Here is a 144,179-nt window from a genome sequence, read left to right as displayed (position 1 = left end):
TCATGAAAAAGCTGAGGGTCGTAATTCAGTTGATTTTTTTTGAATCCTGGCTGACTACAATGTTCGGCAAAGACACTCTCTGTCAATTTTTTGCAATTGAATGAGCTCACAGAGTTCCTACACATCCTTTGCCACCGGGTGCTCCACCAAGACCTGTACTCATCAAATTACAAAATTTTAAAGAGAGAGACCTTATCCTACGAAAGGCCAGGGACCACTCTTCACTTACCCTTGATGGAAGGAAAATATCTATTTATCCTGACTTTTCAACAGAAGTTCAGAAGAAGAGGGTCAAGTTCTGGGATAGAAAAAGGAGGCTCTGTGAAAAGCAAATTTCCTATTCTATAATCTACCCTGCTCGGCTCAGGGTGGAGTTCATATGTTTGACTCCCTTCCAGATGCTTTATCATGAATGGATGCCAATAAGAGATCTCTGCGAAATGGAGCTGGATGAGAGACTTCTCCTTGAGGCGGTTTTCTCCAAGCACTTTTCATAAACCATTATGAAAAAATGCCTATCCCTGAATCTATTCCGTTATTCTATTATGAGCGGGAAATGTTGAGCTATGATGAGTTATGTACCTGCCTTATTGTACATACAAAGTATTCTTATTTTGTGAGTGGAGCATCTGTGGAGAAAATCTCTTTTGACAGAAAACTTCATCCACTATACATTTACTTTCAATTATTTGGGTATTTTTCTTGTTTTTGGTTTCTCTTCATCCACTATAAGTTCATGCTCAAAACTTATAATTCTGCTCTCCATCTGGCTAAACAAGTCTACTTTACCACTCTCATCACATCTCTAGCCAACAATCCTAAATGACTCTTTGAAACCTTCCACTCCCTCCTGAGCTCTAAAGTACAGACCCCCGTCACCAACCTAAGCGCTGACGATCTGGTCACTTATTTCCTACAAAAAATCAATCATATCTGTCAAGACATTTTTATGCAATCCCCTCAGAGTCTGGATTCCCTTCCCTCCCGCACCTCAAGTTCACTTTCCATCTTCGAGCTGGTCACAGAAGAAGAAGTGACCAGGCTCCTCACTTCTTCCCGCCCTACAACCTGCAACAGTGACCCTATTCCCTCACAGCCGATTCAGTTCCTTTCCCCAGCTGTCACTGTGGAGGTTTCACCAATTTAAGATACACTAGGTAACTGCTCTCCTCCTAATTAAAGATGTCCGAGTGAATGCAAATCAACCAAATTTGCTAATATGGTTGAAAAACTTCACTCAGAGACTAAACCATGCAAAATGACATACTTTATTACGTAGACATGGGGATATATAGTATTCTACTTCTAGGTGGGATTAGTAAAATTCATTGCTCCTTCTGATAACTTGGCACACTGCAATTTGCTCATCCATGTATCTCCTGGCCTCAGTAACACCTTAGGAATTCTGATGAGAGGGGTGAAGTCGTCTCTCAGCGCCATCTTTGCCAACTCGACATGAATCTCTCTGTTATCAGCCATGCACATACATACGTCATTCCCAGGAAATCATTTAGTTGTTCATGTCTACAATAAGGCTGTGTGCCCACGATGCGTTTTTTGAGCGTTTCCGCAGCGGCAATTCCGCTGCAGAAACTTTTAAAAAACGCTTGGTAGAAGGCCTGCCATGTTCCCCAATGATAATCCTCATGTGCTGTGCACATGCTGCGGAAATTTCCGCTGCGTCTTATCATTGCGGAAAAAAACGCAGCATGACCAATTATTTTGTGGAAGCGCTGCGTTTTCGCCGCCATTGACTTGCATTGAAACGCATGGAATCCACATCACTGGATCTGTTCATTCCATGCGTTTCAATGTGCGGATGGTACCCGGGTCTGGAGAAGAGGAGACTCTCCTCCGGACCCAGGTACCATAGTACCTGTAAAAAAAGAATAAAATAAAAAATAAATATTATACTTACCTTCTGATGGCCCCCGGTGTGCTTGTCTTGGCTTGCCGGCAGATCGCGGTGGACTCAAGGACCTGCGCTGACGTCATTTAGTCATGTGACGGCAGGTCCTTCAGTGTACCGCGAGCTGCCGGCAAGCTGAGACACATCGGATAAAGACACCGGGGGCCATCAGAAGGTAAGTATAACATTTATTTTTTATTTTTTAACATTCTTTCGGACACACTATATAAATCCATGCCGTTTGCATGGATTTATATAGTGTGATCAAGTTGTCAAGCACTTTCCAAGTGATGTTAAAATCGCTTGGAAAGCGCTTTTCAATGCGCATGCGGAAATGCATGTGAAGAAAGCTTCACATCCGCTTGTCCCTGGCAGGAAAAACGCATGTAAAATCCGCATGTACAATCCACATGTACAATCCGCATGTAAAATCCGCATGTAAAATCCGCATGTACAATCCACATGTAAAATCCGCATGTACAATCCACATGTAAAATCCGCATGTATAATCCGCTTACATTTTTTCTGCCAGGGAGATGCAGAAACGCTCAGGAAAAATCCGGAGCATTTCTGCATCGTGGGCACATAGCCTGAGAACAGAAACTGTTATATATCATTAACTATTAACATAATCAATGTGCATATACACATTTGCATACATACATACACATAGATTATTCCATCATCTCTATATTAATTCACACTGATTAGGTAATCTATTAAAATAAACTAATTGATTTTCTATAATATATATATTTTACCTTGACATCACTACCCACCTAACTAAAATATTTGACCTCTCTCTTTCTTCAGGAATCTTTTCCTCCTCACTTAAACATGCCATCATAACCCTTTTACTGAAAAAGCCATCCCTGGACCAGAACTGCACTGCTAACTACAGACCGGTCTCTAATCTTCCCTTCATCTCTAAACTCCAGGAACGCCTGGTCCATTCCCGCCTAATCCGCTATCTCTCAGATAACTCTCTTCTCGACCCTTTACAATCCGGTTTCCGCTCCTCACACTCTAATGAAACTGACCTCACTAAAGTCCCTAATGATCTACTAACAGCTAAATCTAATGGTCACTACTCCCTGCTGTTTCTCCTGGATCTCTCTGCCGCTTTTGACACTGTAGATCATCAGCTCCTCCTCACTATGCTCCGCTGTATAGGCCTCAAGGACACCGCTCCCTCCTGGTTCTTCTACCTCTGACCGCTCCTTCACGGTATCTTTTGCCGGCTCTTCTTCCTCTAATCTTCCTCTTACTATCGGGGTTCCACAAGGATCAGTCCTAGGTCCCCTCCTCTTCTCCTTGTATACTGCTCCTATTGGACAAACCATCAACAGATTTGATTTCCAGTACCATCTCAATGCTGATGACACCCAACTATACACCTCTTCACCTGACATCACCCCCACTCTAATACAAAATACCAGTGATTGTCTGTCTGCTGTCTCTAACATCATGTCTTCCCTCTATCTGAAACTGAATCTCTCCAAAACTGAACTCCTTGTTTTTTCTCTCTCTACTAACCTACCTATACCTGACTTTTCAATTTTCTTGGGTTGCGCCACCATAACCCCCAAGCAGCAAGCTCGACGTCTTGGAGTCATATTTGACACACAACTTTCCTTTATCCCCCATATACAATCAGGTAATGCAGGTGCGGGAATGCAACGCACAGAGACACAAGGTAAGAACAGTCTGAGATGAAAATAAACAATTTTATGCAACAGGTATTCTGAACAAGGGATTAGTAACAAGGGTAATGAACAGTAATTCAATATATCAGCAAAAGGCAAAATCTCTCAAAATAAGACGCAGTCTCTCAAAGTAAGGTGAAGCCTCTCAAAGTAAGGTGAAGTCTCTTAAGTAAGGTGCAGTCTCATTAGTACAGTGAAGTCTCTTAAGTAAGGTGAAGTCTCTTAAGTAAGGCAAAGTCTCTTAAGTAGGGTGATGCCCTCACTCATGGGAGACACCACGTAAGTTCTTTAACTGTACATTTGGCCCTAGCGGGGGTCACCGGTTATTCCCGCTAGGCCGTGAGTCTCTTCCGCATAAACTCAATTAGATCACGTTGTGCTCCTTTAGTCCCAACCGTTCCCCTCCCAACCTTAGTATCTAAACCCAATTGTCCCCGGTACCGTGGGTGGACAGTGGAAATGACGGTCCTGTTCACGTATGCAGCTCCTCCGCTTCCGCTGGCGTGACTTTCCTGGGGCAACCGTCTCTCAACTCCTCTCTGCTTGGCTGTAGGAGGCAGTCTCTCGAGCCTTGGATAGGGGGGTCCAGGCCTCGTCTGTCGGCGGGCGACGTCGGGTTCCGCGAACTCACTCAGCACCGCAATCAGGTTCCTAGTCTCCTCAGCAGGCACAGCACTCAGGTAACATCCGCGAGATATCCGGAGCTCTTTTAACGGTGCCCGGCTGTGGCACCTCACAGGCCTCTGGCTTAGGCCTGTCACGCGGGGTTTCTCAGGATGCAGGGAACACATCTGCTCCTTTCTGCTGCTTGGCGCCAAAGACCCCTCAGGTTTGGCGCGCTGGCCTCTTATTTTCCGGAACTCCTTCCTGGAAGTCACCTGATCAGGTCCAGCGTCTGAACTTACTCTCCCTGCAACTTCCCTTGCATATCTTGGTTCCGCTTGACTGCGTCTGGCCAGTAGATGGCAGTTTCTTTCCATCCTTGAAACATCATGTAGAAGTTCTTTTACAAGCTCTCTTGACTGGGCTACAATCACTCACTCACTCATGTCACCTGCACCTTAAAAACATCTCCAGAACCCCACATTTTCTCACCTTTGATACTGCAAAAACTCTTACTGTCGCTCTTATTCACTCTCGTCTGGACTACTGCAACTCTCTTCTAATTGGTCTCCCTCTAAACAAACTCTCTCCTCTCCAATCCATTCTGAATGCAGCAGCCAGGGTCGTATTTCTATCAGGCCGCTTCACCAACACCTCTAACCAGTGCCAGTCATTGCACTGGTAACCCATTCAACACAGAATGCAATACAAACTCATCTCTCTCACCCATAAAGCCCTCCACAGTTCTGCACCACCCTATATCTCATCCCTCATTTCTGTCTATCACCCCTCCCGTGCCCTCCGTTCTGCAACTGATCTAAAACTAACATCCTCCTAAATCCCAACCTCGCAGGGGGAGGGGATTTTACCACCTACCTCCACCCTTTCTGGGATAAATTCCATACTGGAAATATTTTTCAAAATGCACAATATACATCTCTACATTATCTGCTAGAGGAGGTAGGCATAGTGGACCTATGGAGAATACGGCACCCTGATGTCAGACAATATTCCTGTTACTTCGCCTCCCATCATTCTTTGTCAAGAATAGACCAAGCTGTTGGCTTTGAATCAATCATACCCTATATTAAATCGGTGAGGTATCTGCCAAGGAGTGTCTCTGACCACTCGCCTATACAGGTACAACTGCAGATGGGTGTTGTGAGGTCTCCGGGGGAATATACATGGCACATCAATCCTTTTTGGCTGCAACTAATTGGTCCTACTCTTAGCTCTAGAATCTTAGAATATTTTCGTTTTAATGATGGGTCGTCATCTACGAGATTTATATGGGATGCTATGAAAGCATATGTATGGGGAATATGCATAGGGGAGATCAATAAGATAAAATCCAAAATAAGGGAGTTAACCCAAAAATTGCAACAGAATGTTTGCGAAAAGGAGGCACAAGTAGAATGAAATGGGAAAATGCACAGAAAATATTGCCTGATCATTTGCTATCATTAGCTTCTCAGAAACAACTGTTTGTTAAGCAAAGATACTTTATAAAGCAAGGGTCTCAAACTCGGCTGGGCAAATGGTCCGCATTCTTTGCATGACAAAATGACATTTTTAGTGATATTATTTTTTTTTCTATACACCTTTTGAATTTGTCCTCATCTTGTATTAACCCCTTTACAGCCCATGACGTACTAATATGCGTCTGTGCCCTGGGCTTTAAGAGCCTGACCCATATTAGTACATCATGGCGATCGTGCGCGCACACAGGCGGTGCGGGCGCTATCGCCGCCGGGTGTCAGCTGATTGTCACAGCTTACACCGGGTACTATGTGCAGGGAGCGGTCCCGCACCGCTCCCGGCACATTAACCCCCGCAATGCTGCGATCAAAGTCGATCGCAGCATTGCGGTGGCAAGGGGAGGTGATCGCAATACTCACCTCCTCTTCCGGCCTCCAGCGCTGTCTGCCGCGGCTTCCCGGGTGTTGCCATGATGACCCGATGTCGTCATGACAACATCTGGGTCACCAGACAGCAGCAAGATTGTTTGGTCATGCGCAGTGCATGACCGAACAATCTTCTCACTGTGCAACGCTGACTGCCTACATGGCTCAGGGATGGTGCTCCATCCCTATGCTATGCAGGCGATCAGATTAAAAAAAAGTGAAAGTCCCAGAGTGGGACAAAGTAAAAAAGTGTAAAACCTCTGAGAAAGTGAAAAAAAAAAAAAAAAAAAATTGTAAAAATATTTAAAAAAATAAATAAATAAATAATCCACCAAAAATAAAAATATAATGTACCCATCAATAAATATTATTATGAAAAAAAAAAAACAATAAAAGTACACATATTTGGTATCGCCGCGTCCGGAACGACCTTACCTATAAAACTGTCCCACTAGTTAACCCCTTCATTAAACACGGTAAAAAAAAAAAAAAAAACGAAGCAAAAAACAATGCTTTATCATCATACCGCCAAACAAAAAATGGAATAACACGCGATCAAAAAATGAATATAAATAAAAATGGTACCGCTGAAAGCGTAATCTTGTCCCGCAAAAAACAAGCTGCCATACAGCTCCATAATCCGAAAATTCAAAAAGTTATAGCTCTCAGAATAAAGCGATGCAAAAAAATAATTTTTTCTATAAAATGTCTTTTATTGTGTAAAAGCGCCAAAACATAGAAAAACTATGTAAATGTTATACCGCTGTAAACGTACTGACCCGAAGAATAAAGCTACCTTATCAATTTTACCACACGCGGAGTAGAATAAAAAAAAAAAAAAAAAAAACAATTCCTGAATTTTAGGTTTTTGTTTATTCTGCCTCCCAAAAGCTGGAATAGAAAGCGATCAAAATATGTCACGTGCCTGAAAATGGCACCAATAAAAACGTCAACTTGTCCCGCAAAAAAAAATCCATCACATGACTCTGTCGGCCAAAATATGGAAAAATTATAGCTCTCAAAATATGGCGCTGCAAAAACTAGATTTTACAAAATATGTGTCTTTTAGTGTGTGACAGCTGTCAATCATAAAAACCCGATATCATTCTGGTATCTCTGTAGTCGCACCGACCCGAAGAATAAGGTCGTCTAATCACTTATACCGCACGAGGAACGCCGTAAAAAATAAACACTAGGGCTGGGGTTGGGGTTAGGGTTGTGCTAATGTTAGGGTTCGGGTCAGGGTTGGGCTAGGGTAGGGTTAGGGTTGGGGGTAAGGGTTGTTTTTTTTTATAAAAAAAAAAGATGACGATATGGCAACTAGTGTTGAACACAAGTGCTCGCTACTTGAGTTTGCATCGGGTACTCGGGTATGCATTGAGTATCGCGGGTGCTCGAGTCTCCGCCCCATATGCTTCGCGGCCAAAATAACCTCGCGGGGATTGCCTGCCATGCTCGAGCGATCCCCGCATGTTTTTTTGGGGGTGTCTAATAACCGTGAAACATGCGGGAGGGGACTCGAGCATTTCACTTGAGCACCTGTGATACATGGTGCATACCTGAGTACCCGATGCAAACTCAAGTAGCGAGCACTTGCGCTCAAGACTAATGACAACTTATTCAATATGATGACCTAATGTCATCAAATTTTGTGTCGTACCTCTGGGTTCAAAATGTTCACTATACCCCTTGATAAAATCCTTGAGGGGTGTAGTTTCCAAAATGGGGTCACTTGTGGGGGGTTTCAACTATTTAGGCACATCAGGGGCTCTTCAAACGCGACATGGCGTCCGCTATCGATTCCAGACAATTTTGCGTTCAAAAAGTCACACAGTGCTCCTTCCCTTCTGAACTCTGCCGTGCGCCCAAACACTGTATTTTCCCGACATATGGGGTATTGGCGTACTCAGGAGAAATTGCACAAAAGTTTTTGGGGTCCATTTTCTCCTCTTACCCTTGTGAAAATAAAAAATTGGGGCTAAAACATCATTGTTGTGGAAAAAGTTTGATTTTTTTATATTCACGGCTCCATGTTATAAACTTCTGTAAAGGACTTGGGGGTTCAAGGTGCTCACCACACATGTAGATAAGTTCCCTGAGGGGTCTAGTTTCCAAAATGGTGTCACTTGTGGGGGATTTCTACTGTTTAGGCACATCAGGGGCACATCCGCTAATTATTCAAGCAAATTTTACAATCAAAAAGTCAAATGGTGCTCCTTCCGTTCCGAACCCTGCCGCGCGCCCAAGCAGTGGTTTTCCCCCACATATGGGGTATATACTAACTCAGGAGAAATTGAACAACAAATTGCATGGTGCAATTTCTTCTGTTACCCTTATGAAAATGCAAAAGTGGGGGCTGAAAAACATTTTTGGGGGAAAAATGTGAAAATTTTATTTTTACGGCTCAATGTTATAAACTTCTGTGAAGCACCTGGGGGTTCAAGGTGCTCACCACACATCTATATAAGTTCCCTGAGGGGTATAGTTTCCAAAATGGGGTCACATGTGGGGGGTTTCCACTGTTTAGGCACATCAGGGGCTCCCCAAATGCAATATGGCGTCCGCTAATTATTCAAGCAAATTTTACATTTAAAAATTCAAATGGCGCTCCTTCCCTTCCGAACCCTGCTGTGCGCCCAAACAGTGGTTTTCCCCCACATATGGGGTATCTGCTTGCTCAGAAGAAATTGGGCAACAAACTGCATGGTGCAATTTCTCCTATTACCCTTATAAAAATGCAAAAGTGGGGCTGAAAAACATTTTTGTGGGAAAAATGTGAAAATTTTATTTTTACGGCTCAATGTTATAAACTTCTGTGAAGCACCAGGGGGTTAAAGGTGCTCACCACACATCTAGATAAGTTCCCTGAGGGGTCTAGTTTCCAAAATGGGGTCACTTGTGGGGGGTTTCCACTTTTAAGGCAGATCAGGGGCTCCCCAAATGCAATATGGCGTCCGCTAATTATTCAAGCAAATTTTACATTTAAAAAGTCAAATGGTGCTCCTTCCCTTCCATACCCTGCCGTGCGCCCAAACAGTGGTTTTCCCCCACATATGGGGTATCTGCTTACTCAGGAGAAATTGATCAACAAATTTTGGGGTCTATTTTTTCCTGTTACCCCTGCGAAAATAAAAAAAATTGGGTCTAAAATAACATTTTTGTGAAAAAAGTTAAATGTTAATTTTTTTCTTCCATATTCCAAAAATTCCTGTGAAGCACCTGAAGGGTTAATAAAGTTCTTGAATATGGTTTTGAGCACCTTGAGTGGTGCAGTTTTTAGAATGGCATCACTTTTGGGTATTTTCTGTCATAAAGACCCCTCAAAGTGACTTTAAATATGATGTGGTCCCTAAAAAAATGGTTTTCTAAATTTTGTTGGAAAAATGAGAAATCGTTGGTCAACTTTTAACCCTTATAGCTCCCCAGTGAAAAAAAAAATTTGTTCCAAAATTGTGCTGATGTAAAGTAGACATGTGGGAAATGTTATTTATTAACTATTTTGTGTGACATATCTCTCTGATTTAAGGGAATAAAAATTCAAATTTTGAAAATTGCAAAATTTTCAAAATTTTTGCCAAATTTCCATTTTTTTCACAAATAAACGCAAGTGATATCGAAGAAATTTTACCACAATCATGAAGTACAATATGTCACAAAAAACAGTCTCAGAATCAGGGAGATCCATTGAAGCGTTCCAGAGTAATTACCTCATAAAGTGACAGTGGTCAGAATTGTAAAAATTGGCCTGGTCATTAATGTGCAAACCACCTTGGGTTGTAAAGGGGTTAATGACTCATCCTGGTCCTCATCTTGTAGTAATGCCTCATCTAATGCCTCATCCTGGTCCTCATCTTGTAGTAATGTCTCATTCTGGTCCTCATCTTTTAGTAATGACCCATCCTGGTCCTCATCTTGTAGTAATGCACCATCCTGGTCCTCATCTTGTAGTAATGCCCCATCCTGGTCCTCAACTTGTAGTAATGCACCATCCTGGTCCTCATCTTGTAGTAATGCCCCATCCAGGTCCCCATCTTGTCGTAATGTCCCAAATTCAGGTCCCCAACTTGTCGTAATGTCCCCCATCCAGGTCCCCATCTTGTCGTAATGTCCCCCATCTAGGTCCTCATCTTGTTATAATGTCCCCATCTTGTAGGAATGTCCCCCATCCAGGTCCTCACATTGTAGAAATTTTCCTATCCAGGTTCCCACACTGTAGGAATGTTCCTATCCAGGTCCCCACATTGTAGATATGTCCCAATCCAGTTCCCCATATTGTAGATATGTCCCCATCCAGGTCCCCACATTGTAGGAATGTCCCTATCCAGGTCCCCACATTGTAGATATGTCCCCATCCAGGTCCCCATATTGCAGGAATGTCCCCATTCAGGTGCCACATTGTAGGAATGTCCCCATCCAGGTCCCACATTGTAGGAATGTTCCTATCCAGGTCCCCATATTGTAGGAATGTCCCCATTCAGGTCCCACATTGTAGGAATGTCCCCATCCAGGTCCCACATTGTAGGAATGTTCCTATTCTGGTCCCCATATTGTAGGAATGTCCCCATTCAGGTCCCACATAGTAGGAATGTCCCCATCCAGGTCCCACATTGTAGGAATGTTCCTATCCAGGTTCCCATATTGTAGGAATGTCTCCATTCAGGTCCCACATAGTAGGAATGTCCCCATCCAGGTCCCACATTGTAGGAATGTTCTTATCCAGGTTCCCATATTGTAGGAATGTCCCCATTCAGGTCCCTATATTGTAGGAATGTCCGCTGTTCCATTCTTCACATACATATATAAGAAAAAAAAAAGTCTCTTCTCACCTGTCCTCCGTTCCCTCGGTGTCCTTTCTGCATATGCGGGCGCAGGCACCATAGACCCCTTGACGATCGCGGCCTGGTCCAGGAGCTTCCGGCAGCTGCGCTTTAGTGCAGTGTATTGCTGCGCAGAGACCAATGCCTGCCACCGGCCTATCAGAGGCCAGCAGCTGACATCTGCCCATGTTAGTGATGTCATGCACCGCTGCGCTGGGACGCGGATGTCCGCTGCTGGCCTCTGATAGGCCGGTGGCTGGCATTGGTATTGTATCATGCAGAGAGCCGGTCTCTGCACAGCAATACTCTGAACTAAAGTGCAGCTGTCGGCAGCTCCTGGACCGGGCCGCGATCGGGGTCTATGGTGCCTACAGGCCGCATGAACCAGTCTGAAGGGCCACATGCGACCCGCGTGTTTGAGACCCCTGGTTTAGGATGAGTCTGTCTCTCATACTCTGCTGACCTCACCCCTCCTTGGATAAACCCCCTTCCCATTGCCCCCTTTACTTTTTCCCTGCCCCTCTTCAGGGACGCCTGGAGCTGGTGCTCACACACTATCATACAGGTCACCACTCAATAAAGGTAATATGAAGCAATTAAAGTAGTGAAAGAGGTTAAAACTAGTGTTGAGCGAGCACTAAAATGCTCGGGTGCTCGAAGCTCGGGCCGAGCTCGCCGTGATACTCGGGTGCTCGACCCGAGCAACGAGCCCAATGTTAGTCTATGGGAGACTCGAGCATTTTTGCGGCGGCTCCCCCGGCAGTCTTTTAAAAGCCTAACAAGTGCCCAAAACGATAGTGACAGTGCTCAAATGACATGGGGACAGCATGGGGATCGCCCCAGGAAGCATTTCTGACCCCCAGGTCACTGCTGTCAACAACGTGGTCAGAGGTATTAATACACTTTTACAGGCTCAAAATAAAACGTTCAAAAACGAAAGTGAAAGTGCTTTCCTGTGAAATATGTTAAGGATAGTGTTGAGCGATACCTTCCGATATCAGGAAATATCGTATCGGATTGGATCGGACCGATACCCAAACAGTATCGGATATCGCCGATTCCGATACAGGAAACCAATGCAAGTCAATGGGACACAAATATCGGAATGAAAATAAACCCTTTCTTTCCTTGTAGGTTAATTCTACATGAATTAAAACAACTAAGAATAATGTAGAATGTATTACGCGAAAAGCCGGCAATTCATCAGCGGCATACACCAGTACCCGACAATTTACAACAGAAAGAATAGAGCTTCACACATAGATTAGATAGATAGAAACATGTCAGTCACATATATATGAAGTACAGTGACAGTGTTGCTTACTGTACTTGTCATTTAGTGTAAAGGATTTATTTAAAAAAATAATTGTGTTTTCATGCACTGTCTCTTTAAAAAAGCGGGCCGGCAATTCAGCTGCGGTACCCGACAATTTATAACAGACAGAATAGAGCTTCACTCCACACATAGATTAGATAGATAGAAACATGTCAGTCACATATATATGAAGTACAGTGACAGTGTTGATTACTGTACTTGTCATTTAGTGTTAAAATAAAGGATTTATTTAAAAAAAAATTGGCGTGGGGTTCCCCTTAATTTTAGTCTCTAGCAGAGGTTAAGCAGACGGCTGGGGCAGATGTTTGAAGCCTGGGAAGGGGGTAATACCCACGGAGCTTCCCAGGCTACTAATATCAGCCCCCAGCTGAATACCTAGCCTTTACTAGCTATTAAAATGGGGGACCCCTCAAAAAAATGACGTGGGGTCCCCCCTAATTTAATAGCTAGCAAAGGCTAGGCAGACAGCTGGGGGCTGATATTAATAGCCCAGGAAGGGTGCCAAGAATATTGGCCCCCTCCCAGGCTAGAAACACCAGCCGTCAGCTGCCCCAGAAATGGCGCATCCATAGGATGCGCCAATTCTGGCACTTAGCCTCGCTCTTCCCACTGCCCTGTAGCGGTGGCAGTGGGGTAATAGGGTTGGGGTTGATGTCAGCTTATAATGCCAGCTGACATCAAGCCCAGGTTAGTAATGGAGAGGCGTCTATAAGACACCCCCATTACTAACCCATAGTCAAAGTTAAAAAAAACCCACAAACACCCAGAATAAAGTCCTTTAATTGAAATAAACACACAATTCTTTATTGTTCTAAATTAAACTCTACTTACCATCACGCCCATTCCAGCTGAAGCCAACGATCTCCTGCAATAAAAGAAAAATAATAAAGCAACCTCATCCTTACCTTTCCATGGTTCCCAGGACAGCTCCAGCTCTGCTACATCGAGATGACAGGCTGGACCGCAGCAGAACGCTGCCATCCAGTCTGTCATCTCGCAGACACTGAGAAGCGCAGGCTTGCTTGCGCTCCTCAGTGTCTCTCTGTGACGGCATCCAGATGAGCCGAGTTCATGTCCAATGAACTCGGCTCACCTCATGCACGTCACTGACAGCGTGGGAAAATTCTCCTGCACTCAGCGCTTCAGCGTGAGAATTTTCCCACGCTGTCAGTGACATGCATGAGGTGAGCTGAGTTCATTGGACATGACCTCACCTCATTCACGTCACTGACAGCGTGGGAAAATTCTCACGCTGAAGCGCTGAGTGCAGGAGAATTTTCCCACGCTGTCAGTGACGTGCATGAGGTGAGCCGAGTTCATTGGACATGACCTCGGTTCATCTTTATGCCGTCACAGAGAGACACTGAGGAGCGCAAGCATGCCTGCGCTTCTCAGTGTCTGCGGGATGACAGGCTGGATGGCAGCATTCTGCTGCGGTCCAGCCTGTCATCTCGATGTAGCAGAGCTGAAGCTGTCGTGGGAACCATGGAAAGGTAAGGATGAGGTTGCTTTATTATTTTTCTTTTATTGCAGGAGATCATTGGCTTCAGCTGGAATGGGCGTGATGGTAAGTATAGTTTAATTTAGAACAATAAAGAATTGTGTATTTCAATTAAAGGACTTTTTTCTGGGTGTTGTGTTTTTTTAAATACTTTACTAGAAATTCATGGTGGTCATGTCTAATATTGGCGTGACCCCATGAATTTCGGGCTTAGGGCCAGCTGATAATGCCAAGCTGGCCTTAACCCCTTTATTACCCAGTGAGCCACCGCACCAGGGCCCTGGATGAGTTGGGTACAGAGCCAGAAGATGGCGCTTCTATGAACGCGCCATTTTCCAGGGTGGCAGCGGACTGCAATTTGCAGCGGGTGGGGCCCAGAAAGCTTGGGCTTCCCTGCGCTGCGGATTCCAGCCCCCAGCTGCCTAGTTGTACCTGGCTGGACACAAAAATAGGGCGAAGCCCCACGTATTTTTTTTTTAAATTATTTCATGAAATTCATGAAATAATTAAGAAAAAAGGCCTTCCCTATATTGTTGTGTCCGGCCAGGTACAAATAGGCAGCTGGTGGTTGGGGGCAGCCCGTTCCTGCCTGCTGTACCTGGCTGGACACAAATATAGTTCGAAGCCCCACGTCAATTTTTTTTTAATTATTTCATGAAATAATTTTTTAAAAAAAGGCCTTCCCTATATTGTTGTGTCCGGCCAGGTACAAATAGGCAGCTGGTGGTTGGGCGCAGCCCGTTCCTGCCTGCTGTACCTGGCTGGACACAAATATAGGGCGAAGCCCCACATCAATTTTTTTTTAATTATTTCATGAATTTCCTGAAATAATTAAAAAAAAATTGACTTGGGGCTTCGCACTATATTTGTGTCCAGCCAGGTACAGCAGGCAGGAACGGGCTGCCCCCAACCACCAGCTGCCTATTTGTACCTGGCCGGACACAACAATATAGGGAAGCCCTTTTTTTCTTTATTATTTCATGAATTTCATGAAATAATTTAAAAAAAAAATACGTGGGGCTTCTCCCTATTTGTGTGTCCAGCCAGGTACAACTAGGCAGCTGGGGGATGGAATCTGCAGCGCAGGGAGGCCCAAGCTTTCTGCCCCCCCCCCCCCGGTGCAAATTGCAGTCCGCAGCCACCCCGGAAAATGGCGTGTTCATAGAAGCTGGATGCTGTACCTGGCTGGCATACAAAAATATGGCAAAGCCCACGTCAAAATGTTTGGGAAAAATTAATTAAAAAATAAATAATAATTTAGGGACTGCATCTTTATTAACTCCTCAAATGTCATTTAGTGTTAAAATAAAGGATTTATTTAAAAAAAATTGGCGTGGGATCCCCCATAATTTTAGGCTCTAGCGGAGGTTAAGCAGACGGCTGGGGAAGATGTTTGAAGCCTGGGAAGTGGGTAATACCCACGGAGTTTCCCAGTCTACTAATATCAGCCCGCAGCTGAATACCTAGCCTTTACTAGCTATTAAAATGGGTGACCCCCCCCAAAAAAATGACGTGGGGTACCCCCTATTTAATAGCTAGCAAAGGCTAGGCAGACAGCTGGGGGCTGATATTAATAGCCCAGGAACGGTGCCATGAATATTGGCCCCCTCCCAGGCTAGAAACACCAGCCGTCAGCCGCCCCAGAAATGGCGCATCCATAGGATGCGCCAACTCTGGCACTTAGCCTCGCTCTTCCACGCTGCCCTGGTGCGGTGGCAGTGGGGTAATAGGGTTGGGGTTCATGTCAGCGCCAGCTGCCATGAAGCCCAGGTTAGTAATGATGGGCGTCTATAAGACACCCCCATTACTAACCTACAAAGTGTTAAAAAGAAAAAACACACTACACCCAGAAAAAAATAATTTATTTGAAATAAAACACACAATTTTATTTAATTCTTAGTTTACTAAAAAAAAATAGTTACCTTTCCACGTTCCTGCGCTGATCTCCCATGCACAGCTGTCACATCTGGAGATGGTGACAGCTGTGCATGGCTGCTGTAAGCTCACACTGCCGGGAGCCACTGACTGAGGTCACCGGAGTGCATTCAGGCAGCGCAGCTCCGGAGACCTCCTTTACGGCACTGCTGTACCGTGGGAATTTCTCACGATACAGCAGGGCCGTAAAGGAGCTAACCGGAGCAGCGCTGCCTGAACTCCAGCGAACCCGCTTATGCAATGACGGGGCTGCTTTACGGCCCCATAATTCTAGCGGCGGCAGCGGTTCAGAGCGGTCACATTCTATGTCTCTGCTCTAAACTGGAGATCATCGTGGGACACTCGTGGACTACTACGGAGGGGTAAGGATAAGGTTGTGGTTTATTATTTTAGATTTTATTACAGGAGATCGATGGCTTCGGGGAATTAGGTGTCTAGGGGAGTATAGGTGTAGTTTTTTATTTTTTACTTTATTTTAGGTGGCGATCGGCGGGGACAGGTAATGTATAAACTAATTTATTGTAGGCAACCACTGGCCACCAATGACATGTATTTAAAATTTATTGGGGACACAGTAGGGCAATTTAAATAGCAGGATCAGGCTGATGGGAACTACTGCTCCCATCGAGCTGATCCTGCTGGCACGAGTGGACGGGGGGCAGACATAGGCCGATGGGAGTAGTAGTGTCACATCGGCCTATGTCTGCCTGCACGCACACATCGCACAGACACCGCACACACTCGCAGACATCGCACAGACACCGCACACACTCGCAGACATCGCACAGACACCGCACACACTTGCAGACATCGCACAGACACCGCAGACATCGCAGACACCGCGCACACCCGCAGACATCGCACAGACACCGCACACACTCGCAGACACACGCACAGACACCCCACACACTCGCAGACACACGCACAGACACCCCGCACACACTCGCAGACACACGCACAGACACCCACACACACCAATCATGACGGGCTGATCGTCTGGGAGGTGACGCTGTGCGGCCAGCCAATCACTGTAATGCCCACAAACAACATGGCTGCGGCATTACAGTGACTGGCTGGCAATCCCTGCATGTTCATTGGCTCTGTAAAGAGCGCCAAACATGCAGGGCGGAGACCCGAGCTCCGGCCCGAGTAACCCGGAAATGCTCGGTGCTCGCCGAACATCCCGAGTAGTACATCGGGCGAGTACCGAGCAGTGTCGAGCATGTTCGCTCAACACTAGTGATAAGACATCTTGAAAGCATTGAGGAACAGTTTAGAAAAGAGTTTATGTAATTTTTATAGAAAATACCCTTAGAGGGGGCTTTCAAGTCAGGAGTCTTGCAGAATGTTGTAGAGATTTTGTTGACCAGTGATCTCCTTATCCTGCTGTGAATGATCCTAGGCAAAATCAGCAGTATAGGGGTCTTCAAATGGTTAACCCTGTCTCTCAGGAGCTTTCTGCTCCTGCTTTCTCTCCAGAAGCCCCCATCTGTCCAGCACAGAGATCAATGATATTCAGGGAGGAGCCATCCCTCCTCATCTCCATGCTTCTTTAATGAAGGAGCTGCGGGATCATGAGGACTGGTTTCTTACTGAACATCTTTTTGGGGCGGAGGTGGGAGCTGAAGGATGGAAACTTTCTCAGATGGGGATGATGGATTTTTTGGGCTTCGCACCGCAGGTAACACCAAATGATAATGTGCTTCCCCTGTTCCCCTTGCCTTCCTTGTCCTTTTTTCCCTGGGCAAGGATGGAAGACCTTATGTCAAAGGGATAATAGAGGGACTGCCATGGGAAGACATCCTCATCGATACAGGAGCCTCAGTTTCAGTAACCGGACACAAATTGCAGTCACCCCCTGGACTGCCTGAGACTACCACTTTGGTAGGATTTGAAGGCTCTTGTATTCAAGCAGTAAAAAGTCGTCCAGTGAACCTGAAATTTCAGGTTGCAGGGGGATCGAAGAAAAGGGGTCTTCTATGCACTTTTCGGGTAAATCCACAATTATGGTCCACTATTCTGGGTACCAATGTTTTGGGAGCAATGGGAATTGTTGTTGATTTATGTAACAAAGTTCTATGGTAGAGCAAAGAAGCAAATATTGTAACTGTGTCTGTGGAGGAGTTGGAGAGTCACAAATTACCCATTGCCAGTCTAAGTTCATGTACTGATGAAAATGATGAAAATGTTGATAATGATGTTCTTAAAAATGAATTGAAACAAAGGTTCCCTGAATTATGGATCTCAAAGAAAACTGATTATGTGTTAATGCAAACTCAAGTTAAAATTGATAATGAAGAGCTACCACCTATCCGGCATCAGCACCAAATTCCTGAGGATGCAATGCCTTACATAAGGGTTGCGTTCAGTGAATTAGAAAAACAAGGTTTTGTTGTAAAAGGTAATTCACCATGTAACAGTATAATTTTACTTGTAAAAAAGGAAGACGGTAGCTTTTGCATGGTTGTAGACTTGAGACTTGTAAATAAGTACACTCCCTTAGCTGCTCAACTAGTTGCATCTGTCCCTGAAGTTATGTCACAGCTGAGGAGTGATTGTAAAGTGTTTTCTTGTTTGGACATTGCGAATGACTTTTTCTCAGTACCCCTAACCACTGAATCTGTCCTCCGCTTTGCATTCAGCTTTAAGAATATGCAGTACTTGTTCATGCGGTTGCAAATGGGATTTCACAGTTCCCCTGTGTATTTCCATCAGGCATTGGCTCAGGTCTTAGAACCCCTTGGATACGGAGACAAAGTCTTACAATATGTTGATAATTTGTTAATTCAAACTGCTGATGAATATGAACACAAAGAGACCCTTGAAACTTGACACAGGACTCAAAATGAGTCTGACAAAGTACAATTGATGAAGTCAGAGGTTAAATTTCTGGGTGTGTCAATTCCAGCAGAAAAGAAAAAAAAATGCATGATAGGGTTAATGCAATCAAAGCTGTTTCCATACCAACTAATATTATTGAGCTTACAAAATTTTGAGTCTTGTAAATTTTTCCAGAGAATTTGACTTTGTTCATCTGGCTAAACTATTGTATGATTTGTTAAAAGAAGTTGATAATGATCACGCCCCCGTCATTGTAGAGGGAGAAGCCTTGTAGGCTTTTGAAGGTATGAAGTAAGCCCTTACGGCAGCCATTGCGTTAATCAGCCCTGACCCTTCCCAGCCCTTTTACATTCAAGCCCACACCGGTGATAAATCTATTTCCTCGGTGCTTTCACAAAAATGGCCCAAAGATAGTCCTGAAGTGTCCAGTCAGTTGTATGCCCTTGGTTACTACTCAAGGTTGCTCATCCCGTGGAGAAAGGTTTTACTCCGTGCATGAAGCACTTACTGGCCGTGCACTGGACGATGAATTAAGTAAGACACATAGTGGGATTTGCTCTGTTAATTCTACAAACCCACATGTTACTCTAAAAACCCTATTGAAAGGAAAAGCCTTGGGGGTAAATTCACAGAGAATGGCTCAATGGATCGTTGACTTTGAGACCAGAGATTTACAAGTTGAAGTGGGTGAAAAATATAATTTAGCTCAGATGATGCAGTACGCAGGAAAGTGGCACGATTGTCAAGTTGAACAGGCTAATGTCACTCCCTCCCCCTTGTGAGCAGACTTTCAGGAGGGTGTCCCTTGTGCCTATATTGACCTAGCTCGATACTGGTATAATGGATGCTATGCCACAGGTTATGCTGTATGGTTTCCCGATAAACAGTTGTTGCTGTAGTACCAACTCCCAGGTCACTTCTCTACCCAAAGAGCTGAATTAGAAGCAGCTCTACAAGTTATTCCAGGGTTCAGCGAACCTATCAATATTTTCAGTGACATTGCCTATGTTGTTTCCTCCCTCACTTTGTACATAAATGTTACGGCCCTGAGGAGGATGGTTAATTCACAGAACAAGCCCTTACAACATGCTGAGATTCTCAGACAAATTGTGCAGCGGGGTAAAGAATTCCAAAATTTATGGTCCTTTTGTAAAATCAAAGGTCACCAAAAACTAACTCCTGACCCCCACACCCTTGGCAATGCATATGTAGAACAAGCAGCAAAGGAAGCCACCCTTACAGGGGAGGAAAAATACCTTCATTAAGTGCTGATGTTACTGTTATAGCAGAAGATGGAGTCCCTTAAGTTTAAGGGCCCCATCTATGCTATATAAGTCTGACAGTTATTTTAGGTCAAAACAAGAGCAAGCTGAAATGTTCCTTCTTGTAGCAATAGCGTGTCCTTGCTAAGAAGATAACATGTACTCCTTGGCCAGATGTTTCTTCTTGTAGCAATAATGTGTTCTTGCAAGAAGATAAAATGGCCTTGCTAACCAGATACGTCTAATTAAATATTTTAAAGCATACAGAAACTAGTTTTTTTCGCTTGTTCAGCTAAACTGTATAATCAAACCATATATGGCAAATCCGTTTCCTGCCTTCAGGGTGTATATTAGCCCTGTGTTTTGTAATAAAGTTTAGAGTATGTTTAGACACAAACATCCTGTCCTGTGTCTTCATTCTCTCCGATATCGTAATCCAAAGGATAGAAGACCAAGAATGCAGTGACGACAGCTGGCGCCTCGAACAGGGACCTTGAGTTAATCTACCCAGGGGTGCTCGACCGGTCCGAGACGTGGGACGAGTGAAGCTCTCTGTTGGTGATATATACAGCGCTGAGGTAAGAATAGCTGTGTTATATTCTACCTAATTATATCACTGCACAGAAGAGACTCCCTCACCCCCGAGCGGTCGACTCCCCAGGTAATTCAACAGATTGTTGTCTGGCTCAGGTTCCTTTGAACCAGTAGAATCCCCTCAGATCAGTCCTGCCTTCTATCCTTTGGAGAATTTAAGAATAAAAGTATGGATCCGATGATTGTGTTGTGGATGTGTCCCAGGATTGATGTTTTTGGTCTGTTTTTCTGGTTGGCGTATAAGTCCTAGAGAGGCTAGTAGTGGAATGGTTCAGAAACCTTTGTGGCCCATTGTCTAAGTGACCATTGTCTAAGTGACTGAGGAGTCTCTTCTAGGTGAGGAGAACAGAAAAAAATGGGGAACCAAAATGCCAAGGAAGGCATTATAGCCAAAGACTTAGTGGTATGCAGAGAAGGGAAACAGGCACTGATTGGAATTGACAAAATATTGTGTAAAGCGGGAATGAATGAGAATGGAGAGATGAATGGAGAGAAATGGAAATCCTTCTTTAACTCCTATCATGGATGGCTGAAAGATAAGGGTCTGTTAGGGACAGTAGATGTATGGATAAATGCATGCGCTTATTTTGAAGGAAAGATTGAAAAATTAGGAGACGGACGTTACAGACTGACAAAAACCGGAATGACAGATTTTCCTCCCTGTCCGCTCCCGACGTCACCCCCACCCCAGTAGCAGAATTCCCAGGAACCTAAATGTTGGGTTTGCCCCAGATGTGGACAGCAGAATCCCTTGACAGTAGACATCTGTGTGGCATGTGGAGGACCGAGACCCCACCCAGCTAGTCTATTCCCAATGACGACGGTAGTTGTGCCAGGAGCACCGGGAGCAGCAGCAGCGGGGGGGACGCAGTGGTTCCAGGTCAGGAAGCTCGTACAATGTTAATGTATAGACCATGGAGTCCTTCAGAGCAGTTGGCGTTGATCTCCCAGCTGCCAGATCCGTCCCAGTCCCCTATGGGTTTTGCCAGAATGATAAGAACCATACAGGATACGTACAATGCAACTAGAATAGATCTGCAAGGGGTAATTAAGGGAAAATTGGCAGATGAAGCCCGCTATGATAGGTTGATAGATGAGACAAAAAAACAGTATGCCAATAGGACCGGACCCGTAGATGCAGAATCTAATGATGCAGCAGCTGGAGTCCTATTCGCAGCAGCGTTGGTAAAAGCATGTCAAGACAGGCAAGCAGAAAAGCAAGTTACACTAGAAGATAGAGTGCAAGGGAAGGAGGAAGATCCTAAGGATTATTTCTATGCACTAAGGAGAACTTGGTCAGAAATGGGATTTATTCCTGAAAATAAGACTAGTGAGAGGGTATTAGCAAGTGCTTTCATGAATGGACTAAAGAAAGAGATTGCAGTGAAGGTAAAAGCAAGTAGACCAGACTGGAGATCAGTGAAAGCAGAAGATTTAGCTAGAATAACTCAGGGGGCACAGCATGACATAGCGCAGGCAAAGAGAGCTGCCAGAGTACACATAGTAGAGACGACCCCCAGAAACAACAGAGGCAGAGGACGGACTGAAGGAGGAGGACAGAAACTGTGTTACGGATGTAAAAAGCCAGGACATTTTAGAAAGAACTGTAGGACCAACCCGTATCCAAATGCTCAGAGTACGGGTCCTCCAGCCGACCAAACAACGCCCCCATAGGATGAGGGTAGCTTGCACATGAACCCCCTCATCTCCTTACCCCCAACTCCCAGTTGTATAGTGCAGGTGAACCTACCAGGGGGACATGAAATCGATTTCCAAGTAGATACGGGGGCCGACAATTCAGTAATTACGCAAGGTGATTGGCCATATACGGACACTGATTTTTCACATCATGTCATTGCCACCCCCTTCAATTCCCCGTCTGTCCTGCTCCCTGTCACTAAGAGAATTCCCCTGCAAATTCAAGGAGCTACTGTACATAGCCAGCTCATGGTATCGCCCCAAGGCCAAGGTAACCTTTTGGGAAATGATGTGTTGTCCCAATTACAAGCACATATTGAGTATCATCCCGATGGCACTGTCACCATGACCCCAGGTTTAAAACCAAGTACCCTTTGCAAAATTATGTCACTAGATATTGCCAGCATAGAAGAGACAAATGAGTTTCCCCCGATATTAGAGCAGGCTGTGCCACATGATTTTTGGGCCTCAGACAAAACAGATGTTGGTAGGTTAAGAGTTCAACCAGTAATAGTAAAATTAAAACCAGGAGCAATCTTACCTCAACAGAGGCAGTATCCCCTTAGCTCGGCTCAGGAGAATGCCATAGCCCAGCAAGTCCAAAAATTACTACACAGGGGAGTCCTAGTCAAAACCCAGTCCCCTTGCAACACTCCCCTGTACCCAGTAAAGAAAAAGAGCGTGCCAGGTCAACCAGCCGCATATAGAATGGTCCATGACCTCCGGTTGGTTAACAAAGCCACAGAACTTCTAACACCAGTTGTGCCCAACCCGCATACTCTCCTGTCACAGATACCTTCTAACTCTCTTTGTTTTTCAGTGGTCGATTTGGCAAATGCATTTTTCAGTGTACCATTACATCCTGACTGCCAGTACTTGTTTGCTTTCACATTCCAGGGCAGTCAATATACATGGACAGTGTTGCCACAGGGTGCCCAGAATTCACCCACAATGTACACTGCAAGTCTGCAGGAAATACTGGAGGGATGGTCTGAACCACATATCGTTGTTTTGCAATATGTCGATGACCTGCTCATTTGTGCCCCCTCCAGGAAACAATGTCATAGTGCAACTATATCGCTTATGTTGTTTCTCTATCACGCTGGCTGCAAGGCATCGAAAGATAAGCTTCAGTTTTGTAAATCTTCAGTCACCTTTTTGGGACATTGCATTACACCAGGAGCTCGTCATTTAACAAATGCACGCAAACAAGCAGTACAGGCATTCACCGTCCCTAACAATGTTGCAGCCCTCAGAACTTTTCTTGGACTGGTCTCCTATTGCAGACAGTGGATTCATGCCGTCTCTATTTTGATGCAGCCCCTCTATGACTGTCTTACTCCAACACCTTTTGTACTAACACCAGAGGCAATAGACTGTTTTTATTCTCTCAAAAACCGTATTTTGGCCGCTCCAGCTTTGGGCACCCCTAATTATGAGCTCCCATTTACTCTGTACCTTCATGAACAAGCTGGACATGCAGCAGGAGTTTTAACTCAAACACACGGTGATAAGCAGAGACCTGTTGCCTACTTTAGTGGCTTAGATGCGGTAGCCAGAGGTGCACCATCCTGCGTACGTGCTCTGCATGCTGTTAGATTGTTACTCCATAAATCCGCAGACATTGTTCTTGACCACCCGCTCACCGTTCTAACACCTCATGATGTCTACACTATATTGAATCAAGTGCAACCCGCTCACCTCTCAGCAGCACGTCATCTTAGGTTACAATGTGCACTGTTAATGCCTCCCAATGTTTCTTTACAGAGGTGTACTACCCTGAATCCAGCAACTTTGTTACCTCTCTCGGATCTAAAGGAGGGGTTAGGTACTGTGCTTTTTAAGGAAGATCCAAGAGAGGAAGTTCCTCATGACTGTGTACAAATGATGGCACAAGAAACGGCAGGTTTACCTACTGTATTTTAACATGAATTAGAAAATGCAGATTTTGAATTTTCTGTAGATGGATCCTGTCATCAGGACGATTCAGGTACTTTCCATACTGGATATGCAGTTATCTCCCTCAATGCAGTAATCAAGGCAGAACCAATGCTCCCACACCAATCGGCTCAAGAGGCCGATCTTAGGGCCCTAAACGAGGCCTGTAAACTAGCAGAAGGTAGTATTGTTAACATTTACACGGATTCTAGGTACGCATTCGGTATAGCGCATGATTTTGGTCCCATATGGAAGTCAAGAGGTTTCCTGACGGCAGCAGGACACCCCATTAAGAATGCTGATGCAGTCCAGCAGTTAATTGATGCACTACAACTACCCAAAAAAGTAGCCGTCATAAAGGTAAGAGCACATACCAGACGCACCGACCAGGTAAGCAGAGGTAACGCGATGGCAGATGCAGCGGCAAAAACAGCAGCCTGTAAGCCGCAACAAGGGCCAACAGTACGTCAGTTAAGTGCCCCTAAAAACCCATTTGTGTCGGAGGACATCTTATCCCAAATGCAGGCTCAGGCTCAAAAGGAGGAGGTTGATAAGTGGTTAAAGGAAGGTGCATGCCTGAATGAAGCAAATGGGGTATGGGGGAAAGGGACACGACGATGCCTTCCAAGGGCACTGTACCCAGCGGCTGCCCAGATACTACATGGGCCGACACACCAATCTAAAACGGCTGTGATGAGTGTGATGCAGAAACATTGGGTGGCACCAGGGTTCTCCACCTGTATAGAAAGCCTGATCCAAGGGTGCATGATATGTGCTACACATAATCAGGGTAGAGTAGTTAAAACACCACCCAAACACACCCCCCGGCCCCTCTATCCATTCCAGAGACTGCAAATTGATTATATTCAGCTTCCAAAGTCCGGATCATGGGAATATGTGTTGGTCTGTATTGATCTGTTCTCAGGATGGCCAGAGGCTTTCCCGATTGCCAAAGCCACGGCTGCGGCAACCGCAAAGAAACTGCTTGCGGAGGTGGTTTGCAGGTATGGGGTACCAGAGGTAATTGAGAGTGACAGAGGTGCACACTTCACAGGTGAAATAATGAATGAAGTCATGTCAGCTCTAGGAATTCAACAAGCATTCCACACCCCATATCACCCGCAAAGTAGTGGTAAAGTGGAAAGACTGAATGGGACATTGAAATTAAAAATTCAGAAAGCCATGGCTGAAACAGGAAAACCATGGCCGGACTGTTTACCGCTTGCTCTGTTTTCAGTAAGATACACGCCTAATAAAAAGACTGGACTCTCTCCATATGAGATATTGTTTGGCAATGTACCCAGCCTAGGGTGTTTCTATCCGCAAGCATTAGAAATGAACAACCATGTGCTAAGTTCCTACGTGAGGGCTTTACACAAAAAGATTAAGCAAGTACATGATAATGTCTTCAGTTCTCTTCCAGATCCAGATCAAGACTCTAGCAGCCATACGCTGCAACCTGGAGACTGGGTGGTTATAAAAAGACACGTGAGGAAAAGCCTAGATCCACGGTTTGACGGACCCTTTCAAGTTCTGCTGACCACAAGCACAGCCGTTAAGCTAGAGGGAAAAGAGACCTGGATCCACGCGTCCCATTGCAAAAAGATACTAGGAGAACCAGCGGACAAAGAATGATGACATTGTTTATACTTACCTGCATACTTACAACCACAGGTGCATGGACTACGTTAGGCACCACAGATGGAGGCGACAATAGATTCATTAAACACCATCTTGCTCTAATCGATGGACTAAAGGAGCAAAACCAGACTATTGCTAATTGCTGGATATGTACACATGCCCCTGTGACGTCCACTAGCATACCCTTTCTCGCTGTCCCAGTCTCATGGGAAGAGAAACTTTTGGGTGAACTGTTCAGATACTTGGGCCAATAATGCCACACAGAGACTGTGGAATACCACTGTTGGGATTCCCGTAGTAGGATGGACAAAATTTCCGTGGTGGCAAGGGAACCTGACGGGTCAAATAATTCCCAGGTTGTATTTAGCATTTAAAGGAGGGGAGTGGGTACCTGGTAACAAAACAAAAATTACTGATTTAGGGAAAATACCTGAACAAGGATTAAAAATAAGTTTTAATGCCACTTCAGGAAGCAGTGATGCCTTCAAACCTTCCCTGTTGGAAAGAAATCTACACACTTCTAATTGGGTGAATAATGTCTATTTTAAAAACGGGACAAATGATACCTGTGCCAACGTACCTGGCAATCTACAGTGTAACGAAAGCTAAAGTTATCAGAAAGGTGCACCTACGTGTGGCAATCCTGATGCTGGCTATTGTTCCCCTATAGGTCAAGGGCCTGGGTGGTGTATGATGTCAAATGTTTCTAAGTTTGTTGATTTAGTTCACAGTCTAATACTGCAACATTCAGCATTATGGAATCTCCCTTCATCCATGTATTGAGTATGTGGAGACAAGGCTTTCAAGTGGCTCCCAGTAGGAGTAACAGGAACTTGTACTTTAGCCAGATTGACACCCGCAACTTATATTGTTACTAGATCCTTTGTCTATTCCAAAACATACACTGCATAAGCGATCAGCAGACAATAAAGAAAGACCAAGTGGAAGACCCCATATAGTTCAAATGGGAGGGGTAAACAAATTTTTCAGTGCATTATTTATATACCCTATGTTGACACAAATGTGGGATAAATTAGTAGAAGCTACGGACTATCTTGATGACCAGATTTGGGATATTTTAGAAGTAGTTAACGGATCTCTTGCAGTACAGAATCAATTGATTATTGTCACGAACCAATATACCCTTGTACTAGATTATTTAACAGCAGCACAAGGAGGGATGTGCCAGATAATAGGGCCCGCATGCTGCCATTACATAGACAATTCTAGTGTACTGACGCTGAAGCACAAGTCAAAAGACGTTGTAAAATTAAGGAAGCTTTATGATGAGGCCAACCTCAAGAATCAGGATTCCTGGTGGGCAAACACCTTTTCCTTTCTAAATCCCGCAAATTGGTTTAAAGGTATCGGTGGGTGGTTGGCTGGTATAGTGCAAGCTATTTTTCAGGTTTTGCTAATGTGCCTTGTGGTTTGTTTGGTTTTTAAGCTTTTTCTAATGTGTATTCAGCGTTGTACTAAAAGAAAATATAGAGAATCATATTGATAAATGAAGGAACAAAACGATGGAATGTTATAGCAGAAGATGAGGCCCCTCAAGTTCAAAGACCCCATCTATGCTATAGAAGCCTGACAGTTACTTTAGGTCAAAATAACAGCAGCTGAATGTTCCTTCCTTGTATCGATGTGTCCTTGCTAGAAGATAACGTGGCCTTGCTAGCCAGATATGTCTAATTAAATGTTTCAAAGCATACAGAAACTAGTTTTTTGCTTGCGCAGCTAAATTGTATAATCGAACCATATATGGTAAATCCGTTTCCTGCCTTCAGGGTGTATATTAACCCTGTGTTTGTAATAAAGTTTAGAGCTTGTTGACACATACATCCTGTCCTGTGTCTCACTCTCTCCGATATCGTAATCCAAGGATAGAAGACCCAGAATGCAGTGACGACAGGATCATGAGCCGTTTCAAGCCTTCTCCAAACTTTATTCTTCCCATCTTTTTTATACAGGTTGATATTAGTTTCATCTGTCCAAAGAATGCTTTGCACCTTGTGGTGAACCCTCTGTATTTGCTCTTATGAAGTCTGCTCTTTTATGGTGGACCTAAACACTGAAACACCTTTTTCCTGGAAAGTTTTCTTCACGTAGGTTCATATTGTGAAGGGGCTTTTCTTCACCATTGAAAGGATTCTGCAATCATCCACCACGGTTTCCTTCAGTGGGCGTGCACACCTTTTTGAGTCCCCAAGCTCAGAAGTGAACTTTTTTTTTTTTTTTTGCAAAATATACCATGCTGTTAATTTAGCAACTCCTAATATTTCTGATCATTCGTAGATTTGATCTTTTCTCTTCCATTGAGAGCTCATTTCTGTGTTATGAGTTCACAGCAACAGCTTCCAAATACGAAGCCACACCTGGAATCAGCACAAGACCTTTTACCATCTTAATTGATGATGGATTAATGGGGGAAGAGCCCATACAGCCAGTGAGCTTTTGAAATAATTGTCCAAATTCCTTTGGTCCCTTGAAAAAGATGCAGCCCCATATTAAAGAGCTGTAATTCCTAAACCCTACATCCAATTATGATGTGAACACCCTCAAATTAAAGCGGAGAGTTGGAATTTTAAGGCCAGACTGATTATATAATTGTATCCTAAATATGTTTTGGTAAACAGATAAAATGCCCAAACTTGTATCACTGTCCAAATATTTTCTGGACCCAACTATTTAAAGAAATCAAACCAAAGATGGCCAAAAATTAAGCTATTTGTAATAATGAGAAATGACACAGGGAATAAGTATTTAACTCACTTACTTAAGTTTATTTAATACTTCACATAAAAGCCTTTGCTGGAGAGGACAGCTTCAAGATGCCTCCTGTATGGAGAAACTAGTCACATGCATTGCCCAGGTGTGATTTTGGCCCATTATTCCACACTAACACTCTTAAAATCCTGAAGGTCCCATGGGGAATCTTCATCATCCTGGTAGTTGGCAGCAGATTGGCCCTAAATGCCCCAAAGTCGCTGCGGTTCTAATCCCCAGCGAGCCAATGGGATTGTAATATATGATGTTAACTGTTGTTGACCCAATAAAGTCTTATCCGAGTGTGGTCCCCTATCCTGCATTGTCTGAGAAGTGTTATACCAACGGAAAGGAGTACGGCAATCAATAGGATGAACCCTGGCCCATGTGGTCTTTCTAACACTGCTGCATGGACAGTGCATGCACACTCAGCTCTGCTACACACGCACATTTACATACACACAGCTCTGCTACATACAGTGGTGTTCAAAAGTCCTGCATAGGCATAGAATAAATTGATTTTTCAAGTTTTAAACGTTTTCTGTCGAATATCTTCGATGCTAATATGACATTATATATGGTTTTGTTCAGAATACAATTTTGCATTCTCTCCCTGTAATATTTTTAGCTTTTGAAGCAGTTTTGCCTGAAATTATTGCAACAATATGGGAATTGAAAGCACAACTAAATATTGTACAGCTTCAGATCCAAAATTAGCCAATCACAGATGAGGTTCTTGTGACCAATGATAACCTGGATATGGCAGCCAATCACATTCCATTACATTGCATCACATCTGCTGCTTTGTTTGTTTTATCTGTTGGTCTATCTAGTGAATCATACTGTAGAGCTTTATGATGGGAGCCTTCAGATTTTTGTCAGCGGAGGATCGTGTGCGAGTTTGTGGTGCTACATGATGAGGGTTATACTGACCCCCAGATCGCAAGGAAGGTCGGCTGTAATCAGAGAACAGTCGTAAGAATTTTGTAGAAACATAAGCAGCTTGGAATTATCCAGGACAGGCCCAGATCTAGTCAGCCCAGAAAGTCAACTAAAAGGGAGGATAGAGTATTGATAAGAACATCCCTTGAAAATCGAAAGCTCACCTCTCCTCAGCTTCTGCGAGAATGGCAAGAAAAGAGCAATATTGAGGTATCAACATCAACTGTTAGGAAGAGATGTTTGGAAGCAGGATTGAGAGGGTACAAGGCCCGAAAGAAGCCATTGATGACAGCCATACAAAGACAAAGGCGAAAACTGTGGGCATTGAAATATTCAAAATGGAGGAAGGAGGAGTGGGAAAAAGTGCTATTTAGTGATGAAAGCACTTTTTGCATTTTAGGAAATGATGGCAAGTCTTATGTGAGAAGGTTTCCACATGAAGAGTACAAGCCAGTGTTTGAGCTTCTCTGTGAAACATCCGATGAAAGTAATGGTCTGGGGCTGTATGGCAGCCAATGGTGTTGGAAGGCTTCATATTGTGGAGGGTATGGTAATGCAAAAAAATACATAGACATCCTTAATAAGAAAATGCTGCCTTCTGCTCAACACCTGTTTTCAGGGGATTATATCTTCCAGGATGATAATGAACAAGGTGACTACTATTGACTGGCCAGCCCAGTCCTCGGACCTCAATCCAATTGAAAATTTGTGGCACAAGGTATCAATAGAGATATCTAAAAAAACAGCCAAGGACCAAGAGAGAGTTGATTGAGTCTCTGATACAGGCCTGAAACCACATCATCACTCGTGAACATCTGCAGAAGCTTGTTCACTCAATGCCACAGAGATGCAAGTTGGTGCTCAAGAGCAAAGGCTGGCCAATAAAGTATTAGAAGCTAAAGATGCACTCAAAAGGCCATTTTCAGGACTCTGAATTAAATAAAAAATAATAAATCTTAAAAAGTAAAATTTAAGTCTGTGTGAACTTGCATTGGAAGTTAATGAACTTGGAAACCTGTTCACCATTCTACACACTATACTGGTGTAGGTATGGTTATGCTGTAAAAAAAATTATCAAAAATGCGCATACCATAACAATTTATACACTTGGGACATTCAAAAATGAGTATGGCATACAATGAGGGATTACAAAAACATATATGTTCCACCAGTTTCACTGTAGAGATGCAGAAGTATGAAATATATAGTTTTCTTCACGCCTATGCAGAACTTTTGAACACCACTTGTATGCATATTTATATACACAGAGCTCTGATTCACATTTACATACACACAATACGTATGTACAATTTGTCAATAACATATATAGTTTCTATCAGTCTGAGTTATTTTTGATGGTCAACAAAATACGATTTTCCAGTAATTCATTTCTCACACTCTAGGTATGATAATGTCTTCTCTGTGTGTGGGATTTTTGATCTTTAAAAGGGGCTGTCCACGACTTAGACAACTCCTTCTCATTCCTCATGTTTGGTCCTGTTAAAATAAAAAGTCATACAAACCTCCCATGCCTGCGGCGTTCTAGCAGTGTCAGCACTTGCGTTTCCAGGGATTATATTACGTTGTTACGTCATATAAGCCCTGTGCCCAATCAGCCCTGGCATCACTGTCCCCACCTTTGGACACATCGAACAATAACAGAAAGTCAGAAAGCAGCTGTAGCCGTGGCTTCCTGTTGATGTCTGAAAGCGGGGACAGTGAAGCTGGCGCTGATTGGGCGCAGGGCTTGGGTGATGTAGCAACCTCACAATAGCCCCAGGTACATGAGTGCACACACGGCTGGAACAGCGATGACACAGAGCGTGAGTATGAGTGTTTTTATTTTAATGAGGCCAAACATGAGGAATAACAAGTGGTTGCCCTAGTAGTGGACAACCCCTTTATGAAGATACAATTTTCAGTTAAATCTTTTCAAACATTCTGAACATGAAAAATGCTTAGCTCCTGTGTGAATTCTCTGGGGCTTAATCAAACCTGATTTCTGGTTAAAACATTTCCCACATTCTGAACAGGAAAAAGGCCTCTCTTCTGTGTGGGTTCTCAGGTGCTTAATCAAATGTGATTTCTGGTTAAAACATTTCCCACATTCTGAACATGAAAAAGGCCTCTCTTCTGTGTGGGTTCTCAGGTGCTTAATCAAATCTGATTTCTGGTTAAAACATTTCCCACATTCTGAACATGAAAAAGGCTTCTCCCCTGTGTGGGTTCTCTGGTGGTTATCAAGATTCTGTTTCAGGTTAAAACATTTCCCACATTCTGAACATGAAAAAGGCTTCTCCCCTGTGTGGGTTCTCTGGTGGTTATCAAGGTTCTGTTTCAGGTTAAAACATTTCCCACATTCTGAACATGAAAAAGGCTTCTCCCCTGTGTGGGTTCTCTGGTGGTTATCAAGATTCTGTTTCCGGTTAAAACATTTCCCACATTCTGAACATGAAAAAGGTTTCTCCCCTGTGTGGGTTCTCTGGTGGCTACGAAGATGCGATTTCCAGCTAAAACATTTCCCACATTCTGAGCATGAAAAAGGCTTCTCCCCTGTGTGGGTTCTTTTGTGCATAACAACATCTGATTTCCATTTAAAACATTTCCCACATTCTGAACATGAAAAAGGCTTCTCTCCTGTGTGAGTTCTCTGGTGGTTATCAAGATTCTGTTTCCGGTTAAAACATTTCCCACATTCTGAGCATGAAAAAGGCTTCTCCCCTGTGTGAGTTCTCTGGTGGTTATCAAGATGCTGTTTCCATCTGAAACATTTCCCACATTCTGAACATGAAAAAGGCTTCTCCCCTGTGTGGGTTCTCTGATGGCTATCAAGATACGCTTTTCGGTTAAAACATTTCCCACATTCTGAACATGAAAAAGACTTCTTCCCTGTGTGCGTTAGTTGGTGCAAAACAAGACTACATTTATGTCTAAAATATTTTCCACATTCTGAGCAGGAAAAAGGCTTCTCCCCTGTGTGAGTTCTCTGATGACTAAGAAGAGATGATTTCTTCATAAAACATTTCCCACATTCTGAACATGAAAATGAATTCTCCCCTGTGTGAGTTCTCTGGTGTCGAACAAGTTTTGATTTCTGGTTAAAACATTTCCCACACTTGGAACAATAAAATATATTCTCTGCTGTGTGAATGTCTTGATTCTTAAGAAAAAACTTTTGGAGAGGAAAACTATTTCCATATTCTGAACATGAAAATGGATTATTTGCTTTAGGAGCAGTTTGCTTTTTAATGCTTATTTCGTGACTTTGATTTTCCTTAGTGTTTGGTAATGAATCAGAAGACAGGATCTGTTTCAAAGGATCAGATGACAGATCTTTGCTGTGAAGGGATGATGATGATGGTATATCTGGTGTAATGGCATTCACTTCAATTGTATCTTGTGGCATCTCAAGATCATCGGATTTAAAAATTGAAGATGTCAGCTGTTCCTCTGATCTCCTGGTACATTCATCTGCCAAGAATAAAAACAGTTATAATTTTTGAATAAAATATCCTTGAATGTAATATTTGTGAACATTTCTACTTAAACTGTCGGTAACAATTGAAAGTTACGTAGAAAAATTATTATTATTTACCAAGACAATGACAGTTCACAGTCTAATAGAAAACCTCATAGGATGAACCAGTGGAGCGTGGTGTTCAACTGTTTGTTCATTCTGCCTCCCAAATATAGAAAAAAAGCCACCAAAAAATGTTATGTAGGCGAAAATAATACCAATAAAAACTTCTACTCATCCTGCAAAAAAAAAAAAAGTCCCCACTCAAGTCCATTATCTGTCAGTGGAAAAACAGGCTTCCACATTATTAGTGGCTCAAAAGGCTCTTAAAAAGAAACATGGCTTCCATAAACCAATCCAGCAATATCCGCACTCCCAAAAACAAGTTGCCCCCCTTGCTTCTGACCCTTGCAGTGTGCCAAACCACATTTAGCATCCATGAATTTGGCATTACTATAGTGAGAAGAACCCAGTTAATTTATGGTGTGTGCCTCCTGGAGCACAATATGGGCACTATGTGTTGGGTAATAAAATGGCCAATGTGCAATTTTCACTCTCCAAAATCCACTGCGTGCTAATTTCCGGAAAGTGTCTGTGGAGTCAAAATAGTCACTAGTCCTATAGATTAATTCATTGAGGGTTATAATTTATAAAATGGAGTCACTTTATGGGGATTTCTAATGTTCTGGTTTTCTGCCATTTTGTCATATTAGGGCTTCTGCAAATGGTGTATCCCATCTCCTCTGGGATCTTCTCCTGCGATGTCTGTTTCTGTCACCAGGAGCCGCCTTATTCATTCTGCGGGTGGCGTTGGTGATGGAGATGTCGGAACCAGAAGCTCTGGGCACACAGGCCCTGTCCAGTCATTAAGATTAGGGTGCTTGGGACCTGTAGTACCATCCAGTCTGGCAGTATGAGTGTGTGCAATCCAGCTGAAGTCACACTACTAAAGCTCAGAGTATATTGCCAGAAGCTGCCAGATACAGCCTTGTTCTCCTCTGGTTCAGTCCTCTGTACTCAGCACCCAGCTTGTGTGTTTGGTTCCTGATATGGCTTTGGCCCATTTACTGACTATTAGTGATGAGCGAGCACGCTTGTCACTACTCGTTACTTACCCGAGCATCACAGTGCTCGAAATGCTCAGTACTCAGCGAGTATTTTTTTTTCTTAAAATTTCGGGAGCGAGCTCGAGTGCCAGCCTCACATGTTTGGCGCTTTTTAGGCAGCCAATTAACATGTAGGGATTGCCTGCCAGTCACTGTAATGCCGTAGCCAAGTTGGTAGTGACATTACAGTGAATGGCTGGCCGCATAGCATCATCAGGTCTATATAAGACCAGGGACCCTGCCCTCGTCACAGTCTACCCCAGAAATAGGCAGAGTAGGGAGAGCTGCAGCTGAGCGATGCAGAGAATTCTAGCTTCTTTTAGGCAGGGATTCCACACTAGTTGTATTTATTTCATCTGAACCAACAGCCCTTGTAAGGGCTCATTCTGATGTATATTAATACTGCTGTTAGCAGGTTAGGCAGAGTTTGTGGAGAGATAGTGCACTACAGGTTAGGCTTCATTGCATGTTCTTTCTGCTGCTGTAACTCATATCAATAGCCCTAGTTCTCAGGGATAATAATATTCCTTTTTTGCTCTTAATCCTGCTAATTTTTGTGAAAAGCAATATACTACACTATTTTTACTGCTCCGTTTGTTAACAGTATACAGCCACATTTAGTTGATTTGACTAGCATTGCTATGTAGTGCAAGCATTGAAAAAGTCCATCTGTGGTGGTCAGATTTTACTGCGTAATGATCCTGAAATTTTTTGGAATCTGCAAAATATTATACTCCATTTAAAATGTGACAGTTGTGTGTTGAAAACATACATCCTGACTTGGCCGCTAACCAATAGCATATTGCTATTGCAGTAAAACTTGCTCATCTGAAGTGGTCAGATCTTTACTGCATTAATAATCGTGAAATTTTGTTGAAGCTGCCAAATACACTGTGTTCCAAATTGTTATGCAAATAATATTTTCTCAGATTTTCCCAAATTACCTATATGAATTGCAGTCATTGTAATTTTCCAGTCAAATAACTATTAGAGTACAATTGAAAAGGTTTTTGTACAAACTGCCTATGATAACAGTATATTTTTTAAAAAATAAAACACTCAAACTGCACTCAAAATGCATGTTCCAAATTATTATACACAGCAGAGTTTTCAACCTTTTCATTTTAATAAAGAACAAAAAAATGGTCATTTTTTAAATTATAAGCATTAGCAGGTTATTACAAACTGAAATCAAACAGTTTTCAACTCAAAACTTTATTCTAGGTGATGTTACATTTGCACATAGGACCCCTTGTTCGAAAGGAGCTTCTGAACTCTCTCGTCCATTGAATTTGTCAGGTTTTGGATGGTTTCTGCTTTAATTGTTTTGCATGAGGACAGAATACCCTCCCAGAGCTGTTGCTTAGATGTGAACTGCCTCCCGCCATCATAGACACTCCTTTTGATGAAGCTCCAGAGGTTCTCAATGGGGTTGAGGTCAGGGGAGCATGGGTGCCACACCATAAGTTTGTACCCTTTTACGCCCATAGCAGCCAGAGATGCAGATGTGTTATGTGCAGCATGAGACGGGGCATTATCATGCATGATATGATCTCGATGGTCCAGATGGATGGAGTGGAGGATGGCTGGTTGATGGACACCCCATGCAAACACGGCTACGGCGCCAACAAGGAGGAGGTGGAGTAATGTTTTGGGTTGGAATCATGGGGAGAGAGATTGTCGGCCCTTTTAGGATCCCTGAAGGGGTAAAGATGAACTCCATAATGTATGCTGAGTTTCTCAAACAGCACTTCCTGCCATGGTTCAAGAAAAAGAACCGTGTATTCCGCAGCAAGATCATTTTCATGCATGATAATGCCCCGTCTCATGCTGCACAGAACACATCCGCATCTCTGACTGATATGGGCATAAAAGGGGACAAACTTATGGTGTGGCCCCCATGCTCCCCTGACCTCAACCCCATTGAGAACCTCTGGAGCATCATCAAAAGGAGTGTCTATGATGGCGGGAGGCAGTTCACATCTAAGCAACAGCTCTGGGAGGGTATTCTGTCCTCATGCAAAACAATTGAAGCAGAAACCATCCAAAACCTGACAAATTCAATGGACGAGAGAGTTCAGAAGCTCCTTTCGAACAAGGGGTCCTAGGTGCAAATGTAACATCACCTAGAATAAAGTTTGGAGTTGAAAACTGTTTGATTTCAGTTTGTAATAACCTGCTAATGCTTATAATTTCAAAAATGACCATTTTTTTGTTCTTTATTAAAATGAAAAGGTTGAAAACTCTGCTGTGCATAATAATTTGGAACATGCATTTTGAGTGCAGTTTGAGGGTTTTATTTTTTTAAAAATATACTGTTATCATAGGCAGTTTGTACAAAAACTTTTCAATTGTACTCTTAGTTATTTGACTGGAAAATTACAATGACTGCAATTCATATAGGTAATTTGGGAAAATCTGAGAAAATATTATTTGCATAATAATTTGGAACACAGTGTATTATACTGCATTTAAAATGAGCAAGGCACGTAGTAAGGGACGGGGAAGTGGATGTGATGCTGATGGTGCACACAGAAGCTAAGGCTGTGGGCAAGGGGAAACTGTGCCTGCTGAAGTAGCACAACAAACACCCACATCATGTCGATCTAGCGTCCTGTCCCACTTTGTAGGGGGTTGTGGAACAACACTCTTGAAGCCAGACCAGTGTGAAAAGGTTGTTGGGTTGATAGCAGACAATGCTTCCAGTCAGTTTTCAGCACCACCCTGTCTTCCACAGGGTCCAGTCTCAGTAGTCTTGAGTCTGGACCACATAATCCTCACCCTGATCCTCCTTCCTCTCACCATGCCGAGCGCCTGGAGACAAGTGATCTCACACTTAGACACTCCGAAGGGCTGGTTATATTTCCATTTATAATTTCTGTCCTCTTGCCCTGTTCGCTTCAAGCAGGATATGAGGAGATCACACTTAGCGATACCCAAATATTTGTAAGTTAGTAGGAAGACAAGGGTGTGGACGGGGAAGACGAGATGGTGGACGACGAGGTTACTTACCCAATCTGGGAAGGTGACAAGCAGAGCAAAGACAGCAGCGCAGAGAAGGTGGGATCCATAGTACCGCAACAGGCAGGAAGAGGTAGTGACGTGACCATAGAGACAAGGCGGGCAACTGTTCCCCAGAACACCAGCACGAGGGAAGTTGCCAGTCCAAGGGTTAGGTCTTCTGAGTCTGGCGCTTTTTTAAAAACTGTCCAGTTAACCCAAAAAAGGCTATTTGCAACATATACTGTGCCAGCATCAGCAGGGGCAGCACAGCTACCAGCCTGACCACCACCAGCATGCTCAGGCACACGATAGCAAAGCACTCAACTAGTTGGGCCAAACGCCAGGACCAGAAACAGTGTCTGTGGGTGACACCACTGCCTCTTCACCTGTTGTATGTGCTTGCCAATCCCCTGTCCATGATGCAGGCGAAGATGCCTCCCACTCTCCACCTGTCGTAGCAACCACATTCACGTCCTTGTCCCAGCGCAGCGTTCAGTTGTCCCTTGGAACACAAGCGGAAATACGCAGCCACCTGCACACCCACAGGCCACAATACTAAACGGCCACATTTCCAGACTGCTTGCACTGGAAATATTGCATTTTAGGCTTGTGGAGAAGGAAGCTTTCTGCAACCTCATGGCCGCAGCTGTACCTAGGTACTCAGTCCCCAGCAGCCACTATTTCTCCCGATGTACCATCCCTGCCTTACACAAACACTTGTCCCTTAACATTACCCGTGCCCTCACAATGCAGTTACTAGGAAGGTCCACCTAACCACAGACATGTGGACAACTGCTTGTGGCCAGGGATGCAACATTTCCCTGACGGCACACTGGGTGAATATTGTGGAAGCCGGGACCCAGTCGGATCTTGGGACGGAACATGTGCTACTGATGCCGAGGATAGCGGGCCCTGGTTCAATCAGGGTTGCCCCCACCTTGTACAGCAGTTCCTGCACCTCCTTCGCCTCTTCATCCTCCATATCTCTGAAACGTCAATAATATGAAGCTAGAAACTTCGGCACTGCCTTGGCCAAGCAGCAACAGGCTCTGCAGAAGCTAATCTGCTTAGGTGACAAACTGCACACCCCTGCAGAGTTGTTGAAAGCTGTAACAGAGCAGAAAGATCTGTGGCTCTCACCGCTGAACCTACAACCAAGCATGGTCGTGTGTAACAATGGCGGGAACCTGCAAGTGGCTCTGAAGCTTGTCAACCGTGCACATGTACCATGCCTGACCCACGTGCTCAACTTAGTGGTTCAGCGGTTTCTCAAAACCTACCATGATCAGCCTGAGCTGCTTGTGAAAGTACACTGCGTGTGCCCATTTCCGCAAGTCAGCTACAGCTTCCACCACCCTGGCTGTGCTTCAGCAGCCTTTGCAACTTCCAGCTCACTAATTGTTGTACAATGTTACCATGCGTTGGAGCTCAACGTTGCATATGTTAACAAGGCTTTGTGAGCAGCAGTGGCCAGTTGTTGAGTACCAGCTCCAACACGCCCGTCAATATTCTGGTCAGTCTCCGCACATAAGAGCTGATGAGTGGACATAGATGTCTGACATCTGTGCAGTTCTCCAAACCTTTGAGGACTCCACCAAGATAGTGAGCGGTGGTGACGCCATAATCAACGTCACCCTCCCGCTTCTCTGCCTACTGAAACGCTCGCTGCTCACAATCAAAGAGGAGGTTTTGCAGGCGCAGCAAGTTGAGATGGGCAAGAAACTATACAAGGTGATGCTACACAGCCCAGCCTTGTATCATTTTTTCAACGTGGATTGGGTGCTAATGAGGAACACAGGCAGGTTTCCTGCGCTACAGACGGTACAACCTGCACCACCTTCATCCCGTCTGTTCACCGTGGCTGAAGAGGAGGAGGACAAAAGAGGAGTATGAGGAGGAGATGATGGACAATCATCCATCTTGGTGGGGACAGGGAAGTCTTGGCTCTTCGCAGTCTGGCACATATGGCTGATTTTATGTTCCGCTGCCTTTCCCGTGACCCTTGCGTTGTACACATTTTGGGCAACAGTAATTACTGGTTGGTCACCCTTCTAGATCCATGCTACATGGAGAACTTTCTATCTCTCCTTCAAGTGGCAGAGAGGTCTAATAAAATATTGCAGTACCAGAAGGCCCTAGTTGAAGAATATAAAAAATTCCCATCTGACAACTTAGATGGTAGAGGTCACAGTTCATTGGACAACCAATGAGTACAGGGAGACAGACACACAAAGCTATATGCAGTAGAAGCAGGGGAACACTCTCAAAGGTCTGGGACAGTTTTGTCAGACCCTCCCAGTGCCCAGTCCCTGATACACGGGGTAGTCTGACAAGGAGGGAAAAGTTTTAGAAGATACTGAAGGAGTATCTTGCTGACTGTACCACCGTCCTTCGTGATTCCTCTGTGCCTTACAACTATCAGGTATCCAAGTTAGACACGTGGCATGAACTGTCTCACTACGGCTTGGAGGTCCTGGCCTGCCCTGCCTCTAGCGTTTTGTCAGAGCGGGTTTTTAGTGCGCCGGGGGTATTATAACTGATAGGTGCGCCCACTTGTCAACTAAAAATGCTGACAGGCTGACTAATATCAAAATAAACAAGGCCTGGATTGGCCCAGACTTCTCAACACCACCGGATGACAGCAACAGAACACAAACTCAAATCCATTTTTTTTCTGGTCTATTCCCATGCAAATCTTCACACCCAGATAGGTGTGAAGATTTCTTCTTTTTATGTTGTCCTATTCCTTCTTCTCATCCTACACCACCATATCAACAGGGTGATCATCATGCAACACCCCCATTAATTATTTTAAAGGTATTTAGGACGCCCGCATGAATAATTTTTAGAGACCTACTTCTAACATTCTTTACAATATACATATATACTCCTGCTGGAAATGAGTGTTCATTGTCGTTGCATACACTGTCTATAACTTGATTGCATTCTTCAAAAAACTCATTGATAGATGTGTTTTTTAATGTAATCCACACTCAGAAATTCAACAAAGCAGGCAGGGTTGCTTGCGTTCCTTCACAGTTTGGTGCTGCCATATCCCAAAAAAATACTCTTTGGGGGGCGGGTTAAAATCTATTTTATATTCTGCAATATTACCTCTCTTATTTGCAATTTGTGTACGAGTGAGCTATAGCACTAGGGATAGCGTATTACAGGTTATCTAGTTAGGGATTATAGCCTTATACTCCGTGCTGCTGCAAGCAAAAAAGAAAAAAAAAATCTATGCTATTCCTTATTAATACCACAGTTAGCTACATTTAGTATAGGGATAGGTGCTAGGTGGTAGCATCTGCTGGAAATGACTGTTCATTCTGGTCACACACATCTTTCCACAGTTCATAACTTAATTGATTTCTTCCATTCACTCATTGACCAATTCAAAATTTTTACGGTGATCTGTACTCAGAAATTCATCAAAGTTCACAGAAATTTATCATATGTCCTGCTGAAAGACGCATGACCTAGGATGCCAATCCAACTTTCTGACACTGGGCACTACATTGCTACCCAAAATCCTTTGGGAATATTCAGATTTCATGATGCCTTACACACAGTCAAGGCATTCAGTGCCAGAGGAAGCAAAACAACCCCTAAATATCTTTGACCCTCCACTATAATTGACTGTAAGTTCTGTGTTCTTTTATTTTTAGGCCTCATTCCATTTACAGTAAACAGCTGAATGATGTGTTTTACCAAAAAGCTCTATCTTGGTCTCATCTGTCCACAAGATGCCTACTGGCCCTGTAAAAATAGTGGAGGCCACTTGCTGGCGACCTGGAATTCAGAGATGATTCCAGGGGTCTTCCCCATGCTGTTCCCATGCCATTTCAGCACTGTTTCCATAGATCTGAACAATTTTTAGACTCCCTCCAGCCCTACGGAGGATATGGGGGGGGGGGGGTTGGGGAAGGAACCGCCGGAAAATTGCTCGAGTAACAAGTAACCAAGCATCACTACTGACTACTTTTTTGTCTTCCGATTTTGTATTTTCTCTGCCCTCCTGGTTCTGACCCAGCCAAATGACTATTTTTCATCTCTCACTCCACAGAACAACAGGTCACACCAAGGCCCAAGCCTAGGTGTCTCTGTGTAAGTTCAGATTCATGTAGATGGGTTAAAGAAGTTAAAGGCTGATGGGAAAAACTGTGACTATAGACAATAACACATCACATTTTCTACTGAAAAGATTAGGCTGAACAGTCTTGGGCTGTGTGCCCACGATGCGTTTTTTAAGCATTTCCGCAGCGGCAAAACAGCTGCAGAAACGCTTAAAAAACGCATGGTAGAAGGCCTGCCATGTTCCCCAATGATAATCCGCATGTGCTGTACACATGCTGCAGAAATTTCCGCTGCGGGTTATCATTGCGGAAAAAAACGCAGCACTACCAATTATTTTGTGGAAGCGCTGCATCTGTACATGCGGAATCCAAGTGTTTCAATGTGCGGATGGTACCCGGGTGTGGAGGAGAGGAGACTCTCATCCAGACCCGGGTACCATAGAACCTGTGAAAAAAAGAAAAAAAGAAAAAATAAATATTATACTTACCTTCTGACGTCTCCCGGTCTCCTTGTCTTCGCTTGCCGCCAGATCGCGGTGGACTGAAGGACCTGCGCTGACGTCATTTAGTCATGTGACGGCAGGTCCTTCAGTGTAGTGTACCGCAAGCAGCCGGCAAGCCAGGACAGAACGAAGCAAGACTCCAGGGGCCATCAGAAGGTAAGTATAGATTTATTTTTTTATTTTTTGACATTCTTTGGGGTCATTTGCATGGATTTATATAGTGTGACCAAGTTGTCAAGCACTTTCCAAGTGATGCTAAAATCGGTTGGAAAGCGCTTGTCAACACGCATGCAGAAATGCATGTGAATAACGCTTCACATCCGCATGTCCCTGGCAGGAAAAACGCATGTACAATCCGCAATGCGTTTTTTCTGCCAGGGAGATGCAGAAATGCTCAGGAAAAAATCCGGAGCATTTCTGCATCGTGGGCACCTAGCCTTAATCAGTAAAAAAAAAATGAGAAGAGTAACTAGTGGAGAAACCTCCCTGGAGTAAATAGATTACCAGCAGCCACAAACTCTAGATTATAGTAAAATCCAATATTTTCTGTCAGATGAGTTTCAAGAAGAAATATTACACATTCAAAGAAAACTTTTTATAATACTGCAGAGCTGAGGTGTCTTAAATTTGAGTATCTGGCATTTGGAAGAGGAAATGGAGACCTTTTTTTAAAGAGACCAAGGAGTTACTGAGTAACATAAGTGAGGCCGGCCGATCCCACCACAAATCATATGAAATGAAAATCTGTAAACCAATAGACATAGGATAAAAAAAATGTTACATCCCCAACAACAACATATGTATGAGGGGGGGAGCTCCAACACTAAAATGGAGTTGCACTCATTTAGTTTGGACCATTGGAGCTACTATGAGTCCTGACCAGGAGAGTAGAGAAAGTATTAGAGCCCCCATTTCAGGAGAGATTGTGCAGTAATCTGAATTTCTTAGGATTGAGAACATAATGGAATTTATGACGTTGAGCGAATCCATGAAACCAGGGCTCGAGCCAACACATCTCCTGCAGGCGTGAATAAATGTATATTTTTGCCATCACCTAGGCACAGCTTAGAGATATATCATGGCACAGGTGTAATGTTTTCTGTATAGTTTATCGCGATCCTGTTTGAAGTTAGTTGGTTTTAAAACAAATTGAAAAGTCAGGATAAAGGGAAACTCTGCTGTTATTGTACAGAAATTCACACTTGCCCTTCACTGCACATTTAATGCTGTCGGTCATAAAGTGAAGTTTGGTCAGAAAGACTGGACCAGGTCTTGTAGGGACCATATGAGCACATTCAGCAGCACAGAAGGGAGAGAAGGTAGATTCATCCAATAAGATATCATGGTTCTAGGAAGCCAAAAGCATCATTACCCTCCGCTTTCTTTTACAGGCTCATCATAATATTTTTCTTCAAGTGATTTTCTAACTTCTCAGCACATTCTACATAATGTGACAAAGTCACTGGTAAAGTACTGGAGGAGAGATGTGTAGCACTGAGATTGTTAGCTCCAGTAATTAAACATAGGAAAAAGGTTCCAGCACACGAGGGGGTAAATCAGCCATCTTTAGTGCTAGAATGATTGAACAACTGTAGAGAGGGAGGAGGTCATAGGATAAAATTCACAGCCTTTAGAGTATTTGTGGGGTGGGCCTGGAGGTAACAGTCGCACTTTAAATAGAAACTGTTCCTCTGTCTGCCTCTTTAAGAAGCTAAGTGAGTCGATCACAATACGCTGACATTTGGCTTTGTAGTTTACAGATCTGGGCAGGTAAGGGTCAAAGTCTCCTAATCACAGTGCGTAGGTGGATCCTCCAGGTTGTAAGTTCTATAGAAAAGGGCTTTTAATGCCCAAAGTCATTTGGACAGTTTTGGGTGTTAAAATATGTTGTGGTCTAGAGGGAAATGGTGATCACACGATTGTGATATGTCCGGACTACATCACACATAAAGCAGCCACAGCCGGTGACTGAGAAGAATCTGTGACTTCTCAGCATTTAGTGGTTACTACTCACCTGGGTAGTCATATGTAGGTATCTCCTCTTTACACCGCTCATCACCCATCACATATGTCTCTGTAGTATTAATATGGGTCAGATCTTCAACCTGAAACAAATATTGTAAAAGTCACAGACAGATGGAGAGGTCACATCTATGATCAGCTCTAATCCTGTCATCTCCACCGTTCTCATTACACAAGTATAAAACATATAATACTGGTGGATAAAACAAGACTGAACACAAGATCTTCACAGCCGTCTACACATCATAGAGGAGATCTCATGACACCTTCTCTTCATCTACCTGATGATCCTGAGGAACATTGGGATCTTCTTGTTTACAGTCCTGTGGAAGAAGAGGATGGGGACATCTCTCTGGTGTTGTCTTCTTACTGGATAGATCTGGAAGAAACACATACAGGGACTGAATTCATTCTTTACATACAGATAATTATAGGCCGCGTGTATTTAGTCCTGTCTATTACCTGGTGATGTGAGGGACTGGGGAACCTCCATCATGACGTTCTTGTACAAATCTTTGTGTCCTTCTAAATACTCCCACTCCTCCATAGAGAAATAGACGGCGACATCCTGACACCTCATAGGAACCTGACACATACAATGATACCATCATTCCCCCCAATCCCTTCATAGCGTTACTGTATAATGTCCCAGCATTCCCAGCAGTGTCACCTCTCCAGTCAGCAGCTCAATCACGTTGTAGGTGAGTTCTAGGATCTTCTGGTCATTGATGTCCTCATGTATCAGGGGGTGAGATGAAGGCCCTGTGATTGGGCTCAGGGGTCTTCCCCATCCCTCAGACACAGGGTCCTGACAGCGCTCACTAGAGGTCTTCTTCACTACTGTGTAATCCTGGTTATGGAGAGACACATTAATAAATCTCCCTCCAGACATTTCCAGAGTCCTCACCTCTCCAGTTCTGTCCATCTGTTATTCCCATAGATAAGAATGATGTAATGTGACGTCATCAGAATCTCTCACCTCTCCAGTAAGCCGGAAGAGGATCTCGAGGGTGAGGTGTAATATCCTCTCCGCCATCTTGTCTCTGTCCATATCCATATTTGATGGGTAAATAAGGAAAATTCTCTTATATACGAGATCTTCACTGAGAGGATCTGATATTGTAGACACCTGAATGAGAAGAAGATGAGCCGATGTAACATTATAAAAATCCTATGTAATAATACAATTACTGGAGACAATAAGGGGAAATATAGCAGGTGATAGAAGGTGTAGATGTTGTATTCTCTAGTCTTATATGGACTGGAACATAAGTTGAATGGCTGACTAAGACATCTCCTCCATGCTCCCAATCACTGGCTGTGTTACTCACTGCGTCAGCAGCTGATTGGCTGTATGAATCACAAGTTCGTTGGGGCTGACCAAGAAATACAGAGATTGGCGGGGACCCTAACAGCAATGATATTTTTATTATCTTACAACATTCAGTTATTTTCATTGACTTCTACTAATAAAACCTATATATTTTAGGCCACAGCCAACAAGCAGTTTCTTCCTTGGAGTCGGCAGCTGAATACGTTTCTCATGGACTCATCTTTCTTATTGCTAATTCTTGTCGCATTTACTGACACTGGAATTATATTATACTGTGTGTGGGGGGGTGGCGGTACTGTGGGAACATTACACTGTATGGGGGCATCATATATACTGCATAAGGGCAAACAAAAAAACGAAGAAAGATGATCTAGCGTCCGTATTGTAAAACTACAATAATCCTTATTAGTATCAATAATCAATCACAGGGCATGGAAGTGAACAGAGCACAGTGCAAATGGCTATGCATAAAGACGCGCAGCAGGGAAGATACATAGTAAGAGCAATAAGTTAAAGAGTATAATTTATATATATGTGTACACCCCCTACATATCCAGGAATCAATAAATATAAGAATGAACAAGTATAAATCTGTCTTGGTATGATATGTCACTCTTAAGGGTAGTGTGGAACCACTTCAGTATGTGCAAGGCTATATGTACCCACATACAGCCCAATCATTATAGGGTAAATTGATTGTAAGGCAAATTGATACTGCAATTTACCCTATAATGATTGGCCAGTATGTGTTTTGTTAGAAATTTGCTTGCTGTGTTTTGTTAGTGATTTGTTTGCTCATCAGTTCAACCTCAGGTATGACCTTGGGCCATTGTTCTCTCCGTCACCACAGGTAGTCTCACATGCAAACCCAGGGGATGGGTTCCACCTGAGAAAATGAATCTCCACTAAGGCTGCGTTCACACATTGCGTATTTTCGCGCGCTTTTTCAAAATACGCAATGTGCCTTGTGTCTGCCAGCAAAGTGAATGGGAAATTCACTTTGACGTTCAGACACTGTGATTTTACGCAGCGCGAAAGCGCAGCTGCGTAAAGAATTGACATGTCAATTCTTTACGCAGCAGCGTCCCGCGCTTTCTCCTATTGTGCCCATTATAAGAGATGGAATTATGCAGCGGTGTTCACACACTGCGTAATTCCAGCACTTTTTTATGGAGGCGCAGGAGAAACTATGGATACACAAAAAGAAAAAGTGGGCACTGCTGGGGAATAATAATCACAAATAGAAAGGGGTGCTACAGTAACCTGATGTAAAGACACAAAATTATTCGGAAGAAAAAGACTCAGGATATATAACCATGCACACCCAATGTTGGAAAAGTGAAAAAAATCTTTATTACATGATTACATTTAGACAACAAAAGAAAAATTTTTTAAAAGCATTTAAAACAGACAAAAACATGTGCAATCTTCATATGGGGGAATTCATGATAATATGCATAAAAATAGCAATAAACCCCACTATGTTATGTGCCACAGGTATATTTTACATCACTTATATAACATTCGATTAATGTAGACCAACTAAGCAACCCTGGTATAAATAGCACAGCATAACCAGTCAAAATATGTGTTTATGACAAAGCAAACCCCCCTAAATAATATAAGTGAATCAAGGAATGAGTAGGAGAGATGGTCTATTGGCAATGGGGGCCCATATTTTAGAGGTATTGGCCAGATTGTGTCACCAAAGTCATATATGACGTGGCACAGTTGATCCACATATAAATAACAAGCCAGGCATTCCTGAGTGGTCAAGTCAAGAAAATAAGTAAATAAAAAATATATGGAAGAATAATTACCTGCTGGCACCAGAGACCCTACGCGTTACGCTGCTCAGACGCAGCTTCGTCAGGGGTATGAAACTATGGATACTCACCTATCCGATGGATGTGAGAGGCGTCCAGTCCGGTCCCGCGCTTCCAGCATCGGCCGGTGAAGCGATCAGCTGTTAGCTAACCAGCTTGTAACCAGCTTCTGGTCAGTTGATTTACAAGCCGGTCACGTGGCAATCAGCTGATCGCTTCACGGCAGATGCTGGAAACCGCGGGACCGGACCGGACGCCTCTCCCATCCATCGGATAGGTGAGTATCCATACTTTTTTCTTTTGAAGCAGTGTATGTACTGCAGCCAGAAGCTGTCTGTACATACACTGCTAGGGGGACACTCACACACACGACACATAGACACATACATTACACATGACACACAGACACATACATTACACATGACACACAGACACATAGACACATACATTACACATGACACACTTCATTTCACACTGCGTTTTTTGCTGCGCTTTTTTACGCAGTGTGTGAATGGAGGTGCTTTTTTTACCTGCGTAAAAAAACGCAGGTAAAAAAAGCAGGAAAATACGCAGCGTAAAAAAACGCAGGGAAATACGCAATGTGTGAACGCAGCCTAAGGCACAATTAGCTGGGGGAGGGAGGGGTGAGGTCTTCTGCGGATTCAGGGGGCTGAACCCTGTGCAGGAGAAAGGGGAGATTCATTGCAAGTCGGACTGAGAGCTGGGTGGTATCACGGGCTGCAGTCGTGATATCCATCATCCGAAGGAGGATATGCTGTGACTGCCAATATACCGGCGGGAGATACAAAAAGCTGTGGGCCAACCAAAAGTTGGGGGACAGTGGGTATCACCTGGTACAGGGCAGTGGAACTACTGATCCCAGGTTGGAAACTCGAGGACTAAGAGAATTGCCTGTTGGACATTTTCCTGGAATTGCTGTTCACCGTGGCCGGAAGGAATAAAGCTAATTGCATCGATAACCTGTCTAGGTGATTATTAAAATCCACAACCGCACATCTTTACAGATACTAATAAAGAATATTGTAGTTTTACAATACGGCCTCTAGATCGTCTTTCTTCGGTTTTTTGTTTGTTATGTTTATGGCGACTGGCCATGATATTTAGTCCTAATAAATGGTAGGAGTCTATTATTGTGATTGATTATGATATATATTGCTCTCCCTACTATTGTTCCTATGAATTTCATCTATTATACTGCATAAGGGGCATAATGGGGGCATTACACTGTGTGGTGGAATCATACATCCTGCATAAGGGGCATAATGGGGGCATTACACTGTGTGGGGGCATCATACATCCTGCATTAGGGGCATAATGGGGGCATTACACTGTGTGGGGGCATCATACATCCTGCATAAGGGGTATAATGGGGGCATTACACTGTGTGGGGGCATCATACATCCTGCATAAGGGGCATAATGGGGGCATTACACTGTGTGGGGGCATCATACATCCTGCATAAGGGGTATAATGGGGGCATTACACTGTGGGGGCATCATACATCCTGCATAAGGGGCATAATGGGGACATTACACTGTGGGGGGCATCATACATCCGGCATAAGGGGTATAATGGGGGCATTACACTGTGTGGGAGCATCATACATACGGCATAAGGGGCATAATGGGGGCATCATACATCCTGCATAAGGGAGCATAATGGGGGCATTACACTGTGTGGGGGCATCATACATCCTGCATAAGGGGCATAATGGGAGCATTACACTGCGGGGGGCATCATACATCCTGCATAAGGGGCATAATGGGGGCATTACACTGTGTGGGGGCATCATACATCCTGCATAAGGGGCATAATGGGGGCATTACACTGTGTGGGGGCATCATACATACTGCATAAGGGGCATAATGGGGGCATTACACTGTGTGGGGGCATCATACATCCTGCATAAGGGGCATAATGGGGGCATTACACTGTGTGGAGTCATCATACATACTGCATAAGGGGTATAATGGGGGCATTACACTGTGTGGGGGCATCATACATCCTGCATAAGGAGCATAATGGGGGCATTACACTGTGGGGGGCATCATACATCCTGCATAAGGGGCATAATGGGGGCATTACACTGTGTGGGGGCATCATACATCCTGCATAAGGGGCATAATGGGGCATTACACTGTGGGGGGCATCATACATCCTGCATAAGGGGCATAATGGGGGCATTACACTGTGTGGGGGCATCATACATCCTGCATAAGGGGCATAATGGGGGCATTACACTGTGTGGGGGGCATCATACATCCTGCATAAGGGGCATAATGGGGGCATTACACTGTGGGGGCACCATACATCCTGCATAAGGGGCATAATGGGGGCATTACACTGTGGGGGCATCATACATCCTGCATAAGGGGCATAATGGGGGCATTACACTGTGGGGTCATCATACATCCTGCATAAGGGGTATAATGGGGGCATTACACTGTGGGGCCAGTAAAGGGGTCCTGTACTATGAGAACAATACGTTTCCTCCCTTCCTGTCTCCATAGTTGGGTTGTATGTATCTATTACAGGAAACAGAACAAAATCCTTATGATTCTTATAAAGGGGCAACACAAGACCCCAAAAGAGTCTCCGTGCTGAAGGGGTTAATGCCCCCTGCGCCCAGTAATGGGGTCTCCACATACCTCCACCTGCAGAGCCGCCACCACATATATGGCTGCTCTGTGCGCACAGGAGCTGTGATGAGGTCACAGGAGGGGAGGAGTCAGGGGTCACATGATCAGGGGCCTCAGTGGATGCAGGACTCTGCTGTGCTGGTTGTCATGGTGCTGGATGAGCTGAAGTTTATGTGTGGGGTCAGGAGGGGTTTACAGTGTGGATGTAGCAGAGCCGCGTGTGTACGAGGTGTACGGAGCAGAGCCGCGTGTGTACGAGGTGTACGGAGCAGAGCCGCGTGTGTACGATGCGTACGGAGCAGAGCCGCGTGTGTACGAGGTGTACGGAGCGGAGCCGCGTGTGTACGAGGTGTACGGAGCAGAGCCGTGTGTGTACGAGGTGTACGGAGCAGAGCCGCGCGTGTACGAGGCGTACGGAGCAGAGCCGCGCGTGTATGAGGCGTACGGAGCAGAGCCGTGTGTGTACGAGGCGTGCGGAGCCGCGTGTCACTATGTCACTAATCTTTATAAATAAACATACAGTACAGAATCTATACATACTGACCCTATACACATACAGTACAGAATCTATACATACTGACCCTATACACATACAGTACAGAATATATACATAGTGACCCTATATACATACAGTACACAATATATACATACTGACCCTATATACATACAGTACAGAATACATACATACTGACCCTATATACATACAGTACAGAATATATACATACTGACCCTATACACATACAGTACAGAATATATACAGTACATACTGATCCTATGTATATACAGTACAGAATATATACATAGTGACCCTATATACATACAGTACAGAATACATACATACTGACCCTATATACATACAGTACAGAATATATACAGTACATACTGATCCTATATATATACAGTACAGAATATATACATAGTGACCCTATATACATACAGTACAGAATATATACATACTGACCCTATACACATACAGTGCAGAATATATACATAGTGACCCTATACACATACAGTACAGAATATATACAGTACATACTGATCCTATATATATAGTACAGAATATATACATAGTGACCCTATATACATACAGTACAGAATATATACATACTGACCCTATATACATACAGTACAGAATATATACATACTGACCCTATACACATACAGTACAGAATATATACATACTGACCCTATACACATACAGTACAGAATATATACATACTGACCCTATATACATACAGTACAGAATATATACATACTGACCCTATACACATACAGTACAGAATATATACAGTACATACTGATCCTATATATATAGTACAGAATATATACATAGTGACCCTATATACATACAGTACAGAATATATACATACTGACCCTATACACATACAGTACAGAATCTATACATACTGACCCTATACATATACAGTACACAATATATACATACTGACCCTATATACATACAGTACAGAATACATACTGACCCTATATACATACAGTACAGAATATATACATACTGACCCTATACACATACAGTACAGAATATATACATACTGACCCTATACACATACAGTACATAATATATACAGTACATACTGATCCTATATATATACAGTACAGAATATATACATAGTGACCCTATATACATACAGTACAGAATATATACATACTGACCCTATACACATATAGTACAGTATACATAGTGACCCTATACACATACAGTACAGAATATATACATAGTGACCCTATACACATACAGTACAGAATATATACAGTACATACTGATCCTATATATATAGTACAGAATATATACATAGTGACCCTATATACATACAGTACAGAATATATACATACTGACCCTATATACATACAGTACAGAATATATACATACTGACCCTATACACATACAGTACAGAATATATACATACTGACCCTGTACACATACAGTACAGAATATATACATACTGACCCTATACACATACAGTGCAGACTATATACATACTGACCCTATATACATACAGTACAGAATATATACATACTGACCCTATATACATACAGTACAGAATATATACAGTACATACTGATCCTATATATATATAGTACAGAATATATACATAGTGACCCTATATACATACAGTACAGAATATATACATACTGACCCTATACACATACAGTACAGAATATATACATACTGACCCTATACACATACAGTACAGAATATATACATAGTGACCCTATATACTATCAGTACACAATATATACATACTGACCCTATATACATACAGTACAGAATACATACATACTGACCCTATATACATACAGTACAGAATATATACATACTGACCCTATACATATACAGTACACAATATATACATACTGACCCTATATACATACAGTACAGAATACATACATACTGACCCTATATACATACAGTACAGAATATATACATACTGACCCTATATACATACAGTACAGAATATATACATACTGACCCTATACACATACAGTACAGAATATATACATACTGACCCTATACACATACAGTACATACTGATCCTATATATATACAGTACAGAATATATACATAGTGACCCTATATACATACAGTACAGAATATATACATACTGACCCTATACACATACAGTACAGAATATATACATACTGACCCTATACACATACAGTACAGAATATATACATACTGACCCTATACACATACAGTACAGAATATATACAGTACATACTGATCCTATATATATAGTACAGAATATATACATAGTGACCCTATATACATACTGACCCTATATACATACAGTACAGAATATATACATACTGACCCTATACACATACAGTACAGAATATATACATACTGACCCTATACACATACAGTACAGAATATATACATACTGACCCTATACACATACAGTGCAGACTATATACATACTGACCCTATATACATACAGTACAGAATATATACATACTGACCCTATACACATACAGTACAGAATATACATACTGGCCCTATATACATACAGTACAGAATATATACAGTACATACTGATCCTATATATATAGTACAGAATATATACATAGTGACCCTATATACATACAGTACAGAATATATACATACTGACCCTATACACATACAGTACAGAATATATACATACTGACCCTATACACATACAGTGCAGACTATATACATACTGACCCTATACACATACAGTACAGACTATATACATACTGACCCTATACACATACAGTACAGAATATATACATACTGACCCTATATACATACAGTACAGAATATATACATACTGACCCTATACACATACAGATTATATACATACTGACCCTATATACATACAGTACAGAATAAATACATACTGACCCTATACACATACAGAATATATACATACTGACCCTATATACATACAGTACAGAATATATACATATTGACCCTATACACATACAGTACAGAATATATACATACTGACCCTATACACATACAGTACAGAATATATACAGTACATACTGATCCTATATACAGTGCCTACAAGTAGTATTCAACCCCCTGCAGATTTAGCTGGTTTGATAAGATGCAAATAAGTTAAAGCCTTCAAACTGCAAACGAGAGTAGGTTTTATGAACAGAAGCATAAATCTTACAAACAAAAAAGTTATGTTGCTCAGTTGAATTTTATTAAATTTTAAACATAAAAGTGTGGGTCAATTATTATACAACCCCTATGTTTAATATTTTGTGGAATAACCCTTGTTTGCAATTACAGCTAATAATCGTCTTTTATAAGACCTGATCAGGCCGGCACAGGTCTGTGGAGTTATCTTGGCCCACTCCTCCATGCAGATCTTCTCCAAGTTATCTAGGTTCTTTGGGTGTCTCATGTGGACTTTATTCTTGAGCTCCTTCCACAAGTTTTCAATTGGGTTAAGGTCAGGAGACTGACCAACACCACTCCAACACCTTGACTTTTTCCCTATTGAACCAGGCCTTGGTTTTCTTGGCTGTGTGCTTTGGGTCGTTGTCTTGTTGGAAGATGAAATTACGACCCATCTTAAGATCCTTGATGGAGGAGCGGAGGTTCTTGGCAAAAATCTCCAGGTAGGCCATGCTATCCATCTTCCCATGGATGCGGACCAGATGGCCAGGCCCCTTGGCAGAGAAACAGCCCCACAGCATGATGCTGCCACCACCATGCTTGACTGTAGGGATGGTATTCTTGGGGTCATATGCAGTGCCATCCAGTCTCCAAACGTCACATGTGTGGTTGGCACCAAAGATCTCGATCTTGGTCTCATCAGACCATAGAACCTTGAACCAGTCTGTCTCAGAGTCCTCCAAGTGATCATGAGCAAACTGTAGACGAGCCTTGACATGACGCTTTGAAAGTAAAGGTACCTTACGGGCTCGTCTGGAACGGAGACCATTGCGGTGGAGTACGTTACTTATGGTATTGACTGAAACCAATGTCCCCACTGCCATGAGATCTTCCCAGAGCTCCTTCCTTGTTGTCCTTAGGTTAGCCTTGACTCTTCGGACAAGCCTGGCCTCGGCACAGGAGGACACTTTCAAAGGCTGTCCTGGCCGTGGAAGGCTAACAGTAGTTCCATAAGCCTTCCACTTACGGATGATGCTCCCAACAGTGGAGACAGGTAGGCCCAACTCCTTGGAAAGGGTTTTGTACCCCTTGCCAGCCTTGTGACCCTCCACGATCTTGTCTCTGATGGCCTTGGAATGCTCCTTTGTCTTTCCCATGTTGACCATGTCTGAGTGCTGTTCACAAGTTTGGGAAGGGTCTTAAATAGTCAGAAAAGGCTGGCAAAAGAGATCTTAATCCACACATGTGAAGCTCATTATTCTTGGTGCCTGAACTACTTCTTAATACTTTAGGGGGACCAAACAGAATTCTTGTGGTTTGAGGGGTTGAATAATAAATGACACTCTGAATTAACTTTTTACGTTTTAAAAAAAAAAATAAAAAAAATTAGCTGCAGTGCATTTCCCACTTCCAGGCTGATCTACAGTACAAATGTCACAATGCCAAGTTAATTCCGCATGTGTCAACCAGCTAAATCTGCAGGGGGTTGAATACTACTTGTAGGCACTGTATATACAGTACAGAATATATACATAGTGACCCTATATACATACAGTACAGAATATATACATACTGACCCTATACACATACAGTACAGAATATATACATAGTGACCCTATACACATACAGTACAGAATATATACATACTGACCCTATACACATACAGTACAGACTATATACATACTGACCCTATATACATACAGTACAGAATATATACATACTGACCCTATATACATACAGTACAGAATATATACATACTGACCCTATACACATACAGTGCAGAATATATACATAGTGACCCTATACACATACAGTACAGAATATATACAGTACATACTGATTCTATATATATACAGTACAGAATATATACATAGTGACCCTATATACATACAGTACAGAATATATACATACTGACCCTATACACATACAGTGCAGACTATATACATACTGACCCTATATACATACAGTACAGAATATATACATACTGACCCTATACACATACAGTACAGAATATATACATACTGACCCTATACACATACAGTGCAGAATATATACATACTGACCCTATACACATACAGTACAGAATATATACATACTGACCCTATACACCGCGTGCAGAATTATTAGGCAAATGCGTATTTTGATCACATGATACTTTTTATACATGTTGTCCTACTCCAAGCTACGTAGGCTTGAGAGCCAACTACCAATTAAGTAAATCTGGTGATGTGCATCTCTGTAATGAGGAGGGGTGTTGACTAATGACATCAACACCCTATATAAGGTGTGCTTAATTATTAGGCAACTTCCTTTCCTTTGGCAAAATGGGTCAGAAGAGAGATTTGACGGGCTCTGAAAAGTCCAAAATTGTGAGATGTCTTGCAGAGGGATGCAGCAGTCTTGAAATTTCCAAACTTTTGAAGCGTGATCACCGAACAATCAAGCGTTTCATGACAAATAGACAACAGGGTCGCAAGACGCGTGTTGGCCAAAAAAGGCGCAAAATAACTGCCCATGAATTGAAGAAAATCAAGCGTGAAGCTGCCAAGATGCCATTCGCCACCAGTTTTGTCATATTTCAGAGCTGCAAGGTTACTGGAGTATCAAAAAGCACAAGGTGTGCGATACTCAGGGACATGGCCAAGTTGTATTTTAGAGGATTATTTTTATTATTGATCAACAACTATGTTCTCAATCAACCCAAAAGACTCAAATATCCAAGATTAATATTTTTGGAAGTTGGAGTGGGCTTTTTTTTCGATTTGGCTATCTTAGGAGGATATATGTTTGTGCAGGTAACTATTACTGTGCAGAATTATTAGGCAATTTAATAAAAACCAAATATAATCCCATCTCCATTGCTTATTTTCACCAGGTAAACCAATATCAGTGCACAAAATTTAGAAATAAACATTTCTGACATGCAAAAACAAAAACAAAAAAAATTACTGATGAATATAGCCACCTTTCTTTATGATGACACTCAACAGCCTTCCATCCATAGATTCTGTCAGTTGCTTGATCTGTTTTCAATCAACATTGCGTGCAGCAGCCACCACATCCTCCCAGACACTGTTCCGAGAGGTGTACTGTTTTCCCTCCCTGTAGATCTCACATTTTATGATGGACCACAGGTTCTCTATGGGGTTCAGATCAGGTTTTTCTTCTTTTAGACCTTCACTGGTCAGCCACGCTGTGGAGTAGTTGGATGCATGTGATGGAGCATTGTCCTGCATGAAAATCATGTTTTTCTTGAACGATACCGACTTCTTCCTGTACCACTGCTTGAAGAAGTTGTCTTCCAGAAACTAGCAGTAGTTCTGGGAGTTGAGCTTCACTTCATCCTCAACCCGAAAAGGTCCCACAAGTTCATCTTTGATGATACCAGCCCATATCAGTACCCCACCTCCACCTTGCTGGCATCTGAGTCGGAGTGGAGCTCTCTGCCCTTTACTGATTCAGCCTCTGGCCCATCCATCTGGCCCATCAAGAGTCACTTTCATTTCATCAGTCCATAAAGCCTTTGAAAAATCAGTCTTAAGATATTTCTTGTCCCATTCTTGATATTTTATCTTATGTTTCTTGTTCATAGGTGGTCGTTTTTCAGCCTTCCTTACCTTGACCATGTCCCTGAGTATCGCACACCTTGTGCTTTTTGATACTCCAGTAACCTTGCAGCTCTGAAATATGGCAAAACTGGTGGCGAATGGCATCTTGGCAGCTTCATGCTTGATTTTCCTCAATTCATGGGCAGTTATTTTGCGCCTTTTTTGGCCAACGCGCTTCTTGCGACCCTGTTGTCTATTTGCCTTGAAGCGCTTGATTGTTCAGTGATCACGCTTCAAAAGCTTGGAAATTTCAAGACTGCTGCATCCCTCTGCAAGACATCTCACAATTTTGGACTTTTCAGAGCCCGTGAAATCTCTCTTCTGACCCATTTTGCCAACGGAAAGGAAGTTGCCTAATAATTAAGCACACCTTATATAGGGTGTTGATGTCATTAGTCAACGCTCCTCCTCATTACAGAGATGCACATCACCAGATTTACTTAATTGGGAGTTGGCTCTCAAGCCTATACAGCTTGGAGTAGGACAACATGTATAAAAAGTATCATGTGATCAAAATACACATTTGCCTAATAATTCTGCACGTGGTGTATAGGGTCAGTATGTATATATTCTGTACTGCATGTATATAAGGTCAGTATGTATATATTCTGTACTGTATGTATATTTATAAAGAAAAGTGACATAGTGACACACGGCTCCGCTCCGTACACCTCGCACACGCGGCTCTGCTCCGTACGCAAAGTACACATGCGGCTCCGCTCCGTACAGCTCGTACACGCGTGCTCTGCTCCGTACACCTCGCACATGCGCGGCTCTGCTCCGTACGCCTCGCACACGCGCGGCTCCGCTCCGTACGCCTCGCACACGCTTGGCTCCGCTCCGTACGCCTCACACACGCTCGGCTCCGCTCCGTACGCCTCACACACGCTCGGCTCCGCTCCGTACACCTCATACACATGCCGCTCCGCTCCATACGCCTCGTACACACACGGCTCTGCTCCGTACACCTCGTACACACGGCTCTGCTCTGTACGCCTCGTACACGTGCGGCTCCACTCCGTACGCCTCGTACACACGCGGCTCCGCTCCGTACACCTCGTACACACATGGCTCTGCTCCGTACACCTCGTACACACGCGGCTCCGCTCCGTACACCTCATACATGCGTGGCTCTGCTCCGTACACCTTGTACACACGCGGCTCTGCTCCGTACACCTCGTACACACGCGGCTCTGCTCTGTACACCTCGTACACACGCGGCTCCGCTCCGTACACCTTGTACACACACGGCTCTGCTCCGTACACCTCGTACACATGCGGCTCTGCTACATCCACACTGTAAACCCCTCCTGACCCCACAAATAAACTTCAGCTCATCCAGCACCATGACAACCAGCACAGCAGAGTCCTGCATCCACTGAGGCCCCTGATCATGTGACCCCTGACTCCTCCCCTCCTGTGACCTCATCACAGCTCCTGTGCGCACAGAGCAGCCATATATGTGGTGGCGGCTCTGCAGGTGGAGGTATGTGGAGACCCCCATTACTGGGCGGAGGGGGCATTAACCCCTTCAGCACGGAGACTCTTTGGGGGTCTCTGTGTGGTGTGAACAGTGAGGTAACAGCGGTGGACAGAATGCGGCTTAGCTGGTTCCCGTCCACATTAGATCCATTCAGACGACTGCAGGATGAAGGACAGAAGCCCAGAGAAGTCCTCACACAACGCCATTATTCCTCTCCTAGTTCCGTCCAACACAATAATTGCTGCTGTTACACAGCCAATAAACATGCGGGGATTGCCCGCCATACACAGTAATCCGGTAGCCATGTTGGATACTGGCATTACTGTGATTGGCCGGTCGTATTGGGTCTTACAGCAGTGTTCCCCAACTCCAGTCCTCAAGGCCCACCGACAGGTCATGTTTTCAGGATTTCACTGGTGATAATTACATCACCTGAGCCATACTAAGAAAGTCCTGAAAACATGACCTGTCGGTGGGCCTTGAGGACTGGAGTTGGGGAACACTGTCTTATAGAACCTCTTCTAACACCGACCATCGTACATCAGAACTTTTATCTCCGAGAAATGTCTGGCCACGGTGGTCTCACCAAACTTCTGCTCTTTTTCAATTTTTTTTTAGCAGCGGCCGCAGTGGATTTCATCCTAGATTCATAGAGCCGAATAGAGGACGATGTTCCTTCAGTCTGATTGTAATTGATCGTGATGTTTGTCCAACGTCCACTTTACCACAAGGCACTTTAACGAGTAAATCACTAGAACTGTAGCAGGTAAAAAAACACCAATATCCACAGGTGTCCCCTCTTATTGGTGGGAAAACTATCACCTTTAGGCTGAGTTCACACGATGCGTTTTTCATGCGTTTCCGTGGCGTTTTTGCAGTTGCGTAAACGCCGCGGAAACGCATTAAAAACGCATGGTAGAAGGGCAGCAATGTTCCCCAATTGAAATCCGCATGTGCTGTGCCCATGATGCGGATTTTTCCGCAGCGTAAATGCTGCGGTCAAAAATCCGCAGCATGTCAATTAATTTTGCGGAAACGCTGCTCTTTTGCCGCCATTGACTTGCATTAGACCGCATGGAATCCGCATCACTGTATATGTTGATGCGCTTTTCATGCGGTCTAATGTGCGGATGGTACCCGGGTGTGGATGAGAGGACTCGCATCCAGACCCAGGTACCACTAAAAAAAAAAAGAATAAAATAAAAAATATATATATTCTCACCTTCTGACGGCCCGCGCTGCGTCCTGCTGGCTTTCCGGGCACTTCGCGGTTGAATGAAGGACCTTCGCTGACGTCAGAGTCATGTGACGGGTCACGTGACGCTGACGTCGGAGGGTCCTAAAGTCTTCACTGCCGGCAGCCGGGACCGAGCGAAGCAGGACACCGGGGGCCATCAGAGGGTAAAGTATATATTTATTTTTTATTTTTTGACATTCACACTATATAAATCCATGCCGGTTGCATGGATTTATATAGTGTAAAGTTGACAAGCACTTTCCAAGTGATGCTCAAATCGCTTGGGAAGCGCTTGTCAACCCGCATGCGGAAATGAAAGTGAAGACCGCTTCATTTCCGCATGTCCCTGGCAGGAAACCGCATGTACAATCCGCATGCGTTTTTTCCTGCCAGAGAGATGCAGAAACGCTCAGGAAAAAATCCTGAGCATTTCTGCATCGTGTACACATACCCTTAATAATCCTCCAACAGTTCTGGCATGACAAACACAGAAAAGTGCATGAAGGAGATGTCATAGTCAGCAATTCAACTGGTGTTCCATCCATACAAGACTAGAGAATACAACATCTACACGTTCTATCTCCTGATATGCTTTCCCTCATTGTCTTCAGTAATTGTATTATTACACAGGATTTTTATGATGTTACATTGGCTTATCTTCTTCTCATTCAGGTCTCTACAATATCGGATCCTCTCAGTGAAGATCTTCTATATAACAGAATTTTTCTGAATCACCCTTCAAGAATGGATATGGACAGAGACAAGATGGCGGAGAGGATATTACACCTCACCCTAGAGATCCTCTTCCGTCTTACTGGAGAGGTGAGAGATTCTGATGACGTCACATTACATCATTCTTATCTATGGGAATAACAGATGGACACAACTGGAGAGGTGAGGACTCTGGAAATGTCTGTAGTGAGATTTATTAATGTGTCTCTCCATAATCAGGATTACACAGTAGTGAAGAAGACCTCTAGTGAGCGCTGTCAGGACCCTGTGTCTGAGGGATTGTGAAGACCCCTGAGCCCAATCACAGGGCCTCCATCTCACCCCCTGATACATGAGGACATCAATGACCAGAAGATCCTAGAACTCACCTACAAGATGATTGAGCTGCTGACTGGAGAGGTGACACAGCTGGGAATGCTGGGACATTATACAGTAACGCTATGAAGGGATCGGGGAGATGACGGTATCATTGTATGTGTCAGGTTCCTATAAGGTGTCAGGATGTCGCTGTCTATTTCTCCATGGGGGAGTGGGAGTATTTAGAAGGATACAAAGATCTGTACAAGGACATCATGATGGAGGTTCCCCAGCCCCTCACATCACCAGGTAATAGACAGGACTAAATACACACAACCTATAATTGTCTGTATGTCAAGAATGAATTCCGTCCCTGTATGTTTTTCCTCCAGATCTATCCAGTAAGAGAACAACACCAGAGAGATGTCCCCGTCCTCTTCTTCCACAGGACTGTAAACAAGAAGATCCCAATGTTCCTCAGGATCATCAGGTAGATGGAGAGAAGGTGTCATGAGATCTCCCCTATGATGTGTAGACGGCTGTGAAGGTCTTGTGTTCAGTCTTGTTTTATCCACCAGTATTATATGTTTTCTATTTGTGTAATGAGAACGGTGGAGATGTCAGGATTAGAGCTGATCATAGATGTGACTTCTCCTCTGTCTGTGACTTTTACAATATTTGTTTCAGGGTGAAGATCTGACCCATATTAATACTACAGAGACATATGTGAGGGGTGATGAGCGGTGTAAAGAGGAGATTCCTACATATGACTACCCAGGTGAGTAGTAACCACTAAATGCAGAGAAGTTACATATTCTCCTCAGTCACCAGCTGTGGCTGCTTTATCGGTTGTGTAGTCCGGCCGTATCACAATCGTGTCATCACCATTTTGCCTCTAGACCACAACATTCTCCTCCATCCAAAACTGTCCAAATGACTTTGGGCATTGAAAGCCCTTTTCCGTAGAACTTACAACCTGGAGGATCCACCTACTCCCTGGGATTAGGAGACGCTTTCCGTTACCTGCCCAGATCTGTAAACTATAAAGCCAAATGACAGCGTACGTAGAATGTGCTGACAAGCTAGAAAATCACTTGAAGAAAAACATTATGATGGGTCTGTAAGAGAAAGCGGAGGGTAATGATGCTGTTGGCTTCCTAGATCCCTGATATCTTATTGGATGAATCTACCTTCTCTCCCTTCTGTGCAGCTGAATGTGCTCATATGGTCCCTACAAGACCAGGTCCAGTCTTTATGACAAAATTAACCTTTTTTTTTCACAGTTTTTGACTGCAGTATTTTGTGCCCAAAATACTCTGATTTAACCCCTTCCTGCAGCCAGTTTTTTGTTCCTATCTGGGCTCATTTTTCGAATATGACGTGTGTCACTTTATGTGGTGATAACTTTGGAATTCTTCACAAAGGATAATAGAAAACAAATGGACCTTGCAAATTATTTTCCAACTTCTCTTGAATCCGACACTACCTTATATACGATTGTACACTACTTTCTGGGCACATGGCAGGTTAAGAAGGGAAGGAGTGACATTTAGCTATTTGAATGCAGATCTTGCTGGAATAGTTTGCAGACACAATGTATTGGGGGCCCTGTTCATGGTCACCTGGCAGCTCAAAAGATGGCCACCACAAACAGGCTTGGCGCTATCTACTCCATGTTCTTAGTGTTTTCTTACGCCCTAATCTTAGTGGCTGGATAGATCCTGCGTCGCCCAGAACTTTTGGTTCTGACTTCTCCTCCATTACCAGCGATGCCTGCAGAATGAATAAGGCTTCTGGTGACAGAAGCAGACTTCACGGGATCAGAGATCCCAGAGAAGATGGGACACACCATTTGCAGAATCTCTAATATGACAAAATGGCAGAAAACCAGAACAGTAGAAATCCCCATAAAGTGACTCCATTTTGGAAACTATAACCCTCAGTGAAATAATCTATAGGAGAAGTGACTATTTTGACTCCACATACACTTTCCGGAAATTAGCACGCAGTGGATGTTGGAGAATGAATCTTGTACATTTGCCATTTTATTACCAAACACATAGTGGCCAGATTGTGCTCCAGGAGACACACACCGTAAAGTAAGTGGGTTCTTCTCACTATAGTAATACCATATACTGTACATGGATGCTAAATGTGGTTTGGGCACACTGAAAGGCTCGGAAGCGAGGGGGGAGATTTGACTTTGGGAGAGCTGATATTGCTGGATTGGTTTATGGAAGCCATGTTGATTCTCAAGAGCCTTTGAGCCACTAATAATGTGGAAAACTCTGTTTTTCCACTGTCAGATGATCGACCTGAGTGGGGACTTGTTTTTTATGAGATGAGTAGAAGTTTTTATTGGTATAATTTTTGGCTTTTTATTCCATATTTGGGAGGCAGAATGAACAAATAGTTGAACACCACACTCTACTGGTTCATCCTATGAGGTGTTCTATTAGACTGTGATCTGTCAGTGTCTGAGTGAATAATTCCATATTTTTGCATAACTTGCCGTTTTTACGGATAGTTTAAGTAGAAATATTAACCCCTTTCTGACGTATGACCTAATAGTACGTCATGGTGACCTGGGCCGATTTTACCAATGACGTACTATTAGGTCATATGGCAATCGCGTGGCACACAAGTGGTGCGGGGCGATCGCCGCTGGGTATCAGCTGATACTCACAGCTGACACCCGGTACTATGTGCAGGGAGCGGTCCCGCACCGCTCCCGGCACATTAACCCCCTCAATGCTGCGATCGAAGTCGATCGCAACATTGCGGTGGCAAGGGGAGGTGATCGCGATACTCACCTCCTCTTCCGCCCTCCAGCGCTGTCTGCTGCGGCTTCCTGGATGTTGCCATGATGACCCGATGTCGTCATGACAACATCCGGGTCACCAGACAGCAGGAAGATTCTTTGGGCATGCACAGTGCATGACCAAAGAATGTTCTCCCTGTGCAGCACTGACAGCCTGTGTATTCAACTATGTTGAATAATCTTTGTTTTCAGATCATTTGACAGTTATTTTGAGGAGCCCATGATGCCACTCTTCAGAGGAGATTCAAACAGGAGAACAACTTGCAAGTGGCCACTTTAAGTAGCTTTTCTCATGATTGCATACACCTGGCTATGAAGTTCAAAGCTTAATGAGGTTACAAAACCAAAAAAAGTGCTTTAGTAAGTCAGTAAAAAGTAGGTAGGAGTATTTAAAACAAGAAAATGATAAGGGTGCCCATACTTATGCACCTGTCAAATTTTGTTTGAATGCAGATTGCACATTTTCTGTTAGTACAATAAACCTCATTTCAAGGCAGAAACATTACTGTGTTCAACAGTTATTACATATATCAAACTGAAATAGCTGTTGCAAAAACACCAATTTTTATAAAACATTAAGCTTAAGATTAATAGGGGTGCCCAAACTTTTTCATATAACTGTATCTCTCTGATTTAAGGGCATAAAAATTCAAATGTTTAAAATTGCATAATTTTCAAAATTTTCGCCAAATTTCCGTTTATTTCACAAATAAACGCAAGTGATATCGAAGAAATTTTACCACAATCATGAAGTACAATATGTCACGAAAAAACAATCTCAGAATCAGTGAGATCCGTTGAAGTGTTCCAGAGTAATTACCTCATAAAGTGACAGTGGTCAGAATTGTAAAAATTGGCCTGGTCATTAACGTGCAAACCACCCTCGGGGGTAAAGGGTTTCAAATATATAAAATTCAAAGATATTTTATTCTAAAATAATAATTGTTTTTATTCTTGGCAGGTGACTGCACCAGGAGATCAGAGGGACGGCCGACATCTTCAATTTTTAAATCAGATGATCTTAAGATCCCACAATATACAAATGAAGTGAATGCCATTACTCCAGATATACCATCAACCCTTCACAGCAAAGATCTATCATCTGATCCTTTGAAACGGGTTATATCTTCTGATTCATTACCGACTACTAAGGAAAATCAAAGTCACAAAATAAGCATTAAAAAACGAACTGATGATAAAGCAAATAAGTCATTTTCAAGTTCAGAATATGGAAACAGTTTTCCCTTCGAAAAGTCCTTTCTTAAACTTGAACAATTTCACACAGCAGAGAATAGATTTTTTTGTTTCAAGTGTGAGAAATGTTATAACCAGAAATCAGATCTTGTAAGACACCAGAGAAGTCACACAGGCGAGAAGCCATTTTCATGTTCAGAATGTGGGAAATGTTTTAACCAAAAATCTAATCTTAATTGCCACCAGAGAACTCACACAGGGGAGAAGCCTTTTTCATGTTCAGAATGTGGGAAATGTTTTAACCATAAATCTAATCTTAATTGCCACCAGAGAACCCACCCCGGAGAGAAGCCTTTTTCATGTTCAGAATGTGGGAAATGTTTTAACAATAACTCAGATTTTGTTAAACACCAGAGAATTCACACAGGGGAGAAGCCTTTTTCATGTTCTCAATGTGGGAAATGGTTTACACAGAAATCAACTCTTAATAAACATTGGAGAAGTCACACAGGGGAGAAGGCTTTTTCATGATCCGAATGTTGGATATGTGTTAACATAAAAATGTATCTTCTTAAAGGGGTTGCCCACTACTAGGACAACCTCTTGTCATTCCTCGTGTTTGACCTCGTTAACATAAAAACATTCATACTCACCTTCCTTGCCAGCGCCGTTGCAGCGGTGTCTGTGTTATGCACACGCCCGGGCTAAGCGGCGTGTGCGTGTGATTGGTAGTGATTCCACTGGACCGTGCCGGAGAGTGAATGCCTGGAGGGGCGTAACTAGGTATTCACCCGATCCGACCAGGGTCGCACGACGGCATACGACGCCAGTGCACCAAGGAGGAACCGAGCAGAGGGACCAGGTGCTACTCCAGGACAGACCCCGGACACGGCTGTTGACCCACACAGGGGAATACAGGAACAGACTGGTAGGCTGGCACACTGACTGGTGGGTATAGGCAGGCACGACTGGTATGCAGGCAGGCGGGTAAGCAGGCAGGGGGGTATAGGCAAGCACAGCAAGAGTGCAGACAGGGAGGCACTAGCAGGTAGGAACACAGGCGGGATAGGACCCAGTACACACCGGGACTCAGGAACAATACAGGCAGAAGGGTACAGGCAGGGCAGGACAGGACTGCCGGAGCAGCGGGCAGAAGCAGGGCAGGACAGGACTGCCGGAGCAGCGGGCAGAAGCAGGGCAGGACAGGACTGCCGGAGCAGCGGGCAGAAGCAGGGCAGGACAGGACTGCCGGAGCAGCGGGCAGAAACAGGGCAGGACAGGACTCTGTTCACACGGAACAGACAGGAAGGGAAAGACAGAGCCAGACACCCACAGGGTACTTGCAGTGAAGTAGCGAGTGGACCACAAACTCACAAACGGGAGTACAGAGACAACAGGCAGGAGTTAGGTACGAGTTCAGACTCTGCAGAAAAAGGAAGGGAACGGACATAGAGGAAAAACAGGTAAAGGATAGGAGAGAGTTCAGACTGGAACTGAGTGTACGGAGGAGACCGACACTGCAGCGGGATACAGGAGCGGGTCTGGGAATACTGCCCCCAGAGAGGCGGGACGAACAGGCAAGGAGCGTGTTCAGACAGGACAGACAAGATACACAGAAAGGACTCAGTTCAGACACGGGAACTAATACCGCAAAGCAGGAGACATACAGGACTCAGTTCAGACACGGGAACTAATACCGCAAATCAGGAGACATACAGGACACAGTTCAGACACGGGAGCTGATACCGCAAAGCAGGAGACATACAGGACTAAGTTCAGACAGGCCTGGAAATACAGCCTCCAGGAAAGGCAGACAAGGAAACAAAGACGGGACCTGGCACCTTCAGAGTGCAAACACACACTGAAGGAAAACACTATGCTCAGGCAGGGATAGAAGGGAGCTGCTGAGCTATATACCAAGTGTCAGACAGCAATAGGCTGAGGACGCACAAGGGGTGTGACCCACAGCAGGTACAAAAAGCAGGAAGTGATCGGGCGCCGCCCTTAAGCAGCAGAGACAGACACAAACAGACAGCATGGAGGGAAGCCAGAGAGACATTCTGGACAGGAGATCAAGTGCGCGCTCCTGCACAGTGGGAAATGGACCACTATGCAAGGACGCCGCCAGGTATGTTACAGTACCTCCCCCCTTACGCCCCCTCTTCTTCAGGCCTGCCAGAATCTTCCGCAGGGAATTCGAGGACCAGTCGTTCACTGGGTTGGAGGGGGACAGAGACTTGAGGGTAATCTCTGCTTCGAGGTACATCTTGTCAAGCTCACAGGAAAAAATAGACGGGTTATCAGGTACATAATGAGGAAAAGTCACTGTCTCTTTGTTATCTGGTGGTACCCCGGAGGATTCAGGAAACAACTGGAGGTCCTCCGCCGGGTCAGAAGAGTGCAGAGGCTCAGAGAAAACAACTGCTTCAGAGTACACTAGGTCGGACTCACTGGAGGAAGCAGGCGAGGTATCGGGTACCGAGTATAGGAAAGTCTCTGTCCATTCACCACCAGGTGGCACCCCGAAGGGTTCTGAACACAACTGGAGGTCCTCCGCCTGGTCGGAGGGGTGTAGAGACTCGGGAGTAACCTCTGCTTCGGAGTACACTAGGTTGGACTCACTGGAGGAAGCAGGCGAGGTATCGGGTACCGAGTATAGGAAAGTCTCTGTCCTTTCGCTACCAGGTAGCACCCCGAAGGGTTCAGGAGACAACTGGAGATCCTCCGCCTGGTCGGAGGGGTGTAGAGACTCGGAGGTAACTACCACTTTGGGGTACCCATTGTCAGGCTCACAGGACGAAGCGGACAAAGTATTGAGTACCGGGTGTAGAGAAGTCTCTCTCCATTTGTCATCGAGTGGTATCCCGGAGGATTCAGGAGGCAACAGGGGATCCTCCGCCAGGTAGTAGAGGTGCACAGACTCAGAGGTAACCACAGCTTTGGAGCATCCTTGGACATGCACACCGGTTAAAGAGAGAGAAGCATCTGATGCCGGGTGCAGGAAGTTCTCCTGTGTGGAGTCTGGATGGGCAGAAGTCTCTTCGGGCAGGAGAACTGGTGCACTACCCACGCACATTACCCATTGGGGTTTCTCCGGGATACAGGGAGATGAAGCTTCAGTAGGGACTTCAAGGTTGGGGTCAGGAGGTCTCAGGGAGGACAGACCCTGGCGTGACGGCTTGCCTCTACGTCTAGCACGTCTGGACTGCCTCTTGAGGTTGAGAGAAGTATTCCGGAAAGCGTAGTCACCCTGTGAGGATTCTGGGTGGGCAGTAGTCTCATTGGGCTGGAGGACTATTGCGCTACCCACACACATTACCCGTCGGGGCTGCTCCGGGATATTGGGAAGTGAAGCTTCAGCAGGGGCTTCAGAGTTAGGGTCCTCGAAGACCATACGAAAGGCCACCAGGAAGGCCTGCAGGTCAAGGATGACAGGATCCCATGCTTCCCATAGGGGGGTGACCCATTTCAAGGCATCACCCGCTAGGTAGTCAATCATAAAGGCCACTTTAGCCCAATCGGAAGGAAAATAGAGAGGGTAGGCCTTAAAGTGTAGCATGCATTGCTCCACAAATGCACGACACTGTCTTGGATCCCATAGTAACGTGGCGGATCCGCAGGAACGAGGGCTGATAGATCCATCTGGACGGGTGCGTAATTCGCCTGGAACTCAGCTAAAGGGGAAAAAAAATTTATTTATTTTATTTTAATGCATGTATTCGCTGGAAAAACTTCTCAAAGAGCGAAGGCCGTGGGGCTCAACGGGAACCATGGCCTGAGCATGCTGTTATGCACACGCCCGGGCTAAGCGGCGTGTGCGTGTGATTGGTAGTGATTCCACTGGACCGTGCCGGAGAGTGAATGCCTGGAGGGGCGTAACTAGGTATTCACCCGATCCGACCAGGGTCGCACGACGGCATACGACGCCAGTGCACCAAGGAGGAACCGAGCAGAGGGACCAGGTGCTACTCCAGGACAGACCCCGGACACGGCTGTTGACCCACACAGGGGAATACAGGAACAGACTGGTAGGCTGGCACACTGACTGGTGGGTATAGGCAGGCACGACTGGTATGCAGGCAGGCGGGTAAGCAGGCAGGGGGGTATAGGCAAGCACAGCAAGAGTGCAGACAGGGAGGCACTAGCAGGTAGGAACACAGGCGGGATAGGACCCAGTACACACCGGGACTCAGGAACAATACAGGCAGAAGGGTACAGGCAGGGCAGGACAGGACTGCCGGAGCAGCGGGCAGAAGCAGGGCAGGACAGGACTGCCGGAGCAGCGGGCAGAAGCAGGGCAGGACAGGACTGCCGGAGCAGCGGGCAGAAGCAGGGCAGGACAGGACTGCCGGAGCAGCGGGCAGAAGCAGGGCAGGACAGGACTGCCGGAGCAGCGGGCAGAAACAGGGCAGGACAGGACTCTGTTCACACGGAACAGACAGGAAGGGAAAGACAGAGCCAGACACCCACAGGGTACTTGCAGTGAAGTAGCGAGTGGACCACAAACTCACAAACGGGAGTACAGAGACAACAGGCAGGAGTTAGGTACGAGTTCAGACTCTGCAGAAAAAGGAAGGGAACGGACATAGAGGAAAAACAGGTAAAGGATAGGAGAGAGTTCAGACTGGAACTGAGTGTACGGAGGAGACCGACACTGCAGCGGGATACAGGAGCGGGTCTGGGAATACTGCCCCCAGAGAGGCGGGACGAACAGGCAAGGAGCGTGTTCAGACAGGACAGACAAGATACACAGAAAGGACTCAGTTCAGACACGGGAACTAATACCGCAAAGCAGGAGACATACAGGACTCAGTTCAGACAAGGGAACTAATACCGCAAATCAGGAGACATACAGGACACAGTTCAGACACGGGAGCTGATACCGCAAAGCAGGAGACATACAGGACTAAGTTCAGACAGGCCTGGAAATACAGCCTCCAGGAAAGGCAGACAAGGAAACAAAGACGGGACCTGGCACCTTCAGAGTGCAAACACACACTGAAGGAAACCACTATGCTCAGGCAGGGATAGAAGGGAGCTGCTGAGCTATATACCAAGTGTCAGACAGCAATAGGCTGAGGACGCACAAGGGGTGTGACCCACAGCAGGTACAAAAAGCAGGAAGTGATCGGGCGCCGCCCTTAAGCAGCAGAGACAGACACAAACAGACAGCATGGAGGGAAGCCAGAGAGACATTCTGGACAGGAGATCAAGTGCGCGCTCCTGCACAGTGGGAAATGGACCACTATGCAAGGACGCCGCCAGGTATGTTACAGTCTGTACTTGTGTTCCCGGGGTTCGTGAGGTTGTTACATCACACGAGCCGTGCGCCCAGTCAGCGCCAGCTTCACTGTCCCCACCTTGGACGTATTGAACATCAACAGGAAGTCAGGGGTTTGACTGCGCTCCGATTCCCTCTTAATGTTTAATTTGTCCGAAGTTGGGGACAGTGATGTCATCTTTTACTTTTTAAAAATTACAAAAAGTAAAATGGGCCCATGCAAAAGTTTGGGCACTGTGCATGGTTACTACCTAGTAGCCAGCCAAGAGTCTTTCAATTCTTGTTTGAGGGATTTTCATCCATTTTTCCTTGGAAAATTCTTCCAGTTCTGTGAGATTCCTGGGTCATCTTGCACGCACTGCTATTGTGAGGTCTAGCCACATATGTTCAATGGTGTTCATATCAGGGGACTGAGGGCAGTTGTGAAACCTTTATCTTGCGCCTTTTGAGGGGTAGTCTATTGTGGATTTTGAGTTCTAATTTAACCTCATCGTTCCACAGGACTTGTTTCCAAAATGCATCAGGCTTCTTTTATATGTTCTTCTGCATACTTCTGATGCTGAATTTTATGGTGAGGATGCAGGACAGGTTTTCTTCTGATGAATCTTCCATGAAGGTGATATTTGTGCATGCGTCTCTGAACAGTAGAACAATGAACCACAACTCCTGAGCATGCTAAATCTTTAGGAAGGTCTTTTGCAGTCAAGCAGGGGTTCTGATTTGCCTCTCTAGCAATACTACTAGTAGTTCTTACTGTAATGTTGCTTGGTCTTCTAGACCTTATCTTGACCTCCACTGTTCCTGTTAATTGTCATTTTTTAACTGAGGAAAGGGCAACTTGAAAACACTATGCTATCTTCTTATAGCCTTCTCCTACTTTGTGGGCCTCCACCATTTTCACTTTTGGTGTACAAGGCAGGTGCTTAGAAGTACCCATGGCTGCTGTTTTTTAGCACAAGGTTAGAAAAGGCTGGGTTTTTATAAAGCTGCGATATTTGCATCTCCTAGCCTTTCCTAATGACGATACTGCACAAGCTATAACCCTGACAGTCTAAGGTCTGAAACTTTGGTCAAAGTTATCTGAGCACACAAATTTTCAAGGGTGCCCAAACTTTTGCATCAACCTATTTTCATTTTTGTAATTGTTAAATTGAAAAAAATGACTATATACAGTATATATATTTTTTTGCCTAAAACACAAAGGAAATGTTTCATCTTTAACTTTAACCCTTTAAGAGATTAGAATAACAGTAATTTTGACCAGGGGTGCACAAACTTTTGCATGCCACTGTATAGAAGTTTTTATATGGTAGATTATATTTAATTGTAAATGAAGAGAAGGAGGTTGATTCCTCCTTTTTATACAAATCTCCAATTGATGTAATACCCAAAAGTTACCAATTTTTAAGTTCAAGATCTGGATTGCATTGCTCTAAAGTTTCTATAGGCGCTTTTATAGAGCGCAGTTAGCATAGAACTTATTTTGTTAGTCAGTACACCCCATAACTCTAATGCTGCATCTACCTTCAGTGATATACAGATTTTGTTTGTTGAGGTTCAAGATGTTGTATGAATAAAAGGAAGATGGGATATTGAATGTTCCTACTAAGTGTCTTTCAATTGTTAAGTAATATAAGGGATTTCATATAGCATGCACACAAACAGTTATCTTCACATGAGTATGATCAGGTCACTTACCAAGGGACCCGACACGTGTTTCACCACAGACGAAGTTGTGGTGAAACACGTATTGTAGGAACACTATACTTTGTATGGGGGAATGACAATACTGTGGGAACATTGTACTGTGTGTGGGGGAATGACAATACTGTGGGAACATAATGTATGTGGGGAAATGGCAGTCCTGTGGAAACATTTTAATGTGCAATAGCGGTATTGTGGAAGCATTATACTTTGTGTGGGGGGGTGGCAGTATTATGAGAAGATTATACTGTGTGGGGGGATAGCAGTACTGTGGGAACATTATACTGTGTTGGGATGGCGGTGCTGTGGGAACAATATACTGTGTGGGGGGATGGCGATTCTGTGGGAACATTATACCAGGTGGGGGATTGAGATACCGTTGGAACATTATAGTGTGTGTGGGGGGATGGCGATATTGTAGGAACATTATACAGTGTGTGGGGGGATGGCGATATTGTAGGAACATTACACTGTGTGGGGGCATCATACATACTGCATAAGGGGCATAATGGGGGCATTACACTTTGTGGGGGCATCATACATACTGTATAAGGGGCATAATGGGGGCATTACACTGTGTGGGGGCATCATACATCCTGCATAAGGGGCATAATGGGGCATTACACTGTGTGGGGGCATCATACATCCTGTATAAGGGGCACAATGGGGGCATTACACTGTGTGGGGGTATCATACATCCTGCATAAGGGGCATAATGGGGGCAATACACTGTGGAGGCATCATACATACTGCATAAGGGGCATAATGGGGGCATTACACTGTGGGGCCAGTAAAGGGGTCCTGTACTATGAGAACAATACGTTTCCTCCCTTCCTGTCTCCATAGTTGGGTCGTTTGTATCTATTACAGGAAACAGAACAAAAACCTTATGATTCTTATAAAGGGGCAACACAAGACCCCAAAGAGTCTCCGTGCTGAAGGGGTTATTGTCCCCTGCGCCCAGTAATGGGGAATCTCCACATACCTCCACCTGCAGAGCCGCCACCACATATATGGTCCAGGTCATGTATACAGTGCAACTGCTCTTATGAGGGGATGATGTCACCGGAAGGGGCGGGGCCTCCTCCTCCAGTTGTGCTGAGGCTGCTGGAGATGAGGCTTCTGTATACTGACAATGAGAGGAGGAAGGCGTTGCATCATGGAGCTGTGCGGAGATGGGAACAATGTCTTTCTGTTTTTTAAATATGGGACTAAGGACGCAGTCTGACAGCCGTATTAATCGGATGTATATCGGAGTGCATTGCTAAACGGCGACTCCCCCTACACAAGTGCGACAGCTCTATAGGAATACATGGAGTTGTCACGCTCGTGTCGGGATAGCTGCCGGCCAGTCCAATCATTGCATTTCGATCTATGCACGATTTATACGGCTGTCTGACTGCGCCCTATGTTTGAGTGGTCCGAGACTGTATTTTGAGGGCACAGAAAAGTGGTTAATGTTTCTTACATGGGGCTTCAAGTCAGTGGACTTTTATAGGGGATATTCTGATGCTGCATGTTGGGGGGCTTGCACAGGGAGGAGGAGGATGTAAGCACGGGGCTGCATGCTGACTGGGCTGCGCAGGGAAAGGCTAATGTTGCATATGGGAGGGCTTGCACAGGGAGTGGGGCAATTCTGCCTGTAAAGAGCTGCAAATTTGGAGCTTGCACAGGGAAGGGGGTGATGTTGCTTGCATAGGGCTGCATGTTGGAGACTGTACAGGGCAGAGGCTGCTGGCTGTTTCTTGCATGGGGCTGCATGTTGGGGGCTTTGCAGGAAAGGGGATGTTACTTGCATGAGGCTGCAGGTAGGTGGGTCATATGTGAAGGGAAGGGATGAGGTTACTTACGTGGGGGGGGGGGCGTCACAGGAAAGGGGGTGATGTTGGTTATCTGAAGGAAGGGAAGAAGGGAATAATGTTATTTACATGGATATCTGCCTGAAGGGGCTGAGAGGTGAGGAGTGGGTCATGTTTTGAACATAAAACATTTTTTCTTGTTAATAGTATTGGGGGACACAGAACCGTGGGTACACACAGTGTCACCTGGAGGCTCGAAACTGCATTAAAAAAAATGTTGCTACATTCCCTACTCAGACACTATGCAGCTCAATTTTAGCGCAGTGTCCATAGTAGTTAGGCACAAATTGCATTGAATCTTCTACACAATTTTTTTCCCAGGTGGTGCGGATTTCCTCCATCTTTTTTTCACCATCCCTTTCACTCTACTGTAGTGTATCTCCCTGCGGATTACATTTCATCACTGGCCATTGTCCTCCATGACAGCTACCGCAGTGGAGTGCTGGTGTCCCCACAGTCCATGTGAGGTCACGGAAGCGGCAACCCTGTGAGCATCTGATGACATCAGATACAGTAGATGAGTATAATCCCTTCAAACTCCCCCTCCCCTTCTCTTTATTTCTATTGGCTTGCTTTGGTCTGTCCATTGAGGGTCTCCCAACTTTCTATTCCCGTTGGGCCATTCTTTTCTCCCTTTCTGTACTTTCTTGATGCTTCTCTGCGGCTTTTTTCCGGGGTTCATGTGCTTTTTTGTGATGTTCGAGGAAGTGTTATCGGTGGTATGGGGCCCACCCAGGTCCTGGCTGCTGGCTAGGCACTGTACTACATGTGTGTGACTTGCACTATATTGCAAGTTCATCTATGTGCAGTTCTAATTACAAGGCGATCGCCCCCTCAATGGATGAAGAGGCTGAGAGTGGTTGTTCATCAGTATTCTGCACCTGTGTTAGCTCTTCTAGTAAGGGGGTCTGCTGCATCCTTTGTGTGCATTTTCCTTGAGATCTTAGCTGATCAATACCATTGCATTTTTGCCATGTTTCTAATTTAATTATTTTGGGAATTTTTAAAGTTCCTTTCATTGCTTTGGCTGTGCTGTTTATTTTCTTGCGGCTAGGTCAGAAATCTTTTTCCGCCTATAGGGTGGCATGCTACCACTCCAACCTCCCCCACCTGGCTTGGGTACAGTGGTGGAGTGGTATGACTGAGGCGAAGGGAGGGTGGGGGTACAATAAGAGACTGGCATTTTTCTCCCTTCAAGTAGTTTTCGCTGGGTTTACTTGGGGAGAGCCTTATTTTCCTGGGTTTTCTTTCCCAGGCTGTTTTTGCACTGCTGCAGCCACCCTTGCTGCCTCTCTTCTCCTGTTCTCACACTCTTCCTTTCCTAAGTAAGCATCCAAACAGAAGACCCAGGTGCCATCTGTCACCATTGCCATTTGAGGACACAGTAGCATGCTTTCATGCCTGCACCTTTACTGGTTAGCAATAGGTGCCATTTTGGGCTTATTTTCAATTTTCCAGGCACCATGTCCTCTTCCTGGGAGCCCACATTGCAGCCTCCTGTGGCTCTAGTTACTTATTGTCTTTGTTTGCGCTGTGACAAATGTCTGCCATGTGTTTAGCCCGGCTCCCTCTATGCTCACTGCCATATAGGTGCTCCCAGAGGTTTTTCTCCTCTCGTGACTCCTATTCCTACAGAGACGACAAACTCCTCTCGACCCTCCAACTCCAGGCAGCCCTCATTCAAACCTACACTGTCCTCACACACCCATTTTAAGGCCACAAAGCCCTCCACTTTCAGATCCTCCACTATACGAAGATCTTATATTATGCTAAAGTTTTCCTACTTGAAGGGACAGGTTTCTTCCCTTTCCATACTCTTTCATGATATACTAGCATTTCACAAACAGGTTAAGACCTTCCTACAGGAGGTGGCTCATTGCACCCTTCTTGCATTCAATTGGTGGAACTTTGGGACCTTTTTTTTTATTGCTCTCCAATAGCCTCCCTTTGAGCTTCTTACGCAACTTCTCCTCAAAATTCCCTTTATAGAAGCTGTTGTGAGGCAAAAAATCAGAAAATAAGGCATTGTGGTGGGTGCTGTCACGATTACAACCAAGATGAGAAGGTGTAGAAAAACAGTGAACTTTATTTATCACATGATGACCTGAGGAAGAAATCAAATCAATGCTGAAATGCGTTGCTGTCTTTTAATAAATATTTGTTATTTTTCTAAACCTCCTCATCCTGCTCTTCATAGTGACAGCGCCCATGTTTATGTTCTCTTTTTTGTTTTTTAGGCTGTGTGCCCACGTAGCGTTTTTCAAGCGTATATGCTGCGGAATTTCCGCAGCGTAAACGCTTGAAAAACGCATGTATATCCGCACCCCATGGTCCCCAATGGCATTCCGCAATGTCAATGCACATGCTGCGGATTTTTCCGCAGCGTATATGCTGCGGTCAAAAATCCGCAGCATGTTCATTAATTTTGCGGAAGCGCAGCGGAATCAATGTGCGGATGGTACCCAAGTCTGGAGGAGAGGAGACTCTCATCCAGACCTGTGTACCAAAGAACCTGTAAAAAAAAGAAAAAAATAAAGTTTATACTTATCTTCTGATGTTTTCCCTCCGTCGCGCTGTTGTCTGAAGGACCTGCCACGTCATTGAGTCATGTGACCCACCACATGACTCAATGACGTCACCGCAGGTCCTGCACGCAACAGCGTGAGCCGCTCAAGACTCCGGACGGGGCAGAGAATGCATCAGAAGGTGAGTATAAAGTTTATTTTTTTATTTTTTACCATTCTGAACAAGTTGTCAAGCACTTTTCCAAGTGATGCTTGGAGAAGTGCTTGATAACCCGCATGCGGAAATGCATGCAAAGACGCCTCACAAACGCTTCTACCTGGCGGGAAAACCGCATGTAATATCCGCATGCGATTTTCCCGCCAGGGAGAAGCGTAAAAAATATGCTTCAGGTCCGCAACGTGGGCACATAGCCTTACTCATTTTTGCCTTGTAATTGTTTTAGTAAGCTGCTCTGTTGGCTTTAAACAGTAGAGAAGCAATACCACTTCACTACTACCTATCTATTTGCCTTATCCCCCACCATATTTAATTAACCCCTGTCCATAATTAATTGATTGATTCCCCAGACCACAATTAATTATTTCCCCAGTCCATATTTATTGATATTATTGATACTTATTGATCCCCAGTCCTTAGTTAATTGACCCACCGTCCATACCTATTTATTTGCTTTACCCCCATCCTATTTAATTAAACCCCCTGTCCATAATTAATTGATTGATTCCCTAGTCCACAATTATTTCCCCAGTTCATACTTATTGATCTCAGTCCATAGTTAATTGACACACCGTCCATACTTAATTAATCCACCTGACCCACTCAGCTGATCCCCCGTCCATACTTAATTGATACTTAATTGATCCCCCGTCCATACTTAACTGATCCCGCGCCGATATCTAATCGATACACTTGCACATCCCTAATTGATCCCCGTCCATACACCTATATATAAATAATTGTGTTTTGTACTTGTACATATATACTGACTGTATCCCCATATTTAGAATGACGTCCATGTTGGCCGGAGCCGTGCAGTGTACATCTTGCGCAATGTATGCATTCCCTGAGCTACCGCTCAGGGATCCATACTGCTGCGAGAGATGTGAGCATATCGTGCACTTGGAAGCCCAAATCCTGGATCTAAGTGCTCAGATAGCGGTACTGAGGAGCATCGACAACATGGAACGGAGTTTGCTGCTCACCGAGCAGACACTCAATGGGTCAACACTGGGGGTGGAGCTTAGTGGGGAAGCGCAGGCTGAACAGGCAGGGAGCTGGGTAACAGTTAGAAGGGATAGAGGGAAGAAGTATAGGAAGGCTGGTTCAGAACCGGCATTATTGGAGCACGACAGATCCTCTGACCGCCGGGTGAGTGTATGCTCCAGTAATGAGGGGGAGGGGGGAAGTGTAGGGCAGGCTAGACAGGTCCTGGTAGTGGGTGACTCTATTATTAGGGGGACAGACAGGGCAATCTGTCACAAAGACCGGGATCGCCGAACGGTGTGCTGCCTCCCTGGCGCTCGAGTCCGGCACATCGCGGATCGGGTTGACAGGTTACTGGGTGGGGCTGGTGAAGACCCAGCGGTCATGGTCCACATTGGCACCAATGACAAAGTGAGTGGTAGATGGAGGGTCCTTAAAAATGATTTCAGGGATCTAGGTAGGAAGCTTAGGGCAAGGACCTCCAAGGTAGTTTTCTCAGAAATACAACCAATCCCGCGAGCCACACAGGAGCGCCAACGGGAGGTTAGGGAGGTGAATAAGTGGCTAAAGAGTTGGTGCAAGGCAGAAGGGTTTGGGTTCATGGAGAACTGGGCCGACTTCGCTGTCGGCTACAGGCTCTACCGTAGGGACGGGCTGCACCTCAATGGGGAGGGTGCAGCGGTGCTGGGGAAGAAGATGGCTAATAGGTTGGAGGAGTATTTAAACTAGAGACGGGGGGGGGGACCAAGGAAATAGGTGGGATGTGAGGCAAGCAAGGGGGAAGGGGAGAAGTGAATATAATGAGGGTGGAGAGGGGGGTGGGGATAGTACAGTTAGATCGTTAGAGAAGAATAGGATGCTAAATAACCCCAAAGTTTTATCTTGCATGCTGACCAACGCAAGAAGCCTGACCAATAAGGCGGATGAGCTGCGGGCGCTTATATCGGAGGAGAGGTATGACATCGTAGGTATAACAGAGACTTGGCTAGACGATAGCTACGACTGGGCGGTAAATTTAACAGATTATAGTTTATTTAGAAGGGACCGGAAACCGGGGAAGGGCGGAGGAGTCTGCTTATATGTAAAGTCACGTCTAAAGCCCAGACTAAGGGAAGATATAGGAGAGGGAGAAGAGGGGGTCGAGTCCATGTGGGTAGAGATAGAGGGGGCAAAAAATAATAATAAAATATTACTGGGGGTCTGCTATAAGCCACCCAATATAACAGAGGAGAATGAGAAACTGCTATTAGGACAAATAGACAAAGTAGCAAAACATAATGAGGTGATTGTAATGGGGGACTTCAACTACCGGATATTGACTGGGAAACAGAAACCTGTAGATCGCAGAAAGGAAAAAGGTTCTTGACAAATATCAAGGATAATTATCTCTCCCAACTAGTGCAGGAACCAACGAGAGGGAAGGCAGTGTTGGACTTAATATTGACTAATAGGCCTGATAGAATAACTGAGGTACAGATAGGGGGGCACCTAGGTAATAGCGATCATAATATTATCAATTTCAAAATGCCCTTCAGTAGGGTTATCAATAAGGGAACAACTAAAACATTAAACTTTAGGAGGGCGAAGTTTGATCAGCTGAAAGAAAACCTTCAACTTATAAACTGGGACAAAGTTCTTAATCAAGGAAATACGAATAGTAAATGGGAAACCTTCAAAAGAATTCTGAATACTCAGTGCGAGAGGTATATACCGTATGGGAATAAAAGGGCCAGAAATAAGAGGAAACCAATATGGTTGAATAAGAACGTAAAAGGGGCGTTAAATAGCAAAAAAGAGGCATTCAAGAGATTAAAACAGGAAAACAGCAAGGAGGCACTAATGTGTTACAAGGAAAAAACGAGAACCTGCAAAAAACAAATAAAAATAGCAAAGGAGGAAACAGAGAGACGTATTGCTAGGGAAAGTAGATCAAATCCCAAACTGTTCTTTACGTATATAAATAGTAAAAGGATTAAATCGAATAATATTGGACCGATAAAAAGAGATGAAGGCAAAATCATAGAGAAAGATGAGGATAAAGCTAATCTATTAAATAAATTTTTTTCGTCAACTTTCACAAAGGAAAAAGAACTAACAGGCGAAATGAGAAGTGACCAGCTTAATCCTCCACTAAGTATGACAAATCTAACCCAAGCTGGGGTACAGAAACGCCTCAGTAACATTAAAATAAACAAATCAGCAGGACCTGATGGCATACACCCACGGGTACTAAGGGAACTAAGTAATGTGATGGACAGACCGTTATATCTTATATTTAAGGACTCTGTTGAGACTGGGTCTGTACCACTTGATTGGCGACAGGCGAATGTAGTGCCAATATTCAAAAAGGGAGCGAAAAGTGACGCCGGAAACTATCGGCCGGTGAGTCTGACGTCCGTTGTGGGCAAAATTTTTGAAGGCTTTATTAATGAGGCAATCATGGAGCATCTTGATGCTAATAATCTATTAACCCCGAACCAACATGGATTCATGAGGAATCGCTCCTGCCAAACAAACCTGATTGACTTCTACGAGGAGGTTAGCTCTCTAGTAGATCAGGGGGAACCAGTGGATGTCGTGTATCTCGACTTCTCAAAAGCGTTCGATAGCGTGCCACATAATAGGTTGGTATACAAAATGAGAATGATGGGGCTGGGGGAAAATGTCTGCAAGTGGGTAGCTAACTGGCTAAAGGATAGAAGGCAGAGGGTGGTTATAAATGGAATATACTCAGATTGGGTAAGCGTCACTAGTGGGGTACCACAGGGGTCTGTACTAGGCCCAATGTTATTTAATATCTTTATTAACGACATAGTCAACGGGATAAATAGTAAAATATCAATATTTGCAGATGACACAAAGTTATGTAAAACAATTAATACAAAAGAGGACAGTGCAGACCTACAGAGGGATTTGGATAAGCTGGGTAGGTGGAGCATTAAATGGCAAATGAGGTTTAACGAGGAGAAATGTAAGGTCATACATATGGGAAGGAAAAATGGAAGTCACCAGTACTCACTGAATGGGAAATCATTGGGGAATTCAGAGATGGAGAAGGACTTGGGCATCTTGATTGATAGCAAACTAAATTGGAGTGCCCAAAGTCAGGCCGCTGCTGTAAGGGCAAACAGGGTAATGGGATGTATCAGAAGAGGTATAGCTGCAAAGGATGAGAACATTGTTCTTCCACTGTACAAAGCACTGGTCAGACCACACTTGGAATACTGTGCTCAGTTATGGGCCCCAATATATAGAAAGGATATAAATGAGCTTGAAAAGGTACAAAGGAGGGCAACAAAATTAATAAGGGGAATGGAGGGACTGCAATACCCAGAGAGGTTGGCAAAACTAGGACTATTCAGCCTGGAAAAGAGAAGGTTGAGGGGGGACATAATAAATGTGTACAAATATGTTAGGGGACAGTATAGAGACCTTGCCCGGGATTTGTTCAAAAGGAGGGATATTACGGTAACAAGAGGGCATTCACTAAGACTGGAAGAGAAAAGGTTTCAGCACCAGCATAGGAAGGGGTTCTTTACGGTAAGAGCAGTGAGAATATGGAATTCACTGAGTGAGGAGACGGTAATGTCAGATTCACTAAACCAGTTCAAGCGGGGACTGGATGCTTTTCTAGATACCAGGCAGATTTCTGCATATACTTAAAAATAGAATAAAATAGTAGGTTGATACAGGGATTTATTCTGACTGCTGGTTTCAGAGTCGGGAGGGAATTTTTCCTCAGGTGAAGATTGGCTAAATCATTTGGGGTTTTTGCCCTCCTCTGGATCAACTTTAGCAATTACAGAACTAACAGGTCGAACTTGATGGACGCAAGTCTTTATTCGGCTTTACTAACTATGTAATATATATATATACTCTCATCAGAGTTGTGCCTGACCTACACAACTCCACCAGGTGATCAGATTCCATCTACTCTTCCCTGTTTCTTATTACCAGAACTTCACTATGGAGCGCTCCTATTTTATCTTCTAGTTTTATAGCAATTTATGGCATTTCTACTGCTCAAAACCTCCATTCACAGAGTGTCTGAGATTGCTGCCCTTTCCTGTAGGGTTCTCTTCCTCATTCTCCATCAAGACAAGGTGGTCTTACCACTCATGCCATAATTGTTTTCAAAAGTGGTCTTGACTTTCTACATCAATGAGGGCATTGTCCTCCCCTTATCTTTTCCATCTTTATGATTATTCCCGGGTAGAAAGATGTGGAGGAAAAAGGGAAAGAGAGCGCTACCTGAGCGTAGTAAGTAGAGAGTAAAAATTTTAAAAGAATAAAAAACCTTTTATGCTCACCTGAGCACGTTGCGCTGATAGGCACAACTCTATTTGAGGAATTTGCCTGTTATTGAGGTTCTCAGACAACGGTTTGCAGCTCTTCCATAGACGGTGGTGGTATATTTGTCCTACCCAACAGTCAGCCACTACATGAACAAATTGAGACAAATGGATTCTGGAGGCGCTCCCGTGGAAGAAAGAGTAACCAAAAAATTGTTGAATCTTCCAAAATGTGGTGCAATCACATGGAGGATATTCCACAAGGGATTAATATTTGTAGGTTTATTAAAAAATTATAAAACTGTGAATATACAGGGACATGGATGTACAAAAAAGGGAAGGGAGAAAGGGTTCTTTAAAAAGGATCACACAACGCGTTTCTGCTCATAGAGCCTGCATCAGGTGTGTAACTGATACACACGTGGCTTAATTCTACGCATTGATTTGTAAAGTTCTTTGTTATACATTTCTATGTATAAATATATTTATATCTTTCTTTGTTAGCTTTATTTATATATGTGTGTTAATAAAACGGTTTGAGAACTATGGGTTGAATATTCATTTCTATAATTCTAAATCTTAGTGTGACATTAACCCTTTTACCCCCGACGGTGGTTTGCACGTTAATGACCAGGCCAATTTTTACAATTCTGACCACTGTCACTTTATGAGGTAATTACTCTGGAACGCTTCGACGGATCCCCCTGATTCTAAGATGGTTTTTCATGACGTATTGTACTTCATGATTGTGGTAAAATTTATTTAATATGACTTGCGTTTATTTGTGAAAAAAATGGAAATTGGCAAAAAATTATGAAAATTTTGCAATTTTCAAAATTTGAATTTTAATGCCCTTAGATCAGAGAGATATGTCACACAAAATAGTTAATAAATAACATTTCCCACATGTCTACTTTACATCAGAACAATTTTGGAACCAAATTTTTTTTTGTTAGGGAGCTATAAGGGTTAAAAGTTGACCAGCGATTTCTCGTTTTTCCAACAAAATTTACAAAACCATTTTTTTTAGGGACCACATCACATTTTAAGTGACTGAGGGGCCTTTATGACAGAAAATACCCAAAAGTGACACCATTCTAAAAACTGCACCCCTCAAGGTGCTCAAAACCAAATTCAAGAAGTTTGCTTCAAGGTGCTTCACAGAAATGTTTGGAATGTGTAAGAAAAAAAATTAACATTTATCTTTTTTCACAAAAATTAACTTAGACCCCAATTTTTTTATTTTCGCAAGGGTAATAGGAAAAAATTGACCCCAAAATTTGTTGTGCAATTTCTCCTGAGCACGCCGATGCCCAATATGTGGGGTAAAACCACTGTTTGGGCGCACGGCAGGGTTCGGAAGGGAAGGAGCACCATTTGACTTTTTGAATGTAAAATTTGCTGGAATAATTAGCGGACGCCATGTTGCGTTTGGGGAGCCCGTAATGTGCCTAAATAGTGGAAACCCCCCACAAGTGACACCATTTTGGAAACTAGAACCCTCAGGGAACTTAAATAGATGTGTGGTGAGCACACTGAACCCCCAGGTGCTTCACAGAAGTTTATAACATGGAGCCTTAACTTTTTTCACAATGATGTTTTAGCCCCAATTTGTTTATTTTCACAACAGTAAGAGGAGAAAGTGGACCCCAAAAACTTTTGTGCAATTTCTCCTGACTATGCCGATATCCTATATGTTGGGAAAATAAATGGTTTGTGCGCACAGCAGGGTACAGAAGGGAAGGAGCATTGCAGGACTTTTTGAACGTAAAATTGGCTGGAATTAAGGGCGGACACCATGTCGCATTTAGAGAGCCCCTGATGTGCCTAAATAGTGGAAACCCCCCACAAGTGACCCCATTTTGGAAACTACACCCCTCAAGGATTTTATCAAGGGGTATAGTGAACATTTTGAACCCAGAGGTACGACACAAAATTTTATAATATTAGGTTGTCATTAGTCTTGAGCGCAAGTGCTCGCTACTTGAGTTTGCATCAGGTATGCACCATGTATCTCGGTTACTCGACTGACATGCTCGAGTCCCCGACCCGCATGTTTCATGGTTGTTAGACACCCCAAAAAAACATGCGGGGATCGCTTGTGCATGGCAGGCAATCCACGCAACTTTTTTTGGCCATGAAGAATATGGGGCGGAGACTCGAGCATGTCACTTGAGCACCCGTGATACTCGGTGCATACCCGAGCACCCGATGCAAACTCAAGTATCGAGCACTTGCACTCAACACTAGTCACCATATCGTCATTTTTTTTTTCTTTACTTTTGAAAAAATCCCAACCCTAGAACAACCGTTACCGTAGCACAAACCTAACCCTAACACAACCCTAACCCTATCACAACCCTTACCCTAGCACAACCCTAAACCTAACCCTAGCTCAACCCTAACCCTAGCACAACCCTAACCCTAGCACAACCCTAAACCTAACTCTAGCACAACCCTAACCCTAGAGTTTACTTTTTACGCCGTTTCTCATGCGGTATAAGTGATTAGACGACTTTATTCTTCGGGTCGGTGCGATTACAGCGATGCCAGATGCATATTGGGTTTTTATGATTGACAGCTGTCACACATTAAAAGACCCTTTTTTTTTTTGCAAAGACTAATTTTTGCATCTCCATATTTTGAGAGGTATAATTTTTCCATATTTTGGCCAACAGAGTCATGTGATGGCTTGTTTTTGCGGGATGAGTTGACGTTTTTATTGGTATAATTTTCGGACATGTGACATTTTTTGATCGCTTTCTATTCCGATTTTTGGGAGGCAGAATAAACAAAAACCAACAATTCAGGAATTGTTTTTTTTCTCTGTTTTATGCTGTTCCGCATGTGGTAAAATTGATAAGGAAGCTTTATTGTTCGGGTCAGTACGTTTACAGCAGTACCACATTTCTATCGTGTTTTTATATTTTGTCACTTTTACACAATAAAAGATGTTTTATAGAAAAAAATATTTTTTTGTATCGCTTTATTCTGAGAGCTATAACTTTTTTTTTTTTTCATCTGATGTAGCTGTGTGGCGGCTTGTTTTTTGTGGGATAAGATGTCGTTTTCAGCTGTACCATTTTTATTTACATTCATCTTTTTGATCTCTTTTTGTTCCATTTATTATTTGGCGGTATGATGATGAAGCATCGTTTTTTGCTTTGTTTTTTATTTATTTTTTTACCGTGTTCACTAAAGGGGTTTACTAGTGGGATAGCTTTATAGGTGAGGTCGTTCTGGATGCAGTGATGCTAAATACTGTATGTACTTTTATGGTTTTTTTTTATAATAATATTTATTTATGGGTACAGTATATTTTTATTTTTTAGGAATTATTTATGTTAATTTTTTTTTTTTATATTTTTCCATTTTTGTTTTCTTTCACTTTTTGACACTTTTTTTACTTGTTCACTATGTCCCACTATGGGACTTTCACTTTTTGCAGCCTGATTGCTTATATAGCATAGAGATGCAGCAGCATCTCTATACTATATACAGCCTGTCAGCGCTGCATGCAGAAGCTACTTTGCCCACTGCGCATGACCAAAGTAACTTCTTGCCTCCTGGTGACCTGGATGTTGTCATGACATCGGGTCATAATGACAACATCCGGGACCCAGCAGAGACAGCGCGGGACGCTGGAGAGGAGGTAAGTAATGGCGCTTACTCCCGGAATGCTGCGATCGACTTTGATTGCAGCATTTCGGGAGTTAACGTACCAGCAGTGGTGTTTGACCGCTCCTGGCACATAGCACCGAGTGTCAGCTGTGACAATCAGCTGACACCCGGCAGCGATCTCTCCGCAGCGCTTGAGTACGGGAGCGATCGCATTATGCGTATTAGTCCGTAGCTGGTCCATAAGTCACAGGGCGCAGCTACGTACTATTACTGACCTCGTCGGAAAGGGGTTAAAGAACAGTAACTGCCAGTTGGATCATTATCAGGGTGCGTTCACACAGTGTGATTTGTTGCAGAAACTATCTGCAGCAAAGTCCCCACCAGTAGACCTGCACTAAGTCGTTCAGATCTTGCTGACAATTGTTCTCTCTTCAGCAGTACCTGTTAAAAACAACAACAAAAACATCCATGATATTCGCTTATACAACCAAGGTGTTAGGTCCTTCCAGTCCTCCGTGTATTCCGGCCTTCCATGTGCCCCATGCAGCCTGATTAATTGCAGAGATCATATGGGACGAAACATTTTTTACAGCTTTATTGTAAAGTGACATAAGTTTCTTTTGGCTGAGGGTCTGACTGGTGGTACCCCCACTGTTCCATAGGACAGGCTCTGGAAGAGGTCATGCTACATATTTTACAGAGGGGTAAAAATACTCCTCTTAGCAATTTTGATGAGTATGTTTAGCCAACATGATTTACAGTAACTCAAATCTATAGTACATGGATAGGTATACATAATACTAAGATCTCACCATTAAAGGAAACTGTATCGTATAAACAAAGCTTACAAATGGTCCTCATCAAATATTTCAAACTGCAACCCATCCTTTTCATGTGTCAGGGAGGGTTGCAGACTTAAGAAACAGCTCAAGAAATGCAACAATTGTCAGAGGAGCAGCGCGGGGTAATTGTTGAACAACCATACGTCACTCAGCCACTGGGCAGGGCTGTGACATGAGAACAAATATAACCTCCCTGCTGACTGAGCACAACAGGGTTTTTTTCTCTCCAGACTCAGTTCTACATGCGCAGTCTGTCGCCATTCCCTGTAACGCCGTCAGGCAGACAGAGCAGAACGGGTATACAATTAAGCATAGAGGAGGATGAAGCAGAAGAAAAACCCCTGTTGTGCTCAGTCAGCGGGAGGATTTATTTTTTCTCATGTCACAGCCCTGCTCTTTGGCTACCTGACTTTTGTTTGTTCATGACGCAGCTTCTCTGAAAGTTGAGACACTTCTCAAGCTGTGTTTCTTCATTCTGCAACGCATCCTGACACGTGACTAGGACAGGCTGCACTTTGAAATATGTGACAAAGGCCATCTTTATCACATTGCTGGAGAACCCCTGGAGAACAGTTTTATTGTTTTGGCATATTTGAATGCTGTATCACCCCATGCATTAAAAGGAGAACAAAGAACTAGTTTGAAGGCTGCAATTAGTTATCACCTAATCCTTAACCCTGTCATGACATTTGACGTACCTATACATCATGGTCGGATGGGGTTCCCGACTGATGTTGTATAGGTACGACATGGCTATCATGCGTGGCACAGAAGCTGTGACAGCGTGATCGCTGCCGGGGTCTTGGCTACATGATAGCCAAGCCACAATTCTCATAGCCAGGTGCAGTGCCTGCACCTAGTGGTTTAACCCACTAAATGCTGCGATCGATATCAATCGCAATATTTAGTAGGCTAGGAGAGGTAAGGGATTCCCTCTCCTGTCCAATCATTGCCCCCAGAATGTCATCGGGAGGGCCCTATGGTTATCAAATCAACCCGAGGTCGTCATGATGACATCCAGTCTGCCTAGATGATGCCAGTAGCATGGGTAACTATCCTCCTAAACATGCCTCTCTTGGGCTATAAGCCTACAATTTTAAGTGGGCAGGTAGAAACCAACACTAATTAAAAGCACCCTTGGGCTGATGGGTGGAGTGCAGAGTCAGAAAAGGAGGCAGTCAAAACTCCATGGTAAACTGCAAGAAAACAAAAAACCTGACCAGCACCTCCATATAGTGTGAACAGGTGCACGCTGCAATGACGGCATAACATATAATAAGAAAGCACAGCAGCACACTGTAAGGGCCAAGACACATGCAAACACTGAGAACATAAGAGCTAAACTGCATTATTGCTAAATAAAATGTACTTACAAAAAATTAAGGTTCTTAGGCTTGTAGCCTAAAAGAAGCATGTTTAGGAGGATAGTTACCCATCACGCGGAGGTCACCTTGCAGTGGTTGATGGGCATACATAAATTTGCCAATATATGTGCTAAGAACCTTCATTTTTTTGTAAGATGCCAGTAGCATAGTGTAAGAGGCTTATGTCAGTGTAACACTGGTGTGATGCATTGCAGTGCATACAATTCTGTGACACACCTCTGGTGTAAATACGATCACTGCACCCATAGATGTCTTCATTGAGAGTTGTTGTTTATAAATGGGATCACTTAAGGGGGGGTCTATGAAAGAGTTAAGCTAGCACCAGGACTCGTTCATACAGAGCAGATGTCCTCAGAAGAGATTTGCTGCAGGATCAGCCTGGGGTCAGCGGTGCTAATACCCAGAGTCCATGTATATGCAGTAAGTGAATAGAAGAATGGTAGCACTCACCATAGGTATGTAGGATCTGCAATCTTTATTTGGATAGACATAAAGGAAAAGTGGTGCAGGAGGAGTGCGGGGGAGAACGGCCATTTCACGTTTGATTGCGCTTCTACAGGTCCACTGTACATTATATGGATGTAGACCCGTAGAAGCGAAATAAAGCGTGAAACGGCCGTAGTCCAGTAACGTTCTCTCCCGCACTCCTCCTGCACCGCTGTTCCTTTATGTCTTTATCCAAATAAATATTGCAGATCCCGCATACTTATGGTGAGTGCTACCATTCTTCTATTCACTTAAGGGGGATTCTGCTGTTCTGGGACCTCAGGGGCTCTGCCAATGTGACATGGCACCCACAAACCATAACAGAAAAATCTGCACTGTGAAATGGAGTTCCTTCCCTTCTGAGCTAATGCACGGTGCCTCAAAAGTAGTTTTTGACCACGTATGGGGTATTGACGTATTCAGGAGAAATTGCATAATAAATTTTATTGTTTGTTTTCTCCAATTACAAACTTAGGGCCAAAGTAACATTTTAGTGGAAAAATGGTAATATTTCTTTTGCTCAGCTCAATGTTATACAATTCTGTGAATCGCCTGAGGGTTAAAAATGCCCACTACTCCCTTAGTTGAATTCCTCTAGAGGTGTAGTTTCCAAAATGGGGTCACCTGAGGGGGTTTCTGCTGTTTTGGCATGACAGGGGCTCTTCAAATGAGACATGGCGTCTGCTATCTATTCCAGCCAAAATGGCGTCCCTTCCCTTCAGAGCCGCGCAATGTATTAGCTTTCCACCACATATGGGTTAACAGCTTACTCAGAAAAAATTGCACAACCAATTTTGGAGTCGATTTTCTCCTGTAACTTTTGTGAAAATAAAAAAATTGGGGCTAAAAACATTTTTGTGAGGAAAATGAGTTTTTTGTTATTTTCACGGCTCATGAAGCACACATTGGAAAAATGAGAAATTGATGATAAACTTTTAACCCTTCTAACTTCCTAACATAAAAAAAATATGTTTCAATAATGGTGCTGATGTAAAGTAGACATGTGGGAAATGTTATTTATTAACTATTTTGTGTCGCAGAACTCTTAGGTTTAATGGCATAAAAATGAAAAATTTGAAAATTGTGAAACTTTCCAAATTTCTGATATTTTCACAAATAAAAGCAAAAAATATCGTCCTAAATTGACCACTAACATGAAGAACAATTTGTCAAGAAAACTCAATCTCAGAATCACTGGGATCCGCTGAAGCTCCAGAGTTATTACCTCATAAAGTGATACTGCTCAGGAAGGTGAACAAACAGGCTCTGGGGAGAAAGGGTTAATAGGACTTACAGGAGGAACCGGTCCAGAAAGCAGAAGATCCATCAAGTACCTGCCACATACAATATTCTGTGCTGGAACTAGGAGAGGAATAATGGTGTTGTGTGAGGACTTCTCTGGGCTTCTGTCCTTCATCCTGCAGTCGTCTGAATGGATCTAATGTGGACGGGAACCAGCTAAGCCGCATTCTGCCCACAGCTGTTACCTCACTGTTCACACCACACAATACCCCAAAAGAGTCTCTGTGCTGAAGGGGTTAATGCCCCCTGCGCCCAGTAATGGGGAATCTCCACATACCTCCACTTGTAGAGCCGGTGGAGAAACTTCTCCGCAGTCAGTGACATTTCCGGCATTATTTGCCCCTCACTACGGGCACAATTACCCCCCGCCGCCTTTTCTACAGTTTTATGTGAGGATGTAACGTGGGATTTTCCTGCTTGGAGACAAATAGACGATACATGAGGTGATTATTACCAGTTACCTGACGTCTACTATATGGCGGCATATGATTGTGCTATCCACTTCATACCAGGAGCTAAAATGCAGAAATCTCGTATGTTTAACCCCTTCCAGGGAGGGCGGCCTTGAAAAACTATATTCAGAAGAGTCCGGCTAAGGGCTCATACCCATATGTGTGAAAAAAAATTCCGTATTCTGGACCGAAAAAACGGAAGAGTTCCATGCGATTTTCATGAGGAAAATGCGATTTTTCGCACCTAGCATCCGTATGCGTTTTTTTTCTCTACAACTATTATTCTGCCATCATTTACAGGACCATTTACAGTGTTCTGTGCTACAGAATGATAATGTATCCATAAAAATCGGATGGCATACGGCTGGTCCCATTAACTTGCATTGGCAAGTCTCGTCCGATATACGCAGTATGCTGCGATTTTTTTCTCAGTCCGATTTCAGCTGAGAAAAAAAATCACAGATGAGATGTACCTCATAGATTAACATTGATCAGAGTGCAATCCGATTTATTATCCGATTGCTCTAGTCTGTTTTTCTTGCATTGGGCTCATACTCATCTGCGTGAAAAACGGATGAGTGCAATCCGATAAAAAATCGGATTGCACTCTGACCAATGTTAATCTATGAGTCCCTGCTCATCTGCGCAAAAAATCGAAGCATGCTGCAATTTGCCACATATATCGGACAAGACTCGCCAATGCAAGTCAATGGGTGCGAGAAAAAAAAACGGATGGCACACGGACCATCCATATGGCATCCAATTTTTACGGATACATTACCATTCTGTAGCATATAACACTGTAAATGATTATTGAATAATAGTTGCAGAGAAGGCAAAACGCATTGCATACGGATGTCATATGGATGCTAGGTGTGAAAAATCGCATTGTCCTCATGAAAATCGCATGACACTCATCCGATTTTCCGGTCCAGATATCGAAACGTTTTTTTTCACAGATATGGGTATGAGCCCTAAGGGTCATATACGGCCATCCACCTCTCCAGTCACAGAGGGGTGGGTGAAGATCTTAGGCAGCGCATTCAGGATTCTCAGGACAGTGCGCAGGAAGGTTTACCTATGAACAAGCTTTATGTACTGCCCTCTTTACGTGTAGATCTTCTTGATGAAGAACATGATTCCGTTTTAGCTGGGCACGCGGGTTCGTCTGCCACTTGGAGATCTCTTTCTAGGTCCTTTTGGTGGCAGAATGCTCTTAAGGATATTGGAGAGTATGTTTGGAAATGCAAAGTCTGTTCCAAGGCTAAAGCCTCTCATCAAGCTCAGTGGGTTATCTCTTCCCTAACGATGTTTCGTTGCAGCCCTGGACCCACTTGTCCATGGACTTTGTCAATGATTTGCTTAACTCTGGTGGTATTACTGTCGTGTGGGTGGTGGTGGACCGTTTGAGCAAAAAGGTTCTTTTGGTCCCGCTTCAAAAGTTGCCAACTGCTAGGATCTTAGCAACTTTGTTCATTTCTCATAGATTAAATTTCATGGTGTTTCCAAAAATATAATTTTTGATTCAGGGGTTCAACTTCTGGCTAGTTTTTGCTCCAGACTGGGTAATAAGCTGCTTTTTTCTCTCAGTCTATCATACGGAGACTAATGGTCAACCAGAAGGATGAACCAGGAAATAGAGCAGTGATGTTTTGTCTCCTCTAATCAGGAAGACTGGGTGGAATTTCTGCCCCTTATCGAGTGTGCTCTAAATAACGGTTCCTCAAAGGCTACCGGGACCTTGCCTTTTTTTAGCTGCTGTAGTTTTAATCCAGTGTTTGGGAATATTTCAGGATTACAATCTTCCCTGCCAGAGGAGGAGAGATTTTGTCCCCAACTAATTAAGGTCTTGAGGGAGGACAAAAGGGATTTTTGGTAGCTAGTGACCAGGCCAAAAGTGGTGCTAACTGCAGACGTAGGAATGCTTCTATCTTTAGGGTGGGGGATTTTGTGTGGTTGTCCTCAAAATATCTGCACTTAAAGATCACATCTAAAAAGTTTGCACCTAAATTTGTAGGTACTTATAAAATTATTACAAATTTAAATCCTGTGACAGTTAATTTGCAACTTCTTATTACCTGGAAAATCATAATTCTTTCCATTCTTCTCTTTTCAAAAAATTTGAGGGGACCTCAAGACATAAATGAGGTGGATTTGGAAGGGTGTCGGGAGTATGAGGTAGAGCGAGTTCTTAGTTCCAGGTGGGTCAGGCGCTGTCTGCACTATCTCGTTAAGTGGAAATATTATGGTCCTTAAGGTAGCCCCCAAGTTAATATGGGGGATCTTCCTGCGATCAGATAAACAGATTATTGGGTGGGGCTGGGGAAAACCCAGCAGTCATGGTACACATTGGTACCAATGACAAAGTTAGAGGAAGGTGGAAGGTCACAGGGAATTAGGAGAGAAGTTGAAGTACAGGACCTCTAAGGTAGTGTTTGCAGAAATACAGCCGATTCCACTAGCGTCACTAGAAAGTTAGCAGGAACTTAAGGAGATAAATAAGTGGCAGGATAAAGGGTTTGGGTTCATGGAGAACTGGGCCTACTTCTGTTGGCTACAGGCTCTACGATAGGGACAGGCTGCACCTCAACTGGGGGGGGTGCAGATGTGCTGCAGTGAAAAATGGTCAGATGGATGGAAGAGCTTTTAATCTGGGATCTGGGGGGAGGGAGGTTTTTTGTGAAAATAAGGGGATAGAGTAGACAGAGAGAGAGACAGTAGGGGTCAATGAGGATTTAGGGGGCTGGGACATTCAAGAAAAGTAAGGAGGCAAGAAGGAGTAATAAATAGTTAATAGTATTAATAGTATTAAATGTCTGCTGGCAAATGCAAGAGGTCTTGCAAACAAAATTAATGAATTAGAGACTCTTAATGTCAGCCACAGATTACGATGTGGTGGGCATTACGGAAACCTGGCTGGCAAGTCACGACTGAGTGATAAACAGAGGATTACACTACATTCAAAAGGTTAGGAAAGATAAAAAGGTAGAGGGGTGGGTATTTTCATTAAATCCAACTTAAGACCTGCGCTAAATGACGACATTGGAGGGGAGCTTCGACAATGTAGAGTCAGTATGGGTAAATGTACAAGGAAATGCCAATAATGTAACGCTGTTAATTGGAATTTGCTACAAGCCTTCTAATATAGCTGAACATGTAGAGGATGAAATGCTGCAACAAAAACAAGTCAAGGTCAAAGTGTTGGCTCCCTTGAAATTGTTCCAGAAAATGACGTAATTCTCCCAGAAAATTATTGCAATTACACATATTTTGTTATACATGTTTATTTCCTTTATGTGTATGTGAACAACACAAAAAAAAAAACAGATAAAAAAAGGCAAAGTGAACATAATTTCACACAAAACCACAAAAAATGGACCGGTCAAAATTGTTGGCACCTTTTCTCAAAATTGTGGGGTGTGGGTAAACAACTTCGTTTCAAGCATGTGAAACTCGTTCATACTCAATTGTGGCAAGTAACAGGTGTGGGCAACATGAAAATCACACCTGAAACCAGATAAAAAGGGAGAAGTTGATTCAATCTTTGCATTGTGTGCAAGCGTGTGCCATACTAAGCATGGAGGACAGAAAGAGAAGAGAACTGTTTGAGGACTTGAGAACCAAAATTGTTCTAATCTTGAAATTCTTGATATTTTTCAAGTCCATCTCCAGAGATCCGGATGTTCCTTTGTCCATGGTGCACAACATAATCAATACATTTACAACCCATGTCACTGTAGCTAATCTCCCTGGATGTGGACAGAAGAAAAACTGACGAAAGGGTAGTCCAGATGGTGAATAAGTATCCCCACCAAAGTTGCAAAGAAATTCAAGCTGTCTTGCATGCTCAGGGTGCTTCAGTGCCAACGTGAACCAGCCGTCAACATTTGAATTAAATGAAACGCTATGGCAGGAGAATAAGGCGGACCCCACAGCTGACACAGAGGCATACAAAAGCTACACTGCAGTTTGCCAAAATGTACATGAGTAAGCTAAAACCCTTTCTGGGGAAGCGTCTTGTGGACAGAAGAGACCAATATAGAGCTTTTCGGTAAAAGCACATCGTTCTACTGTTTAAACAGAATGAAGCATGCAAAGAAAAGATCACAGTAACTACAGTGGAATATGGTGGAGGTTCAAAGATGTTTTGGAGTGGTTTTACTGCCTCTGGCATTGGGTGCCTTCACTGTGTGCAAGTCATCATGAAATCTGAAGATTACCAAAGGATTTTGTGTGGCAATGTAGTGCCTAGTCTCAGAAAGCTGGGTTTGCGTTCTAGGTCATGGGTTGCCAGCATGGCAATGACCCCAAACATACATCAAGAAGCACCCAGAAATGGATGGAAACAAAGTGCTGGAGAGTTGTGAAGTGACCGCCAATGAGCTTGGATCTAAATCCCATTGAACACCTGTGGAGAGATCTTAAAATTGCTGTTTGGAGAAAAATATTAAAATTTTAGAGTCTTCAGTAGTTGATACCTTTGGCTAACTGAAAAGATGGTAAATTGCAAAATTTCAAGACTACTCAGGTCTCTTTTCAGACACAGTATAACACAAAATCTGAAGTGTCATATATTTATACACAACAGGGCACAGGAATAATGCAATAGATAAGACAAGTGGCGTGAAGCAGAACTATTAGCATGGGAGAGGGAGAAGCAGTTGTGGCCATGAATATTGGAACAGTTCATTGATAAGGAGTGTGAAAGTTTTATTGTCCTGTGATTGAGGTCTGGTCCATGATTGTGACGCCCAAAACGGTCTGAGGAGCACGTTCCTTAGTTGACATAAATCCATATGACACATTAACTCCTGATCTGTGAGTGTGTCAAAGATTGTCATAAGTTTGTAATTCCACATTTTTCTGTCTCTCTGAGATTTGAAGTTACCTTTTAATACAAGTAATTTCATGTCCATGATGCTGTGATCAGGGATAAAAAATGTTTGGCCACAGGTAGAGCTAATCTTTTTTCTTTTATTGTGTGGCGATGAGAATTCATCCTTGTTCTAAGTTTTTGCCCTGTCTCCCCTACGTACAGACCCCCAGCTGGACATTGGTTACATATAATTAAGTACACTACATTAGATGTGATGAAGCTGAAAGTACCTGGGATCTTGTGGTTGTCTCCTGATGTGAGTTGGGAATCTTTATCTTGTCAGTGGTCATTATAAATAGACAGGTTTTACATTTTTTCTGGCTGCAGGGAAAAGTTCCTGTAGCTGTTGGAGAGGACAGGGAGTTTCTGATGATGATGCTTCTTAGATTTGGGGGCTGCCTAAATCACAGAAGTGGGGGGTCTGGAAATATAGATTGTAATCGGCATCTTTTTGTAATAATGGTTGTAATTTCCATGCAGCTCCCATTAGCATCTCCAGATTTGGATTGTAGGCGACTACTAGAGACTCCAGATTGATTTCTTGTTTAGTTTTGAAATGTAGGAGATGATTCCATAATATTCTGGTGGCTCTTGCAATCTGGTTTACAATTGTTCTTGTATGGTAGTCCTCGTTCAAAAAGTTCTTTCTGAGGCCACCAAGGTGTTAATTTCAGTACAGGAGTAGTTGAGTGTTAAGTTGATGGTGAGATGAAACTGATTACAGTGTTCATGGAACGTCTTAAGCTGTTGCTGAGATTCTGTCCAGATGATTAAAATATCGTCAATGTAACGGTAGTAGGCAAGAGGCCTGATGGGACATGAGGACAAGAAGACACTATAAAGCTTGGCCACAAAAAGATTTGCGTACTGTGGAGCCATTTTACTTCCCATTGCTGTACCAGTCTCCTATAGATAAATGTTATCAAATTCAAATAATTGTGGGTGAGGATGAATTTTGTAAGTTTCACCACAAAGGTGAAACAATCCTCCTTGTCTGTTTACTTTCCCTCCCAGTACCTTTTCTTTCTACCACGGTTAGGTTTCTGGGAAGTTATACTTATTCCTTTTATTTTTGGTTCTCATTAGCTTGCCTTCTGTGCCCTATATGAATGTGTCTTAGTTTCTCACTCAGGGTTTCCATATCTTCACACTTTTCTTTCCCCTTGTTGACAGTGTGCTGCTGCTCCCCCCCCCCCCCCTCTGATTCCTCAGGAGGTAAGAGAAACTCCTCAACTGCCTATTAGGGAGTTAGGTCTGAGGTGTTATTTTTAGTTGTGCAGCTAGGGCCTGTCTGTACAGAGACCAATTGGGTGTAGTTGCTGCATTCTTCCCTGTGTGGGTTCTCTGGTGGCTATCAAGATGCGCTTTCTGGTTAAAAGATTTCCCAAATTTTGAACATGAAAAATGCTTCTCTGCCCGACTCTCCTAAATCTCTTTTGCTCTTTATGATCCCAACTAGTCTCACCAAATACAAAAGGTCTTTAGTAAGCTACCTTATACAGGCTGCTAAGAATATCATTCCTCGTCACTGGAAAAGTACTTCTCCACCTACTCTGGAGGAGTGGTTCTGTGACATAGCTCTTCTAAATAGGATGGAACATTTGATTGCCCGATCCCCCACTGATTGTGATAGATACTGTGAGTCTTGGAGAGACTGGATTGAATTCCAGGAATCCGATGCCTACCGTCTTACATCACACTAATGTGACCCACCCTTTTCTCTGGTGCGTTTCTTCTCTGTCCGGATTGTGCTCTGCATTGGTTCGGGCCTGGCTGCACTATGTATAGTTTCCATTGGATTTTAGTAACTTCATAATTGTAATACTGTTGGCGTAAAATGTTCCTTTCCTTCCTTTTTCTTCCTATAACTTGATGTTTTATTGGACCTTATACTTCTATTCTATGATATACTGATGCTGATATTGTCCTGGTTATTCTTTTTTTTTTGTATTTTTGTAATTGAAAATTATTTAACCTTTCAATAAAAATTGAATTTTGAAAAAGGCTTCTCCCCTGTGTGACTTCTCTGATGTTTATTAAAAGTTGCTTTCCGTGTAAAATATTTCCCACATTCTGAACATGAAAATGGCTTCTTCTCTGTATGAGTTCTCTGGTGTATAACAAGACTGTACTTCTGTGTAAAATGTTTACCACATTCCGAACATGAAAAAGGCTTCTCCCCTGTGTGAGTTCTGTAGTGTTCAACAAGATGGCATTTCTGTTTAAAATATTTCCCACATTCTGAACATGAAAAAGGCTTCTCCCCTGTGTGAGTTCTGTAGTGTTCAACAAGATGGCATTTCCGTTTAAAACGTTTACCACATTCTGAACATGAAAAAGGCTTCTCCCCTGTGTGACTTCTCTGATGTTTATTAAAAGTTGCTTTCCGTGTAAAATATTTCCCACATTCTGAACATGAAAATGGCTTCTTCTCTGTATGAGTTCTCTGGTGTATAACAAGACTGTACTTCTGTGTAAAATGTTTACCACATTCCGAACATGAAAAAGGCTTCTCCCCTGTGTGAGTTCTGTAGTGTTCAACAAGATGGCATTTCTGTTTAAAATATTTCCCACATTCTGAACATGAAAAAGGCTTCTCCCCTGTGTGAGTTCTGTAGTGTTCAACAAGATGGCATTTCCGTTTAAAACGTTTACCACATTCTGAACATGAAAAAGGCTTCTCCCCTGTGTGAGTTCTCTGGTGTATAACAAGACTGTATTTCCATTTAAAATGTTTACCACATTCTGAACAGAAAAAAGGCTTCTCCTCTGTATGAGTTCTCTGGTGTATAACAAGACTGTATTTCCGTTTAAAATGTTTACCACATTCTGAACATAAAAAAGGCTTCTCCTCTGTATGAGTTCTCTGGTGTATAACAAGACTGTATTTCTGTTTAAAATGTTTACCACATTCTGAACATGAAAATGGCTTCTCCCCTGTGTGAGTTCTCTGGTGTCTAACAAGATCTGATTTCTGTTTAAAATATTTCCCACATTCTGGACATGAAAAAGGCTTCACCCCTGTGTGAGTTCTGTAGTGTTCACCAAGATGGCATTTCCGTTTAAAACGTTTACCACATTCTGAACATGAAAAAGGCTTCTCCCCTGTGTGAGTTCTCTGGTGTATAACAAGACTGTATTTCCATTTAAAACGTTTACCACATTCTGAACATGAAAAAGGCTTCTCCTCTGTATGAGTTCTCTGGTGTATAACAAGACTGTATTTCTGTTTAAAATGTTTACCACATTCTGAACATGAAAATGGCTTCTCCCCTGTGTGAGTTCTCTGGTGTCTAACAAGATCTGATTTCTTGTTAAAATATTTCCCACACTTGGAACAAGAAAATCTATTCTCGGCTGTGTGAATTTTTTGATGTTTAGGAAGAAATTTTTTGAGAGGAAAACTATTTCCATATTCTAAAAAGGTCTTCTTTTCTTTAGGAGCAGTTTGTTTTTTAATGCTTAATTTGTGACTATGATTTTCCTTAGTAGTCGGTAATGAATCAGAAGACAGGACCTGTTTCAAAGGATCAGGTGACAGATCTTTGCTGTGAAGGGATGATGGTATATCTGGAGTAATGGCATTCACTTCAATTGTATCCTGTGGGATCTCAAGATCTGATTTAAAGATTGAAGATGTCGGCCGTCCCTCTGATCTCCAGGTACAGTCATCTGCCAAGATAAAAATCTATTATTTTTCAATAAAATATCCTTGGATTTTATATTTTTTTAAATTTCTACTGTACTTAAACTGTCTATAATAATGGCAAGTTATGTAAATATATTGAATTAATTATTCACCAAGACACTGACATTTCACAATCTAATAGAAAACCTCATAGGATGAACCAGTAGAGCGTGGTTTTCAACTGTTTGTTCATTCTGCCTCCCAAATATGGAATAAAAAGCCAGCAAGTTATGTAGGCAACAATAATACCAATAAAAACTTCTACTCATCTCACAAACAACAAGCCCCACTCAGGTCCATCGTCTGTAAATAGAAAAAAAATCATAGTTACCGGTAACAGGATTTTACAGAGCCCATGATAGCACCATCTGAGAGATGGTATCCGCCCACCAAGGACAGGAAACCTGCTTAATAAAAAAGGCGGTACCTCTCCTCCGCATCAGTTTTGTTTTAGAGGACCTCCAGACAGTATGCTAGTACACAACAACCACCAATAAAACATTTCTGACTATACACCCATATATAGAGAACACCATAAGTGATCAAAAAAAAGGGGGGGGGGTATACAAGGGTGCTGTCATGGGCTCTGTAAAATCCCATTACTGGTAGGTAACTATGATTTTTTTCCCCTTCTCCTATGACAGCACCACCTGAGATTTATATAGAACAGACACCTTAGGAATGGATCACCGCTTGCAACACCTTTCTCTCAAAGGATAGATCAGCAGATGAAGAAAGATCAAGCCGGTAATGGTAAGGTAGAAGGAGATAACATATGTAAGGCAGCAACATGGTAATCAATGGACACTTCCGCCTTCTCAGTCCAGGAGGCTGCACCAGCTCTGTGGAATGGCCCTTCAGGTTCTCTGAAACCGGCACATTACTAGGGGAATATGCTAAGCTAACGGCGTCCCTGATCCATCTAGCTATAGTTCCCCTTGTAACTTTAAGTCCCTTACTAGCTCCCTGGAAGGAGACAAATAAGGCATCACTTCTCCTCCAAGGCCTTGTTACCTCCAAATACTGAACCAAAACCAGTCTAACATCTAGAGTATGAAGCCTCTGTTCCTCTAAATCTTTTGGGTTAGGATACAATGAGGGGAGAATGATCTCCTGTGTTCTATGGAATTTGGAGGCCACCTTCGGAAAATAGGCCAGGTCTGGTCTTAACGCAACTCCATCTACAGTGACCTGTGTAAAAGGATGATTTACTGACAGAGCTTGTAAGTCACTAACTCTATGGGCTGATGTTAGCGCTATCAGTATCGCTGTCTTCAGAGTGAGAGTTCTTTCTTTCACGCTTCCTTAGGGCTCAAAAAGGAGACTTAGTCAGGGCTTCCAGGACCAAGTTTAGATCCCAGGGAGGCATTCTCGGGGTAGCAATAGGTCTGGATCTATCGTACGCCTTTTTAAACCTGATAACACATCTATCTGCTGCCAAATTATAGTTATATAAAGCTCCAAGTGCTGATACTTGCACCTAAAGGGTACTGGTAGCCAACCCCATATCTAAGACACTTTGAAGAAATTCCAGAATAGCTTTAATAGGAATTTTAACCTTAGCTGAGTGCGCCAAAATAGATAGGAATTTTGCCCATGTCCTACCATAGATCTTAGTCCTCACAGGCTTCCTGCTTTTGAGCAGAGTAGTGACTAGACCTGGAGAAAACCCTTCCTGGATTAGTAACGACCTTTCAAACTCCAGGCCATCAAATGCCCGACCTCTGAGGATGGAAGACTGGGCCTTGCTTAAGGAGATCTGGAGCATCTGGAAGGACCCATGGATCTGACTGGGACATCCTCTTTATCCAGGTGAACCAGGGTCTCTTGGGCCAGAATGGGGAGATTAGTATGACCCTTGCCTGTTCCTCCCGGATCTTCCTCAAAATCGTTGGCATTAACATTAACGGGGGGGAAAGCATAGGCTAGGCCAAAGCTCCAGGGTATTTGTAATGCATCTACTGCATAGGGTCTTTCTGTTGGATTTAAGGAGCAGAAGATCCTTGTTTTTCTGTTTCGTTTGTTTGCGAAAAGTAGAGATGAGCGGTGTTAGACTCGAACTGTTCGCCAATCTCAAATTCAAGCTGTTTTGGGCGGTGTTCGAGTCGTTCGACGAACACGAACGATTTGCAAAAAATTCGGCTGTTCGAGGTTATGTTCGATAACTGTTCGTGCACCAAAAGCGTAACTGGATTTTTTCACAGTAACACTGTTATTAGTGATGAGCGAGCATGCTCGCCACTGCTTGGTACTCGCCCGAGCATCTCAGTACTCGAGATGCTCGAGCAGGAGCTGGGGTCCCCATCCTGCATGTTTGGCGCTATTTAGAGCACCAATCATGCAGGGATTGTCTGCCACTCACTGTAATGTCACAGCCATGGTGGTTGTGGCATTACAGTGATTGCCCAAATTGATGGGAAAAGTGCTCACAGTGAAACATGAAAAGCCGGCAATTCAGCAGCGGCATACACCGGTACCCGACAATTTAGAACAGAAAGAATAGAGCATCACACATAGATTAGATAGATAGAAACATATCAGTCACATATATAATAAGTACAGTGACAGTGTTGGTTACTGTACTTGTCATTTAGTGTTAAAATAAAGGATTTATTAAAAAAAAAAATTGACGTGGGGTTCCCCGTAATTTTAGTCTCTAGCGGAGGTTAAGCAGACGGCTGGGGCAGATGTTTGAAGCCTGGGAAGGGGGTAATACCCACGGAGCTTCCCAGGCTACTAATATCAGCCCCCAGCTGAATACCTAGCCTGTACTAGCTATTAAAATGGGGGACCCAAAAAAAAAAAAAATGACGTGGGGTCCCCCCTATTTTAATAGCTATAAAAGGCTAGGTAAACAGCTGGGGGCTGATATTAATAGCCCAGGAAGGGTGCCATGAATATTGGCCCCCTCCCAAGCTAGAAACACCAGCAGTCAGCCACCCCAGAAATGGCGCATCCATAGGATGCGCCAGTCTGGCACTTAGCCTCGCTGTTCCCACTGCCCTGTAGCGGTGGCAGTGGGGTAATAAGGTTGGGGTTGATGTCAGCTTATAAGGCCATCTGACATCAAGCCCAGGTAAGTAATGGAGAGGCGTCTATAAGACACCCCCATTACTAACCCCATAGTCAAAGTTAAAAAAAAAACACAAACACCCAGAATAAAGTCCTTTAATTGAAATAAAGACACAATTCTTTATTGTTCTAAATTAAACCATACTTACCATCACGCCCATTCCAGCTGAAGCCAATGTCTTCTGCAATAAAAGTAAAATAATAAACCAACCTCATCCTTACCTTTCCATGGTTCCCAGGACGGCTTCAGCTCTGCTACATTGACATGACAGGCTGGATCGCAGCAGAAAGCCGCCCTTTTTATCTTGAAGGTTTCCTGTCCTTGAAGGGCGGATCCCCTCTCTCGTTGTGCCGTCATGGGTGACAGAAAAAATCTGATCTTTAGTTTTCTTTGCCTCTTATATGCAGAGCTGAGAGCATAAATTCATGTTGTTCTGCAAACTGTAGAATCTGCTCTTTCACTAACAGGAGAGGTCGGGATCTCGTGCCCCCCTGATTATTGAAATAGGTGACTGTTGTCTGACATAATTCGGATGTGTTGTCCCTGTAGTTGGGAATTGAACTTCATCACTGCACTATTTACCGCCGACAGCTCCTTCATGTTTTGAGGAGAAGGCTTTCTCGCTGTCCGACCAGACTCCTTGTATTACACGATCTCCCAGATGTGCTCCCAGCCATCTCAGCTTGAGTACTCTGTAATTATGTCCCTGACCTAATATGACCAAAGACCTCTCTGTGACAGGTTCTCCCAATCCAGCCACCATGCGATTGAGATGATGGCTGTATTGGAAAGTGTCATCTTCCTGTCCAAGTGTCCCCTGAGTTGTTTCTCCGCTGCTAGTATATCTTGCTGCAGATATCGGGAGTGTATCTGAGCCCACGGGACTCCTGGGATACATGATGTCATTGTACCTAAAAGAGACATTGCTTTCCTTAGGGTCATGGATGGATTCCTGACTACTCCTGAGGCTAGGGACGTAATTCTGTTTTTCTTGTCTTCCGGTAGCAGACAAGTCTATCCCTCTGAGTCCAAGATAAGCCCTAAAAAAGACGGAACCGTCCAAGGCTCCAGGCTTGACTTCTCTAGATTCAGTATCCATTCAAGATTGATCAGGCTGGCTCTGACTCTTGTCAATGCGAGTTTTCAATGCTCTCTTGATTTGCATACTACCAAGAAGTCATCCAGGTAAGGGACAACTAGAGTATCTTGTTCTCTCAAATGCGCCATTACCTCCAGAATGATCTTCGTAAAGATTCTTGGAGCCATGGAGAGGCCAAAGGACAGAGCTGTGAACTGAAATTGCCTCACATGATTGAGGATATACACAGCTGCTCTCAGATACTGCTGGTATCCTGTATGGATTGGGACGTGGTAATAGGCGTCCTTCAGGTCGAGGACACTCATATAACAACCCGGGAACAACATCTTTATGGCTGATATTATACAGTACAGACCAAAAGTTTGGACACACCTTCTCATTTAAAGATTTTTCTGTATTTTCATGACTATGAAAATTGTACATTCACACTGAAGGCATCAAAACTATGAATTAACACATGTGGAATTATATACTTAACAAAAAAGTATGAAACTACTGAAAATATGTCTTATATTCTAGGTTCTTCCAAGTAGCCACCTTTTGCTTTGATGACTGCTTTGCACACTCTTGGCATTCTCTTGATGAGCTTCAAGTGGTAGTCACCGGAAATGGTTTTCACTTCACAGGTGTGCCCTGTCAGGTTTAATAAGTGGGATTTCTTGCCTTATAAATGGGGTTGGGACCATCAGTTGTGCTGTGCAGAAGTCTGGTGGATACACAGCTGATAGTCCTACTGAATAGACTGTTAGAATTTGTATTATGACAAGAAAAAAAGCAGCTAAGTAGAGAAAAACGAGTGGCCATCATTACTTTAAGAAATGAAGGTCAGTCAGTCTGAAAAAATGGGAAAACTTTGAAAGTGTCCCCAAGTTCAGTTGCAAAAACCATCAAGCGCTACAAAGAAACTGGCTCACATGAGGACCGCCCCAGGAAAGGAAGACCACCTCTGCTTCTGAGGATAAGTTTATCCGAGTCACCACCCTCAGAAATCGCAGGTTAACAGCAGCTCAGATTAGAGACCAGGTCAATGCCACACAGAGTTCTAGCAGCAGACACATCTCTACAACAACTGTTAAGAGGAGACTTTGTGCAGCAGGCCTTCATGGTAAAATAGTTGCTAGGAAACCACTGCTAAGGACAGGCAACAAGCAGAAGAGACTTGTTTGGGCTAAAGAACACAAGGAATGGACATTAGACAAGTGGAAATCTGTGCTTTGGTCTGATGAGTCCAAATTTGAGATCTTTGGTTCCAACTACCGTGTCTTTGTGCGACGCAGAAAAGGTGAACGGATGGACTCTACATGCCTGTTTCCCACCGTGAAGCATGGAGGAGGTGTGATGGTGTGGGGGTGCTTTGCTGGTGACACTGTTGGGGAATTATTCAAAATTGAAGGCATACTGAACCAGCATGGCTACCACAGCATCTTGCAGTGGCATGCTATTCCATCCGGTTTGCGTTTAGTTGGACCATCATTTATTTTTCAACAGGACAATGACCCCAAACACACCTCCAGGCTGTGTAAGGGCTATTTGACCAAGAGGGAGAGTGATGGGGTGCTACGTCAGATGACCTGGCCTCCACAGTCACCAGACCTGAACCCAATCGAGATGGTTTGGGGTGAGCTGGACCGCAGAGTGAAGGCAAAAGGGCCAACAAGTGCTAAGCATCTCTGGGAACTCCTTCAAGATTGTTGGAAGACCATTTCCGGTGACTACCTCTTGAAGCTCATCAAGAGAATGCCAAGAGTGTGCAAAGCAGTCATCAAAGCAAAAGGTGGCTACTTTGAAGAACCTAGAATATAAGACATATTTTCAGTTATTTCACACTTTTTTGTTAAGTATATAATTCCACATGTGTTAATACATAGTTTTGATGCCTTCAGTGTGAATGTACAATTTTCATAGTCATGAAAATACAGAAAAATCTTTAAATGAGAAGGTGTGTCCAAACTTTTGGTCTCTACTATAGATTCCATCTTGAAGGGTCTGTAGATTAGAAAGTGGTTTAGGCCCTTCAAGTTGATTATGATCCTAAAGGAGCCATCCGGCTTCTTTATCAGAAAAAGGGGCGAATAGAATCCTTTCCCCTGCTCGCTTATTAGTCTCTCTCAGAACCTTCTTTTCCACTAAGTTTAATACCTCTTGCTCCAGGGCTGTTTGCTCTCTGGGCATCCTGGGAGACGAAATCATGAACGTCTGCAGGGGAATGGATCTGAATTCCAGTCTTAGTCCTGTCTTTATAATCCCTAATATCCAGGCACTGGATGTAATTTTTTCCCAGGTAGGCAGAAGTGGGACAGTCTGCCTCCTACCTGCGGAGGCCCATCACTTAGGGGTTTTTCTGTTCTCAGAGGAAGGGCCTCCGAACATGAAGCCTCCACTCCTTGTCCTTCCATCTGCCCTGGTCTCTGGAAAATGTACCTATGCTATACTTCCTTTTACGAAAGGAAGTCTTGTACTGAGGCATCAACACATTGAAAAACCAGTGTTTCTTATCTGCGGCTTTATCCAGTATGTCATCCAGAGCTTAGCCAAAAAGAAACTCCCCTTCACACGGGATTGAACACAGTTTCATCTTAGACTGTACATCACCTGACCAGCTCTTGAGCCACAGAGCTCTGCGAGCTGCGTTGGATAAATTCACTGATCTGGCGGCCAGCCTTACCGAATCTGCCGACGCGTCCGCGAGGAAGGCAGCCGCCCCCTGCATTAGCGGAAGACAGGCCAGGATTTTTTCCCTTGGAATGTCCCCTTTAATCTGGTCTTCTAGCTGCTGCAACCAGACCATCATTTACCTGGCTGTGCAAGTGGCTGCGACTGCCAGTTTCAATGCTCCCGCTGGTCACTCCCAGGTTTGTTTTAATAAGGTTTCCGCTTTTTTATCAAGAGGATCTTTGAAAGCTCCTAAATCCTCAAACGGCAGGGTGGATTTTTTTTTAGAGAATTTTGATACTGTCACGTCAATTTTTGGGGTTTTATCTCACCTGGTTGACTCTTCTTCCTCAAACGGGTATCTGCTCTTTGAAGGTGATGGTAACTGCCCTCTCCTATCAGGTCTTTTCCATTCCCTGTCGATGAACGATCCTCTCATTGACGGGGAATGTGCGCCTCTTCTTCTGATCAAGACCCCCAAACATGATGTTCTGAACAGTCCTAGAGGTCTTGGTATCGGCTATGCCCATAGTTGTTCTGATGGCTTTAATCAGCTTATCCGTGTTTTGCACTGGAAAACACGGCCTACCTCCTGTATCGCTAACTGAGGAAGATGATGATTATGAGGATGACGAGTAGGTAGGAGAGGAAATAGACTTCCCCTTGCCCTGGAATACTACAGATTCTTCTGAGTCTGATGTATGACGTCTCAGCTTCCTACTCTTTTTACGTGTAGCCAACGTCTTTAGGGAGTCCCTAACCTCCGTCTGGACTAAAGATTTTAAATCCATAGCAAAATTAGGTGTTTCCTGTGATTTTTCTCGGATACAACTCGGGCTAAGCTTTTTAGTATAAATGCTGGGAAAATGAACCCCGCACAGCGCACACTCCTTGTTATTCCTCTTGGCACTACACTTTTTGGGGGTTTCCTAGTAGAAAAAATACATAGAAAAAAAAGGGACCCATCTACTATGGTGAACTTTCACGTAGATCACTCACTACTCTGCCGTTCAGGGTACCGGAGATTAAGGCTGGATCAATGCATATGATTGCTCCCGGCTGGAGGTGGTGGACTCGCGACCTGCCCTGCTCCTCCGGCTGGTCTTGCTGCCGCTTGTCCGACTGCCACTGCTGTGGCCTTGATGGAGCTGCTGTTGCTGCTGAGGCTGCTTTGGTGGCCCCTGCTGCTGCTGCTCTGGTGACTGCGGCTCTTGCCGCAGGGCGTGTCACTTCCTGACACGTGCCCTGCGTGTGCGCAGCCCCATGGCCCAGCATTTCGGCGCGCAACGTCAGCAGGGTGCGCCAGAAACTGACATGCGCCCTGCGCGTGTGTAGTCCTGGTCCCGGCACGCTACATCAGCAGGGCGCGCCGGAACCTCTTGACACGTGCCCTGCATGTGCGCAGCCCCGGAAGTCCCACTTGCTGGCGCGCTCAGCCACGGGGTGCATAATACCACTGCACTCCCGCGTGTACCCTTGGTGGGCGGATACCCTCTCTCAGGTGGTGCTCTCATGGAAGAAGGGAAAAAACAGAGGTTTCCATAAAGGCTCTTGAAAAGCAACATGGCTTCCATAACCCAATCCAGCTATATCCGATCTCCCAAAGTCAAATCTCCCCCTTGCTTCTGAGCCTTGCAGTGTGGCCAAAGCACATTTAGCATCCATTTGGCATTACTTTAGTGAGAAGAACCCACTTAATTTACGGGGTGTGTCTCCCCTGGAGCACAATCTGGGCACTATGTGTTGGGAATAATTGCAATTTTCACTCTCTAACATCCACTGCGTGCTAATTTCCGGAAAGTGCCGGTAGACTCAAAATAGTCACTACCCCTTTAGATTAATTCCCTGAGGGAATTAAAATTACACAATGGAGCAATGGAGTCACTTTATGTGGATTTCACCGTGCTGCCCTGCTTAGGACAGCACGATAGCTCAGTGGTTCGTACTGCAGCCTTGCAGCGCTGGGGTCCTGGGCTCAAATCCCACCAAGGACAACATCTGCAAGGAGTTTGTATGTTCTCCCCGTGTTTCTCTGGTTTCCTCCCACACTTCAAAGACATACTACTGATAGGGAATTTAGATTGTGAGCCCCAATGGGGACAGCGATGATGAATATGTTGGCGCTATATATATATAAAAAAAATAAAGATTATTACTGCTCTGGTTTTCTGTTATTATGTCATATTAGGGCTTCTGCAAATGGTGTGTCCCATCTCCTCTGGGACCTGCTCCTGCGATGTCTGCTTCTGTCACCAGAAGCCGCCTTATTCATTCTGCAGGCGGTGCTGGTGATGGAGGAGACGTCAGAACCAGAAGTTCTGGGCGGTGCAGGACTTGTCCAGCCAGTAAGATTAGGGTTGCTGGGATCAGTAGTACCATCCAGTCTGGCAGTATGGGTGTGTGTGCTGTCAAGCTGGAGTAATCTGCTCCCTGCTTCAGCCATTTGGAAAGCACCGCACCCTACTAAAGCTGGAAGCATATTGCCGGAAGCTGCCAGATACAGCCTTGTTCTCCTCTGGTTCAGTCCTCTGTGCTCAGCTCCCGGCTTGTGGATTTGTTTCTGTTGTGACCTCGGCCCGTTTACTTGTGTCTTCTGATTTTGTATTTTCTCTGCCTTCCTGGTTCTGTCCCAACTACCTGACTATTCTTCTTGGCATCTCACACCATAGAACAGGTAACACCATGGCCCAAGCCTGGGGGTCTATGTGTAACTCCAGATACATGTAGAGGGGTTAAAGAATGATGAGCAAAGCAAGAGTAGATAGTGCCAAACCTGTTCGTGGTGGCCATCTTTTGAGCTACCAAGTGACCACGATACTTTGTGTCTGCAAACTAATCCACCAAGATCAGCATTCAAACAGCTAAATGTCGCTCCTTTCCTTCTTAACCTGCCTTGTGCCCAGACAGTAGTGTACAACCGTATATAGGGTATTGTCGGAATAAAGAGAAGATGCAAAATAATTTGTAAGATCCATTTGTTTCCTATTATCCTTTGTGAAGAATTCCAAAGTTATCCCCGCATAAAGTGACACACGTCAGATTTGAAAAAATGGGGCCTGATTAGGAACACAAAACTGGCTGTGGGAAGGGGTTAAATCAGGAGTATTTTGGGCACTAACTATTGTAGTCAAAAACTGAGTATAGACAACAACACATCTACTGAAATGACCAAACTCAACAGTCTTCATCAGTAAAAAATGAGTAACTAGTGGTGAAACTTCTCTGGGGTAATTAGAGTATGGTGCTCGGTGGCTCTTGGCAACCTAAACTATGGTAAGGGCAAATATTTTCTGTCAGAGGAGTTTCAAGAAGAAATATTAGTTTTAAAAGAAATTGAAAAGTCAGGATAAAGGGAAACTCTGCTGTTATTGTACAGAAAATCACACTTGTCCCTCACTGCACATTTAATGTTGTAGATCATAAAAGTGAAGTTTGTCCAGAAAGACTGGACCTGGTCTTGTAGGGACCATATGAGCACATTCAGCAGCACAGAAAGGAGAGAGGGTGGATTCATCCAATAAGATATTAGGGATCTAGGAAGCCAACAGCATCATTACCCTCCGCTTTCTCTAACAGGACCATCATATTTTTCTTTAAGTGATTTTCTAACTTGTCAGCACATTCTACGTACGCTGTCATTTGGTTTTGTAGTTAATAATAATAATCTTTTTATTTATTTATTTTATTTTTTGTAGTTTACAGATCTGGGCAGGTAATGGTCAGCGAGGTGGATTGTCGAGGTTGTAAGTTCTATAGAAAAGGGCTTTCAATGTCTAAAATTATTTGAATAGTTTTTGGTGGAGGAGAATGTTGTTGTCTAGAGGCAAAATGGTGATCACACGACTGTAATACGACCGGACTACACCACCGATAAAGCAGCCACAGCCGGTGACTGAGAAGAATCTGTGACTTCTCTGCATTTAGTGGTTACTACTCACCTGGGTAGTCATATGTAGGAATCTCCTCTTTACATCGCTCATCACCCCTCACATATGTCTCTGTAGTATTAATATGGGTCAGATCTTCACCCTGAAACAAATATTGTAAAAGTCACAGACAGATGGAGAAGTCCCATCTATGATCATCTCTAATCCTGCCATCTCCACCGTCCTCATTACACAAGTATAAAACATATAATACTGGTGGATAAAACAATACTGAACACAAGACCTTCACAGACGTCTACACATCATAGGGGAGATCTCATGATACCTTCTCTCCATCTACCTGATGATCCTGAGGAACATTGGGATCCTCATGTTTACAGTCCTGCGGAAGAAGAGGACGGGGACATCTCTCTGGTGTTGTCCTCTTACTGGATAGATCTGGAGGAAACACATACAGGGACTGAATTCATGTTTTACATACAGATAATCATAGGCCGTGTGTATTTAGTCCTGTCTATTACCTGGTGATGTGAGGGGCTGGGGAACCTCCATCATGACGTCTTTGTACAGATCTTTGTGTCCTTCTAAATACTTCCACTCCTCCATGGAGAAATAGACAGCGACATCCTGACACCTTATAGGAACCTGACACATACAATGATGGCGTCATCACCCCAATCCCTTCATAGCTTTACTGTATAATGTCCCAGCATTCCCAGCAGTGTCACCTCTTCAGTCAGCAGCTCAATCATCTTGTAGGTGAGTTCTAGGATCTTCTGGTCATTGATGTCCTCATGTATCAGGGGGTGAGGTGGAGGTCCTGTGATTGGGCTCAGGGGTCTTCCCCATCCCTCAGACACAGGGTCCTGACAGCGCTCACTAGAGGTCTTCTTCACTACTGTGTAATCCTGGTTATGGAGAGACACATTAATAAATCTCCCTCCAGACATTTCCAGAGTCCTCACCTCTCCAGTTCTGTCCATCTGTTATTCCCATAGATAAGAATAATGTAATGTGACGTCATCAGAATCTCTCACCTCTCCAGTAAGCCGGAAGAGGATCTCTAGGGTGAGGTGTAATATCCTCTCAGCCATCTTGTCTCTGTCCATATCCATGTTTGATGGGTAAATCAGGAAAATTCTCTTATATAGAAGATCTTCACTGAGAGAATCTGATATTGTAGAGACCTGAATGAGAAGATGATGAGCCGATGTAACATCATAAAAATCCTGTGTAATAATACAATTACTGGAGATAATAAGGGGAAATGTAGTCTCAAAGGCAACAGATAATGATGTCACAGTAGTTGAAGTGGGTTTATGGACCCCTAAACACTTCCCTAGTGTCCACAGCAATTGTCAAAAGCGGGAGGTGGCACTTGTGGATGGTATAGGACCCCCAGGGGGCACTCCTGTAGTTGTGGTGTCTGGGTGCAAGTTTGGAGTGCCCGTGATGTTTGTGCAATCACACGCATCCAGACACGCAGGTGAACTTGTAAAATATAACAATTTTACTGAAGGAGGTAACGGGGTACAGTCTCTCTTGAAGGCAAAGGTTACAGTATTTTGTGCATATGAAAGTAATGGTTCTCTCCACATGAGACAAGCGAGGTTATGGCCTCTCAGGGCGGCTGGAGCAGAGTTCTCTTGACTTGCTAGTAGAGGAAATGCTATGCGCAGTCTAAGAAATATTACACTGATGGAGGGACCTTCACAGATTGGCTCTCCGTGGAAACACACTAAAGTCTGGGTGTGCTCACAGTTTTTAGCCCACCGTTCCCTTTCGCAGGGGGTAGTCGATGGTGTGGCAGCCACGTGGATCTGGTCCCGGCTAGAAGCAAACAGGATAACCAGCGTGCAGGAGAGAGAGCACACGAACAGCGGTATCTCTCCTGACTGGAAGAGCCTTGTGTTTTGTGAAGGAGATTATGTGGAGAAAAATGTCCCCCAGCGTGGACTGGCATGGAAACTCTTCTGTGAGAAATAGTGTCTGTCTCCTATATCTTCGTTAGGCAGCTTGAACCCCCCACTACTGATTTGTACCAGTGCTCAGTCAGTGTGCGAGCCCTGAGCTGAGAGACTCCTCCCAGCCGTGTCTATGGCAGCTTATTGTGAGGAGAATAATCACTTACCTTTCATATACACATATTGGCCAGTAGATGGCAGGAAAGTCCAATTTACAATGCAATGTATTATATCCCCTAACTCACAGTGCCCACAGTGGAACAAGTCTACTATCACACTACAACTATCTCATTTAGCAGCAGTAGAACGGGTACCGGGATGCCACAGAAACATATGAGGAGATATATTATTTTACAGTATTTAGTTTTCTGCTTTACATCTAGTAATAAAACCTATACATTTTAGGCCACAGACAACAAGCAGTTTCTTCCTCGGAGTCTGTAGCTGATCACGTTTCTCATAGACTCATCTTCCATAAAGCCAATTCTCGTCTCATTTACCAACACTGTAATGGACATTATCAATACTGCAGGAGATTTTCATTACACGTGATATGAGGAATAACTACTTCATCATGAGGACGACATCTTCATCTTCTACTACGGCTTTAGAAACATATTTGGCCAGAGTTCTTCACTGACTACATCTCGATCGGCCGTCTATATGAATGTTTCCCGTCTTCCCTGCACTGTAATCTTCTATCACGTTAGATCTCATGTCTGATTCACACACAGAAGTTTGAGGCTTTGACATATAGTAAAGTTTTTAATATTAAACAGAGTAGGACTATCCCTAATAGGTTCACCTTGCCATGGTTGGGATAGGTTTCATGCTATTTTTGATCAAAAACAGTATTCTTAAGAACCCTATTTTATTTAAATGCACTTTTGCTTTTTATTTATTTATTTACAGCAGGGTTTATGATCATTTTTCTTCTTGTATTTTTTTTTCTGATTTATGGCCATAGTAAACATACATTTATGTGCTGCATGTATACCAACTTAAACCAAGCTCAAATTCTTGTTTTTCTCATGGGCACCATAGTGGCGGGGTGGGCTGCCGCTATGGATGATACGCCTCTAACTATCCAACTATGATGTGGTAAAAATCTCTGAAAAGTCTGAATAGACTGTTAGAATTTGTATTATGGCAAGAAAAAAGCAGCACTTGAAACTCTCCCCAAGTGCAGTTGCAAAAACCATCAAGCGCTACAAAGAAACTGGCTCACATGAAGACCGCATAGGGAAAGGAAGACCAAGAGTCACCTCTGCTTCTGAGGATAAGTTTATCCCTGTCTGCAGCCTCAGAAATCGCAGGTTAACAGCAGCTCAGATTAGAGACCAGGTCAATGCCACACAGAGTTCTAGCAGCAGACACATCTCTTCAACAACTGTTAAGAGGAGACTTCGTGCAGCAGGCCTTCATGGTAAAATAGCTGCTAGGAAACCACTGCTTAGGACAGGCAACAAGCAGAAGAGACTTGTTTGGGCTAAAGAACACAAGGAATGGACATTAGACTAGTGGAAATCTATGCTTTGGTCTGATGAGTCCAAATTTGAGATCTTTGGTTCCCACCACCATGTCTTTGTGCGACGCAGAAAAGGTGAACGGATGGACTCTACATGCCTGGTTCCCACCGTGAAGCATGGAGGAGGAGGTGTGATGGTGTGCTTTGCTGGTGACACTGTTGGGGATTTATTCAAAATTGAAGGCATACTGAACCAGCATGGCTACCACAGCATCTTGCAGCGGCATGCTATTCCATCCGGTTTGCGTTTAGTTGGACCATCATTTATTTTTCAACAGGACAATGACCCCAGACACACCTCCAGGCTGTGTAAGGGCTATTTGACCAAGAAGGGGAGTGATGGGGTGCTATGCCAGATGACCTGGCCTCCACAATCACCAGACCTGAACCCAATCGAGATGGTTTGGGGTGAGCTCGACCGCAGAGTGAAGGCAAAAGGGCCAACAAGTGCCAAGCATCTCTGGGAACTCCTTCAAGATTGTTGGAAGACCATTTCCGGTGACTACCTCTTGAAGCTCATCAAGAGAATGCCAAGAGTGTGCAAAGCAGTCATCAAAGCAAAAGGTGGCTACTTTGAAGAACCTAGAATATAAGACATATTTTCAGTTATTTCACACTTTTTTGTTAAGTATATAATTCCACATGTGTTAATTCATAGTTTTGATGCCTTCAGTGTGAATGTACAATTTTCATAGTCATGAAAATACAAAAAAAAATCTTTAAATGAGGTGTGTCCAAACTTTTGGTCTGTACTGTATGTTCTTAAAACTAGCAAAATTACAAGCTGAATGGCTTGTTGTGGATGTATATAAATAGATGTAAACAATGATGCTGCTGAATAATTGGTACAGTCACTACCTAACCCTATCCCGCACCTAAACAAAGCTGATACTGCCTAGCTGCGGAGGTTGGCACCCTCAACAATGGTGACCCCACTCACTGCTGGCTGTACCTCAGAAGCCCTTGTGATCCCTTGCTGTTTTTGTAAGTTTGCCCACTGACAAAGACATGAACAGTCTATAATTTTAAGGGTAGGTTAATTTTAACATTGAGAGAGAGACTATCCATATAAAATCAAGAAAATCACATTGTATAAATTAGATAAATTTTCATTTTGCAGTAAGAAATAAGTATTTGATCCCCTACAAAAAAAACACAAAGAACATAAAGTATACACCCTAAAATGTAACTGTTAATAGATATTTTAAAAAGATAGCATCAATAAATCAAGGACAATAATCCAGATAAAAGTATGGGGGAGGGATAGCAGTGGGATAGCACAAATGGCATTCAAACTCACCCTATAGGCCCTTATTCAAATAGGTGTGTTCTGGATAAAGTATTGCGGCGCTTCCAGATAAGATCCAGTAGGTTTTTTCATCCAGAATTTATTTTTCAAAAGAATATAAAATATAGAATAGCAAGATACAATGCGTTTCGGCTCATTGCAGAGTCTTCCTCAGGTAGAATTTTATAATCATATATCTAGAGCTATCCTTCCTTAAATACCCCTCTAAACTGAAAAGGTGAAAGAGTGACTCGCCTGGTTCCTTAATCACGTTAATTTAACAAGTTTGTGCGAATAATTGGTGTGACAGTCTGAATTTGTATCTGCTCTAGTAAAAACAGTTAAAAAGTGCCAACATATTTAAAAATGTAAATAATATATATATAAAAAAAAAATTAAAAAAAATAAAGAAAGGATCATACATCTATTCTATCATTTAAACCATCAGGATATAAACACCGCATACGATAAATCTAGAAAGATTCTTTTCTATTTAATATTTGAGTTCTATTCTGAGTGGAGGCTGGTATATGTTCTACAGGAGTTATTTGTACTTGGAATTTCCCTCTGTGGGTATGCAATAAGTGACGTGATAGGCTGTGTGTTAAAAGTCCTATTTTAGCGTTATAGCGATGTCCAGTAAGGTGGTTTTGAAGTTTTCTAGTAGTACGACCTACATATTGTAGGCCGCATTTACAGGTGATAATGTATATAACATAGACTGTTTGACAAGAAAGATGTTGTTTAATTAAAAACTTTTCACCTGTACTGTAAGATATAATCTCCTTACAGCCATGTGTAATACATCTACAGCAACAGCAGAGTTTCTTTCTACATTTAAATACTCCCACTCCCACTGTTATAGCTGTATTAGTTCCTCTTTGTTCAAATTGAATAGGAATATTTTTAAGTCTGCTAGGAGCTATCAGATTCCGAATGGTTTTTCCCCTTCGAAAGGTACCGTATTTTTCGGACCATAAGACGTATTTTTTTCCTCCAAAAATTTGGAGGAAAATGGGGAGTGCGTCTTATAGTCAGAATGTTCTATATGGGTGTACAATATGTGTATATTTATGTGGGGTGTGGGGGGGAGCGGTATCGGTGGAGGAGCGGGGCACAGGAGGCAGCAGCCGCCCGCTGCAGCCTACACTGTCCCCGCTGCTAAAGAAAATGAATATTCACTGCTCCCCACGCCCATGAGGCGTGGGGAGCACTGAGTATTCATGCTCCTTAATAGCGGTATACAGTGTAGCCGCGCTGCGGCTACTGCCGGCTATCTCCTGTGCCCGCTGTTAAAGGGCATGAATATTCAACCTCTCTCCATGCCTATGGGCGTGGGGAGTGGGTGAATATTCATGCCCTTTAATGAGCGTGCACAGGAGACAGCCGGCAGCAGCCGCAGCGCGGCTCCGCTGTGTGCCGGCTATGAAGGAGAGTGAAGTCACTGCTCCCCGCGCACACAGTCCTGGCGTGGGGAGCAGTGACTTCCGGCAGCTGATCTCTCCATGTGAGCCGCGCATGGCAGTGACATCATGCGTGGCTCACATGGAGAGATCAGTGCAGGCAGACCGGACGCAGCGCTGGAGGAGAGAAGAGAGGTGAGTAGGAGTGTTTATTTTTTTAAATGTGCAGCCTGATGGGGATTAGGGGGCCCATGCATACCAGGACAGGGATTAGGGGTGCCATGCACACCAGGACAGGGATTAGGGGTGCCATGCATACCAGGACAGGGATTAGGGGTGCCATGCATACCAGGATTGGGTATGATGGGTGCCATGCATACCAGGATTGGGTATGATGGGTGCCATGCATACCAGGATTGGGTATGATGGGTGCCATGCATACCAGGATTGGGTATGATGGGTGCCATGCATACCAGGATTGGGTATGATGGGTGCCATGCATACCAGGATTGGGTATGATGGGTGCCATGCATACCAGGATTGGGTATGATGGGTGCCATGCATACCAGGATTGGGTATGATGGGTGCCATGCATACCAGGATTGGGTATGATGGGTGCCATGCATACCAAGATTGGGTATGATGGGTGCCATGCATACCAAGATTGGGTATGATGGGTGCCATGCATACCAAGATTGGGTATGATGGGTGCCATGCATACCAAGATTGGGTATGATGGGTGCCATGCATACCAAGATTGGGTATGATGGGTGCCATGCATACCAGGATGGGTATGATGGGTGCCATGCATACCAGGATTGGGTATGATGGGTGCCATGCATACCAGGATTGGGTATGATGGGTGCCATGCATACCAGGATTGGGTATGATGGGTGCCATGCTACCAGGAATTGGGTATGATGGGTGCCATGCATACCAGGATTGGGTATGAGGGGTGCCATGCATACCAGGATTGGGTATGAGGGGTGCCATGCATACCAGGATAGGTAGAGGGGTGCCATGCATACCAGGATGGAGGGATGCCAGGCATACCAGGATGGGGATGGGGACCACATATAAAAGGAAGGGGGCGGCATATATACCAGGATGGGGGATATTATCAGAATTGAGGGACATTACCCCTAAACCAGTGTCAGCAGAAGACCCCCTCCCCCTTAAAAGTGCATCATGACCACATTTTTTGCTTAAATTTTTATTTTTTTATTTTCCTCCTCTAAAACCTAGGTGCGTCTTATGGTCCGGTGCGTCTTATAGTCCGAAAAATACGGTAATCCCCGGATGGTCAGGTAGGGATTCTCTTAGGAGAGGATCTTGTTGCAGAATATGCCAATGTTTGCCAAGTATTTTTCTAATACTGGCATTTTCCTTATTAAAAGCTGTAATAAAATTAAATTTATATTTATTCTCTTGTGAGGAGATATCTATTTCTGGTTTTACCTAATTACTCATAGCCATAAGCAATCCTTCTGTATTTTCTTCCTATTGATTTCATATGCTGCAGAAATTAGTTTATTCGGGTATTTTTTTATTTTAAAACCTGTCTATGAGGATTTTTGCTTGTGTATTATAATCCTCTAATAATGTATTATTTTTCCTTATATGTAGAAATTGGCTATAGGGAATATTTGTTTTCCATTTGTGAAAATGTGCACTGTTGAATTCCAGATATCCATTTGAATCTACTGGCTTAAAAAATGATTTTGTTTATTATTGAGTTTTTTTAAAAACTGATTTCTAAGTCTAAAAAATTAATTTTATTTGTACTCATACTACATGAAAAATGAATACCCCATGTGTTATGATTCAGTTCATGAACAAGTTGTTCTGCCGTTTTCTGATCACCCTTCCACAGGATGACTAAGTCATCAATATACCTACGGTACAAAAAAACATCATTTATGTTATATTCATTATCACCTGTAAATGCGGCCTACAATATGTAGGTCGTACTACTAGAAAACTTCAAAACCGCCTTAGTGGACAATCGCTATAAGGCTAAAATAGGACTTTAACTCACAGCCTATCACGTCACTTATTGCATACCCACGGATGGAAATTCCAAGTACAAATAACTCCTGTAGAACATATACCAACCTCCACTCAGAATAGAACTCAAATAATAAATAGAAAAGAATCCTTCTGGATTTATCGTATGCTGGTGTTTACATCCAGATGGTTTAAATGATAACAAAGAAAGGATCATACATTTTCTATTCTATTTTGTATTTTATTTTATATATATTATTTACATTTTCAAATATGTTGGCACTTTTTAACTGTTTTTACTAGAGCAGATACAAATTCAGACTGTCACACCAATTATTCACACAAACTTGTTCAATTAACGTGATTAAGGAACCAGGCGGGTCACTATTTCACCTTTTCAGTTTAGAGGGGTATTTAAGGAAGGGTAGTTCTAGATATATGATTATAAAATTCTACCTGAGGAAGACTCTGCAATGACTCGAAACGCGTTGTATCTTGCTATTCTATATTTTATATCTTTTGAAAAATAATTCTGGGATGAAAAAACCTACTGGATCTTATCTGGAAGCGCCGCAATACTTTAACCAGAACACAACCTATTTGGTTAACTGCCTTAACAGGATCTTCCTATATGGAAGCCTGATTCTTCTGGTAAAGCGTGCTGCATGCCAAATAAAGACTCCATAAGCCTCAAAAGTTCTATTGGTATGTGAATTTCAAGACTTCTGCAAGGATATTCCTATATGGAGGCCTGATTTTTCTGGCAAAGTGTGCTACAAGCCAAATGAAGACTCTGTAAGTCACAGGAGTCATATCACTATCTAATGCTTAATCTCAAGACTTCTGCAAGGTGAGCAGTATTCAGTTACCCCACCTTTTACTACTTTTTTGAGTAATATTGCACTTAGATCTGCACCGTTGCTTTTTCCATTTTCTCTTTCTAGAAGCTGAGACACAGCTATATTAAAACTATAGGGCCCTAAGGGAGGAATGCCCTACCTGACAGCGGAGTAATCACCCTAATGTGTCGGCGTGGTGTCCCCCGCTCCACGGAGGCTGTCCCTTGCCTGTCCCTAAAGTACCCCTATACAGACATAAAAAACAAAAACCAAAAGGCATCCCAATAACAGGAGACCAAACAGTTGTATCATAAAAAATTAATATGCTGTAAACGTAGAAAAAAAACATGCATCAGTTACGATCAGGAGGGTATAGGATATCAGTAGTGCTCCATAAATATAATCAAAATAACTTATTGCAAAAACATCACCATCAATCAGTGTCAGTATGTCCCACAATATCAATATTATAGTTGTGATCAGATGGAAATAGAGGAAAACCCTATATCCCTATCTATAAATTTCTTACTGGAAAACTATAGGTCAAATTTCTTACTGGATCACCATAGGTCATAAAGAAAATTTGAGATAGCCAACTTTTAATGCGTCTCAATTATTACAAACAGTGACCGAACGATACCTGTAGATCACTCAAACAGTCATATAGTGGCCACCAGTATTCACCAGTGTTCTCAATAAATTCATGTCACAACCATCATATATTAACAAACTGCTAAATTGCAGACTTATCTGATGCCAGTTGGTTCATAATCCCAATATATGTCAAAGTCCCAGTCGGGGCTCATCAGGGGACAGTCACAGGAGTACACCATAATAGATCGGGCTGAATGGAAAAATGAGTATGTCCCATCTGGTGAGTCACCATGCCAGGAGACCCGGCGACTCATCAGTCTTAATAAACCCCCTGTATTAGGTTAGAGCTGAAACAGCTGTTAACTGTGTCCGGCGCAGGTGGAAGGTCTCCGTCGCGAGGTACCACTGGAAAGCTGAGTGCGTTCCAGCAGAAACTAACCGCTTGTAGCTTTTGCATGCGGCAATGGAAAAAACGTCACTTCCGCAGCGCGATCTCGGTGAACCGCAAATGCGTGTCACCAGTACTTCCGCCCGCGGCAAACAAAAGACGTCACTTCCGCCGCGCGATCTCAGTGGAATGCAAATGCGTGCCACCAGTACTCAAATAGGGACCGCTATCCCAAGAAAGGATGAGGTACATTACATTGAAAGCTATACCAAACGCTGAAAAGAAAACAAATTAGAACACCCCAAATGAGAGTCAAATAAAGTCACAATACTAAACATAAGAATGTTCTTTGAGAAATAACTGGTAAATAGTGTATATAATAGCAACGGTCACTAAAACAAAAGGGGGGAATTTAAGGGACATATCCTGAATGGTCATGGAGATATATATTGTAAGCCCAGTACGCCGTATGTCATAAAGAAACTTTTTCAAAGATACAGTACTGTGCAAATTAATTGGGACAAAGCAAAAAAACACATTTTTGAGTTTTTAATAATAAAATGTTATAATGCACTGTTACATACTAATTTTAGTAAGAAATATGTCGTCCTTTAGCAGATATGAGATTTTCAATGTGTTTTGGCATTGATTCTACCAAGTTTTTGCGTAAATTCTTCAATTCTTCATTATGGAACAACACTTGTATGGCACTGTTTATCATGCGTACTTTGGTTGTACAGTCCATTTTGCCAAGACGTCTTTTCACAATGCTCCACAAATTTTCTATAGGATTTAAGTCTGGTGAATTGCCAGGCCAGTCCAGCACTTTTACTTTATTTTCTTCCAGGAATTTCTTCACACACTTGGAATTGTGGCATGGAGCCAAATCTTGTTGGAATGTCCCTTCAAATTTACGTATGAATGGCACAATAAAACGTTTTAAAACGACTATGTATTGGATGAATTCATCATACCATCAACAGGAAATAAGCTCCCTGTACCATCAGCTGTAAAAAAGCCCCAAAACATATGTTCAAAGCAGTTAAAACTGGTTTGAATCACTGACTGGTAACCAACTGACGATTTTACTTAAAAAATGCTTTGTCCCAATTAATTTGCACAGCACTGTATTAGAGACTAACAGAAGTTATCTGTAGTCTAATTTTCTTTATGACCTATAGTTTTCCAGTAAGAAATTTATAGATAGGGATATAGGGTTTTCCTCTATTTCCATCTGATCACAACTATAATATTGATATTGTGGGACATACTGACACTGATTGATGGTGATGTTTTTGCAATAAGTTATTTTGATTATATTTATGGAGAACTACCGATATCCTATACCCACCTGATCATAACTGATGCATGTTTTTTTCTACGTTTACAGCATATTAATTTTTATGATATGACGGTTTGGTCTCCTATTATTGGGATGCCTTTGGTTTTTGTTTTTTATGTCTGTATAGGGGTACTTTAGGGACAGGTAAGGGACAGCCTCCGTGGAGCGGGGACACATTAGGGTGATTACTCCGCTGTCAGGTAGGGCATTCCTCCCTTAGGGCCCTATAGGGCGAGTTTGAATGCCATTTGTGCTATCCCACTGCTATCCCTCCCCCATACTTTTATCTGATTATCCTTGATTTATTGATACTATCTTTTAAAATATCTATTAAGAGTTACATTTTAGGGTGTATACTATATGTTCTTTGTGTTTTTTTGAATTTCTGATACACCTATTTGAGCCTTTTGGTTATTGGTTGTTTTGATCCCCTACAAACCAATATGAGTTCTGGCTCCTACAGACCAGTTAGACGCTCCTAATCAACTCGTTACCTGCATTAAATACAGCTTTCTTACATAGTCACCTGTATAAAAGACTCCTGTCCACAGACTCAATTAATCAGTCAGACTCTAACCTCTACAACATGGGCAAAACCAAAGAGCAGTCTAAGGATGTCAGGGACAAGATCATAGACCTGCACAAAGCTAGAATGGGCTACAAAACCATAAGTAAGACGCTGGGTGAGAAAGAGACAACTGTTGGTGCAACAGTAAGAAAATGGAAGAAATACAAAATGACTGTCAATCGACATCTGTCTGGGGCACCATTCAAAATCTAACCTCGTGAGGTATCCCTGATCATGAGGAAGGTGAGAGATCAGCCTAAAACTACACAGGGGAACTTGTTAATGATCTCAAGGCAGCTGGGACCACAGTCACCAACAAAACCATTGGTAACACATTACACCTTAAAGGCTTAAAAAATCCAGCAGTGCCCATAAGGTCCCCCTGATCAAGAAGGCACATGGCAAACTTCAGACAGGCCTGCACAATGAACACCTGGATGATTCTGCGAGTTATTGGGAGAAGGTGCTGTGGTCAGATGAGACAAAAATTGAGCTCTTTGGCATTAACTCAACTCGCCGTGTTTGGAGGAAGAGAAATGCTGCCTATGACCCAAAGAACACCGTCCCCACTGTCAAGCATGGAGGTGGAAACATTATGTTTTGGGGGTGTTTCTCTGCTAAGGGCGCAGGACTACTTCACTGCATCAATGGGAGAATGGATGGAGAAATGTGCAGTAAAATCCTGAGTGACAACCTCCTTCCCTCCGCCAGGATATTAAAAATGGGTCATGGCTGGGTCTTCCATTAAGACAATGACCCAAAACATACAGCCAAGGCAACAAAGGAGTGGCTCAAAAAGAAGCACATTAAGGTCATGGAGTTGCCAAGCCAGTCTCCAGACCTTAATCTCATAGAAAACTTATGGAGGGAGTTGAAGCTTCGAGTTGCCAAGCGACAGCCTCAAAATCTGAATGATTTAGAGATGATCTGCAAGGAGGAGTGGACCAAAATTCCTCCTTACATGTGCACAACCCTCATCATCAACTACAAAAAATGTCTGACTGCTGTGCTTTCCAACAAGGGTTTTGCCACCAAGTGTTGTTTGCCAGAGGAATCAAATACTTATTTGTCACTGCAAAATTAAAATAAATTTATCTAATTTATACAATGTGATTTTCTTGATTTTTTTTTTTTGGATATTCTATCTCTCAATGTTAAAATTAACCTACCCTTAAAATTACAGACTGTTCATGTCTTTGTCAGTGGGCAAACTTACAAAAACAGCAAGGGATCAAATAATTATTTCCTTCTCTGTATGCATGTTTTTCTCAATATCTGAAATGAAATCAGAATAAACCTTTCCTGTTTTAGGTCAATTAGTATTACCATAATATTTAATATTTGTCAAATGCCAGAATAATGAGAGAATGTTTTAAGGCATATTTATTACTTACTGCAAAGTCAAAAGTTTACATACACTAAGATTACTATGCCTTTAAACAATTCTGGACTGCCCATATGATCATATTGTTACGGGTCCAGGTGGTGGAACCTCTGTGCTGAGATACGAGGAGGGACCAGAGAGGCGTAACTAAGTGCCTACCCAGACCGACCCTGGCTACACGGTGGCTTAATCGACTCCGTGAACCAAGGAGGGACCGGGAAGGTGGACCAGGTGCCACACTGGGACCGACCTCGAGGGAGAGCAGGCGACTCCCACGGGACTGATAGCCAAAGCTGACAGGCACGACAGAAGAGCACGGCTGATATACAATGCAGGTAAATGGGCAGGCTTGGCTGGCAGACTGACAGGCGGACACGGCTGATAGGCAGACAGCACTGGGATCTGAGGGCTGGAGAGAGTGTTTAGAACACAAACCACAACTTTGCACAGGCACGTCCGTTTTGGAGGAGGTGCCTTAAATAGGGGCAGTCCTCTGGCCATTGGCCGGTGACTTTTTAGGACGGGGCACGCGGCCCCTTTCCGAGGGAGGGAGCGCGCGGGCCCTAAGTACAGTGCCCGGGGATATGTGCGCGGGGCACGCACCCTGGGAAGACGCTGCAGTGAGACAAGAGGATGTAGCAGGGGACACCGGACCGTAGCCGCGGTGGTGAGTGGATCGACGTCTCTACCGGGCAGGAACCAGAGACACCGATGCTACATATATCATGTGTTTGGAAGCTTCCGATAGGTTTTTTGGCAACATCTTAGTTATTTAGAGACACACCTGTGGATGTATGTTAATGCACACCTGAAACACACTGCTTCTTTGTGTAGCATCATGGGAAAGTCTAAAGAAATCAGCCAAGATATCAGGAAGAGAATTGTGGACTTGCACAAGTCCAGCTCATCCTTGGGTACAATTTCAAGATACCCGAGGGTGCCTCGTTCATCTGTACAAACAAATATACGCAAGTACAAACAAGATGGGAATGTCCAGCCATCATACCGCTCAGGAAGTAGGCGGGTTCTGTGTCCCAGAGATGAACGTGCTTTTGGTCCGATATGTGCATATCAACCCAAGGACAAAAGCAAGAGACCTTGTGAAGATGATGGCGGAAGCTGGTAAGACTGTGTCAATATCCACAGTGAAACGAGTGCTGTATCAACATGGGCTGAAAGGCCACTCTGCCAGGAAGAAGCCATTACTCCAAAAGAAACAAAAAAGCCAGATTAATGTTGGCAAATGCACACAGGAACAAAGACCTTCATTTTTGGAGGCATGTCCTGTGGTTTGATTAAACTAAATTACCATTGTTACATTTGGAGGAAAAAAGGGAGAAGCTTGGAAGCCTAAGAACACCATCCCAACTGTGAAACACGGGGGTGACCGCATCATGTTGTGGAGTTGTTTTGCTGCAGGATGGACTGATGCACATCACAAAATAGATGGCATCATGAGAACAAAATATAATTTGACAATACTGAAGCAACATCTCAAGACATTAGCCAGGAAGTTAAAGCTTGGGCGAAAAAGGGTCTTCCAAATGGACAATGACCCGAAGCATACTGCCAAAATGGTAACAAAGTGGCTGCCAAAGTCAATGTTTTGGAGTAGCCATCACAAACCCTGATCTCAATCCTATTGAAAATTTATGGGCAAAGCTGAAAAGGCAGGTGCGAGCAAGGCGATCTACAAACCTGGATCAGTTACACCAGTTTTGTATTGAGGAAAGGGCCCAAATTCCAACCGAACTATTGTGAGAAGCTTGTGGAAGGATATCCCAAATGCTTGACCCAAATCATTCAGTTTAACCCCTATACCCTCCAGGGTGGTTTGCACGTTAATGACCAGGCCAATTTTTTACAATTCTGACCACTGTCACTTTATGAGGTAAGAACTCCCTGATTCCGAGATTGTTTTTTCATGACATATTGTACTTCATGAAAGTGGTAACATTTCTTCTATATCACTTGTGTTTATTTGTGAAAAAAAATGGAAATTTGGGGAAAGTTTTGAAAATTTAACAATTTTCAAACTTTGAATTTTCATGCCCTTACATCAGAGCAGGGGCGTACATAGAAGTCATGGGGCCCCATAGCAGAAGCTCTAATTGGGCCCCCCCCCTCTACAAAAAAAAAAAATATTTGTCTGCGTCACAGAAGAGCAGATCTCATAACTTTCCAGCCTTTACATAGTAATTTACCTCCTTCTGAAGTCGTAGATTCCTCCTTCATTGCCCCCATAAAGTATGATGCCAACAAAAGTGCCCCCCAAACAGTATGATACCCCTATGATGAATTCCTCCACATGCACAGTATAATGACACTATTGTACCCCACTTCAACTCCCACGGCAAAGTATGGTGACCCTAACACAGTATAATCCCCCAACTGTGAACCCCACAGAGCCCTCCATACACTATCATGGCCCCACACAGCCCTCCAAACAGTATAATGACCCCACACAAACATTCACACTGTATAATTGCTTTCATACAGTATAATGGCCCCCCACATAGCCCTCAAAATATTATAATGGCCCCACATAGCCTTCCATATAGTATAATGCACCACCAATAATCTTCCATATAGTAAAATGCGCCCCCATAATCCTCCATATAGTATAATGCTCCCCCCATAAACCTCCATATAGTATAATGCACCCCCCAGAATCCTCCATATAGTATAATGAACTTCCCATGGTCCTCCATACAGTATATTACACACCCCATAGGGTAAAATGCAGCCCCCATATAGTATAATGCACGCCACAGTCCTGCAGTATTATGGGCACCACGTACTCACTGATTTTAAAATACCATATATTTTAAATAAGCCGACCCGAATATAAGCCGAGGCCCCTAATTTTACCACATAAAAATGGGAAAACCTATTGACTTGAGTATACACCTAGGGTGGGAAATGCAGCAGCTACTGGTAAATTTCCCCATCCTCGTATGTGTGGCCCCCTCAATCCCACAATCCCTGGTATGTGTGGCCCCCACAATCCCCCAATTCTGGTATGTGTGGCCTCCTCAATTCCCCAATCCTGGTATGTGTGGCCTCCTCAATCCCCCAATTCTGGTATGTGTGGCCTCCTCAATTCCCCAATCCTGGTATGTGTGGCCTCCTCAATCCCCCAATCCTGGTATGTGTGGCCTCCTCAATCCCCCATTCCTGGTATGTGTGGCCTCCTCAATCCCCCAATCCTGGTATGTGTGGCCTCCTCAATCCCCCAATCCTGGTATGTGTGGCCTCCTCAATCCCCCAATCCTGGTATGTGTGGCCTCCTCAATCCCCCAATCCTGGTATGTGTGGCCTCCTCAATCCAAGTATCCTGGTATGTGTGGCCCCCTCAATCCCCCATTCCTGGTATGTGTGGCCTCCTCAATCCCCCAATCCTGGTATGTGTGGCCTCCTCAATCCCCCAATCCTGGTATGTGTGGCCTCCTCAATCCCCCAATTCTGGTATGTGTGGCCTCCTCAATTCCCCAATCCTGGTATGTGTGGCCTCCTCAATCCCCCAATCCTGGTATGTGTGGCCTCCTCAATCCCCCAATCCTGGTATGTGTGGCCTCCTCAATCCAAGTATCCTGGTATGTGTGGCCCCCTCAATCCCCCATTCCTGGTATGTGTGGCCTCCTCAATCCAAGTATCCTGGTATGTGTGGCCTCCTCAATCCAAGTATCCTGGTATGTGTGGCCTCCTCAATCCCTCATTCCTGGTATGTGTGGCCTCCTCAATCCCCCATTCCTGGTATGTGTGGCCTCCTCAACCCCCCAATCACTGCACACAAAACAATAAACACTTATACTCACCTTCCTTCCCTCACCTCTGCTCCAGCGCTGCATCCTGTCTGCTGCAGGTCATGTCGGCATCTGAGCAGCGCGCGCTCTCAGAAGCCGAGGTGAGCTGCTGCCAGCACATTCACTCCTCTCCACTGACAGCAGGAGATGCGGCTCAGCGCTCCTCCGTGCCCGCTACTAAAGAGAATGAATATTCCGTCTTCTCCTCGCCTATGGGAGTGGAGAAGAGGGAATATTCATGGCCCTTTAGCAGCGGGGACACGTGGTGGCTGCAGCATGTGCACCGCTCCTCCACTGCGCAACCCGCTCCTCTGCCGCCGCAACCTCTTACTCACCTATCCTCCTCGTTCCCATGCTGTTTGGGGCCCTCACGGCCCCCTCCGGCCACGGGCCCCATAGCAGTGGCGTGGTCTGCCGCCATTGGCGGTACACCACTGCATCAGAGAGATATGTTACACAAAATAGTTAATAAATAACATTTCCCATATGTCTACTTAACATCAGCACAATATTGGAAACAATTTTTTTTTTTTTCCTTAGGGAGCTATAAGGGTTAAAAGTTGACCAGCGATTTCTCATTTTTACAACAAAATTTACAAAACCATTTTTTTAGGGGCCACATCACATTTGAAGTCACTTTGAAGGGTCTTTATGACAGAAAATACCCAAAAGTGACACCATTCTAAAAACTACACCCCTCAAGATGCTCAAAACCACATTCAAGAACTTTATTAACCCTTCATGTGCTTCACAGCAATTAATTGAACGTGAAAGGAAAAAATGAACATTTAACTCTTTTTCACTAAAATTTTAGTTTAACCCCCAATTTTTTTTTATTTTCACAAGTGTACCAGGAGAAATTGGAAACCAAAAGTTATTGTGCAATTTCTCCCAAGTACGCTGATACCCCATGTGTTGGAGAAAACTACTGTTTGCGTGCACTGCAGGGCTCGGAAGGGAAGGAGTGACGCTTTGGAATGCAGACTTTGTTGGAATTGTCTGAGGGCGTCATGTCACGTTCTCAGAGCCCCTGATGTGCCTAAACAGTGGAAATGGCCAACAAGTGCCCCCTTTTGGAACGGATACCCGATTTGTGAATCTTATAATGTAGTGTCATACGTTAGTTGTGTAGGACAACCTGACGAACACTACACAACTGATGTATGACAAACTGGCGAACACTATGTTAGTTGTGTAGTGTTCGTCAGGTTGTCATACGTCAGAAATTAATTTAGTAGTCCATGGAACTATGGTACCTTTTGAAGCATTCTTTCATGCACAGGCCAGGTTTGTCGGGGAAGGTGTCACATTGATAAATGGTGTCCTGGCGTATTCACCTTTTATAAACACACTCGGCACTTCTTTTGTGACTTCCCTCACAGCGGAAAAAAAGGTATCTGCCCCGGGAAATGCTGGTCTGGTACAATTAGAGGACCTTCAGTTCCGGAAGTACTGGGGCCCGCTCCGTCACCAGTGCAAAATATCAGGGCCTTGATAACTACCTCCTGGAACTGAAGGTACAATGTAGAAGTCTGGCCTGCACATTGTGACAGAAGGAAAGCGTTGTGCATTGCCATCTGTATAATGTGCACGGCCAACTTCTTGTACCACAACCTTTCTTAAAGCACTACTGTACGGCTGGAGGACTTGATCAGAGAGATCAACTCCCCCCCCCATGTACTTGTTGTACCCCACTACACAGTCTGGTTTGACGACCTGTGTAGTGGAACCTTGTACAATGCTGACGGTGCTGCCATCACCATGTATGGTGGTCAAGAAAAGGACATGCCTCTTGTCCTTGACCACCAGAGGTTGGTCGCTACATTGGGAACTGCTCTCACCCCTTCTGAGCAGCTTCCCAATTAGCATCTTTGGGAGGCCTCTCTATTTTTGCAGACAGTATTGGAGGCTGCGGTACGTCGCGCAGAGAGGGACTTGAAGAGAGGGACACTGGTATAAAAGTTATTCACGCACAAGTGATAACCTTTATCCAGCAGTGGGTGCACCAAGTCCCACACGATTTTCCCACTCACTCCCAGAACAGGGGGGCATTCAGGGGATTCAATCCGGCAGTCCTTCCGTTCATAAACTCTAAACTTGTGAGTGTACCCTGAGGTACTCTCAAAAAGTTTATACAGCTTGATTCCGTACTTGGCCTTCTTACTGGGCAGGTACTTCCGGAATCCAAGCCGCTCCATAAAAGCCATTAAGGACTCATCCACGCAGATGTCCCTTTGGGGCACGTACACTTCAGCAAACTTGTTGTTGAAGTGGACGATGACCGGTCGAACTTTGAAAAGATGATCAAAGTTCGGGTCATTGCGTGCCGGACACCTTGCATTATCTATGTAATGCAAGAACTTGTGGATGGCCTGAAAACGTTTCCGGGTCATGACCATTTGTAACACTGGAGTGTTATACAAAACGTCAACACTCCAATATCGCCAAAGTTCTGGCTTCTTCAGGATCCCCATATGAAGGACCAGGCCCCAAAACGTCATTATTTCTACTGCGTCTACAGGAGACCAGTTAGAAAATGATGAAGAGGGGTTTTGTTCCAAAAATTGATGAGTGTATAAATTAGTTTGGCCCACAAAGAGGTTTACAAGATCCTCAAAGAAAAAGTCTTTGAAAAAGTCTAGCTCTGTGAGGCTGGTGGTGTCAAACTTGATTCCTGATTCCGCCACAAAATCAGGAATCAGTGGCTCATAATTTTTGGAGGCCGAGGTCCACATGGGGTCAGTAGTGTGTGTGTGTGTGGGGGGGGGGGCACTGGTTCATCTTTTCTCCTGGGGCGTCTGAGTGGCGGTACAGCAGAACCTGAAGGACTCCCGCTTTCCCGACTCCATGTTTTAAAATTGTGAGTAAAGAATAAAGGATCTTCATATTCAATGGCTTGCTGGAGTGCCATATTCTATCTGATAACAGGATATCAAAGGAAAAATCTTTCTTTGGGCAGAGCACCTGCTGATTAGCGATCCCTGGCTATTTGTGACTGACGCTCACTGGACTGCACAAAGGTATGCGATTGGAATAAGTGCTGGTTTTTCATTTTCTATTTATTTGACCTGAGAAGGAAGAGGAGGATGACGAGGAGTCAGAAAAATAAAGAAAGGTGGGATCCTCGCCCTCGCTGTCAGTGTCGGAGGCAAGAAAAGGGTATGCCTCCTCCACTGAATAGTGAGTTTGGGATGAGCGGGACATTTTTTTTTTAGTTATGTATGTGGTGCCTGTGTGTCAGTACTTTATTTAGAGTGTGTGTATGTGTGTCAGTGCGCTTGGTGTGAACTTTTTTTTCTGAAAAAAAAAAAAAGAGAAAAAAGGAACTACCGTAGGTGGTGCAAACAGCGAGCACGAGTGTGGATCGGTGAACTATGTCACCAATCAACTCTCGGCAGCTGCTGGGTGTGCGCGCGGATGTGGTGCAAAGGACGAGGTTGTGTAAAACACCGAGCACAAGTGCTGATCAGTGATCTGTGGTCACTGATCAGCGCTCGGCCGCTGCAGGAAGCGCAAAAAAAAACAAAAACGGACAACAGTCGAGCGATGAAGTGATGATCAGCACTTGGTGGCAGAAAGGGGGATTGGGGTGGATGAGAAGGGATCAAAAAATCCTACTTACAGTTGTCGACTTTCAGATGTCGTCTATCAGATGTCTTCTGTAAGATGTCTTCTGGAGCAGGAGCGGCGATTGTGGTGTCACAGGCTTCTGTGGCCCAGCACGGCGCAAAATCGGACAGCGCGACCGCCCTCTAGAAAAGAAAAAAAGGTTAGTTGAAAAAAAGGCAAAGTAGCGAGCACAAGTGCTGATCAGTGATTTGCGTCACCGATCAACTCTCGGTGGCTGCTGGATGCACGCACGGAGGTGGTACAAAGTGGGGGGGGGGGGGCAGAGAAAGAATTGACAGGGATGAAAAAAATGAATTGAAAAGCAGCAAGCACGACATTGATCAGTGACTTAGTCACGGGTCAGCGCTCAGCCGCTGCAGAACGCACAAAAAATTAAAAAACTGGGGGCAGGGTGGGTAAAAAGGGGGAGGGGGGTTGGGGTGGATGAGGGGAGAACAGGGATGGACTTACCAAAGTCTTCTCTGTTCTTCTTTCAGCAGCAGGTTCTGGAGCAAGATCTGCAGCAGCAGGAGACCCAGGACGCAGGAGACCGCAGCAGGACGCCGGAGCAGCAGCAACTGGAGCACGTGAGAAGGTCTTGTGGTGTCACAGGTGCTCCTGTGGTAACACAAGGCCCAGCACAGAGGTGATCAAACGTGACCGCTCTGTATGTCACCAGCCGGTCACCTCCCGGTCAGGCACTCTGGTTGGCGCGATCGATGATGACATTGATCGCACCAATCAGAGATGGCTAAGGCTTGGGCAGCATCACAGGGGGGTCACAGGGAGGCGACAGGCAGGTGACAAGCCGGTCACCGCCCTGTGACCGCCTTGTCACCTGTGTTCAGGTACTCTGATTGAAGCGATCGAGGTCATCATCGATCGCTCCAATCAGAGCTCTCTGGGGCCTCAGCTGACATCACAAGGGGTCATGGGGCGGTGACAGGTAGATCACAAGCCGGTCACCGCGCAGTCGTGGTATGATCGGTGCGATCGAGGTGACTGGCGATCACACCGATCATAGCGGGTTGGGGAGAGGGCTGGGGTCTCTTAGCAACAGCCTAGGATCGATGCTCTTATGAGCACCGATCCTAGGCTGCACATCACTGTTTCCAGCAATCTGATTGCCGGAAACCGTGAGAAATGCTGTGATTGGCTGTTCAATTCTGAACAGCCAATCACAGCGATCGTGTGTGTGTGGGTGGGGCGGCGCAAACAACCCAGGATGACGGCGCCATCTACCCTGAAGTAAGATGGCGCCGGAGATTTAATGTGATCACCGCGACTTTGGTCGAGGGACCGCATTAAAGCTAGGACATACTAATATGTATTAGGCTCTTAAGTCCCAGGGCACAGATACATATTAGTACGCCTTGGGCTACAAAGGGGTTAACGGCAATGGTACCAAATACTAATTAAATGTATGTAAACTTTTGACTTTGCAGTAAGTAATAAAGATGCCTTAAAACATTCTCTCTCTCTCATTATTTTGGCATTTGGCAAATATTAAAAATTATGATAATCCTAATTTACCTAAAAAGGGAAAGGTTTATTCTGATTTCATGTCAGATATTGAGAAAAACATCATATGTGTCTTTTTATATAGTGTATGGAGACTTCTGGTTTCAACTGTATAAAATACACTGATACATTAAATAGAACCAGATACGTATCAAGGTATATATAAAGGAAATGGTATGGTACACAGAATGCTTCAATAATCCGCCTCAACGAGTTTCCCCAACAGGTTCATCAGGAGGCTTAATACAGGGATGATAATTCATGATGTGCAGCATAGTGTGTCTAATAGCCAGGTGTCCATGTATAAATATCCCAATTCATCCAAAACACCTCCCAGACTAGGAGACCCATTCCTAGAGGTGAATTGTCATAGGATATATAGAATGGAGTCTGTCTACAATAATGTACTGCGCCTGCGCTACTTCTCATGCACTAGAGGTCCGATAATGTCCATCACCTAGTGTGCATGTCCGGAATTGACATGCTTTACACTGAAACACTAAATAAACTGATTGCCACCGCCCCACTGGTATCTGTGACTGCGCATTCCCATAGTTATGCGTTCTACGCCGGAACATATCTAGGATCATTGTCTGCGATTGCGTATGCCAGGATGTCTGCGTTCCACACCGGAGCACATATGGTATTGGATTGCATTCCATCTCAGAAAAATCCTCTCTCTGAGATCAGCATCATGGGAGACTAAAAACAAGTTGCGAAGACACTGGTGGGTCCCTCCTGCCAACCCCAAACAATATATCCATGGGGCCAGGTGATTTCTTTGTCCTCTCCTGGTCTCCCCAAAACGTATCCATGGTCTCTCTGATGGTCAAATGGAGATCTGTATCTTTCCAGTCAGGGCTGATACCGTTAGAATAGAATCATTTAGAATAGAACACTGCACCTCTTTGGATAATGCCATGCAATCCATCTGCTGTCCTGAAGGATGTCTCTCATTCTCTTTGTAAAGTCTTTCTCCAATCTCTGTTTCAAGTGTGACTACTATAGAAACACATGTCCCTTCTGCTTCTCTGGGCTCAGCCCCCTGAATGGCAGAGCTGCTCTCACCCCCCCCCCCCCCCCAAAGCTAAGTGTGCATTAGTGGAGGTATCTTTCTCAGGTGACCTCATCAACTGGGTCTACATGTGAGACTCCCTGAGGTGAAGGCTCCGCCGGATCTTCTTTCAACACTTACACAATGGGCCTGGACAATTTCTTGAACAATGGTTAGAGGCTCCTGAGATACTAATGAGATTAGTGGAATGCTGGACACTTTACAAGTTAAATTAGTGTACATAAACGGACGAGCAAGCAGAACATTAGTAAAACACAGCCAGCAATCCCTAATAAAACACAATAATGTATTTGTCTTGGATTAACAAATCTAATCGTCTGGCTAATTAAGATTTTACGCTGTATCGTCACACAAGTATTGCACATTCTCCCATCAAGCAATAGGCATGTAGATCTATTTCATCACTACATAAAATATGAGATGATGATAGCCCACAGTATATTCCTAAATGGTCAAATTTGACCCCTATTGCATAATTAGAGATCTAGAAGGATCACCACACTTGTTAATTACTAAATAGTATATATGGGATATAACTGATGAGAAATAATTCTGATATAGAAGCTCAGATATCTCGATGAAGTACAACAATATGTGAACCCCATTTACAGGGAACTGAGTAACAATGGTTAGAGTATAAAACCCAAAAATGTAATCCAGAATGGGACTGTATTCACACAAAACAGGCATAGGAAATTTGCTTATCGAGTCCCTTAGGGGTTTATGAATCAAGTCTGGAAATTCACTTACTTTCCTTTTTGAGGATACATCTACTGAGATCACCTCCTCTCACATTGGGTTTAACCACCTCAATGATACAAAAGGAGATGTCTCTGGTTTCACCTCAATGTGCCCTGTTCATGTGTCTCCACCATGGAGTATATCTCTCAAGTGCTCCCCACCCTCCTCCTAGATTGCCTCTTGGTCGTGCCTACATAATCTAGGGGACAGGTGCATGTGGCCATATATACAAGTCCTGAAGTTTTACAGTTGAAATAATCCCTCTGGCTCTGGAAAAAGATTTTACCTGTAGAGGAACTCGAGATGTAATTGGATGAGACCATGTAAATCTATGTACAACATTCTCCACATCTAAAGAAACAGCAGATTCTTCTATCTAGACAAGTCCCCTTGCACTAAACGGTCCCTAATTGACCAACCCTTTATGAAAGTTATTGTGGGAGTAGATCACACAGCACCCCCAGGTCCGGGTTGACTACAAGTACATACTAGTGTTTTCTGAGGATATTAAAGATACGGTCACTCCTATTACTCGTGTTATCCCATCTTTTTCTTGGTTAGGTATGAAGGAGTGTCTGTACCCTTTTTCCATGAATCTGGTGTTCATGTCTATGGCCAGTATATTCAAATCTGTGACATTACAGCAGTTTCTTCTCAACCATAAAAATAGGCCGTGGATATTGTTTTTTTTTTTCTTTTTTATTTGGAGCATGGGGTGGTGGCTTTCCCACTTCAATAGTTTATTAGTGCTTGTAGGTTTATGATATATGAGTGTCCCTAGGGTCCCATTGCAATCTTTCTTGATTAGTACATCTAGGAAAGGCAACAGGTAATAATTCAACTCTGATATAAATCTAAGGTCCACTTTATTGATGTTATGTTCCCTGACAAATTCAAGAAACTTTTCACTCGTCCCCGAGCAGATAATATATCTATACTATGTCCCAGTATATGGATGCCACCACTTATGATCATCCCTGAATATTGTGGTTTCCTCCCACCATCCCAGGAATAGGTTAGCATACGAGGGGGCACAGGGGCTCCTCATCATAGTACAGCTGAGCTCGGGAGAAGTACTTCCTGTCAAAAAGGAAGAAGTTATGAGTAAGAGTGAATTTTAGAAGATCCTCCATGAAGTCATTATGTCTGCTACACTCTATTGATCTCGATTTCAACAAACGTCTTACTCCTCTGATACCATCCTCATGCAGAATATTACTGTACAAAGCCTCAATATCTAGTGAAGACTGCTTCCCTACCTGCATGTATACATGCTCGAGGGTCTACATGTAGGGGAGCAGGGAAAGGGAAACCCAACTCCAGAGGGATTATTCCAACCTCAAGCGGTACTGTGGGAACATTATACTGTGTGGGGGGCATCATACATACTGCATAAGGGGCATAATGGAGGCATTACACTGTGTGGGGGCATCATACATACTTCATAAGGGGCATTGCACTGTGGGGGGCATCATACATACTGCATAAGGGGCATAATGGGGGCATTACACTGTGTGGGGGCATCATACATCCTGCATAAGGGGCATTACACTGTGGGGGGCATCATACATTCTGCATAAGGGGCATAATGGGGGCATTACACTGTGTGGGGGCATCACACTGTGGGGGGCATCACATATCCTGCATAAGGGGCATAATGAGGGCATTACACTGTGTGGGGGCATCATACATCCTGCATAAGGGGCATAATGGGGGCATTACACTGTGGGGGGCATCATACATCCTGCATAATGGGGGCATTACACTGTGGGGGGCATCATACATCCTGCATAAGGGGCATAATGGGGGTATTACACATCCTACATAAGAGGCATTACACTGTGGGGGGCATCATACATCCTGCATAAGGGGCATAATGGGGGCATTACACTGTGTGGGGGCATCATACATCCTGCATAAGGGGCATAATGGGGGCATTACACTGTAGGGGGCATCATACATACTGTATAAGGGGCATAATGGGGGCATCATACATACTGCATAAGAGGCATAATGGGGGCATTACACTGTGTGGGAGGCATCATACATCCTGCATAAGGGGCATAATGGGGGCATTACACTGTGTGGGGGGCATCATACATCCTGCATAAGGGGCATAATGGGGGCATTACACTGTGGGGGGCATCATACATACTGCATAAGGGGCATAATTGGGGCATTACACTGTGTGGGGGCATCATACATCCTGCATAAGGGGCATAATGGGGGCATTACACTGTGTGGGGGCATCATACATACTGTATAAGGGGCATAATGGGGGCATTACACTGTGTGGGGGGCATCATACATCCTGCATAAGGGGCATAATGGGGGCATTACACTGTGTGGGGGCATAATACATCCTGCATAAGGGGCATAATGGGGGCATTACACTTTGTGAGGGGCATCATACATCCTGCATAAGGGTCATAATGGGGGCATTACACTGTGTGGGGGGCATCATACATCCTGCATAAGGGGCATAATGGGGGCATTACACTGTGTGGGGGCATCATACATGCTGCATAAGGGGCATTACACTGTGTGGGGGCATCATACATCCTGTATAAGGGGCATAATGGGGGCATTACACTGTGTGGGGGGCATCATACATCCTGCATAAGGGGTATAATGAGGGCATTACACTGTGGGGGCATCATACATACTGCATAAGGGGCATAATGAGGGCATTACACTGTGTGGGGGCATCATACATACTGTATAAGGGGCATAATGGGGGCATTACACTGTGTGGGGGGCATCATACATCCTGCATAAGGGGCATAATGGGGGCATTACACTGTGTGGGGGCATCATACATCCTGCATAAGGGGCATAATGGGGGCATTACACTGTGTGGGGGCATCATACATCCTGCATAAGGGGCATAATGGGGGCATTACACTGTGGGGGCATCATACATCCTGCATAAGGGGCATTACACTGTGTGGGGGCATCATACATACTGTATAAGGGGCATAATGGGGGTATTACACTGTGTGGGGGCATCATACATACTGTATAAGGGGCATAATGGGGGCATTACACTGTGTGGGGGCATCATACATACTGTATAAGGGGCATAATGGGGGTATTACACTGTGTGGGGGCATCATACATCCTGCATAAGGGGCATAATGGGGGCATTACACTGTGTGGGGGCATCATACATCCGGCATAATGGGGGCATTACACTGTGGGGCAGTAAAGGGGTCCTGTACTATGAGAACAATACGTTTCCTCCCTTCCTGTCTCCATAGTTGGGTCGTATGTATCTATTACAGGAAACAGAACAAAAACCTTATGATTCTTATAAAGGGGCAACACAAGACCCCAAAAGAGTCTCCGTGCTGAAGGGGTTAATGCCCCCTGCGCCCAGTAATGGGGGTCTCCACATACCTCCACCTGCAGAACCGCCACCACATATATGGCTGCTCTGTGCGCGCAGGAGCTGTGATGAGGTCACAGGAGGGGAGGAGTCAGGGGTCACATGATCAGGGGCTCAGTGGATGCAGGACTCTGCTGTGCTGGTTGTCATGGTGCTGGATGAGCTGAAGTTTATGTGTGGGGTCAGGAGGGGTTTACAGTGTGGATGTAGCAGAGCCGCGTGTGTACGAGGTGTACGGAGCAGAGCCGCGTGTGTACGAGGGGTACGGAGCGGAGCCGCGTGTGTACGAGGTGTACGGAGCGGAGCCGCGTGTGTACGAGGTGTACGGAGCAGAGCCGTGTGTGTACGAGGTCTACGGAGCAGAGCCGCGTGTGTATGAGGTGTACGGAGCAGAGCCGCGTGTGTACGAGGTGTACGGAGCGGAGCCGCGTGTGTACGAGGTGTACGGAGCGGAGCCGCGTGTGTACGAGGTGTACGGAGCGGAGCCGCGTGTGTACGAGGTGTACGGAGCGGAGCCGCGTGTGTACGAGGGGTACGGAGCGGAGCCGCGTGTGTACGAGGGGTACGGAGCGGAGCCGCGTGTGTACGAGGTGTACGGAGCGGAGCCGCGTGTGTACGAGGCGTACGGAGCGGAGCCGCGCGTGTACGAGGCGTACGGAGCGGAGCCGCGCGTGTACGAGGCGTACGGAGCGGAGCCGCGCGTGTACGAGGCGTACGGAGCGGAGCCGCGCGTGTACGAGGCGTACGGAGCGGAGCCGCGCGTGTACGAGGCGTACGGAGCGGAGCCGCGCGTGTACGAGGCGTACGGAGCGGAGCCGCGCGTGTACGAGGCGTACGGAGCGGAGCCGCGCGTGTACGAGGCGTACGGAGCGGAGCCGCGCGTGTACGAGGCGTACGGAGCGGAGCCGCGCGTGTACGAGGGGTACGGAGCGGAGCCGCGCGTGTACGAGGTGTACGGAGCGGAGCCGCGCGTGTACGAGGCGTACGGAGCGGAGCCGCGCGTGTACGAGGCGTACGGAGCGGAGCCGCGCGTGTACGAGGCGTACGGAGCGGAGCCGCGCGTGTACGAGGCGTACGGAGCGGAGCCGCGCGTGTACGAGGCGTACGGAGCGGAGCCGCGCGTGTACGAGGCGTACGGAGCGGAGCCGCGCGTGCACGAGGCGTACGGAGCGGAGCCGCGCGTGTACGAGGCGTACGGAGCGGAGCCGCGTGTGTACCAGGTGTACGGAGCGGAGCCGCGTGTGTACCAGGTGTACGGAGCGGAGCCGTGTGTGTTTATGGAGCCCTGTATGTACATAGCCCTGTGTCTATGGAGCCATGCATGTACGGAGCGGAGCTCTGTGTGTACGGAGTGGAGCCATATGTATATGAGGTGTATGGAGCCGTGTGTGTATAGAGCCGTGTGTGTATGCTGTATACAGCTGTATACTCCCAGGTTCGGTCGCAGACCCCACGGCTCTTTATCAGACTGTAGAAAACTGACACTGGACACTCGGTAAAACTGCGCTCGGACGTCTCTTGTTTCTCGCACAGATATTGATGACATAAGATGGAGTCAGACGAATCCTCCTACAAAACCTGATAACAAAGTCATTACTACAGGACTGGATGAGAAAGGGATTTATTCTACAAGAAACGCTGGGGCCACAAATGAGAGAATCCGGGCCCCGTGGCTGGATACTCCGGGCCCCCAGCGTGTTAGGGCCACACGGGATCTTTGTTCCTGGAGCTTCTCTACTTGGTATAATGAGACTCTGATCTTGTTCTTATAAAGAGGGTTGGAGTAGAATAGAAGCTGCCTGAATATGAGGACCTTGTCTGATCTCTATGTCCTTATATACAGAGCTATGGAGATAGCGCTATTCTCTGTATAATAGATGTGATGTCGCTGGAGCCCTAATATTCCTGTACAGGGGTCTCTGTAGAGATAATCTTACCCCAGAATTATAGATTAGGAGAAAGAAAAAAAGGGATTGGGGACATTTTATTGTAACTTCCTTTAAAAAAACCCTGTAATCTACTATATAATCGGCTAATGTTTTGGCTAATTTGAATACTATTCCACCTGCTGATTTTGATGCTGATTTTGATGTGTTGTCTGATTTACCTGCCGGTAATGAGAATGTAGCCTTCACTGGCGGCATCTCGTCTTCTTTTCTACCTCCCACTAGTCCTGGTAATTAGTGTTGAGCGATACCTTCCGATATCAGGAAATATCGTATCGGATTGGATCGGACCGATACTCAAAAAGTATCGGATATCGCCGATTCCGATACCGGAAACCAATGCAAGTCAATGGGACACTAATATCGGAATGAAAATAAACCCTTTCTTTCCTTGTAGGTTAATTCTACATGAAGTAAAACAACTAAGAATAATGTAGAATGTATGCGAAAAGCCGGCAATTCATCAGCGCATACACCGGTACCCGACAATTTACAAGAGAAAGAATAGAGCTTCACACATAGATTAGATAGATAGAAACATGTCAGTCACATATATATGAAGTACAGTGACAGTGTTGGTTACTGTACTTGTCATTTAGTGTAAAGGATTTATATAAAAAAATAATAGTGTTTTCATGCACCGTCTCTTTAAGAAAGCCGGCCGGCAATTCAGCATCTGTACCCGACAATTTAGAATTGAAGGAATAGAGAATCACACATAGATTAGATAGATAGAAACATGTCAGTCACATATATATGAAGTACAGTGACAGTGTTGATTACTGTACTTGTCATTTAGTGTTAAAATAAAGGATTTATTTAAAAAAAAATTGGCGTGGGGTTCCCCTTAATTTTAGTCTCTAGCGGAGGTTAAGCAGACAGCTGGGGCAGATGTTTGAAGCCTGGGAAGGGGGTAATACCCACGGAGCTTCCCAGGCTACTAATATCAGCCCCCAGCTGAATACCTAGCCTTTACTAGCTATTAAAATGGGGGACCCCCCCCAAAAAATGACGTGGGGTCCCCCCTATTTTAATAGCTAGCAAAGGCTAGGCAGACAGCTGGGGGCTGATATTAATAGCCCAGGAAGGGAGCCATGAATATTGGCCCCCTCCCAGGCTAGAAACACCAGCCGTCAGTCGCCCCAGAAATGGCGCATCCATAGGATGCGCCAATTCTGGCACTTAGCCTGTAGCGGTGGCAGTGGGGTAATAGGGCTGGAGTTGATGTCAGCTTATAATGCCAGCTGACATCAAGCCCAGGTTAGTAATGGAGAGGCGTCTATAAGACACCCCCATTACTAACCCCATAGTGAAAGTTAAAAAAAAAACACAAACACCCAGAATAAAGTCCTTTAATTGAAATAAACACACAATTCTTTATTGTTCTAAATTAAACCATACTTACCGTCACGCCCATTCCAGCTGAAGCCAATGATCTCCTGCAATAAAAGAAAAATAATAAAGCAACCTCATCCTTACCTTTCCATGGTTCCCACGACGGCTCCAGCTCTGCTACATCGAGATGGCAGCGTTTTGCTGCGGTCCAGCCTGTCATCTCGATGTAGCAGAGCTGAAGCTGTCGTGGGATCCATGGGAAGGTAAGGATGAGGTTGGTTTATTATTTTTCTTTTATTGCAGGAGATCGTTGGCTTCAGCTGGAATGGGCGTGATGGTAAGTATAGTTTAATTTAGAACAATAAAGAATTGTGTCTTTATTTCAATTAAAGGACTTTTTTCTGGGTGTTGTGTTTTTTTTAAATACTTTACTAGAAATTCATGGTGGTCATGTCTAATATTGGCGTGACCCCATGAATTTAGGGCTTAGGGCCAGCTGATAATGCCAAGCTGGCCTTAACCCCTTTATTACCCAGTGAGCCACCGCACCAGGGCCCTGGATGAGTTGGGTACAGCGCCAGAAGATGGCGCTTCTATGAACGCGCCATTTTCCGGGGCGGCTGCGGACTGCAATTTGCAGCGGGTGGGGCCCAGAAAGCTTGGGCCTCCCTGCGCTGCAGATTCCAGCCCCCAGCTGCCTAGTTGTACCTGGCTGGACACAAAAATAGGGCGAAGCCCCACGTATTTTTTTTTTTAATTATTTCATGAAATTCATGAAATAATTTTTTAAAAAAAGGGCTTCCCTATATTGTTGTGTCCGGCCAGGTACAAATAGGCAGCTGGTGGTTGGGGGCAGCCCGTTCCTGCCTGCTGTACCTGGCTGGACACAAAAATAGGGCGAAGCCCCACGTATTTTTTTTTTTAATTATTTCATGAAATTCATGAAATAATTAAGAAAAAAAGGGCTTCCCTATATTGTTGTGTCCGACCAGGTACAAATAGGCAGCTCGTGGTTGGGGGCAGCCCGTTCCTGCCTGCTGTACCTGGCTGGACCCAAATATAGTGCGAAGCGCCACGTCAATTTTTTTTAAATTATTTCATGAAATAATTTTTTAAAAAAAGGGCTTCCCTATATTGTTGTGTCCGGCCAGGTACAAATAGGCAGCTGGTGGTTGGGGGCAGCCCGTTCCTGCCTGCTGTACCTGGCTGGACACAAATATAGGACGCAGCCCCACATCAATTTTTTTTTAATTATTTCATGAATTTCCTGAAATAATTAAAAAAAAATTGAAGTGGGGCTTTGCACTATATTTGTGTCCAGCCAGGTACAGCAGGCAGGAACGGGCTGCCCCCAACCACCAGCTGCCTATTTGTACCTGGCCGGACACAACAATATAGGGAAGCCCTTTTTTTCTTTATTATTTCATGAATTTCATGAAATAATTAAAAAAAAAAATACGTGGAGCTTCGCCCTATTTTTGTGTCCAGCTAGGTACAACTAGGCAGCTGGGGGCTGGAATCCGCAGCGCAGGGAGACCCAAGCTTTCTGGGCCCCCCCCCCCCGCTGCAAATTGCAGTCCACAGCCACCCCGGAAAATGGCGCGTTCATAGAAACTGGATGCTGTACCTGGCTGGCATACAAAAATATAGCAAAGCCCACGTCAAAATTTTTGGGAAAAATTAATTAAAAAATAAATAATAATTTAGGGACTGCATCTTTATTAACTCCTCAAATGTCATTTAGTGTTAAAATAAAGGATTTATTTAAAAAAAAAATTGGCGTGGGCTCCCCCATAATTTTAGTCTCTACCGGAGGTTAAGCAGACGGCTGGGGAAGATGTTTGAAGCCTGGGAAGGGGGTAATACCCACGAAGCTTCCCAGACTACTAATATCAGCCCCCAGCTGAATACCTAGCCTTTACTAGCTATTAAAATGGGGGACCCCCCCAAAAAAATGACGTGGGGTCCCCCCTATTTTAATAGCTAGCAAAGGCTAGGCAGACAGCTGGGGGCTGATATTAATAGCCCAGGAAGGGTGCCATGAATATTGGCCCCCTCCCAGGCTAGAAACACCAGCCGTCAGACGCCCCAGAAATGGCGCATCCATAGGATGCGCCAATTCTGCCACTTAGCCTCGCTCTTCCACGCTGCCCTGGTGCGGTGGCAGGGGGTAATAGGGCTGGGGTTCATGTCAGCGCCAGCTGCCATGAAGCCCAGGTTAGTAATGATGGGCGTCTATAAGACTCCCCCATTACTAACCTACAAAGTGTTAAAAAGAAAAAACACACACTACACCCAGAAAAAAATAATTTATTTGAAATAAAACAGACCATTTTATTTAATTCTTAGTTTACTAAAAAAAAATACTTACCTGTCCACGTTCCTGCGCTGATCTCCCATGCACAGCTGTCACATCTGGAGATGGTGACAGCTGTGCATGGCTGCTGTAAGCTCACACTGCCGGGAATACGTCCGCTCCCGGCAGCGGGAGCCACTGACTGAGGTCACCGGAGTGCATTCAGGCAGCGCAGCTCCGGAGACCTCCTTTACGGCACTGCTGTACCGTGGGAATTCCTCACGATACAGCAGGGCCGTAAAGGAGCTGACCGGAGCAGCGCTGCCTGAACTCCGGCGAACCCGCTTATGCAATGACGGGCCTGCTTTACGGCCCTGTCATTCTAGCGGCGGCAGCGGTTCAGAGCGGTCACATTCTATGTGGCTGCTCTGAACTGGAGATCTTCGTGGGACACTCGTGGACTACTACGGAGGGGTAAGGATAAGGTTGTGGTTTATTATATTATATTTTATTACAGGAGATCGATGGCTTCGGGGAATTAGGTGTCTAGGTGAGTATAGGTGTAGTTTTTTATTTTTTACTTTATTTTAGGTGGCGATCGGCGGGGACAGGTAATGTATGAACTAATTTATTGTAGGTAACCACTGGCCACCAATGACATGTATTTAACATTTATTGGGGACACAGTAGGGCAATTTATATAGCAGGATCAGGCTGATGGGAACTACTGCTCCCATCGAGCTGATCCTGCTGGCAGGAGTGGACGGGGGACAGACATAGGCCGATGGGAGTAGTAGTGTCACATCGGCCTATGTCTGCCTGCACGCGCACACCCGCAGACATCGCACAGACACCGCACACACTCGCAGACACCGCACACACCCGCACACATCCCGCAGACATCGCACAGACACCGCACACACTCGCAGACACCGCACACACCCGCACACATCCCGCAGACATCGCACAGACACCGCGCTCACCCGCAAACATCGCACAGACACCGCACACACCCGCAGACATCGCACAGACACCGCGCACACCCGCACACATCACACAGACACCGCACACACCCGCAGACATCGCACAGACACCCACACACACCAATCATGACGGGCTGATGGTCTGGGAGGTGAGGCTGACCTGTGCGGCCGTGGGAAAGTTCATGTGAGTTCATGCAATGCAGTCAAGCATGAACTCACATGAACCCTCTGAGGGCACCGCGGCGACTTCAAATGAACAGCTGATCGGCATCACCTGATACCGCAGCTGTTCATTTGAAATAACCGGCGGGAAAGCGCAGCACAGAACGGGAAAGCCGGCGGTGAAGTCTTTTCACTGCCGGCTTCCCCACCCGGGTCCTTCGCTCCCCGCTCCTTTGTGCTGCACTCCCCGCCCGGTCCTAACTTACGATCGGGATGGGAGGTGGTGAGGGGAGCGGAGGATCGGGGTGGGAGGCTGCGGGGAAGCAGTATGGGGCTGTGTGATTGTTTAAAAGCCGGCGGCTTTTTACCGCGCGCCGGCTTTTAAACAATCAGGAGAATTCTCCCACGCTGGGATGGCATTCTGATGACAGGCGCTGGATCGCAGCTGAGCGCTGCCATCCAGCTTGTCATCCTTCAGAGAAACGGCAGAGCGCAGGCATTATGGGAACTTCCGATTCCGGTATTCGATATTGTAAAAGTATCGGAATTCCGATACCGCGAATATCGGCCGATACCCGATATTTCAGTATCGGAATGCTCAACACTACTGGTAATATTATTGACACCTTTCAGGATCGTGTTATCCGGGAGGTTGAATCATTGATTTATGTACTCCCGCTTTCTAATTTGTCACAAAATGAGAAATCGGCTTTGAATGAAATTAAATCTTGGAAGGATGTTGTACGTAAAGCAGATAAAGGTGGTAAAATAGTATTACTTAATAAAGATTTTTATGTGGCAGAGTCATTGTCGCAATTGGCAGATTCCAATACTTCTACACCTTTACCTAGTGACCCCACATTTAAAAATAAAAATTTATTGAGATCTTTATTAAGAAAATACGTAGAGAAAGGCGTTCTATCTAAATCTACTGCTGAAAAGCTTCTGCCAGAATTCCCATTGAGGCCTTATTGGTATACTATACCTAAAATCCATAAGTGTACCAAAATCCCCCCAGGCCGCCCTATTGTCTCCGGGGTGGGCTCCCTTTTGGAGCCTCTCTCGAGATATATAGATTGGCTTTTAAAACCGTTTCTACAAAAAATACCTTCATTCATAAAGGACACTGATAGTTTTCTGGTTGCTCTAAAGGAGGTTAACTGGCAACCTGATTTTTCTCTATGTTCTATAGATGTTACCAGTTTATACACTCGCATCCCCAAAGCACTAGGGTTGGAGGCAGTAAAAAAATTCCTGATGCAGTCTAATAAAAGAGTAATTTTCCTCCTTTATTTTAGAAAGCCTTGATTTTGTGCTCTCAAATAACTGTTTTCAGTCCCAGAACCAATGGTACCGCCAGAAT

At 44.1% G+C, this 144,179-nt stretch overlaps 2 protein-coding genes and 1 pseudogene across 2 annotated transcripts; 1 reads left to right on the top strand and 2 right to left on the bottom strand.

Moving 5' to 3' along the window:
- Positions 1 to 28,441: 28,441 nt before the first annotated feature.
- LOC141197813 (uncharacterized) lies at positions 28,442 to 136,177 on the bottom strand (annotated as a pseudogene).
- LOC141197812 (gastrula zinc finger protein XlCGF66.1-like) lies at positions 32,810 to 49,530 on the bottom strand. The gene is made up of 8 exons (XM_073662887.1): positions 49,449 to 49,530; positions 44,600 to 44,749; positions 44,291 to 44,470; positions 44,083 to 44,206; positions 43,902 to 43,999; positions 43,613 to 43,703; positions 32,989 to 33,069; positions 32,810 to 32,864 (listed from the first exon to the last, which is right to left on the bottom strand). The coding sequence occupies exons 2-7, from the start codon at positions 44,675 to 44,677 to the stop codon at positions 33,065 to 33,067; spliced, it is 576 nt and encodes a 191-aa protein (XP_073518988.1). The 5' UTR covers positions 44,678 to 44,749; positions 49,449 to 49,530; the 3' UTR covers positions 32,810 to 32,864; positions 32,989 to 33,064.
- Positions 60,583 to 65,084, top strand: LOC141197788 (oocyte zinc finger protein XlCOF8.4-like). The gene is made up of 4 exons (XM_073662870.1): positions 60,583 to 60,715; positions 60,799 to 60,896; positions 61,094 to 61,184; positions 64,189 to 65,084. Exons 1-4 carry the CDS (start codon positions 60,583 to 60,585, stop codon positions 64,950 to 64,952), a joined length of 1,086 nt encoding a protein of 361 aa, XP_073518971.1. The 3' UTR covers positions 64,953 to 65,084.
- Positions 136,178 to 144,179: the final 8,002 nt, after the last annotated feature.

This window comes from Phyllobates terribilis, unplaced genomic scaffold (genome assembly GCF_046119375.1).
Source record: "Phyllobates terribilis strain yellow unplaced genomic scaffold, ASM4611937v1 Scaffold_88__1_contigs__length_6355796, whole genome shotgun sequence".
NCBI classification, from domain to species: domain Eukaryota; kingdom Metazoa; phylum Chordata; class Amphibia; order Anura; family Dendrobatidae; genus Phyllobates; species Phyllobates terribilis.
The sequence above is the reverse complement of the archived record's forward strand: the minus strand, read 5'-3'. Positions and strand labels throughout refer to the sequence as shown.

Bases quoted from the DNA above. Each gene is read 5' to 3' on its own strand.
- LOC141197812 (XM_073662887.1), bottom strand. From the start codon at position 44,677: ATGGATATGGACAGAGACAAGATGGCGGAGAGGATATTACACCTCACC. The intron at 44,471-44,599 runs GTGAGAGATTCT...CTCCATAACCAG, and splicing joins TCTTCCGGCTTACTGGAGAG to GATTACACAGTAGTGAAGAA. The intron at 44,000-44,082 runs GTAATAGACAGG...TGTTTCTTCCAG, and splicing joins CCAGTCCCTCACATCACCAG to ATCTATCCAGTAAGAAGACA.
- LOC141197788 (XM_073662870.1), top strand. From the start codon at position 60,583: ATGTGTCAGGTTCCTATAAGGTGTCAGGATGTCGCTGTCTATTTCTCC. The intron at 60,716-60,798 runs GTAATAGACAGG...TTTTTCCTCCAG, and splicing joins CCAGCCCCTCACATCACCAG to ATCTATCCAGTAAGAGAACA. The intron at 60,897-61,093 runs GTAGATGGAGAG...TATTTGTTTCAG, and splicing joins ATGTTCCTCAGGATCATCAG to GGTGAAGATCTGACCCATAT.